Source organism: Schistocerca gregaria, chromosome 6, assembly GCF_023897955.1.
Source record: "Schistocerca gregaria isolate iqSchGreg1 chromosome 6, iqSchGreg1.2, whole genome shotgun sequence".
In the NCBI taxonomy this organism is placed as follows: Eukaryota; Metazoa; Arthropoda; class Insecta; order Orthoptera; family Acrididae; genus Schistocerca; species Schistocerca gregaria.
Genome location: NC_064925.1, coordinates 446,339,393 through 446,483,571, shown reverse-complemented (window position 1 = coordinate 446,483,571; position 144,179 = coordinate 446,339,393).

Below are 144,179 nucleotides of genomic sequence, written 5' to 3'. Positions count from 1 at the left end.
CCTAAACTCCTGTAAATAAGGAAGCTACGGTACAATTCTCAAACTGAACTGGTGCTGACTTTCTCCTCCGAAAGTGTCGATTCATAACTCTCTGTACCTTAAAATATTACAATTACAAGCAGGGAAATTGGTACGGTATTCTTACAACGTGGTATATGGTGATGAAGTTTCTAAACTACATATTTATCCAAAAATTAGCAATCTATGTCATTTTCCAGTTTTTTGTTACAAATATGCTTTTTGTTTAGTACCTCGGTAAATCTCAACTACAATTAATATTAAAATTTTAGATTTGTGGCTTTTGTGCTTTTTGGAACTCGAAATTATGAAAAGAGCTCGATTTTGTCGTAAACAATTAACTGTACTAGCTTCAAACTTTACATTTCTATACACTCGAACGTATTACACTACGTTTTTATGCGGGTTAATGCGCAGTAATTTAACTACGTGGTATTGTGCAATAGCTAACTGTTGAACCTGGGTTACGTTTACATGCAGGCTTCATTAAAGCAGGAGGGCTGAGTCTCCACACTCTCAGTGTATAAGATAAATCATCATATTGCTGGATGCAACAAGCAAACTTGCTTCCCAAGGACTGCAATCTTCCGATCAACACTTCAGTGACAATCAGACAGTACTAGCCAGCTCAATCACTTGTTGTTCACCTTCTGATACGATTCCAGTTGTCTGCTGTGTTTCATGTTACATCGATAACTGACTTCAGCAGATATCTTTCACTCATATCTATAATTTACATAATACTTCGGTTATATTTCGTCTGGACACAAAATATTTCTACTAATATCTTTCCATAATTTTCTGATTTATATGATAGCAGACACACCTATAGACTAACTTGTGTGGGCACTTGAGAGTTGTCAATATATGGATCGAGGTCTGACTTTGGAATACACACCATTCACTACGAGACAGAACACAAAGTTCATTGTGACATAATAGGTTTTATAGCGGAAACTTAGTTTTCCTGATGTATCATACATGATACACAGGTCGTGTTCTATCATTTTGTTTGTACTACATTGATCTACTACAGACGACTCAAGGCTTCAAACTTCCTCGGTAGAGGCAGTCAAATATAAGTAAAATGCTACATTTTAATTAGCAATGAATTTATTAATAGATCCACGCAAACCAATAATTTCTTCATAAGCATGGAATAGAGAAAGCTATTAACACCAGGAACAATGTTTACTCAGAAAGTACAAATGAACGGCATTTGTCAGCAAACTATTTCCACTATTTTATATTTTTGGGTAAAAGAAATTATGTTTTTTATAAAAGGGAGTCATCAACAGTGCCCTCTTCTTGTTAACCTACTTTAATAAGACAGTTTTAAATCTTGATTACAAATCAATATAGCAGGTATTATATGGTGGACACATTTTAAAACTGTGTTGTATTTATGGATGAATATATTCAATCAACGGTTTATTAACTTAATATCTAGAACGAAATTACTGCATTTCTCGCGTTTTTTACATTTATTTGGAAGTAATAATATGTCAAACTGGCTATCTCTGTTCAGTAAGATACTATGAGTCACAAGTTCGTAGCATCAGTAACGAAAATCAGAGTGTGGCACTCTAGCGCAAAGATGTTAAAATATAATTAATATTTGAAAATCTTTTTCTACTAGAACGAGTAACCCATTGCAAATATCAAAGATATGACGTCACGCACTACTGCAATAGGAATAGTGGAATCACATCAGTTGCCTTATGGAATAGTTACAAGCACTCTAAGAGGTGACTGTAGAAAAAACAGCCATTGCAGTTTCATAATTTCATAACCTTGTAGGGGAAGGTGGGGTGAAATGGCCAGGGCGGGAAAAGTAGCCAGGGCAACATCTTGCTCGGAAAAGTGTTGCTGGCTGTCTAGGAGTGGTCATACTAGTTGTAATACACACCATGAATGATGTAAGTGAGTTACACAGAGGAAGCTTTCACCTTTATTTTTTAGTAAAAAATTTTCAGATTTCTGCCTTCTGATGTACTTTAAGTCTTATATATTATTATCGTTACTTCACTTCAACGTCACGTAATACTTTTTTATAATAGCAGAGTTAAAACAACGTCTTTTGGCTTACAGATATAGTTACTTATAGGTTCTTTCGATTTGACAGTTTCGTCTGAACCATTAAAGCCGACGAGGCGTCCGATCGGGAAAGCTGGTGATTCTATTCGTCGGCAAACGTGGACAAGGTGGCCTCTTTTCCCCCAACAGTCCATTTTTAACCTGTTTACCCGACAAGAGTTATTTACTTTTATATATCACACATAACACTACAGACTGACTTCCACTTCCTTTTACACACAGCGCTATGACCTGTCATTCTATTCCATGCTGATGATTTTGAATTAATTAGCTAGTGTTATTTCTAGCCAACTCTGTTCTATTTTGTTTGAAAACAAAAATCTGAATGAAAATGCCTGCAGCCGGTTGGCTTTCTTTCTGACACTGGGACATCAAGATGCCTATAAAATAAATACATAAATCAGAGCAACAAATATGGGATCTGGCTGCGATGACAACTGAGGGGGGTACAGAATGCTAAGACGGGTTCTAAGCAGCAAAGCGAAGTCATGTTCCATGTGATAAGTTGAAAAGAAGATTTCTAGCGAAAAAAAGAAATGTAGCAGTTTGCTAAAGATAAACTATGTGTTCGAAAGTATCCAGACACCTGGCTGAAAGTTCGTGGCGCCCTCCATCGGTAATGCTGAAATTCAATATGGTGTTGTCCCACCCTTAGCCTTGATGACCGCTTCTACTCTCGCAGGCATACGTTCAATCAGGTGCTGGAAGGTTTCTTGGAAAATGGCAGACCCTTATTCACGGAGTGCTGCACTGAGGAGAGGTATCGATGTCGGTGGATGAGGACTAACACGAAGTTGGCGTTCCAAAAATTCCAAAGTGTTCAATAGGATTCAGGTCAGGACTCTGTCAAGGCCACTCCATTATAGGGTTGTTATTGTCGTGTAGCCACTCCGCCATAGGCCGTGCATTATGAACAGGTGCTCAATCGTGTTGAAAGATGCAATCGCCATCCCCGAATTGCTTTTCAAAGATGTGAGGCAAGAAGATGCTTAAAAAATCAATGTAGACCTGTGCTGTGATAATGCCACGCAAAACAACAAGGGGTGCAAGACCCCTCAATGAAAAACGCGACCACACCATAACACCGCCGCCTCCGAATTTTACTGTCGGCACTACACACGCTGGCAGATGACGTTCAACGGGCATTCGCAATACCCTCACCCTGCCATCGGACCGCCACACTGTGTACCATGATTCGTCACCTCACACAACGTTTTTCCACTGTTCAATCGTCGAATGTTTACGCTCCTTACACCACGTGAGGCGTCGTTTGGCATTTACTGGCGTGATGTTTGGCTTCTGAGAAACTGCCAGACTATGAAATGCAAGTTTTCTCACCTCCTGCCTAACTGTCATAGTACTTGCAGTGGATCCTAATGCAGTTTGTAAGTCCTGTGTGATGGTCTGGATAGATGTCTGCCTATTGCACATTACGACCCTCTTCAACTGTCGCCGGTCTCTGTCGGTGACCAGAAGAGGTCGACCTGAACACTTTTGTGCTGTACGTGTCCCTTCACGTTTCCACATCACTATCACATCGGAAACAGGGAACTTAGGGTGTTGAGGAGTGTGGAAATCTCGCGCACAGACTTACGTCCCAAGTGAGACACAATCACCTGCCCATTTCGAATTCCGTGAGTTCCACGAGTTCCACGGAGTGCCCCATTCTGCTCTCTCACGCTGTCTAACGACTACTGAGGTCGCTGATATGGGGTACCTGGCAGTAGGTGGCAGCACAATGCACCTGACATGAAAAAGTATGTTTTTGGGGGTGTCCGCATACTTTTGATCACGTAGTGTGTCATAGGAAGCGTATAGAGTATAAACAATGAAGAAGAAGGACAAGAAATCCTTGATTAAGTTAATGAAATCGGAAAGAGATTTTTTGGACTTACAGCGAACAATCTATAGAGACTAGCGTTCCTGTTGGCAGAGTGGAGCAAAATATTGCATCGTTTTAAAAGACAGTCCGAGATCGTAACCAAAGTCCGCACCTCAAATATCCGGAGGAGAGAATTTCGGGCTTTCAAATCAAATGACATGTGATGGTGTGATGGCCCTCAACTATGTACCCTCGGATTCAGAGTTTAAATATTAAAAGTTTTAGCTGGTTTCGTTGTATAGGGGCTGGGAAACGTAGTTGCCGCATTACCAGCCAAACATTGCTGAGACTACAGTATACAATATGAATATACACACGAATCGAATGGTCGAAGGTTCCTATCACTTGACAATGAAAATTTGTAATGCAACATAGTAATTTATAAATGAAAGATTGCAGTTTAATAAAATGTGCACGTACTATCCTAACGACATTAAATGATGAGTACGGTAGTAGAAGTACTTATAAGAATGCGCTATATTTCTGCAAAACACTTATTGGTATCGATGGTCCAGCAATTAAATAAAACATAAATCGAATAACAGGGAGACAATATATTCCTACTGCACGTGGTTATGAACCACTACATAGCTCGTGAAATTAGCTAATTAATGCATACTACGTCTTCCCTGTAGAAACCACGGAAATCTCACAAGTTCACAAGTTGGCACGCCAAAGTATTTTGATCTCCCATGAACACGAGGAAACTGCTCCACACTCTCCAAGTCTCTCCCACGACCGTGCTCCCGTCGTGACTTACTGTCCAGAACGCTCACCTGTGCCCTATCCCGTACTGTCACACAGTGTCCCCGTTAACGAGCTGTGATTGGCTAGAGCGCTCCAGCCATGTCTTCAAGCCAATGCATACTCTCAAACATAATGAAACACATTCGAAATACTGTATTTACATTTAAATAACTTGAAATTAAATACATATTCCTATGGCTGGATCATAAACATGCTCTAACACACATTATTAAATACATAAACAAATCAAATAAACATATATCAAAGGAATGGAAACCAAAGGTAGGGCAGTAGCCCAATGTCTCTGTGCTCCCTAAAACACAGTAAATATTTAAACAATATCTTCATGACTAGTTTATATCGGATATAAGCAAAGACATAGATGAATAAGTATATGTATAAGCATGCCTGCTACCGTTTTTTGGTGTAACTGTGGAGTACTTATGGCCGGACGCGATTAATGGTAATCGTCCACTTTGACCTCCAATAACTCGTGTACTATTCAAGTTACATGACGGTAATATATACCAATTTAGATTTAGACTAATAGCTTTCTGAAGACACGTTGATTGACAAAATCGGACGAACCGTTTACATTTTGTAAATTCGTTACTGGGAGTTACTTGTATAATTTATTGTCAGATACCAAATTTTAACTAGTAAATATATTGAAAATCTGATCACACCAACAGAATCGCCATGAAATTACTGGTGATATACGTGTTTCGTTTGAGGTATCATGATTCATCGGGTTACTATTAATTCGTATACGAACTGTGAAATGTCTGTCATGATGATTTCACAAAGTCCGCTATCTTTGGAACTCTCGACATACAAGTCTCTTTCATCGACAAGTTGTCACCAAGGAATTCCTGAATTCCCAGCCATGTGGTCTTCCTGGACCCTGGATAACGTGGTTCCTGGACTCTGGCTAACGCGGTTCAAGACTGAAGTACGTAGAACCACTCGGCGACATCGGCCGGCTAAACAATTTACAAAGAACAGAATTAAATGATTAAAACGCCAGCCCAATAGGGTTTACTAATTTTTTTTACTGGTGTGGGAGCAGCATGAATTTCTATATAACTTAACTAACACAAATTATGAACGATACGGCATATTAAATAAATGCCTGCATTTCAGGTATGCATAAATAATTTTTTGGACAAGAAATAAAATTTTTAAATGCACTTTTACTTAAGTGCGATTTTTTAAGAACTTCCTGTGCTACACTCTCAACGCTAAGGCGCTTCCTTGCACTATTTTTGTTTTCGCCGCACTAAACACACTCACACAGATTTTAGCACGAGGTATTGATCTACTCACATCAGTCTTTTGACCAAGTGCCTCGCAGAAATTGTGTCTGCCTCTGAATTCTGAGCTCCCCATTTATCGTGACAAATTTGTCTACAACGAAAACCAAAAGTAGAACCCCTCAACAAACTATTTTCCAAAACCAACCAGGATTCTCGGCATAGATTCCCTCCACCAGAAAAAGTTACTTTAGGAACAGACTCACAAGGGAAACGACTGAATGACAGTAAGCTCAAATTCCCACAAGTTCTATTTAGTTGAATTTAATAAACCCTTCCTACCTCCACGCACCAAAAATTGCATGCACATACAATTACAGTTTTAATACCCTTCAAATTGACCACTAAATTCTTTACCATACTCTTATACAAAGCATAAATCACAACATACACTCCTGGAAATTGAAATAAGAACACCGTGAATTCATTGTCCCAGGAAGGGGAAACTTTATTGACACATTCCTGGGGTCAGATACATCACATGATCACACTGACAGAACCACAGGCACATAGACACAGGCAACAGAGCATGCACAATGTCGGCACTAGTACAGTGTATATCCACCTTTCGCAGCAATGCAGGCTGCTATTCTCCCATGGAGACGATCGTAGAGATGCTGGATGTAGTCCTGTGGAACGGCTTGCCATGCCATTTCCACTTGGCGCCTCAGTTGGACCAGCGTTCGTGCTGGACGTGCAGACCGCTTCATCCAGTCCCAAACATGCTCAATGGGGGACAGATCCGGAGATCTTGCTGGCCAGGGTAGTTGACTTACACCTTCTAGAGCACGTTGGGTGGCACGGGATACATGCGGACGTGCATTGTCCTGTTGGAACAGCAAGTTCCCTTGCCGGTCTAGGAATGGTAGAACGATGGGGTCGATGACGGTTTGGATGTACCGTCTCATCGCTGAAGACGACTCGTCTCCATTCGTCCCTCCATTCACGCCTGTCGCGACACCACTGGAGGCGGGCTGCACGATGTTGGGGCGTGAGCGGAAGACGGCCTAACGTTGTGCGGGACCGTAGCCCAGCTTCATGGAGACGGTTGCGAATGGTCCTCGCCGATACCCCAGGGGCAACAGTGTCCCTAATTTGCTGGGAAGTGGCGGTGCGGTCCCCTACGGCACTGCGTAGGATCCTACGGTCTTGGCGTGCATCCGTGCGTCGCTGCGGTCCGGTCCCAGGTCGACGGGCACGTGCACCTTCCGCCGACCACTGGCGACAACATCGATGTACTGTGGAGACCTCACGCCCCACGTGTTGAGCAATTCGGCGGTACGTCCACCCGGCCTCCCACATGCCCACTATACTCCCTCGCTCAAAGTCCGTCAACTGCACATACGGTTCACGTCCACGCTGTCGCGGCATGCTACCAGTGTTAAAGACTGCGATGGAGCTCCGTATGCCACGGCAAACTGGCTGACACTGACGGCGGCGGTGCACAAATGCTGCGCAGCTAGCGCCATTCGACGGCCAACACCGCGGTTCCTGGTGTGTCCGCTTGTACAGCCCTCTCCCAGTGTCCGGAGCAAGTATGGTGGGTCTGACACACCGGTGTCAATGTGTTCTTTTTTCCATTTCCAGGAGTGTATTTTATTTAAATCTATGAGGTCACTGGCCTAAACTACCCCTTTTGCACATCTGCAGTGCCACAATAAACTGACAAATTAACAATGAATCTCCAAATAAATATATGAATTATCCCTCCAAAATTACTACCACTAATTACAGGTTAGAACTGCTTTTCACTTCTGCCCTTTCTCTATATATACCTTTAGCAATTTTAAACTTCTCTAGTTTCCAAATATACAGCAACAACGACCGTAACGTTCTACCGTACCAAAGCCAATCGGTCTCACCAGAATCACACTCTTCCTTCATACACCAATTTGTACGAACTTCATTACACAAACTATCCCCATCCACACTATTTACTTGAGCCCTCTGTAAGTTTTCTGTTAGTTCTTTCTCACATTTGGCCGATTCACTACCCACAGCATGCACGACTTTACTGGTTTTTTTCCGCTCCAAAATATCGACATTTGCAGCTTCAACAAAATTACACATCAATTCACTGTTAAACACTTTATCTTCCCGAAATAAAACATCGATGCCTGAGCCATCATCACCATAAATATTCATCTCTGCAACCCTATCTGCTGATACACCATTGAAGTCACTACATAAATTCACATCAGAGATCTTACTTTCCTTCGTCGCCAAATTATCTTCACGTGAATCGTACACAACTTTATCCTCCTCCGCTACATTACACAAGTTGCTGCTACCTTGATGTACAGTTTTGGAGCTTGCAGACTTGCTATGCCATTCCTACACACTTTTCATCCAGATTAACCCCCATTCCTGCTTTACATACATTCTCATATTCACTCTCTGGCAAACGTTTTATATCCACACATTCATCAATAAGTTTCGTTTCGCCTTCATTTGTGACTAGAAACGCGTAAATTCCTTCCTCCGAAGTATCAATACCAGTAGCTTTTACATCATTACATAAGTTACCATTACTCTGTTCCTTTAAACAGAAATCATCTACCGCCGTCGATACATTTTTAACATCAACTGCTGGCGAGACCAACGCTAAGCCTCCCTTAGTAATATCGACACTTTCCGCCGAAGCACAATCACCCTCACTTTCAGCTGGCGAGACCAAAGCTACGCCGCCGTCACTAACATCGACGCTTTTCGCCGACTTGCAAACCCTTGCTACTACAACACCTTCCTTACTGCAATTGCTACTGTTTGCTAATATCTCTTCAGAACTCGCCACACAATTTGCTTTCACAAAATTCATTTCCCCTTTCACTTATTTTTTAACTACTGAATCTTTGCATTCATCACCATTCACACACTAATTCATTACACATTCATAACTTACATAATTCCCCGCAAATTTATTCCCATTACTTTCACTAAAATCTCTCACAAATCTATGGTTTCACCGCTCACACCTGCTTTTATTCAAAGAGCCACCTATATAGCCTTCCTCTTTGACATTCTTCATATTACATATCTGTTGTCTTTCTCCAAACCTATCAACATTTGTATCATTACCATTATCTCCAGTCCTTTTCATCGCCTGTTCATATAGCCATCCCCGGACCTGAGATGTGGTGAACATCAGTTTCCCGACTGGTTGTTGTGCGATAGCACTTCGCACGAATTTCCCCCATCAAATCTGCGTTCTTTACTTGGGTTCCGTCCACGCAAGTTATCACTCCTGTTCGTTTTCCAACCATTCTCCTCATACCAGCTACTATCTCCTTGAGAAGTCCTTTGATTTCTCTCACAATTATTATTTTGGTGATGATTATCTGCATTCCCATTTTGATAACTACCACCCGGTATGCTCTGAGGTTTAAACTTCAAAGCCCTCTAATTTTTCTACGAATTCTAGAAATTCGTCCACGGAATCACATGGACTACGGACAAGATCCCACTGCAAATTTTTTGGTACTCGCCTTTTTAACGTGGTGATTTCCATTAAAACCCTCAACGGATGTTTCATATGCATAAGCTTGCCAAGTTCACGCTTGCAAAAATCTCTCGTCGTACTATTACCGTACCTGTAACTCGGCCCGTTTAAAAATTCATTTTGGCTCCGCGTCTGCTTTGCCTCGCTCCAAAATTTATTCAAAAAACACTTTTAGAACTCTTCGTACGATTCGCACGAACTAAATTTAACGTTTGCCCAAGACTGTGGGTCTCCCTGCAAATGCCGTTTAACGTATTTTATTTTCGCTTCGTCCGACATACCGTGAACATAAGCGTTCCTACACGCAGACAAGAAATTTACTAGGTGATCTTCCGTCATCTGTGTAACATTTCACAGATCTGGTAATTGACCAAGGGATATCGTTTCCTGTTGCGAGGCTAACGAATTTAAATCATTTTTATCTGTTGCATTTGTTTTTTAAATTCATTTTCATTAGTGATACTGGACTCTGCTTTTCTTTAATTTTGCCCACTTCTTTCTCCCCCTCACCTACACGATTGGCAGTGACACTAATTGTTAAATTTATATCGCTTTTATGAGTATCTTGCGCTTTTGTACAGTCACTTACCTTGCCCCCAAGGTCCGTCTGTATCTTATCCATTTTTTCTCCAAGTTCTTTTTCCACTGATTCGATTTTAGGTTTTACTATTACAACTTCGTCTGATAATTTACCCATATCCACTAGGACACATTTTAATTTGTCACCAATTGCTTTTTCAAGGTTACCCACACTTTTTTCGACTTCCTCTTTCACAGCGGAACATTTTTCAGTTCGCATTGTACCCATATCTTTCCGAATTGTATCTGTAACTGTTTGAATTGTACTAATATTATTTGCTATTGTATTCACATTATTTCCCATTGTACTGATACTATTTCCCATTGTATTCATGTTATTTTCCAATCCCTGGATCATTTGCATTAGCTGAGACATCATATCTCCCCCACATTCATTCCCCTTGCCTGACTTCCTGCTAGTTACACTTTCGGGCTATGATTTCGGACTGACCGGCTCACTTCCGTTTTCAGAATTACACATACTAGGTGACTGTTTTATATTCGCGAGATCTATAAGTGGAGCTTGAACTTCAGAGTTCAACACTATCTCACTATTTGCGCAGGCATTTATCTGATCTGAGATGGTTCCCTCTCCATGGTGACGCCGTCGGTTGTAGTGGAAGTCGATATTGAAGACTGCCATGGAGTGCTCGAAGAAGCTGCCGTCGTACTGCTGTTAAACTGTGTCCGCCACTGGAGAAATCGTCTAAGGTAATTGTAGCTGCCGCCGGTTACCGCGTGTTCCTACCGTCTCCGACACCACTGTCCCGTTAAATGCTCTAACCGCTGCTGTTTGCTGCACTCAACTTATTTAGACTCTGAGCCCCCACGAAAATTGCCTTTAACGTGATAGATTAGGACCTCTATCGATAGCATGTGTTAGTTGCGAAAATTACTGCGTAATTTCACTATTTCCAGAAACCTATTTGGAGAAATAAAAAACCAATCTCACACTGTGTTTTGTGAGAGGTTTACTGTACAGGAATCTCTACTGGTTTTGCAGAGGTTTTTACACTTCGCATAGTACGCTGAATAACAAGGAGCAAAGGAATTACCATTTTGTAGGACACAAATCCGAGACGAGAAACTTCCAATTGCAGGATTTGAAATAAAATGAAATGTGATGGTGTGATCTCCCTCAACTACGTACCCTCGGATTCAGTGTTTAAATATTAAAAGTTTGGGCTGGTTTCTTTGTCTAGGGGCTGGGATACGTAGTTGCCACATTACAAGCCAAATGCTGCTGAAACTACAGTATACAATATGAATATACAAATGAATCGAATGGTCGAAGGTTCCTATCACTTGGAAATTGCAAATTTTTAATGCATCATAGTAATTTATAAATGAAAGATTGTAATTGTATAAAATCAGCAGGTACTATCTTAAAGACGTTAAATGATGAGTACGGTAGTAGAAGTACTTTTGAGAATGCGGTATATTTCTGCAAAACACTTTTTGGTGTCGATGGTCCAGCAATTAAATAAAATATAAGTTGAATAACAGGGAAACAACAGAGTCCTACTGCACGTGATTACTTACGAACCACAACATAGCTGGCGAGATATTTGCTTCTAAATGCATACTACGTCTTCACTGTAGAAACCACGAAAATCTTACAAGTTCACAATCCGGCACTCCAGAGTATTTCTATCGCCCACGAACATGCGCAAACCGCTCCACACTGTCGAAGTCTCTCCTGCGGCCGCGCGCCCGACGCGCCGTACTCTCCGGAACTCTCAACTGTGTCGTCCCCCAAACTGCCGTACAGTCTCCCCAGTAACGACCGCTGTGATCGGCTAGAGCGCTCCCGGCATGTCTTCAAGCCAATGCATACTCACAAACATAATGAAACACATTCGAAATACTGAATTTACATTTAAATAACTTTAAATTAAATAAATATTCCCATGGCTGGACCATAAACATGCTCTAACACACATTATTAAATACATAAACAAATCAAATAAACATATATCAAAGGAACAGAAACAAAAGGTGTGCTTCGTAAAACACAGTAAATATTTAATGAATTTCTTCATGAATGGATTATATCGTGTATAAACAAAGACATAGTCGAATAAATATATTTATAAGCATGCTGCTATCTTTTTTTGTATTACTGTGGAGTACTTGTGGCGTGACGCGATTAATGGTAATCGGCCACTTTGACCTCCAGTAGCTCATGTACTATTCAAGTTACATGCCTGTAATATTTACCAATTTATGTTTACACTAATAGCTTTCTGAAGACACGTCGATCGACAAAACCGGATAATCCGTTTAGAATTTGGAAATTCGTTGCTGTGTGATACTTGTATAATTTATCGTCGGATACTAAACATTAAACTAATAAAGATATTGAAAATCTGATTACACCATCAGAATCGTCATACAAATATAGGTAATGTACATGTTTCTTTTTGAGGTATTATGATTCATCTGGTTACTATTAAGTTCTATACGAACTGTGAAATGTCTGCCATGATGATTTCACAAAGTCCACCGTCTTTGGTACTCTCGGCATACAAGTATCTTTCATCGATAAGTTGTCACCAAGGAATTCCAGAATTCCCAGCCATGTGGTCGGCCTGGACTCCAACAAGCTGCGTCTCGCCGAGAGGCCCCAGCACTGCCACGCCAACTCCGAACTTAGAATGTTTTCAGGGCGACACAACTCACCCGTTACCTCACAAAGTCTACCTCAATGGCTATAGTACAAGGTTTTAACAAGTTAAAAGTGGACAAGTTCTTTATATCCTTAAAAATTGCAAGAAAAAATTTCAGCCTGCTCTTTATATTTTTGATGTAGGTTAAACTGGTGACAGTTCAGTCCAAGAACAGCAAGGTATTTTCACATAAAGGAAGACACCAAGCCAGTGGCGTTACGTCAGTAGAAAAAGGGTTGTTGTCCACTTTAGGAATACGTAAGTCCATACTAGCAATATTACCCTGAGGGGTTGCGAAAAGTGGTCACTCTGTAAGGCTTCAGAAAAATATGTATAGGTCCTGTTTAGTGCACACCTTTTTAGTTTTAAATATCTGTTATGGTAACTTATATAGAGTCAAATTACTTAATCGGCAAGCTTCTTTGAAAACCGATGCTTTAGTAAAAATCCAATTTCTCTTAGAGTGGCTGCTTTAACCCACTTCCCCTACCTATTTTTTGTGACTGGATGACTACGTGGATAAATGGTCTGTCGGACTAAAAATACAGAGCAATCCGCTATCGGTCTTTGGAATTATCCTGTCACTCAACGTCTTCACACCTGGCAAAAGTTTAGTCAACTTGAACATTGTCAAATAGAACTGGTGTTTGAGTTCACTTTAGGTCCTCCTTTATCTGCCTGGGTAAATTAGTTAAAGGTGCTGAAAGACAAGACCATTTCATATGAAAAGGGCCATGTCTAGACTGCGGTGTCCCCGTTTCGAGTTAATCACACTTTTAACTTGCCAACACTTTTGAATGATAGTGTATCCTGTGTAACAAATGTAAAAGAAAAATGTAGAAGCCAAATGAATGAAATGATATTTCTCAAACGTATGCGTGAGCCTAGACTGCATTAGCAATGATGTAAAGACAAATTATAAAAATAACCCATAAATAATAAAATACTGAAGACTATAGATAATAATGGCACCAACACACTTTCAGAAAGGAAGAAGGTCGTTGGAGGACATTACCTGTTGCGTACCGAGCAGAGGAATGAAATGTGGGATGCCCTCAGTAAAAGGTAGACTGATGGACTTGAACCCTTGGTAATGCCTTGCCCGAGACAAGCGTCACGATGATAAAATTACGTAGAACAAAAAAGAAACAACTGGAGAAAACACCATGGCTGGTTGCGAACAAACTGATTTTCCATTCTTTCTATATTTGTTGGTTATGTTGATAAAATTTTCATCGTTACCCAAACTTTTTTCCAGTGAAGAAAAAAAAAAAACATTCGTAGAGATGGAGATGTATGAGTACATGGTGGCTGAGGGGTCTAGAGCAACCGCGAGGCTCCACTCAACTGAAAGGGTGTTCAAGTCTCTGACAGGTGCACTGTCAACTTGAAGTGAAATAAAAATTAATGCTAAATCAGGTGATATAGTTTTGTGCTTTACGCTTTTGTCTTTAAGAAATCGTTTTCGTGCCCACATCCGACGCTTCCTGTAACCGCTGCACCACGCGGAAGAACCCCTTGCAGCCGGAATTCCCGAAGACCTCATCTACATCTACATCCACATGGATACTCTGCAAATCACATTAAGTGCTGGCACAGGATTCATCGAACCACATTCACAATTCTCTATTTCGTACAGCGCGCGGAAAGAACGAACACCTATACCTTTCCGTACGAGATCTGATTTCCCTTATTTTATCATGATGATCGTTTCTTCCTATATATGTAGGCGTGAACAAAATATTTTCGCATTCGGAGGAGGAAGTTGGTGACCGGAGTTCCGTCCCAAATCCTGTATCATTTCAGTGACACTCTCTCCCATATTTCGCTATAATACAAAACGTGCTGCCCTTCTTTGAAATTTCTCGATGTACTCCGTCGGTCCTATCAGGTAAGGATCCCACACCGCGCAGCAGTAGCCTAAAAGAGGACGGACAAGCGTAGTGTCTCCTCAGTAGATCTGTGACATTTTCTAAGTGTGCTACCAATAAAACGTAGTCTTTGGTTAGCTTTCTCCACAACATTTTCTATGTGTTCCTTCCAATTTAAGTTTTTCGTAATTGTAATTCCTAGGTATTTAGTTGAATTTATGGCCTTTAGATTTGACTGATTTATCGTGCTACCGAAGTTAAACGGATTCCTTTTAGTACTCATGTGGATGAACTCACAGTTTTCGTTACATAGGGTCAATTTCCAATTTTCTCACCATACATGAATCTTTTCTAAATCGTTGTTCAATTTGCTTTGACCTTCTGATGACTTTATCAGTCGATAAACGACAGCGTCATCTGCAAACAACCGAAGACGGCTGCTCAGATTGTCTCCCAAATCGTTTACATAGATAAGGAACAGCAAAGGGCCTGTAACACTACCGCGGGAAACGCCAGAAATCATTTCCGTTTTACTCGATGACTTCCGTCAGTTTCTACGAAATTTGACCTCTCTGACAGGAAATCACAAATCCAGTCACATAACTGAGACGATATTCCATAGGCACGCAAATTCACTACAAGCCGTTTGTGTGGTACAGTGTCAAAAGCCTTCTGGAAATCCACAAATACGGAATCAATTTGAAATCCCTTGTCGGTAGCACTCAACACTTCGTTCGGGTAAAGAGCTAGTTGTGTTTCACAAGAACGATGTTTCCTAATCCGTGCTGACTGTGTGTCAGTAGGCCGTTCTCTTGGAGGTAATTCATAATGTTCAAACACAATATATGTTCCAAAGTCCTGCTGCCTATCGACGTTAATTATATAGGCCTGTAATTTACTACTATCTTTCTTGAATATTTGTGTGACCTGTGCGGATCTTTCGTCGAGCGAACGGTTGTATATGATTGTTAAGTATGGAACTACTCCATCAGCATACTCTGAAAGGAACCTAATTGGTATACAGTCTGGACGAGAAGACTTGCTTTTATTAAGTGATTAAGTTGCTTCACTAGTCCGAGGATATTTACTTCTACGTTACTGATGTTGGCAGCTCTTCTTGATTCGAATTCTGGAATATTTACTTCGTCTTCTTTTGTGAAGGCATTTCCTATTGGACTTGTAACAAAAAAATTTGTTTAAGTCATTTTAAATATATTGTATATCAGCGATTGTAGGATAATCGAAAAATATTATATTTGTACAAAATGGTGACGCTTTGAAACAAATGACATTTTCTTAGCTCACAAAATCCAGACAAAGGCCTGTGCCGAAAACAGAGTTTTGAAGATAACCTAAAACGGCTAAATACACTGGTAGGGAATTCTATTCAGAATGTCAGTATCAAATTCCGGTTGAAATTTTATGTGCCTTCTCAACTTAGTTTCTCGCCAATTTGAAAAATACTTTTTCGAGAAAAGCGTGTTTCAGTTTAATTTTTTCGTAATTAAGTTAAGCATACCTCTAGTCAATGGTCCCTGGGCCATAAAACAATCCTTACAGATCCAAAAGAAGGTCCTCCTTCATTTTAATTGTGACTGTGGTACTCCTGCTGGCCTCTTTGGCAGCTTCTATCATCCACTCTCTTTTCGATCGTCCGCTTTTGTGAGGAAGTTAAAAAAAGCTTGTCCGATCCAAAGTTCGAGCACGTTCATAATTTTTTGAACTGTTAGGCTGTCTTTGAAATTACATGCTACCACACTGGCGGCAATGACAAAAATGTTTGCCCGCCGTGAAAATTTTTCGGAGGCATATTGTCAGAATCGCCTTGTAACTCAATAGCGGAGTTTCTGGTGAACTTGAGATGAACACCACAATTAAGTAGACATTTCGGAAAACATTTTAAGCCAAAAGAAGTAAAAACAGTTTTTTTGCTATATTCGAAGAGGACTACCCGCTTAATTGGGCTGAAATTTTCCTAGAAAACTACACTACTGGCCATTAAAATTGCTACACCATGAAGATGACGTGGTACAGACGCGAAATTTAACGGCAGGAAGAAGATGCTGTGATATGCAAGTGATTAGCTTTTCAGACCATTCACACAAGGTAGGCGCCGGTGGCGGCACCTACAACGTGCTGACATGTGTAAAGTTTCCAACCGATTTCTCATACACAAACAGCAGTCGACCGGCGTTGCCTGGTGAAATGTTGTGATGCCTCGTGTTAAGGAGGAGAAATGCGTATCATCACGTTTCCGACTTTGATAAAGGTCGGATTGTAGCCTATCGCGATTGCGGTTTATCGTATCGCGACATTACTACTCGTGTTGGTCGAGATCCAATAACTGTTAGCAGAATATGGAATCAGTCGGTTCAGGAGGGTAATACGGAACGCCGTGCTGGATCCCAACGGCCTCGTATCACTAGCACTAGAGATGACAGGAATCTTATCCGCATGGCTGTAGCGGATCGTGCAACCACGTCTCGATCCCTTAGTCAACAGATGTGGACGTTTGGAAGACAACAACCATCTGCACGAACAGTTCGATGAAGTTTGCACCAGCATGGACTATCAAGCCGGAGACCATGGCTGCGGTTACTCTTGACGCTGCGTCACAGACAGGAGCGCCTGCGATGGTGTTCTCAACGACGAACCTGGGTGCATGAATGGCAAAACGTAATTTTTTCGGATGGATTAAGGTTCTGTTTAGAGCATCATGATGGTTGCATCCGTGTTTGGCGACATGAGCGGTGAAGGCCATATTGGCGTATCACCCGGCGTGATGGTATGGGGTGTCACTGGTTAAACGTCTTGGTCACCTCTTGTTCGCATAGACGGCACTTTGAACAGTGGACGTTACATTTCAGATGTGCTACGACCGTGGCTCTACCCTTCATTCGGCCCCTACGAAACCCTACATTTCAGCAGGATAAAGCACGACCGCATGTTGCAGGTCCTGTACGGGCCTTTATGGATACAGAACATGTTCGACTGCTGCCCTGTCCAGCACATTCTTCAGATCTCTCTCCAATTGAAAACGTCTGGCCAATGGTGGCCGAGCAACTGGCTCGTCACAATACCCCAGTCACTACTCTTGATGCACAGTGGTTTCGTGTTGAAGCTGCATGGGCAGCTGTACCTGTACAAGCCATCCAAGCTCTGTTTGACTCAAAGCCCAGGCGTATCAAGGCCGTTATTACGGCCAGAGGTGGTTGTTCTGGGTACTGATTTCTTAGGATCTATGTACCCAAACTGCGTGAAAGTATAATCACATGTCAGTTCTAGTATAATATATTTGTCCAATGAATACCCATTTATTATTTGCATTTCTTCTTTGTGTAGCAATTTCAATGGCCAGTGGTGTAGTAGTTATTTTATCTGCTGAATGCAGTTTATAGTGATTAATTGTGCTGAAGGCAGATAATTTGTAACAAGTTGTGCTCGCACCTAGTGGTTCTATTGACCGTTAAAGGTAGTAAAATCGAAAAATTATTCAGGAGGAAAATAATTGATGAGAGATATTGTATTAACTTCATTTGTTATTCGAAGTAAACACAAAATATCATGAATAGTAGATACAGAAGTCCTCAACAATATCACGTGGACATTTGCTATCCCATATTCACAAAGAACAGAAAATTAATCCCATTTACACCCAAATCCCTGTAACTATTTAGAGAGTGGAGAGTATTGTGGAAGTCGACATAGATTCACAGATGACTTCATGAAAGACTAATACTGATCCTTGAATATTCCGGCAAAGCCACGGTTGGAACAAAGAAGCCTAAGCCTGCACATATAGATACATAATTGTACCTGAAAATCATGTAAAGACGTAATTACTTCCGTACCGCGAAAGGAAGCAACACACTTGCGAAAGCTCCTGGAAGCTGCAGTTTAGAAATGACCATCTCATCAAATCCTTCACAAAAGTCTGAATTTTTACTAAATCGTCTTCATGCAGTGCTGTGTAGACAATGTGTTACCGGCTCGGGGTATAGGAACTGAGTGAGGTGTCGCACTGGACTCCCAATCCAGCCCTGTGCCGCCATCTGTGATTTCTCCAAACATTTACAGCCAAATGCAGGGGTGGTTCGTTTGTGAAGGAGGTGGCTGATTTTCTACCCCGTCCTCCCGCAATCTGAGCAAATGCTCTGTCAATGACCACGTGGTCGACGTGGCGTTATACTCCAAATCTTCCTTCCATACCTCCGAGAGTAGGAAGGAAGTGCGCTTTGTCCGGGTACTCAAAGACCAACAGAACTCCAATGTAGGCACCTACCGACTAAACTGGTTGACAAGGTTGTGCTTTCGAAGCACTGCTTGCAGATATACGAGGTGCGACAATAAAGTAATGAGACTGATGTAAAAAAAAAGTTGCTTACCATTTTAGTCAAGTTTAGTGTTGTCTCCTTCAAAGTAGTTCCCTTCTGATAGCACACACTATTCCCAGCGCTTCGGCCATTGATGGTAACATTTCTGGATCTCATCTTGTATTATATCCTGCAACACCTTCGTCACAGCTCTTTGGAGATCTTGTGTCGTTTGAAAATGGCGTCCCTTGACCGCCGTTTTGACTCTTGGAAATAGAAAAAAGTCGCACGGAGCGATATCTGGTAATAAGGTCGCAGTGGTAGTACTGAAATTTATTTTGAGGTTAAAAATTGCTGTGCTGACAGAGCAGTATGGGATGGCGCATTATCGTGATGCAGAATCCAATCATTATCAGTATTGGCACGGACACAAAGAACTCTTTTACGAAGTCTTTCTAAAATTTCTTTGTAGTAATATTGGTTAACTGTTTGTCCAGGAGGCACCCACTCTTTATGAACAATTCCCTTGGAATCAAATAAGCACACAAGCACGCATTTCACTTTTGACTTCGACATGCGAGCTTTTTTCGGTCTGGATGATCCCTTTGAGCACCATTGCGAACTTTGGCGTTTTGTCTCTGGATAGTACTGAAAAAACCAGTGATAACACCGCTCAACAATTCTGGATTGATTTCCGTTTGCTCTAACAGACCGGCTGCCACATTTTTCCGTGTTTCTCGCTGTTGTGGTGCGAGATTTTTGAGGACCATTTTTGCACAAGTCTTTCTCATACCAAGATCTTCAGTTATTATTAGACGAACTGTTTCTCGATTGATGTTCAGTTGTTCTGCAATCATTTTCATGGATAATCTTCGATCAGATCGTACGAGTTCACGCACCCTGACCAAGTTGATATCCGTCCGTGAGGTTGATGGTCGTCCACTGCGGTCTTCATCTTCAATATTCGTTCTGCCTTCACTAAACATTTTATGCCAACGAAAAACTTGAGCTCTTGACATAACCTCCTCTCAAAAAGCCTTCTGATGCTCATTGTCAGTTGTCGTCGCGTTTTAACCCAGTTTAACGCAAAAAGAAATGGCATACCTTTGTGCAATATTATGCGGTCCCATTTCCGTGACAAGAGACACAAACACATGTTGACTTATCACAATACAACTCACGACTGTCGGCCGGAGTGGCCGTGCGATTCTAGGCGCTACAGTCTGGAGACGAGCGACCTTTACGGTCGCAGGTTCGAATCATGTCTCGGGCATGGATGTGTGTGATGTCCTTAGGTTAGTTAGATTTCATTTGTTCTAAGTTCTAGGCGACTGATGACCTCAGAAGTTGTCGCATAGTGCTCAGAGCCATTTGAATCATTTTTGAACTCACGACTGAGCAGTTGCATCGATGTGCTGCTTGGACTAGAAGCAGCTTATAGAGCAAGGTCAAAGATAATGCGCCTACACAAGCCTGCAGGGTTGTCACATCTTGCAAAGAATATCAGTCTCATTACTTTATTGTCGCATCTCGTATGTTCTGTAACTAAAAATAAGACTGTGCTAGCAGACGAAAGCGTCAACTGTTTAGTATACGCCTTCTACATGTGGCTCGTAATTTGGGGAATGGTACATAATTTGAAAGATCTTCCTAACAGACGGCTTGGAAAACGTAAACTCTGTTGTATTCTTCATGAAGAGGGTACGAAGAAGCATAGTCCAGTAGGATAATGCAAGGCGGCACGCCGGAGTACATACACACACAAAAAAGGCTGCCATGAATATGCGCTGGTATCCTGATATTGTTATCCACGGAGCACGTCTGCGATGCAGTGACAAGACGAACACTTTCATACCAATCTCTTGCATTAAGCCTTAAGTCTAAACTCTTCAGGCTCATGGAAGTGTGGTTGTTCACGATACTCTTCACCTCACACGTGACCAGTATCTTATTTCTTTAACTAACTAAATCAAAATCTGTTCGCTTTAGTGCTTCTGCTCGTTAAAGTTTCCTACCCTAGTTCCTGATAAAGTGGTAAAGTGTGGTGCTGAAGCCGCATGAGCGTCCACGATGAATCCATGCGCCCCTAATGGTGGGTGGAACCAAATTTGTTGACAACTGCAAGCAGCAAATACATAATGATTTTTCAAATGATAGGGAGCTGCCAACACGTACAGCTGAAATTTATTGCTTGTAAAACTACAGATTAACTGCAACCTTGTGATGTATATTTATGTAGACAAGCCGATTATCTTATGAAACGACTTCCAAATTGCACTTATTGAATTAAACGAACACGTAAAATTAATTCTCGAGAAATTTGTGTTAAAATTCACTTAAAAGTTTGTTTACTGCTTTTGTGGACCGTGACCCTAGATCTACATTATGCTATGACGTTACTATAAAATGTTGTTGCTTATTACGTCTGAATGCTTCAAGGTCATTAGCCAAATCTCCATGAAACAACACACGGAAATTTAAAATCCTTGAGAGAAATCGATGCAGATCTCCACAGTCAAACAAACAATATACGCGAGGAGAATGTTCGTCATCTTCGTTGAATGACAATTTGATTTTTCACTTCCATAGTTAAATCCCTGGTGATGACAGTCCCTAGATGATTAAAGCACATCAGTTGTTCAATTGACATACCATCCTTCTCTAATTCATATCGTACAATTGCTTTTGATATTACCATATTCTTAGTTTTTTAGGTGAGATTCCTATGTTATACTGTTTAGCTGTTTTCTTAAATTGGTGAAGTAATCTTTGTAAATTGTCCTCATTATTTGCTATCAGTACACCATCATCAGCATAATGATGTATTTCCGACAGTCTGATGGTATATCGCTAGTCTCATACACATAGCCGGCCAGGGTGGCCGAGCGGTTATAGGCGCTTCATTCTGGAACCACGAGACCGCTACGGTCGCAGGTTCGAATCCCGCCTCGGGCATGGATGTGTGTGATATCCTTAGGTTAGTTAGGTTTAAGTAGTTCTACGTTCTAGGGGACTGATGACCTCAGATGTTAAGTCCCCTAGTGCTCAGAGCCATTTGAACCATTTCATACACTTACACACCAATGCGAATGGTGTTTTGTTGCCGCTTCCCCAATGATTTTAGAGATTCGTTTTGAATATTTATCTTCTTTCTGTCTTATTGGCTCTTAAGTCGATCTTTTAAATTCTGATTCTAATAGTGGATTTCATATTTCTTCAATATCGACTCTTGTTTCTTCTTCCATCGTGTCATCAGACAAATTCTCCCCCTTACAGGGGCCTACAGTGTAGCCTTTCCACGGATCCACTCACTCCTCTGCATTTAACAGTTGAATTTCCATTGCATTCTTAAGTTGCAGCCCTTTTTATTTTACCGAAGGTTATGAACTGGGTTGTAGTTACCCTAAAGCAGCTAAATGCGCTGTAGAGCGCCAGGGCTGGGCCGAAGGTCAGGAAAGCAGCGTTCACAGTTGAAAACATGCGTAATCTTTTATTTAAATAAAAGTCAGTAACCTTGGACGTCAGTAAAATAGCTTTTAATAACAAGTAAGAAGTAAAACAACTTGACCAATACTAACGGGGAAATGAGATTAGCAATTGACGTCAGCAAGAGATCTTTTAAACAATTAGGAAACTAAAGAATTTGTCAAACATTAACAGGTATATGAAGTCGCCAAGATATATCTCAGTAATGAAAACCTTAACATTTACAAAAATTTTCAGTTGGCTTTTAAGTATAAGATCTTAAATGATTGCAGCAGACTTGGTAACAACTGGCAGCAGCCCCACAAGCCACGCGTCACGTCCTTTGGGGACGTTCAGAACCAGGAGACGTTATACAGATACAATTCAGCGCCGCGGTAGGCGGGATAACCCGACGGACAGGGTGGGCGGTGTGAACTCGCCACCCAGGGGTGTGCTGGTGAACTGGGCATGTCCGGTATAATGTGACTAAGAACTAACCTTAGAGAAACTAGTTGCAGTGTATTGCTATACAAAGGGCAGCACATATTTCACTATATACCATTTAAGAGCCAAACTTAAATAAATAAAAAGCAAGCAGCTGCCCAATCAGCGAATTTCGTGATAAGCGAGAAAGCACTTAACAGCTGGGTAGTAGACTTATTAAAGGAATGAGAAAACCAATAAAGCTTACGTGCTTCCAAAATTAATTAGCAAACAGCTACTTGTGCTAATTATACAGCAGGATCAGTCATTAAACACTATTTTTAAGTGGAAGAAAATTCAAACTCGCTGACTTCTAACATATTTTGCAGTAAGACACTAGCTATAAGTAATGAATCGGACAGCTCTTACTAACGTAAACTACACTATTTCAAATAGCTAAGCAACCGAATCTCACATTAGAAACTTAGTTTACCATGCTGCCCGTAACAACTACATTGGAAAAGTACGTTCTTATTTTAGCAGAATTTACCGTAGAAAATCTCAGGGCGGGTCAACCAACACTCCACCAAAATGTTTTACAAATACTTAACTAAAATGATTGCAGTGAAAACGCACTCTGATTAAATTAGACTCATTTTACTAAAATGTTAACAAATTCTTATCTGAAATGATTACAATGAAAACACACATTGATTAAGTTAGACTAATCCCACTAAAATGTCTTGCGAATGCTTAACTAAAATGATTACAATGAAAAGGCACTCCGATTATGTTATACGTACTTCACTGTATTTAAAAGGATAAACAACACACAGTTCAGACACAATATGGTCCACAGTAAGCTCGTCGAAACACGACCATTTTGAACAAGCAGTTCTGATTAATGTACCTCTGCACATTTCGCAAACAGTTGACAGTGACGTCAGTGATCAAACACAGCTTCTTCCATTTAGGGGAGGTTTACTATCTTTGTTCCGAAAAAAGATGTTCTTTGTGAATTTTTTTCTCAGGATGTGTTATAGATATCAATGTCAAATTTATTGATATTTCCTCTACAAACTGGATTTTTTTCGACCGGAAATGTCGAAGATCAAAGCGGAAGTTCCGTCGGAACGAAGCAAAATTTCAATGTAGACCTCCACGCGCGGTACGTCACAGGCCAGGCCTCTCGTCTGAAATCAAAATTGAGTTGACGTTAGCGAAGTATATAAGATTCTTTAGGAGTTGAACCTCGCTTAAATTATTTGGACCATAGGAAACAAAATGGCGATCATTTGAAAAAAAATGGGTTTTTCATCTTTTTTCTGCTTCGCCAGCCAAGTAAAAATATTTATAGTTGATGGATCGGAATAAAAGTGGTATAACTTCTAGACAATTTAGTTTGCTTCTTCGGAAACAAAGAATCATGCCAATAGGTTCAGTAGATTTGAAGTTACCATACCGCGCGATAAGAAAAGGTCATTTCCAGATAAACGCATTTGAAGTTTTGACTACATATAAATGCAATATTACGCAATTTACGTACAATCTGCTATTCCAGGTCCATAAAATAGTCCTTCATCTTCCTCACAGAGGGAGTTCTGCTCGATCTGGGCCATCCTGCGATAATCAAGAGCCGCTCGTACGGCAGGTGAGGAGCGGTTTTCGGCCGCTTGAATCCGGTGGTCGTCCGAATGCTTGGCGAACTGCGACGCATAGAGTCCCAGGGTGATGTCCATCTTTGTCATGGTCTTCATAATTGCTGAATACCCTTCATTGAAGCTGCTCACTGGCAGGGAAGTCGCAATCTCCACAGTCTTCGCACCAGAATGCAGGTGCTTGGGGACTAACTTCCAAACATAAGCTTTCAAACTCTCATTTGAATTTTGTGTGTTTCCTCCCAAGCACCGGTACAATAACTCGTCCTCTGAAAGGGCCTCGTAAATCGGATGAACCACTTTTTTGAACTTCTTTGGAGAGAGGCTGGTCGTGTTGATATTCGTCCAGATGTCCGGTAGCCTCTGCAATGCGCCACTTGCAGCAACTAGTTTCCACAGCCGGACAATTTTGGTGTTGTTGGTGATCATCCGTCGAACAGTTGTGGAAATACGTTGCCAAAATTGCCTTCTTCATCTGTTCCACCGAACTGGAATGCCGTCAGATTGCCAAGCCGTGATCTCTACATCTACATCCATACTCCGCAAGCCACCTGACGGTGTGTGGCGGAGGGTACCCTGAGTACCTCTATCGGTTCTCCCTTCTATTCCAGTCTCGTATTGTACGTGGAAAGAAGGATTGTCGGTATGATTCTGTGTGGGCTCTAATCTCTCTGATTTTATCCTCATGGTCTCTTCGCGAGATATACGTAGGAGGGAGCAATATACTGCTTGACTCTTCGGTGAAGGTATGTTCTCGGAACATTAACAAAAGCCCGTACCGAGCTACTGAGCGTCTCTCCTGCAGAGTCTTCCACTGGAGTTTATCTATCATCTCCGTAACGCTTTCACGATTACTAAATGATCCTGTAACGAATCGCGCTGCTCTCCGTTGGATCTTCTCTATCTCTTCTATCAACCCTACCTGGTGCGGATCCCACACTGCTGAGCAGTATTCAAGCAGTGGGCGAACAAGCGTACTGCAACCTACTTATTTATTTTGTTGTCGGATTGCATTTCCTTAGGATTCTTCCAATGAATCTCAGTCTGGCATCTGCTTTACCGACGATCAACTTTATATGATCATTACATTTTAAATCATTCCTAATGCGTACTCCCAGATAATTTATGGAATTAACTGCTTCCAGTTGCTGACCTGTTATTTTGTAGCTAAATGATAGGGGACCTATCTTTCTATGTATTCGCATCACATTACACTTGTCTACATTGAGATTCAATTTCCATTCCTTGCACCAAGCGTCAATTCGCTGCAGATCCTCCTGCATTTCAGTACAATTTTCCATTGTTGCAACCTCTCGATACACCACAGCATCATCTGCAAAAAGCCTCAGTGAACTTCCAATGTCATCCACCAGGTCATTTATGTATATTGTGAATAGCAACGGTCCTATGACACTCCCCTACGGTACACCTGAAATAACTCTTACTTCGGAAGACTTCTCTCCATTGAGAATGACGCTGCGTTCTGTTATCTAGGAACTCCTCAATCCAATCACACAATTGATCTGATAGTCCGTATGCTCTTACTTTGTTCATTAAACGACTGTGGGGAACTGTGTCAAACGCCTTGCGGAAGTGAAGAAACACGGCATCTACCTGTGAACCCGTGTCTAAGGCCCTCTGAGTCTCGTGGACGAATAGCGCGAGCTGGGTTTCACACGACCGTCTTTTTCGAAACCCATGCTGATTCCTACAGAGTAGATTTCTAGTCTCCAGAAAAGACATTATACTCGAACATAATACGTGTTCCAAAATTCTACAACTGATCGACGTTAGAGATATAGGTCTATAGTTCTGCACATATGTTCGACGTCCCTTCTTGAAAACGGGGATGACCTGTGCCCTTTTCCAAACCTTTTGAACGCTTCGCTCTTCTAGAGACCTACGGTACACCGCTGCAAGAAGGGGGGCAAGTTCCTTCGCGTACTCTGTGTAAAATCGAACTGGTATCCCATCAGGACCAGCGGCCTTCCCTCTTTTGAGCGATTTTAATTGTTTCTCTATCCCTCTGTCGTCTATTTCGATATCTACCATTTTTTCAACTGTGCGACAATCTAGAGAAGGAAGCACAGTGCAGTCTTCCTCTGTGAAACAGCTTTGGAAGAAGACATTTAGTATTTCGGCCTTTAGCCTGTCATCCTCTGTTTCAGTACCATTTTGGTCACAGAGTGTCTGGACATTTTGTTTTGATCCACCTACCGCTTTGACATAGGACCAAAATTTCTTAGGATTTTCTGCCAAGTCAGTACATAGAACTTCACTTTCGAATTCATTGAAAGCCTCTCGCATAGCCCTTCTCACACTAAATTTCGCTTCGCGTAATTTTTGTTTGTCTGCAAGGCTTTGGCTATGTTTATGTTTGCTGTGAAGTTCCCTTTGCTTCCGCAGCAGTTTTCTAACCCGGTTGTTGTACCACGGTGGCTCTTTTCCATCTCTTACGATCTTGCTTGGCACATACTCATCTAACGCATATTGTACGATGGTTTTGAACTTTGTCCACTGATCCTCAACACTATCTGTACTTGAGACAAAACTTTTGTGTTGAGTCGTCAGGTACTCTGTAATCTGCTTTTTGTCACTTTTGCTAAACAGAAAAATGTTCCTACCTTTTTTAATATTTCTATTTACGGGTGAAATCATCGATGCAGTAATCTCCTTGATCACTTTATCAATTTTACTCATGGACAAGCAAATAGAATAATCTTTCGCGGGTACAAAGTCGAAGTTACCGAAAAAAACTGGTGCGTGAAAAAGGCCGTTTTCAGGCAGGTGCATTTTTTTGCTCACCCGCGAATAACAAACATTTCTGTTCCGTATTCGCAAAACCCGTTTCATAGGTGGATTCTAAATACTTTTATGGATCAAAAAATGCAATTTTTATAAAATCGATTTTTTGAACCCAAAGATAGTAAACCTTCCCTTAAGGTAAACTTATCCGGGAAGGATAAACTGTCCTAGCACTAAGACATTAACAAAACAAGGCTCAGAAGCCACAAAAAGTGTCTCACCAAAATATCTGATGAATCGGTAGCGAAGCGTCACAGGCAAATATCCAGCGTCCCATCGCCACCACAGCCAACACTGTCTTCGCGGGATGAGGTCTGTTCTCTGCAAATACCCTTTATTGTGGGCTCCAGACAGCTGAGGTAAACCGGCCTCGCGCACCCAAGTGCTCCTTCCAGTCGACCCGCTAATTTTGTCAACTTTCGATCCGGTTGAAGCTTCTCGTCTGGAGAACCACCAAAGATCATGCCCCGCTACCGCGATCTAGCGATCGATTGATCGATGCGAATCGGCCGGCTCAGCTTGTTTTGACTTTTCCATTTGTGGTGTCACTCTTTCCGACAGTCATTTCTCAGTCAGACAGTCATTTCGCAGTAGTATCCTTACGCTTCCTACTTATTTCGCTCCTATGTGATGTGTATTTTTGTACTCTAGAATTCCCCTGAATATTTATGTGTTGCCTTCATTCGTCGCTCAGTTGAAGTATTTCTTCTGAGATCCATCTTTTTTTACAATTACCTTCTCTGTGTCTTCGTTTTTCTTTCCTGCTTCAGAGACTGCCCTTTTAAGAGATGTCCATTTCTCTTCAGCCGAATTGTTTACTGAGAAATTCATTAATTGCAATATCTATAGCCTCAGAGAACTACAAGCGTAACTCTTCATTCCTTATTACTTCCGATTCCCACTTCTTTGGGCATTTATTCCACCTAGCCACTCTCTTCATCATTACTAAATTATGATCTGAATCTACATCTGCTCCTGTTCATGCCTTAAAATATAATATTTGATATCGTAACCTCCGCCTGACCATGATGTAATCTGACTGGAATCAGCCGGCCGCGGTGGTCTCGCGATTGTAGGTGCGCAGTTCGCAACTGTGCGACTGCTACGGTCGCAGGTTCGAATCCTGTCTCGGGCCTGGATGTGTGTGATGTCCTTAGGTTAGTTAGGTTTAAGTAGTTCTAAGTTCTAGGGGACTGATGACCACAGCAGTTGAGTCCCATAGTGCTCAGAGCCATTTGAACCATTTTTTTGACTGGAATCATCCTGTGTCTTTCCATACTGTAATTCTTCAACTGAATATTCGCTGTTACTGGTGAAATCAGATACTCAATAAAATATTTCACAACATATATTAATTAATACTGTTAAAAAGAGAGACGGTGCTAGTGCAGTGTCTTAAGTATTGCTACTCCCATAACTCACTGTTAATGGACTACTTGAGAAAGGGATTCATTAAATATGAAATAAAAAACTGGCTTAAGTGAGCGCAATTTTTATTACAAAACATTCAGTCGCATTGCTTAATAAGGATATTACATAGAATTTAATTGAGCAGATCTCAAAGAACATCTGATTGAAACATGAAAATAAATTTTAATTAACATCGATAAGTTTGGCAAAGTTATCTGACAAAGAATTGGGATCAGTAGTAATCAACTTCGTAATATTATTAGCTCAGCACAATATAGCCACGTGTGGGTAACAGTGATTTTCCCGATTGTACCGGAAAGGGTAATGAAATTAACCGTTTAACTATGTCTGCCCACCTGGACGTGGGTGAGCCTGTGTGAATTTAATGAAATATTGGAAAAACCACTAATTTCATTTCAACCCATCATAGCCAGCCGATGCTGCCCGGTATTTTCACCACAAATGATGTGTGTTTATGAGTAGACTGTGGATAGCGCACATGGTTGCCACCGGGACTGGTCTGCCATTTCAGGCTGCCTCACGGGCAGCGAAAGTCACCGAGGGACGAGTGTCTGACGTCATCGGGTCTCCACAGCGATGGAGAGTGTCTTCTGCACCACGTCTCCTGTGGCTGCTTTGTGTTGAGTTCATATCTAAAACTCGTTCACCAAAGAGATAAAGTTGTCCTAGCTGTATCCAATGGCAAAACTGTTACGCTACTGTCCTTCTCTCATCAAAAATTGTGTAAATATCATTCCCGAATAGGCCGAATTTTCACCTGTGCTGTTCCGAGAGCATTGGATTAGTGATCCTACATCATCGTCTCTCTTCTTGATTCCACCACTGTACGGTCTTTTCGTTTACAAAAATTCAGGCAATCGCTCCTGGTCCCCCACTCTCGCTGTTTTTAAGAAGACCCATGGTGTTTCTTTCTTGTCTAAGGGTGTAAATAAATCTCGCATTCCACTGGATGTTGGAGTCTGTTTGTCGCAATGTACTTTCACTGAATGGTGAAAAAAAAAAGAAAGTCTGAATAGTTGGACTGCTTTCGAGAGAGACTGACAAACAGCGAACTGTTCAACCTTCTTCTTTTTGAGAACTCACTGGGTAAGATGCAATGCGCTCTGCAGAATGCGCTTTGACAGAAGACAGCCTTTTATTTACTAGAACGAGCCTCCTGGACTCTTGCATTGTGCGCTGTTTCCTAAAGTAGGAAAAAAAATCTGCGGGTGCAGGGGCGACGCCTGAGCTAAAACAATACGGGCAGGTGGCACACCTGCTCCATCTGATTGGGTCAACACCTCTTTCCACAGGTCGGTGAGTTCTTCATAAGAGTGACACAGCAGGGCATCTCGGTTCGGGTTCCCTGGCCTAAGTGTTGGTTTTCCAAAATCTGCACTCACACTGGCGGAAAATCTGTCATTACAAGGTAGAGAAGAAGATTAAGAGATTATTTTACCTTTGCAACCACTGTTATTCAACTCACAACTCAAATAAAAAATAAGTTGAAACTTCCTGGCAGATTAAAACTGTGTGCCCGACCGAGACTCGAAATCAGGACCTTTGCCTTTCGCGGGCAAGTGCTCTACCATCTGAGCTACCGAAGCACGACTCATGCTTAGCCACAGCGTGGGGGATGTTTCCAGAATTAGATTTTCACTCTGCAGCGGAGTGTGCGCTGATATGAAACTTCCTGCGAGGTTCACAGGAGAGCTTCTGTAAAGTTTGGAAGGTAGGAGACGGATACTGGCAGAAGTAAAGCTGTGAGTACCGGACGTGAGTCGTGCTTCGGTAGCTCAGATGGTAGAGCACTTGCCCGCGAAAGGCAAAGGTCCCGAGTTCGAGTCTCGGTCGGGCACACAGTTTTAATCTGCCAGGAAGTTTCATATCAGCGCACACTCCGCTGCAGAGTGAAAATATCATTCAAAAAATAAGTTGATTAGCCTAAACGTGATTTCAATTGATGATTCATTGGATCGCCTTATTAAAAAAGAGTACTGAGGTCTGCGGACCTGGGAAGCCAAGCACGACAGAAGTGGCCGCTCAGTACGCGATCCTCACCAAACAATGCTCGCAAGAGATCTTTCACACGTGTAGCAATATAGGGTGGAGCGTCTTTCTGCGTAAAAGTCGTACCTTCCAGCCAGCCTTGGGGTGATTCAATTGCATAACATACCGGCGTACTTTGCATCCATCACACTGAGCTTTTAAAAAGCAAAACCCCGCATTTCCTAGAAGAACAAGGACCCGATCACGGTTTATGTGGTACATCCACACCACAGCTCGACTTTTTCGTCATGCAGTAGACTTTCCACATCAATTCGGGATTTTCGGTAGCCCAGGTATTGCAGCTGAGGGTCCTGAGAGGCCCTCGAGCGTGAAATGAGCTTCTTCGATCCACAACACTATAGACAGCCAATCGTCATCTTCCCCCATTTCTGGCGTACCCAAACCGCAAATACTCTGTGTCTCACAAAATGGGTGGCTAACAATTCATGGTGACGCTGGATATTGTATGGAATGCCGGTGCGACGCGCGACTTCACCAGCGCTGACGTCACTGTGTGGAGATGAACCCTCTTAAGTCTCCATTTCCCCCTGAACTGTCCGAGCAGCAGTAGCACTTGCGTCTGGTCGCCTACTACGAGACCGATCATCTAAATAACTCGTGGCCTCAAACTTCGTGATCATTTACTGTTTCAAATGGCTCTGAGCACTATGCGACTTAACGTCTGAGGTCATCAGTCGCCTAGAACTTAGAACTAATTAAACCTAACTAACCTAAGGACATCACACACATTCATACCCGAGGCAGGATTCGAACCTGCGACCGTAGCGGTCGCTCGGTTCCAGACTGTAGCACCTAGAACCGCATGGGCACTTCGGCCGGCCGATCATTTACTTCACAGTGACACTTATGACAGGATCTTTACCCTTTTCAGTACCATTCTTCTGTCAATATGATTGTAAAGCTGCAACATCGGATTCTCCATTCTCTTAGTAATGCTTCACTAACAACGCCTTTTCAACATTCCGTGATAGCTGGATCATCTGACTGCCTCAGTCTGAAATCAAATATTGTAAGGTGTGCCGAAAAGCATATATAGCCCCGAGTCACAATTTAGTAACACTGAACGATAGACCGAAGTTCAACAGAATCGTCATGAAAAAGGAATGTGTGAGGTACTGGAATACTAAAGCACAAAGGAGTGGCTATGTACGTTTGAAGTTCTTTGAGATTGTAGATGTTGGGTTGCTGAATGCCACATTAGCAGGTTCAGTTGAGATGAATGGAAATCTCTAAAAATGTCAGTCACAGAAACGGTCTGGTCGCAGATGTTCCTTACCACGTCCACCAACGTTTTTATGACGTCTCGCTTTTGTTGTGGGTGGTGGTTCAAATCCCATTGTAGGTAACGATCTGTGGGCGTGGGTTTTCGGTAAACCGTGTGGCCCAAGCTACCTTCTCGCTTGAAAACTAGTAAATCAAGAAAATGTAATCATCCGCCTACTTCCTCCTCCATGGTAAAGTACCTTCGGATTGACCCGTTGAGATGTTCGATAGAGGATTGTTTTTATCAAGTGCGTAACAATTCTAAGTACTTTGTCAGTGGGGTCTTTATTCAATTCAGTGAGTCGTTGGTATTTCTACAGCTCATGAAAACACGATTCTCATGCGGCCTCACTGACGTGAAGCTCTCCACCGCCCTGTGTTGGCTAGATGTGGCACTAGTTTTTGGTTCCAGTAAAACACCATGCCATTACAGGCATGCATGTCGATTTTTACCTCGCTACCTACATTATTCCGTGAATTTGTGCATCTTCAAATGTTAACGGACTTCTGAGTAACCCTGTAGCTCTTAACTTTTGTCGCTTTTGTTATAAAAAATATTATCCGTAAATGTTAATAAGATTGCTAATACTGGTCGTAAAAGTGTGATGATAATTTAATGGGAACTGAGTCTGATAACAGCTTTAAATTTTTAATAGATTTGTTATAGCTTGTCTGGAAACAATTTTAGTATTTTGGTAAATGTTTGAGACTTCAAATAATGGCGCAATCGGTTACATGGAAATTCCAAGAAGCGGGCACGCTGGCATGAGCCAATTTTCCAGCATATCCAGATACACGTGTCCTGTAACGTTTTTTTCGCAGAAGGAAAAGGGGCCATAAACTTTACACCGTGAGATTGCACAAAACACGTTAACTTTTGGTGAATTGCGAATTTTCTGCACGAATGCGTGAGGATTCTCTACCGCCCAGATTCGCACATTGTGTCTGTTCACTTCACCATTAAGAAAAATGTTGCTTCATCACTGAAAACAAGTTTCACACTGAACGCATCCTCTTCCATGAGCTGTTGCAACCGCGCCTAAAATTCAAAGCGTTTGACTTTGTCATCGTGTGTCAGGGCTTGTAGCAATTGTAAACGGTAAGGCTTCTGCTTTAGCCTTTTCTGTGAGATTTTCCAAACCGTCGGCTGTGGTACGTTTAGCTCCCTGCTTGCTTTATTCGTCGACTTCCGCGGGCTACTCGTGAAACTTGCCCGCACGCGTTCAACCGTTTCTTCGCTCACTGCAGGCCGACCCGTTGAGTTCCCCTTACAGAGGCATCCAGAAGCTTTAAACTGCGCATATCATCGCCGAATGGAGTTAGCAGTTGGTGGATCTTTGTTGAACTTCGTCCTGAAGTGTCGTTGCACCGTTATGACTGACTGATGTGAGTGCTTTTCAAGCACGACATACGCTTTCTCGGTTCCTGTCGCCATTTTGTCTCACTGCGCTCTCGAGCGCTCTGGCGGCAGAAACCTGAAGTGCGGCTTCAGCCGAACAAAACTTTATGAGTTTTTCTACGGATCTGTAGTGTGTCGTGACCATATGTCAATGAATGGAGCTACAGTGAATTGATGAAATCGCTTCAATCATTTGTAATAGCCCTGTACATATAGGCCTGAAATGAATGCCAATATGGTGCCTCACAACTCTCTACTGAAGGGAAACATCGTGCTTGTGACGTAGTTGGCGTTGTGCCATCTCATTGGTCAACGCTCAGACGCACGCTCAGAATATCTGATATGCCAGATATTGCTCTGCGCGTTCGGAAAGACTCCCGAACGTGCTGTTCCACGCTATGACGTCAGACACTCGGCACGCTCAACGCACAACATTCGGATGCACGGTCCGTGTGCCGACGGCTTTAAGGACGACGGAGATATGAGAAATTAAGGCTCATACTGAGGCGTAGATGCAGGCGTTTTTATCTCGCTCTGTTTGCAAGCGGAACAAGAAAGGAAGTGGGCAGAAGTGGTACAGGGAAGCCTCTGCCACGCACCACAAGGTGGCTTCCGGAGTATACGTGAAGATGCAGAAGTACGAAATACTGACAAGAAGAAAGGACAGGATGGCTAGACATGTTTTACATCAGGAAATGAGTTCAGCAGTATTAGAGGGAACTGTAGATGGTAAATTGGAACACATCCAAAAAATAATTTTGTGCAAGTGCTATTCATAGGTGAAGAGACTGATACGGGACAGGAAGTTTTGATGAATCGCATAGAATGAGACAGATGGGAAAAAGTGATTAAACTGTAGCTCAAACAAAAAGTGGAACAGAAATATTCGTATGCAAATTGTTTTTACTTTCGAAGGGTGATGTTTAGGTACACCTCAAAAGACTTAAAATATAAATATATGGGAATTTTTCAGTTCATACGAAGAGGGCACCTGCAGATAACAGGTAATTAGCGTACGTAAATTCGTCTTCCTTTTTTTGTTCGGCCTACGGTTTAGCCAGTAATTAACGTCTACGTTTGTTGTCGTTTTACATATATGGTGTATTTTTCGATTAATATGGAAACATCGCCTGCAGAAAATACGCCGGAGGTCCGAACAGGCAACCGCGAGCGTTTGTTGGAACAAGCAGCCCCGCGGGAGGCTCTCTTATTCGTGTTGAGAATACGCGGTGGATACATACAGCGAAAAGTACTCCACATTCTGTCCATCGCAGTCTTCAAGTATTGGTGTTAGTTAAGCCTAGAGAAAGAACGTAGTTTCAGAAGTTAAGACCCTATTTCGCTTGTTTCGCTGTTGAAATTTTTCAGCATTTTGTGGTCAAGGTGTTTCATTTAGAAGAAACAGCTTCATGAAACCTTTTTATAATATGACCACTTTATTTAGGAGTTAGTCTGATGTCCTTCTGACTTTCCAGTTGTGAACTACGGAAAATTAGGGCGAATATTCTTTATCCTACACTTACTTTTAGCGCTCCTCAACACAGTGATGCAGTGTGGGCAGGCAGCATGTCATGTACGAAAGTTCATGACTACTGTAATCCTATTTCTATTTATAGTAATATCTAAAAATTGCTGTGCTGAAACGCTTAGTAAATAAAAATCTTGAAATTTATTCCTGGAAGACAACGTAACTGTGTTAGGTGTAGATGTACTACCTAAAGCGCCATATAAAATTTGTACCAGACCGAGACCGAAACCAGATTTGCCACTTATTGTGAGCGGTAGCACATCTACGAGTATTCCTGTAACAGTTAAGTTGAATTTCAGAAATAAATTTCAGTATTTAAAACTGTAGTTCGTCATCAAAGTATCAATAAATAAAAATCTCTCGAGCTGTGTAGGGAACAGTATTCATTGTACACTGATCAGCCAGAACATTATGGCCACCGACCTACTATCTATATAAACCCATCCATCTACATCTACATCTATGTCATTACTCTGCTATTCACAATAAAGTGCCTGGAAGAGGGTTCAATGAATACCCTCAAGCTGTCTCTCTACCGTTCCACTCTCGAACGGCACGCGGGAAAAACGAGCTCTTAAATTTTTCTGTACGAGCCCTGGTTTCTCTTATTTTATCGTGATTATCGTTTCTCCCTATGTAGGTGGGCGGTAACAGAATGTTTTCGCAATCGGAGGAGAAAACTGGTGACTGAAATTTCATGAGAAGATCCCGTTGCAACGAAAAAGCCTTTGTTTTAATGATTGCCACTCCAATTCACGCATCATGTCGGTGACACTATCTCCCCTCTTTTGCGACAATACAAAACGAGCTGCCCTTCTTTGTACTTTTTCGATGTCATCCGTCAGTCCCTCCTGATGCGGATCCCATACCGCACAGCAATACTCTAGAATAGGGCGGACAAGCGTAGTGTAAGCAGTCTCTTTAGTAGATCTGTCGCACCTTCTAAGTGTTCTGCCAATGAATCTCAGTCTTTGGTTTGCTCTACCCACAATATTACCTATGTGATCGTTCCAATTTAGGTTATTTGTAATTGTAATATCTAAGTATTTAGTTGAATTTACAACCTTCAGATTTGTTTAACTTACCGCGTAATCGAAATTTAGCTGATTTCTTTTAGTACTCATGTGAATAGCTTCACACTTTTCTTTATTCACGGTCAATTTCCACTTTTCGCACCATACAGATATGTTATCTAAATGATTTTGCAAGTCGTTTTGATCATCTGGTGACTTTACTAGTCGGCAGACGGCTACTCAGATTGTCTCCTATGTCATTAATTTAGATCAGGAACAATAGAGGATCTATAACACTTCCTTGGGGAGTGCCGGATATTACTTCTACTTTACTGGATGACTTTCCGTGTATTACTACCAACTGTGACCTTTCTGACAGGAAATCACGAATCCAGTCGCAAAGCTGAGGCGATATCCGTAGGCACGCAGTTTGGTTAGAAGACGCTTGGGAGGAACGGTATCGAAAGCCTTCTGGAAATCTAAAAATATGGAATCAGTTTGACATCCCCTGTCGATAGCACTTATTATTTCATGAGTATAAAGAGCTAGTTGTGTTTCACAAGAACGATATTTTCTGAAACCGTGCTGACTATGTGTCAATAAATCGTTTTCTTCGAGGTAATTCATAATATTCGAATACAGTTTATGTTCCAAAATCCTACTGCAAATCGACGTTAGTGACATGGGTCTGTAATTCAACGAATTACTCCTACTTCCCTTTTTGGGTATTGGTGTGACGTGAGCAATTTTCCAGAGTTTAGGTACGGATCTTTCTGTGAGCGATTGGTTGTATGTAATTGCTAAATATGGAGCTATTTTATCAGCATACTCTGAGAGGAACCTGACTGGTATACAATCTGGAGCGGAGGCCTTGCCTTTATTATCCAGACGATAGCTGTCAGACACACACACGGTGCTTCTAGTCCCAGTGAGAGTGTTGCCCGTGTGTAGAATGGGGAAGACACTCGGTCTATCTGGATTTGACCGAGGGCAGATTGCGATGACGGGAAGGCTTGACACGTGCATTTCGGAAACTGCACGACTTGACGGGTGTTCGAGGACTGCTGTGGTGAGAGTCTTCAACACATGGCGAAGCCAAAGTAAAACCACGGCCAGACGTCTTGCGTTGGGCGACCACCCATCATTATAGATGTCGGACGTCGTAGGCCGGCAGACTGATAAAGCAGGACAGGCGGCGAACGGTGGCGAAAGTATGGTCTGAAGAATCCTGATACCTTCTTCAGTATACCGGCGGGTGGGCGCGAATCCTTCGTCTTCCAAGGGAACAGCTCCTTCAAAACTGTACTTTGGGACGGAGACAAGCTGGCGGTGGCTCCATTATGCTCTGGGAAACATTCAAATAACCATCGTGGATCCAGTGGAGCTCGTGCGAGGCACCATGATGCCCAAGCAGTATCGTACACTGTTTGCAGACCACGTACACCCCTCCATTACGATAATGTTTCCCTACGGCAGTGACATTTTTCGGCCGGCCGGAGTGGCCGAGCGGTTCTAGGCGCTTCAGTATGGAACCGCGCGACCGCTACGTCCGCAGGTTCGAAACCTGCCTCGGGCATGGATGTGTGTGATGTCCTTAGGTTAGTTAGGTTTAAGTAGTTGTAAGTTCTAGGGGACTGATGACCACCGCAGTCAAGTCCTATAGCGCTCAGAGCCATTTGAACCATTTTTGACATTTTTCAACAAGATAATGCACCATGTCACATGGCCAGGAGTGTGACGGAGCGGTTCGAGGAACATAGGGGCGACTTCCAGTTGAAGCGCTGCTGTTACCGCTGCTGCTGCACCCCCTCCCCCCGCTCCCTCCCCCAATGTGCCAGATCTGAATGGGATGAAAGACATCTGGGATGTGACTAACGTGGTGCAAAATGTTTCAAACGGCTCTGAGCACTATGGGACTTCAGTCCCCTAGAACTTAGAACTACTTAAACCGAACTAACCTAAGGACATCACACACATCCATGCCCGACGCAGGATTCGAACCTGCGTCCGTAGTGGTCGCGCAGTTCCAGACTGTAGCGCCTAGAACCGCTCGGCCACTCCAGCCGGCCCCCCTGTGCAGATGTGGTGCTAGCGACCCACCAAGATCTCATTGTTTCCCTGCCATGACGCTCGCCGTTGTTATCCGTGCCAAAGGTGGACGTACCGGCTATTAGGCAGGTGTGGTCATAGTGTTCTGGCTGATCAGTGCAGTTTCTGATACGGTTTCAACAACATTAACGAACCATCTTCTAATAATTTCCGGGTATGCAGCCGGATTCCGTCGACATTCTGCCACGATATTTCGGCCCAGAGACGTCCGGCCATCATCAGGTGAGTTGTTGTGCATACCCGGAAATTATTAGAAGAAGAAATACGCCGGGAAAATTTCAGAAGTCATTAACGAACCAAATTATTTCAGTTTAATGTTCATGGACACTAATTTAATATTGTGAAATCAATAGGTATCTTAACTGTTAGATGACAGTTGAAATGTAAATGGCAGCATATAAGTAAATATATGGCCATATTCAAGGAGGGTTATTCAGAAAAATTAGGTTAGATAGGTCGCGAAATGGAAACCACAGTGAAAATCAAAAATGTTTTATTGGCAGCAGTTTTCTACACCTTCGACCTACTTCTTTGCATAGTCACAGTTCCGACTTAGACATTTGTAGTAGAGATGTACCAACTTTCTAATACTCTCGTCATAGAAGGCAGCCTCCTGTGCCACCCGCTACTTCTCTAAGCTAGTCTGCATTGTCAGCGCCAAAATTTTTTCTTCATGGCCAATGGCTCATGAGAGCAGAGATGGACATCAGCGGAGCCGAGTATGGACTGTATGGTGGATGATCAAATACTTCCTATTGAAAACGCCGCAGGGGCATACTCATGGTAGGTACGCTACGTGGAGTTGCATGAAATCAGGCGTAACCTCGCAGCGGGCACCAGTACTTGCTGGGAGACACTATTGTTCTATGCATCTTTACGTGCTCAGTGTCTTCTCAGAGCTGAAAAGAGCGTCGTGACGCGGCCCACAGGCGTACTGGAGACACTGCCCGACATATCTGTGCAAATCGTCAGCGGATTTTTACTGTCGTTTCCATTGTTCGACCTCTATGACCTTATTTCCAAATAGCTCTCTAGTACCGGTAGAGCACTACTCCAGTTATACGTTCAGTTTCAGTGACCCAGGTCCATTCAGCCTCTTGTCAAAATGAATACTAGGGATTTTTCCCTAGTTTAAAAGATGACCGGGACGAGAGACCCACCGCCTCTCCCCTCCCTAGTGCCACAGCATTTTGAAGGCCGATAGACTTCTCACGAACTCCCTCCACAGACTTTACCTTTTTCTGATTACAGGTGAAACATGAGAAGGAGGATCACTTACACGCTTTACGACTCTTGTGAGTTTATATTGCTCTTATTTTTGCTCCACGGTCTAAAGGAATTAAACTGCATGATATACGTTTTCCATCACTAGCATTTTTGTGAAATTATGCGAGTTTATATTCAAGAGAAGCAGGGGATAAACGGATAAACGTAATGAACCAATTTACTTTACAGTGAAATAAAAACAAAACGATAACCACATAAAAACAAGATTGAAAGTGCACACCTCTGCACATCAGTGGAATCATAATCTGCTGCTGGGTAACACTCAATACGGAGTCTATCTGCCTCTTGGAATTCTTGGATCTTTCTTGGCATGTTCTCTTCAAGGCAGTCCAGACGTCCAACTCCGTCTCATTGTTTGATGACTACACTCCTTATGTCATCGATTGTAGGAGGAGGGTTTCTACAGTGACGCTCTGAAAATTTCGATTTGTATCATACAAGTTCAGATGAGTTTATTTCAGCTGTAACTGCATGCAACACCATTCGGTTGACAAGGCGTTTACGAGGCCCCACATTGTGCTCGGGCATTGTCGCGTTGAAAGACGAACTTATCACCGAAATGTTGTATGTTGACTGGGAAATGATTTGGAGGATCCTATCCACTGTAACTGCCGTCGACGGCATAGAGAGAGTCATCGAACAAAATAGAGGACCATGTATAGCGGACGCACGTCCCTGGTAAGCTAAAACTGCATGCTTGATACGTGAATTGGTGTCACTATTATGAAGTGCCATACAAATCCTGCACTCCATTACGATGAGAATCTGATGCCAGTAATCCAGATTCAACTCCAGTTCTTCCCTCTCCTACATTCTTCACGTACTTTTGACGAAATCTTGTCGGCTTTCCATCTGGGTAGCAGCGTTGAAATACCACAATGTTTCGACTAATGTCGTTCTCATCATCTTCAGGTGAAGTGTCACGATTATGCGGGCGTCCCATATATGTGCCTTAGTGCTGGCCGTATCTCCCAGCTCTTTCCTCCCGGAGCGGGGGCCTGTGGTGCGAGTTGGACCGTCGTTGAATCGTGGGTGTAGTGTCTTGCTCAGACTCATGAAGCGCCAACTGGTGCGCTCTGTTCGGGAGTGTAGCTATTAGTGTAGGGTTCCATGCCCAACTTACCTGGTAGTCCCCGACCCTGTTCACTAAACTGTCTTGGCGCCTTATCTGAGTTGATTCTTTAATGATGCGCTCCCAGAAGCCGCTAGATCGGTACAACGTTTTTGTTTTCTCAAATTCGGACGTATGTCCCCCATTTAGGTTGTGTTCTATCACTGCTGTCTTTATGCTCCCGATTTGAGCATCTAATATGCCCCACGCAGCACTGTGTTTGCCCGATATAGTACAGACCACATGGATGTTATGTATAAGCGGTATTTGACGTTGCAGTTTGTCCCTCATTGTGCCGAGCGTAAGTCATTTTTCTGGTGATCGAGATATCGGCTTGCCGCTATGTTTCATTAGGAGCCTAACAATTTTGCATGGAGGAGGTCCAATAAAGGGAATAAAGCCGTGTTTTCCTTTCTCTTTCTCTGCCTCTTCTTTTCAAAGGGCTGCATCATTAGTTTTCTTCAGTGAAGGTCTACTATGCACTTTGCTATACTCGTTCTGGCGGAATACTTCTTTAAGGTGTTGCGTCTTGGCTGGGAGGAGCTCTTTGGCAGAAATTGCACATGCCCCATAAAATAAAGTTGTTGGAACAGTGTGAGCCTGCGCCAGATGACAGCTCGTCACACGAAGATACAGTTCTGTGTGGATATCATTTCTATAGACTGCATGTCTTAGGGTACCGCCTGATTTTTTCAAATTAGAAAATCTAAAAGTGGAAGATATCCATTATATTCTAACTCGTTCGTAAATTGTATGTATTTATGGACGTTGTTCATGTGGCCAAAGAATTCATTTAGAGCCTCACTTCCATGATCGAGTATAAAGAAAGTGTCACCCATGTAATGGAAGCAATGTTCATGTACGACCTGTGCAGTTTTTAGTGCCATCTCCCCATAGTGCTTCATCAAGAGATTGGTAATGTCAGGGGCAATTGGCGAGCCCATGGCTAATGCATCAGCTTGTTGATAGAACTCATCACCATACTGGAAATAGATTGTGATACGTACATGTTCAAATACTTTCAGACTGACACTCATCTAAAGGTCGCGGCATTTCAACGCAGACGCCGGGATTGAAGCACAAGATTTCGTCAGCAGTATACGACGGGTAAGTGTACTGAGTCGTGGCGGCGTTGTGCTATTGTTGGGTCCTCTGGCTGACTGTAGGAACCGCGAGTGCTGCACTGATTCACTCGCGTTTATCGCTGTTTGCGAGTAAGGAAATAGGTGTTGGTACGAGGCAGCAAATACGGACTGAGGGGCCAGTCTGTTGACGTGGTAGCCGTTGGGGTCTGTTGGTGTATTCGGAGCCGTATGCACGATAGCGTCCATTGTGGCTGATTTCTGGGTTTTGGGAGAGAGTGTGCCAGCAATTGGCCTTCTGGAATGTTCTCACCGTGTGCAGGTTGATTGTTGGCTGCCGTAATAGTGCTCCGAATGATGGCATTTGGAGTACAGAACAAGTTATCTTGTGCATAGTGTTTACTCCCCCAGTGAACCTCGGCTGTGGCGTTTGAAAAATGAGTTTGTCTTGTTGTAACCTATTTGAAGCCCCGAGTGAAACATTGCTGATTTGCTCAGCGATTTCTATTTAAGTTTGTACGGGACCCTCAGTGCGCGACTCCTTGTCGTGCCTGGCCAGTTTTTAGTTTCCGCCGCGAATTACGGATAAGTTGATACTGCAATGAGACGAAGCACTCCCAAATTATAAAGTTATTGTAAGAGAATATTAAATGAAACTTTTGATGAACAGATTGGGGAACGACAGATATCGCACTCATGGAATTTACAGTGAGGGGTGTGTTAAAAATGAAACTCATTCCGTCAAGGTTCGTTATGCTGAACATTTGAAGGAACGAACGCAATCAGTATAGGAAAACCTTTATTCCAGGAAGATTTACGACAAAATTTGTAAATTAGTGTTGGAAACATGCAATGGTTGTTTAGTAGGACAGGGAAAGCACTTTGAGCGTCTTCTGTAGATTCATTGAACTCCAGGTGTCCACCCCGATGGGTGAGCGGTCAGCGTGACGGGTTGCCGTCCTACGGGCGCGGGTTCGATTCCCGGCTGGGTCGGAGATTTTCTCCGCTCAGGGACAGGGTGTTGTGCCGTCTACATCATTATTTCATCCCCATATGGCGCGCAAGTCGCACAATATGGCGTCGAATGTAATAAGACCTGCACGAAGCCTTCCGGACCTGCCCCGCAATGACGCCAAGCGCTCATTTCCATTTCCATTGAACTCTAGGTTTATTTCTATGTTGATAGTTCTTAGTTTTATTTTGTTTAGTACATTCCAAGGAAAAAGAGAAAACAAAAAAGGACCCCTACGAAGGAATTACACGAATGGAAAGGAAATAGGTACATGTGAAATACATGTACAGACAAACAAATAATTTGAATTTGAGACAAATTGGAAAGTTTGTTGAAGAGAAAGACCTTCAGAACTTGAGCAGTTCATTAACACATTGGTCCACCTCTAGCTCCTATGCAAGCAGTTATTCATCTTGGCACTGATTGACAGAGTGGTTGCATGTTCCCCTGAGCGATAATCTGCTACGTCTGTCCAATTGGCGCGTTAGGACGTCAAAATCCCGAGATGGTTGGAGGGGCCTGTCCATAATACTTCAAAGGTTCCCAATCGCGCAAAAGCAGGGTTTGGTAAGCACGAAGCCGAGCAGTAGAAACTCTCGCCGTGTGCGGGTTGGCATTATCTTGCTAAAAAGTAAGCTCAGGACGACTTTCCACGAAGGGCAACAGAAAGGGACGCAGAATATCGCCGACGTGCCACTGTGCTGCAAGCGTGCCGCAGATGAGAACCAAAGAGGTCCTGCTGTGAAATGAAACGGCACCCCAGACCATCACTCCTGGCTGTCAGGCGGCCACATGGCGAGCGACGTTCAGTCTGGTACACCACCGCTGTCTAGGACTTCTCCACACTCGTCTTCGCTGGCCTTTGCAGCTCCGTTGTAAGCGGGACTCATCACTGAAGACCTACTCCAGTGACATTCCAGGCCGAATGTGCCCTGCACCACTGCAAACAGGTCTGTTGGTGTACAGAGGTCAATTTAGTCGGCGCAAGGGGCCCCGTGAGCTCATTCCCCTTTCCGTGAGACGCCTTTTAATGGTCCTTGTGGTCAATGAAGCAACAGTACGACCAATGATAATGATAAATACGGGGCTCTGAGTGCCTTCAGACGATTGATTGCTCCTGACTTTCTGTCAGTTTTCTAGGTCGACCACTTCTTTCTTAACGCTATACTCAACTTTGGTACACAGATTCCTGCCAACAACGTCGAACAGTGGCAGTGCTCCTATTGAAATGTCGAGATATTCGCCGATTACTCCAAGCGGCTTCTTTGAGCCCCGCTACACATCCTCTCTCAAATGCTGACATCTGCGCACTATTCATATGTCTGTCCGCGATGCACAGTTACCATCCAACTGAGCACAAGAAACGAATTTATGCCCTAGTATCGACATATCTCCTGCTCTTTATTGAACCGTGGTACTACTCAATTCTTTAGAATCAAATTTACAATCTCACCACAGTTATTTAAAGGAAATAGGAAGCCTGGGATCACTGGTGAGGGACAATCTTGTGATTGTTTTACAATTTTAATTTGACGCAAAACAGACTTTATTATAAACTTCAATTCGGACATTTGCTCTCTTACTGATGCATTATACAAATCTTCACTTTAATTGAATTACATAAACACGAATAAGAATCATATTTTGCGTTCGCAACCAAAATCATAGATAGTAGACACGGTGAATAATCATAAACAATCGATCTTGTTTAACCATATCTCAAAAGACTAGTAACACTATATACTTCCAACCCAAAGTTACACAGCCACATAATATCACAACTTCATTAAAAAAACAAATATCTTAAAGCTTAATAAAAATGAACTGCCCACATAAAGGTTAGCAGTGAAACATGCTTCTACTAAAAATGCAAAGTGGGCCAACCACGATCGAAAAACTGGCACACAGGAAATATAACAAGTTGCACATTCTTTACGGATGAGGCTTCATTCCAACGTGATCAAATTGTAAATTTTCACAATCAACATGTGTGGGCTGACGAGAATCCGCACGCAATTGTGCAATCACGTCATCATCACAGATTTTCTCTGAACGTTTGGGCAGGCATTGTTGGTGATGTCTTGATTGGGCCCCATGTTCTTCCATCTACGCTCAATGGAGCACGTTATCATGATTTCATACGGGATACTCTACCTGTGCTGCCAGAACATGTGCCTTTACAAGTACGACACAACATGTGGTTCATGCACGATGGAGCTCCTTCACATTTCAGTCGAAGTGTTCGTACGCTTCTCAACAACAGATTCGGTGACCGATGGATTGGTAGAGGCGGACCAATTTCATGGCCTCCACGTTCTCCTGACCTCAACCCTCTTGACTTTCATTTATGGGGGCATTTGAAAGCTCTTGTCTACGCAACCCCAGTACCAAACGTAGAGACTCTTCGTGCTCGTATTGTGGACGGCTGTGATACAATACGTCATTCTGAGGGCTGCATCAGCGCATCAGGGATTCCATGCGACGAAGGGTGGATGCATGTATCCTCGCTAACGGAGGACTTTTTGAACATTTCCTGTAACAAAGTGTTTGAATTCACGCTGGTACGTACTGTTGCTTTATGTTTCCATTCCATGATTGATGTGATCTGAAGAGAAGTAATAAAATGAACTCTAACATGGAAAGTAAGCGTTTTCGGACACATGTCCACATAACATATTTTCTTTCTTTGTGTGTGAGGAATGTTTCCTGAAAGTTTGGCCGTACCTTTTTTGTAACACCATGTATATTTGTATATAGTCCGACCAGCCGCACAATGAGCGGTCCTGACAAGAATCCATAACCGCCCCGACGCCAGGAAACGAGCATACTTAACAAATGGCCTGCAGCACAAATAGAGTGCAATGAAAACAAGGTCAAATCACAGCCACATTGGAATATATAATAAGCGTGCCTCCAAATTGTTATGGGGCAATACTCTAACATTACCGGTCTCCCAGCAAATTAGCAGGAAAGTTTGAGAACACGTCCAGTTGCCTTAAAGCACTTTCAGCATTAAATAAACATACCAAATCATGCCGTGACAAATGATTAAACCATTAACTCTACGGCTGCTGGGCGCGTACACAGCCGCAAATAGTCCTAAAAAGGTCAATATGTCCTAAAACAAGTTAAAATTTGCATGAAAACCACTTAAAACACGCACTCCACAGATGATGATAAACGAAATCAAAAACACCAGCCTCCTTAAAACAGTCACTGTGGAACCAAGTTCAGAACCATCTCCGGCAGCTACCTATGCCACAATAAGTTTCAGCAATATTCTTAGTCAAACACAGAATAAAGGTCATACGTAACTTGGAGCTTGCAAATTAACAGCTGAGAAGCTGTTCAGCGTGAGACGGCGAACCCACCACAATTTTGCACGTCAAGGCGCCCAATGATCGGCACCGTACATCCGGCGTGACAAAAGACAAGGGCGGCGAGCACGGCGAGGCCCATGCACTACGGTTAGGGGCGCAGGCTTGTTTTCAAGTTGGCTCGTTGAACGCCGACCGGAGACCCTCTCGTCACACGTTCACCCGGAAAACCGCCGGGGAGCAGTCAAAGACAGCCGATTGTCGATTGTTGTTGTTGTGGTCCTCAGTCCTGAGACTGTTTTGATGCAGCTCTCCATGCTGCTCTATCCTGTGCAAGCTTCTTCATCTCCCTGTACATACTGCAACCTACATCCTTCTGATCTGCTTAGTGTATTCATCTCTTGGTCACCCTCTACGATTTTTACCCTCCACGGTGCCATCCAAAGCTAAATTTGGGATCCCTTGATGCCTCAAAACATGTCCTACCAACCGTTCCCTTCTTTTTGTCAAGTTGTGCCACAATCTCTTCTTCTCCCCAGTTCTATTGAATACCTCCTCATTAGTTTTGTGATCTACCGATCTAATCTTCAGCATTCTTCTGTAGCACCACATTTCGAAAGCTCCTATTCTCTTCTTGTCCAAACTAGTTATCGTCCATGTTTCACTTCCATACAAGGCTACACTCCATACAAATACTTTCAGAAACGACTTCCTGACACTTAAATCTATACTCGATGTTAACAAATTTCTCTTCTTCAGAAACGATTTCCTTGCATTGCTAGTCTACATTTTATATCCTCTCTACTTCGACCATCATCAGTTATTTTACTCCCTATATAGCAAAACTCCTTTACTACTTTGTCTCGTTTCCTAATCTAATTCCCACAGCATCACCCGATTTAATTTGACTGCATTCCATTATCCTCGTTTTGCTTTTGTTGATGTTCATCTTATATCCTCCTTTCAAGACACTGTCCATTCCGTTCAACCGCTCTTCCAAGTCCTTTGCCGTCTCTGACAGAATTACAATGTCATCAGCGAACCTCAAAGTTTTTATTTCTTCTCCATGAATTTTAATACATACTCCGAATTTTTCTTTTGTTTCCTTTACTGCTTGTTCAACATACAGATTGAATAACATCGGGGAGAGGCTACAACCCTGTCTCACTCCCTTCCCAACCACTGCTTCCCTTTCATGCCCCTCGACTCTTATAACTGCCATCTGGTTTCTGTACAAATTGTAAATAGCCTTACGCTCCCTGTATTTTACCCCTGCCACCTTCAGAATTTGAAAGAGAGTATTCCAGTTAACATTGACAAAAGCTTTCTCTACAAATGTGAGAAACGTAGGTTTGCCTTTTCTTAATCTTTCTTCTAAGATCAGTCGTAAGGTTAGTATTGCCTCACGTGTTCCAACATTTCTACGGAATCCAAACTGATCTTCCCCAAGGTCCGCTTCTACCAGTTTTTCCATTCGTCTGTAAAGAATTCGCGTTAGTATTTTGCAGCTGTGACTTATTAAACTGATAGTTCGGTAATTTTCACGTCTGTCAACACCTGCTTTCTTTGGGATTGGAATTATTATATTCTTCCTGAAGTCTGAGGGTATTTCGACTGTCTCATACATCGTACTCACCAGATGGTAGAGTTTTGTCATGACTGGCTCTCCCAAGGCCGTCATTAGTTCAAATGGAATGTTGTCTACTCCCGGGGCCTTGTTTCGACTCAGGTCTGTCAGTGCTCTGTCAAACTCTTCACGCAGTATCTTATCTCGCATTTCGTCTTCATCTATATCCTCTTCCATTTCCATAATATTGTCCTCACGTACACCGCCCATGTATAAACCCTCTATATACTCCTTCCACCTTTCCGCCTTCCCTTCTTTGCTTAGAACTGGGTTTCCATCTGAGCTCTTGATATTCATACAAGTGGTTCTCTTCTCTCCAAAGGTCTCTTTAATTATCCTATAGGCAATATCTATCTTAGCCCTAGTGAGATAAGCCTCTACATCCTTACATTTGTATATCAGCGATGAAAGTAGAACACGCTAGCACCAGCCGCCATAGCTCAGTTATCTTTGCCAGTTGCGTAATGAAAATGCAGTGCAGCGTCGTACATTCATCCAACGGCCGTCAAACTTAAAAATTTTGTACTTTTCGTCCATTTTTGTGTGTATATGAATCTGTGACCAATCTGCATAACTTTCTTCCTTTTTCTCCCTTAGAGTGTATTATTGCCCCAACCTCATATGTCATCAACCATACAAGTTGTAGACACATGGTTGACGACATATGGAAATTAGCGTCTAGCCGTGAGTCGTGCACGGATAACCAAATGGTACGGCGAACGCTCGAGATAAGCGGGAAATCTGGGTTCGAGCCCTGATCAGGCACCAATTTTCATTGTCATCATTCCATTCTCCAGCTGATGGTTGTTCACACTCGCAATTGCGATTACGTTTAACGTAGAAAAGATGGTGGCTGGACGCTGGGGTCTGGAGCGATGTCGACTTTCTAACGCATCTCATAAAAACTATTGGGTTCAGGCAGGTCATGCCAGTTCATGTCAGGAATGTTAGTGTCCACAAAATATTGCCTCACAGATGCTGCTTTATGTCTCATCCTCGAATTGTTCCTCTACACAGTACTCAATGCTATAAAATGTTTTCACATCCTTCCGCATTCAGCGTTTTCTTAAGCACAACGAGAGGAGCACTCCCTAACGACAAAAAATAACCGTAGCCCGTAACACCACCTCCTCCATACTTCACTGATGAGAGAGAACGTTCTCTGGGCATTCGCCAAACCGAAACTCATCCTTCGGATTGCCACGGGGTACAGTGTGATTCATCGACTCACTGGTTTCCAGCCACCCACTATAAGTGACGTCGGTCTTGACACCATGTGAGTTAACGAGCATTTCGCTGTCATTTAAGTATATGCCGGAAAGAGTCAGGAATTGTGAAACGAACCCTGTCGTCCAGGACCGGGTGCCACAAAGGGGGCAGATTCACCACGAGATGGGGAAACTCGCAAGCGTCTGTTGTCTATGGAGGCCTAAGCGCTGTAGTGTGCGAGTGAGAAAGACGAGAAGCTATGTCATAGGGAAACCCAGCAGAAGGCTTTGGTGGCAAAGGAGACACAGTAGCGTTAAATATGGCGGACCTAAGATCGGCCATAAAGGGAAACATTTATTGAAACTATTTAATTCTGTAGTAGTGCAGGGAATTAAGTCACAGTAATTTTAATCTACCATCCTTCATAAAATTTCATGGTGATCTTAATAAAACTTGAATGTTGATAATATATATAATAGTTTAGTATTTACTGTTAAAGTGAAATTAACGAGTTTTGTAAGAATAACCTGAATGCTAAAATCTGAACGCTTTGGTCGATCTTACCGATAGATATTTCGTATAGAACAGCATCATTAAAATGACAAATGATGAAAATATCGACTCCATAACTTCATTTGCTTAAAAGATACAGTAAATTTAAATTATCAATATCTTCAGTTAAGCATCAGATTATCATTTCCTCCACACAAAACATTTTGGACGATGACAGCAAGACACCTTATTGAATCATTAGATAATAGAATATTTGTCGTAAAGTTTAGTGAATAATAGTTGATTTCATTCTTTATTTATCAGAAAGTTAAGAAGGAAATTGTACTAGTTTTATGTAAAAGAATTTAACGTTTATTATCTAATCGATGTTGTTGTTACTTTATTTAGAACGTGAATGTGATCAAGCTTTGATTATCTAAACATGTTAAAATGTAAAAATAAGCTGCAGCCAATGAGATGGACGGCTTCAGGAGAGGGAACTGCCCTAGTCATTAAACCGAGGATATTCGGCGCGCGGGAAATGCGGCCGCGGACGAGCACAGGGCAGTCAGTGGTGGTGGTCGGTCTTTAGGTAGCTACAAAGTGAAACGACGTAGAAAATTTGGCGTTGTGTGGTACTGAGGGACTGAGTCCATGAGCGGTGAGCAGCCGCGCGCGCCTGGTGTGAACTGTGACTTTTCGTGTAGTTAAGAAGGCGAAGTATTGGACTTGGGCTTCGCGATGATATTGTGAATGATCGATCTGTATCAAATGGAGTGTGTAACAGTAACTCTAAATACGTCCACTTCGCTATAAGTTTGCTTTCTGAATAAACATTATTCTAACCGAATCGCAACCGTGTGGCCTACATCATTTATGGGTCGTTATTTTAGTTCCAGATGTTATTATTACTGTTATTATATGTTATTTTAACTTTGTATTTCGCAAACTTACCATCAGCCAGACAATATAACCAAAGGGCCACAAGTGCATAATTTAGTGCGTGTAATGCGACAGGTGCGGTTCAACCCCTAGACGAGTTTGAACCAAGACATTTCGACGAAGAGGAACCGCATGTGAGCTCGAACATCTGTGGGATGTTAGCTCGCAACCAACTCAAGTGCCGCTTAGTGTTTACGGAAATGAGTGGTTTATGAGGAGCTTCTCGACCGCAGTACCACATTCTTTTAAACTTCCTACGGAAAGCAATGCTGTTAGCTGGACAGCTGGTAGCACTTTGGATCTCACGAGTGGTTCCTTCCGATAATTTCGTTCGATGCTTACAACCACCCTCCCCAATAATCGACGGTCTTTGTCCGTCAGTACATGAGGACTGCCTAGTCTTTGTTTACCCATCGCTGATCCTTGTGTTTACACTTCATAATCGTGTCACGAACAGTCGATGAAGGAGGCTGTATGTGCCCGCCCGGTTGGCCGTGCGGTCTTTCCGGGCGGAAAGGAGCGCCTGGTCCCCGGCACGAATCCACTCGAACGATTTGTGTCGAGATCCGGTGAACCGGCCAGTCTGTGGGTGGTTTTTAGACGGTTTTCCATCTGCCTCGGCGAATGCGGGCTGGTTCCCCTTATTCCGCCTCAGTTACACTATGTTTCTCGGCGATTGCTGCGCAAACAAGTTCTCCACGTAAGCGTACACCACCATTACTCTACCACGCAAACATAGGAGTTACACTCGTTTGGTGTAAGACGTTCCCTGGGGGGTCCACCGGGGGCCGAACCGCACAATAACATTAGGTTCGGTGTAGGGCGGCGGAGGGGTGAAGTGGACTGCGGTAGTCGTTGTGGGGTTGTGGACCACTGCGGTTGCGGCGGGGACAGAGCCTCTCCGTCGTTTCTAGGTCCCCGGTTAACATACAATAAATACAAGGCGGCTATATAAGGGTTGAAATTCCCTTATAGATTTGTAACTCAGATGACGTTCAGTGACTATTGTGCTTTACTTTACGTCTACGGTCACAAATTTTTTTGTCATCAGACTACCTGTTTCGGTCTATAATGACCATTTACAAACCTGTTTTATAAAAAGATCTGAAGATGGTCATTTAGACCGAAACAGATGGTCTGATGACAAAAAATTTGTGACCATAGACGTAAAGTAAAGGAAATTTATTGTATATTCCGGTCCCTGTTTTATTCGCGACCATGTCCCAGCATATGAGATCCAGTGACTATTTACCTTCAAAGTCACTGAGCTCTGTTGGTTGACCCAATTTGCTGTTACTGCTTTTCTGCTGCCACACCTTCCGCCTCCTTTTATGTTGGCGAGTCCGCCTCTCGTGACGTCTAATGGTCATTTCCGTATTACGCAGGGGTGTCCGGATACTTTTCATCAGATAGGGTAGTTGTTTCACCACTTGTTTTTATCAGTTATTACGTCAGTGGTACAGACCGGTACACTTGAACGATTTTCCAATAATGGTCGTACGGCAGTTTTGTCATCAATCTCTTCCGAAGACAAAATGAAATTACTCCCTACTCCACAAATAAATCGAAGCGTGCCATTTGCTTTTTCCCGCATAGTTGTACCACTTCATCTTCCCCATCGAAAGATATCAAGATTGATAGCGCTGGTGTGGTTCATTATCTTCCCATGAAATGTTTTTTAATACTAGCTTCAAAACTGAAGTAACAGCTATGTCACTTACTTTTTTTCACCGATGAATTATTCGGCTGTATTGTCGCTGCAACCATTATGCTAACAGCTATTCGCTTTTATTTTTGTATGCTCGTGTTAAGAGTACCTTATAAACAAAGTCATAAATACTGGTTGTTTAGAACTGCGTAAACATGGCATTTCACGAGTGGCGTAATGGTTACTTGCCAGGTAGTGAACAAGAACGGCCCAAATGCTTATCTTGCGATATCAGGCGTGGCAATTATAGTTGTTTCCCTACTTGTTTTTTCAGTTATTACGTCAGTGCTGCGATCTGCTGATAGGAACAAAGCGAGTGGTCGCCACATAGGATTAAACCTTTGTTTTAAGTGCTGTGTTTGGTAGCTTTTGTATTTAAACTTCGTGCTACGAGGATAAGCTGATCTGATGTACGCTAATACCAGGTAGTGTGATACCGGCAGATAAAACGTATTCCCACGTTACCTTTACGAGCGCCAACTACACTTCCCTGTAAAATTTAACGACGTGCTAGATAAAGTAACATAGCATATTAAATACTCTGTGGAAATGTGTGAGAGTTCGGGCGAATGTAGCCAGAGGTCTCGCAGTCGTGCACCGAATCATGGACGTCAAATGTGGGGACGTCAGCGTGACCATAAATGTCAAATATATGGGCCCGCAAAGTGACGCAGTTGAAGGGGAACAGTAAATGACAGTGTGCGTCAATCAGCAAGCAGTTACGGTGCCGTTTGGTGGTACAAATTGCCCGGAGAAACATTTCGGTGACTTCACACGGGGAAGACTCATTGGGAAATAGGAAGAAATACGGATTTGGTGTTGTTCACAGAATTGTTTCATGTGCATAGGAAGCGTTCCGAACGACAGGCCCTGCTGCCTGAAGTACAGGAGGTGATCGACCAAGGGCAACCACCCCACCAGAAGATCGCTGATTGAGCAACAGGCAAAAAGGGACCCACATTAAGAACTGGAAAGTAGCACAGGTCACATAAATATTCAAGATAGGAAATAGGAGTAACCCATTGAATTACAGACCTACTGACCTCAGTTTGCAGTAGGATTATGGAGCATGTGCTCGAACATCATAAATCACCTTGAAGAAACTGATTTGTTGATGCATAACCAACGTGGATTCAGAAAATATTGTTCTTGTGCGACGCAGCTAGCTCTTCATTCCAAGTAATGAATGCTGTCGACAAGGCATCTCAGATCGATTCCACATTCCTAGATTTCCAGAAGGCTTTTGATACCGTTCCTCACAAGTGACTATTAATCAAATTGCGTGCATATGGAATATTGTGTCAATTGTGTGACTGGATTCATGATTTCCTCTCCGAGAGGTCACAGTTCGTAGTGATAGACGGTAAATGATCGAGTACAACAGACGTGATATCTGGCGTTACACAAGGTAGGGTCATATTCCCTCTGCTGTTCCTCATTACATAAAAGAACTAGGTGATAAACTGAGCAGCCCCCTTAGATTGTTTGCAGATGACGCTGTAATTTACCGTCTAGTAAAATCATCAGACGATCAATTCCAATTACAAAATGATCTAGAGAGAATTTCTGTATGGTGCGAAAAGTGGCAATTGGTACTAAACAAAGAAAAGTGCGAGGTCATCCACATGGGTACTAAAAGAAATCAGATAAATTGTGGCTATACGATAAATCGCACAAATCTAGGGGCTGTCAATTCGACTAAATACCTAGGAATTACAATTACGAGCCACTTAAATTGGAAAGACGACATAGATAATACTGTGGGAAAGGCGAAACGAAGACTGATCTTTGTTGGCAGAACACTTAGAAGATGCGAAAAAACCACTAAGGAGACAGCCTACATTACATTTGTCCATCCTCTGCTGGAATATTGCTGTGCGGTGTGGGATCCTTACCAAGTAGGATTGACGGAGGACATCGAAAATGTGCAAAGATGGGCAGCCCGTTTTGTGTTATCGCCCAATAGGGGTGAGAGTATCACTGATATGCGAGTTGGGGTGGCAGTCACTGAAACAAAGGTGGTTTTCTTTGCGGCGAGATCTATTTACGAAATTTAAATCACCAACTATCTCTTCCGAATGCTAAAATATTTTGTTGACTCCCTACGTGTGGTCAGCATAATAAAATAAGAGAAATCAGAGCTCGAATGGAAAGATTTAGGTGCTCCCTTTAACCACGCGCCATTCGAGAGTGGAATGGTAGAGAAGTAACGAAAATGGTTCGATGAACCCTGTGCCAGGCACTTAAGTGTGAAGTTGCAGAGTAACCATGTAGATGTAGATGTAGAAATAGTGGTAGCATGGCAACCACATTTCACCGGCTTGCAAAGCACGCAATCTCCACAGTGGCACGGCGACTGATGGGTATGATCTCTTTGTTCGACGACCATTGTGTTGTGTTCCGTTTGTAACCAGAACGACTCTGTACTATTGTACATATAAGTAATTCTTTTCATCTGATTTTACGATAAACTTGTGTAATTGATGTTCTGATTTCATTTCTTTTTGTTTCATATCCATTATGTCAAGAAAACTGTAAATAAGTTTCAATGTGAATATTAATGTTTATGTCAAATGTCAAGTAATATTGTAATGGAATTGAAATGTAATAAATGTTGAGACTGTGGTAAGAAGTTTAAAATTGCAAATGTGCGTCTCGTCCATACGTAGGCAATATGTTAGGAGATGTAGAATGCAAAACCACGGGTGAATACCCGGTCTGTCAGGGAGCGGTAAAAGGTGGATGGCAGGCAAGCGCGGGAAAATGAGCGCGGGCACTGCACGGCACAATGGACTCAATATAGTTGGAGTTTGGCACTGGTTTAAGCAACACCTTCTGTAGCGAGGAGGCTCTCCTGGAATACATAGGCCAACCGCCGCATCGATACTAGCAGGTTGAAACTTTTAGTACTGTATTCGTGTCGATCAGAGAGTGAATGAAGTGTGTTTGTTTGGTGCAATAACAACCTAAATTTTACCAGAATTTTCCGTCATTCAATTATCCTCACAACTAACCTAGGCAGAGTCCTTTCCAACTAGCTATATTAGAATGGTGTTTAATGAAATGTTTTGTTAATGAACCAGTAAATGAATAGCGAACGTGTAACGAAGTTGCCGGCCGCGGTGGCCGAGCGGTTCTAGGCGCTACAGTCTGGAACAGCGCGACCGCTACGCTCGCAGGTTCGAATCCTGCCTCGGGCATGGATGCGTGTGATGTCCTTAGGTTACTTAGGTTTAAGTAGTTCTAAGTTCTAGGGGACTGATGACCTCAAAAGTTAAGTCCCGTAGTCCTCAGAGCCATTTTTGTAACGAAGTTGAAAGATAACTTTAGTAGTGATATAGTAAAGAAGTTTATTATTTCGAGACAGATTCAAATGAGCAGTAAATAAGATGAAAAGAGGAGTAACTTATATACTTGAAATCTTGAGTAAATAATAAATTCAGTGATCAATTTTTTAAATACAGAGATCATAACAGTTTCAGGGCCCCACCCCGCTCCTCATTCATTTGAATTATGAAGTGTTCTAAATTGGTTTGACTAGCAAAAGTTAAAGTTTTGTAGTAAACATTGTAGTGTAGTGTTATGTATTCATGATTTTTCATATGAGTACAGAACGTGAAACTATCAGTTCAATAGATTTTCTGGTTCTAAAATTCTACTATATTATGCAGTGTTACAACCGGTTGTTTTGCATGAATGTATACCAACTTGTACAGGGAAGAAACTCAGATAATGCCTAATTAGGCTGGCGCCCGTATTATTGTCACATTGGTAGCAATTTCTGGTGTGCTTTTGATCCATCCTGAACGTGTGATTGCTTCGAACGTACTTGACGTATCATTGTTATTACAGAGTGGATGTAAGTCTGATTTGCCACCATTCAGGTACACGCGGTCGATATCTATGCGAAAACCCTTTTTTCATCAGGTGAATCCCACTCACTTACCATAGCACAGGCTTTAACGAGTACTGTGTCAGGGATTACACGTTGACACCCGTACATCAGCGGCACCGTTCGCAGTGGTGCAAAGAGCATAGCGACTGGAACAACGAGCATAGCGACAGAACCAGTTTGGAGTGGGCTGCGTGCGCTTCTTGCATGAGAGCAGATTCAACCTGAGTATTGACTGTGGACGTACCTTCAAATGGGGGGAGATGTAAACACGTAATACGGCCAGCAAAAAATGGTTCAAATGGCTCTGAGCACTATTGGACTTAACATCTTAGGTCATCAGTCCCCTAGAACTTAGAACTACTTAAACCTAACTAACCTAAGGACAACACACAACACCCAGCCATCACGAGGCAGAAAAAATCCCTGACCCCGCCGGGAATCGAACCCGGGAATGCGGGCGCGGGAAGCGAGAACGCTACCGCACGACCACGAGATGCGGGCACGGCCAGCAACATCGTTGAACATGATCAGTTTGGAGGTCCGGCTATGATGATATAGGGAGGTATAGTGTACACTCACCGACCGACGTTTTTATGGCACTGTACTCCATCCTCAATTTTATGGAAGACGACGTGCAACCTAACAGGACAGTGCATGTGGAGGAGTTCTTGGAACGAGAGTATGTTCAGCAATTGCCAGCGTGGCAGCACGTTGCAGACCATGAATGATTCACGTTACGGTTTGTCTAATGATCAGGAACCATCACGAAACGCTGTAACTTCAATGTAATATTTGTCTGTGAATAAAAGTGTCATTTCGGTTCGTCTCTTGCAGCATTTCTTTCATTTTCCTTTCGTATTATACTGTAGCAAATATTTCTATGTATGCCTCAAGTTTCATCGAGTTTTGTTACTTGGCGGTGAAAGTTACTTTCATCCTTATGTTTGCACACCGTTATATAACATAAGCAGCTGCACTTTGCTGCTATTAACTCGGCGCAAAAAAGTCACACAGGAAAAGTAATTGAGTTAAACGTGACTGTAGATTTTTTAACTCCTGTGTAATGTTTACCCCATAGTAGGAAAATTGTAAATGAAGTTAGAAAGACTGACAAGGGGAGGCCACGATGTTTGGAACGCGGATTTACTGTAAACTTCGTACACTCGTAGTACTCCATGAGGACAGCAAAATGTGTAAGCAGTGGCGCGTACTTCTCAAGTGTTACTGAGAAAATCGTAAGATAATTTCGATCGTCAAATATATATCTGTGCGTCGCCATTTTAACCATGAAGCGGCTGTAGCCGGATGTGGCGGTACGGTAGCTCAGCGTGCTCGGTTAGAGCTTTCCTTTCTATCAAAAGAACTGAGCGAACAGACCCTCGAAGAAACTGAACGGGTATCATTGGACGTCCGCCCTGAACAAATTCAACGAATAATATAAAACACATTTTTTTAAAAAAAGTGGTTGACGTTCAAGCCGCTGGATAGAGTTCCGTTCGTCAGGTTTTTTTGTTTATTTTCAACACAGTCATTTTCTTTACTATTTATATTAGTATGGATATAATGGGGGAAATACCTGTAATCGGATGAACTTTTATCAAATTTACAATGTTATTTGGCAGTCTACTAATTTTTATTATCACAAATAATATAATAATTATAACTATCGATTAGTAAACGACTAAACGCATAAAGTGGTACTGAAAATGTGTGCTTGTCCGTGTCTTCAAAACTGTTCGTATTTAATCGAAAGAGAATGAGAAATTGCTTCTTGGAAGACGCTATTAAACGCCCCGGCAGTGCCAACGTAGTTGCCGCTGTCAACCGACTGCGTGGTGAAGAGATGCCGGGGCAGGACTTCAGTTAAGTAATTTTAATTCGATATGGTACCACGGTGCTATAGGTTTTAATTTTAATGTTGACTGTGCCTTACTCTGGCGTGTTATAGTAATTTTATGCTTCTGAAGAAGGCTAGATTAATTTAGCCGAAGCCTGGTAAAGACCAGAAAATTTGCGCAACTGAGGCTGATTCTTCAACAACACCAAAAAAAAAACTATTTTTCTCAAAACACCGTTGTGAAGATTTAGACAACTAGCATTAGCGACTGACTGCAGGACGATCCTATTGCCACCAGTACACATCTCGTGAAATGACCACAAATCCTATTGCCACCAGTATACATCTCGTGAAATGACCACAAAGTCAAGAAAAATGAAGGCTCGTATGCAAGAGAATAGACAGCCGCCTTTCTTCGCTCTATTTGCGAACGGAACAAAAAAGGGAATGAATAACAGTGGTACAAGCTATCCTCCGCTATGCCCCGCATGGTGGCTTGCGGAATATATATATGCAGATGTGCAAGTAGAAAGACCTCCAACACTGCAATTGATACATGAGTTACAGATGTTAATTATGTATCAAAATTACGTGAATCTCTGAATACAATGATTTTCCAAAAACCTCTTTTAGACTCCTTACATCGGAGTTTTACGTCTTACTCCACGAGTATATTTTGTTGTCTCTTCAACAGATGTGGTGTGGTAGAGATGTCTGGTGCCCAGAATAAAGAGCACTTCTTGTAGAAGGTGGATCGGCTGCTCCTGAAATTCACGGCTGTTGGAGATCTCTGCAGACCAGGACAATCAGGCTTTACGACTTCGCCCTGCTTGCCTCCCTATAACTGCGTTAGCGACGGCGCTGCACGTCTCTGCAATTTGAATTTACGATTGGTTGTGCAGCCAGTGTTCGGTAAAAGGCTCAAAGTTTAGTCCGTCCTTTATACACTGAGCCCGCAACTCAGTGCAATATTTCGCGCACTGTTTTAAAATAGCTAGCATCGATGGAATCTCCATTACACCTCCAAAAATGAGTTTTGGCGTAATGAATGGGTGGACGTAATGAACCAATAATCTCTCCAGCTGATTAAGACTAGTTTGCAGTTATAAGGAGCATTATTATATTCTGAGTGGTAAAAAATTTTTAAGCATCAGCCGAATTTCCTTTAGGCTCCTTCTTAACGTCAGTGAAATAATTAACCTCTCCCATATTAAATAGGCTTGGGTTTTAGTAAATGTGATATACATACAGGAACTCAGTGATTTAATTACACTTCATTCTAAGGACTTGTTACCTCGGCGTGCTTATATACTTTGAGAGTGCACCTGTCGACCCACCTCAAAATCCTCTGCAGAATATAAATTTTAAACTGAATTTTTCTGTAATTCTTTTCAGGCCTACGGAATGTACATGCCACGAAATATCATGTTGCATTAGCTAAAATTAAAAAGGAAAGGGACAGTACAATTATATGAGAGAAATAAAATACTGTATCTTTACCAACCTGGATTATAAAACTGAAAATAATTTATACGTTACTGTACAAGACGCAATTACAAGAACAGCAGAAAATCAAAAATTTAATGGTTTTTCCACAATTTCTTTTTACAACTACCCCCGAATGAACATACATCCTCAATTTCTTTTCTCAGAAGTAGACACAGTGTGGCATCTTTCCCCTCAGAAGCAAAAATTAAAAATCTGGAATACAATTCCATAAGGAAACAAAAATACGAAGAAAGGATCAAATAAGTTGGCCAGTAAAAGAGCAGCAGTAGATTAACATTTTTTAATGTGAATATATTCCTTATTTTTTTTAAATCTTCGAAATGGACACACCACGGAATATTTCCCCTCAACAGAAAAAATTAAGAAAAACACAATACACTTTCATTTTGAAATGCAAAGGAGATCTCTTTATAAGAAATGAAATCATTTGGCCATTACAAGAACAGAAGAATTCAGATTTTAAGTGAAATTGAAGTATATAATTTCATTTCAAACCTACGAAATAATTATAGATTGGAAGTTAATAACATAAACCAAAATTCATTAGAAGTTATTGTGTGGTCCAGTTACAGTCGTCCTAGGTGGAAGCAGATTGTCAGTCATTTTATGCTAGAAGGAAATGAGTGCGTCGATAGTATGGGGGATACTGCCTCTTATTTATTTAATCCTTTTTCCTATTAGGGTTGGATTTTATCATGTAAAGTAAATGTAGGACAGTTCCTCAGTAATGTTATTAGTTTTAGTCAGTAGAACGCCTTATGTACATAAAGTAATATTTCGCACAAACTTGTTAATAATTATATAATACAATATAATTATATAATACAAAAAGCTCGTAAAGGTTTAGGATTAGTGCAAAACCTCTATAATAAAAAATGTTTATCTTTAAATGCAAAAATTAGGCATAACAATACAGTCATTAAACCATCAATGTTATATGCCAGCGAAACCTTGGCACTAAACAGGAAAACTGATCTAGAAAATCTAAAGAAAGAAGAAAGAAAAATAATTAGAAAAATTTTGGGACCAAGATGGACCGAGAATGGATATAGATTACAGAAAACATCAAAAATTGAAGAATATTCTAACATAGAGAGAGACATGAGGAAAAGACGCCTACATAATGAGACTTCCTGAACACATATTAACAAAAAGAATTGTAAAATACGTAGATTCTCTTGTTAATGGAGGAGAATGGATCCAAAAAGTTAAAAAAGATTTGGAATTAGCAAAAATTACTAAAGAAGAAATAGCTGCAAGGAACAATTTTAGAATAAAAGTTGAAAAGTGAGAGGTTAAACCAGAGACAAAAGCACCGAGAACCGGAACAAAATGGAGGGAAGAAAGAAGAACTAAATTTTCGCAAACAATGAAAAACTGGTGGGCAAATAAAAAGAACCAGAAGACCAAGAAGAACGGAAAGTGAACCAGCTTTACTTAGCGTCTTGCACATGGGAGCTTTACGACTAATAATAATAATTATTATTATTTGTGTGGCACATTATTATCTCTAGGAGATATAGGGCAGTAATAGCTGCAGGAATAGACTTTGGATGATTGACGTTTGGGATTATGACAACCTTAGCTCTTCTGCATGAGATGTTTCGCACCCTTGCGAACCATTGCATCTCGTAGAGATTTTACGGCAGCGGGAATGCGCAAGACGGCATAGCACGCCACGGGCTCAGTGGACATCTAAATTAAAATCTCAGCCCTGCTCACGGCATTCCTCAAATATGCGTCTCTTCTGTAGCCAGGCTCTGGCCACAGTGAACACGGCCAACCAAGCTGTTGCGTGTTGGAAGGGTTATAAGTTGCGCTGATTCTCCGCCTTGAAAAAACAGCCCGAAATTTTATTTTGCATTAGTTCGTATATATTGTACTGCAGTCTGGAAACGCGACGTCTGGCCACCTGAGTGCGTAAAATTATGTAAAAACACTTTTCGCAGTGCGATTCTCATTCGTCACAATAGATCCAGCAAGCTTTTGACAAATAAAGGTGATACATCAAGAAGTCGAATACAAGTAGTCGGATATCTTCGAGCGAGTCAGGAACATAGCAAGACTATTGTTTTCTGTGTCGTTAGCTATCTGTAGAATTACGGGACAAGTTTTATAGTGTCTTATTATTATATTTTTGGAGTGCCAAAAGTGGAAACAGCGTCCATTCCAAGCACAGGGATATTGGAAAACTCAGCTCGATATGTTGGTCCATGAGATTAGGAAGGAAGTAGCTAACTGTGTCCAGGTTCCTGTCTTGTTAATTAGCTTGCGGATGGCATTCGTTGGAGTTACGCACTCCTCTTTTCTTGGGAATGGGATGACGATGGAGCGTCGTGAGTCTTCAGACTCGTCTATGTCGCCTGCCCCCATTCCTCCCCTATGCCCACATCTTGACACCAGAGCAGAACTTACACAAAACGTCCTCATTTATTTGTTAGACATATTTAAATCTCTGACAGCCCCTACAAGTTTGCTCTTCAGCCATCTACTATCAAAGGCCGGCCAGAGTGGCCGAGCGGTTTTAGGCGCTACAGTCTGGAACAGCGCGACCGCTACGCTCTCAGGTTCGAATCCTACCTCGGGCATGGATGTGTGTGTTGTCCTTAGGTTAGTTAGGTTTAAGTAGTTCTAAGTTCTAGGGGGATGGTGACCTCAGAAGTTAAGTCTCATAGTGCTCAGAGCCATTTGAACCATTTTTTACTATCAAGGAAATTACACTCTGAGATAACCAGAAAAAAAACAGAAGGACCACTAAGGAATTATCCGAATGGGACGGAAATCGGTCGAAGTGATGTAAATGTACAGACAAAAAAATGATTCTAAAATGTAGACTTTCACGGCTGAAATATCATGTCCATTATAATTATCCGGGCTGTTATGCCGCGATCGGTTGAATTTTGTCTCAATTCCCAACGTTTCGTCTCCGACTACGGGAGACATCTTCAAGGTGGTCCGTAGGTCGATGGAAGGTTCAACACACCCACTGGCTCGCTACTGACTGATGATTACAATTTCAGAAAATTTGCATGATTTATTCAAGAGAAAGGGCTTAACAAATTGAACTAGTCAATAACGCGATGGCCCACCCCCGGCCTTATTGTTCCTAATCTATATTAACGAGACAGGAGACAATCTGAGCAGCCGTCTTAAATTGTTTGCACATGATGCTGTCATTTACCATCTTGTAAAATCATCAGATGACCAAAACGTATTGCAAAATGATTTATATAAGAAATCTGAATCGTGCGAAAAGTGGCAATTGACCCTGAATAAGAAAAAGTGTGAAGTTATTCACATGAGTACTAAAAGGAATCAGCTAAATTTCGATTACGCGATAAGTCACACATATCTGAAAGCTGTAAATTCAACTAAATACTTGGGGATTACAATTACAAATAACCTAAATGGAACGATTACATAGATAATATTATGGGTAGAGCAAACGAAAAACTGCGATTCATTGGCAGAACACTTAGAAGGTGCAAGAGATTTACTAAAGAGGCTGCTTACACCACGCTTGTCCGGCCTGTTCTGGAGTATTGCCGTGCGGTGTGGGAACCGCATCAGGTGGGACTGAAGGATGACATCGAAAAAGTACAAAGAAGGGCAGCTCGTTTTGTATTATTTCTTTTGGCACCCAACAACACAGGGAGAAATGATCGTCACAACAAAATTAGAGAAATCAGGGCTCTCACAGAAAAATTTGTTCGTTTTTCCCGCGTGCCGTTAGAGAGTGGAACGGTAGAGAGACAGCATGCAGATGGTTCACTGAACCCTCTGCCAGGCACTGTATTGTGAATAGCAGAGTAATCACATAGGTGTAGATGTAGATGATGCAAGCAGTTATTTGGCTTAGCATTGACTTACAGAGTTGTTGGGTCCTCCTGCGTCATATCGAGCCAAATTCTATCCAACTGGTGCGTTAGATCGTCATAATCTCAAGCTGGTGGAAAGGCCCTGCCCACAATGCTCCAAACATTATCAATAGGGGGGAGAGCTGGCGTCCTTGCTAGCCAAGGTAGGGTTTGGCAAGCAAGAAGACAATCAGTAGATGGCGGGCATTATCTTGCTGACATGTAAGCCCAGGATGGCTTGCCGTCAAGGGCAACAAAACGGGACATAGAATATCTTCGACGTATCGCTGTACAGCATGAGTGCCGCGGATAGCTACCAACGGGGTCCTGCTACGAAAAGAAGTGGCACCCCAGACCATCACTCTTTTTGCCATTGCTTTGGGGGCCAGACAGTCAGGTTGGTACCCCACCGCTGTCCGGGATGCCCCTAGACATGTTTTCGATTGAAACTTCGTTGACTAGAGTAGAACTGTCTTCACTGATTAGTCCTGCTTCGAATTGAGCCCCGATGGCCTCGTTATCGACTATAATCTTCCTCCCTTTTTTCTTCAGTGCAGCTCATCATTCCTCAGCACTTCAGTAGTCCACTTCTTTGAGCACCGATTCTTCCGAACGCTTAAGCTTCAATCTGCTCCTCATAAATACTAAATTAAAACATGAGTCTGTATCTGCTCCTGGGCACTTCTTACAATGCCTCATCTGATTTCTAGGTCTCTATCTGACCATTATGTACGCCAAATGGAATCTTCTTGAATCTCCAGACCTTTGCAAGTAAGTCTCCTCTTCTTGTGATTTGTGAACAGAGTATTAGCTATTACTAACCCAAATTATTGCAGAACTCACTTAGGATCTCTCTTCTCTCATTCCTGCTATCAAGTCCACATTCTTCTATAACTTTTCAGCTGCTGACAAGCTCCAAACCACCATGATTATTAGATCGTCATCTCCCTGAATTACTCATTCAGTATCTTTATACGATTTCTATATCTTATGCTTGTGCCATTACAAGTAACCCGAAGCCGGCCTTTGGTGGCCGAGCGGTTCTAGGCGCTTCAGTCTGGAACCGCGCGACCACTACGGTCGCAGGTTCGAATCCTCCCTCGGGCCTGGATGTGTGTGATGTCCTTAGGATAGTTAGGTTTAAGTAGTTCTAAGTTCTAGGGGACTGATGACCTCAGATGCTAAGTCCCATAGTGCTCAGAACCATTTGAACCATTTTTGAAGTAGCACGAATTTTTCTTGCCGTCGTTGGTTTGCTATCGATTGTGATGAAAACAACGCTATCACTCAACTGTTCACTCAAAAGCACTCTCTGCCCTATCTTCCTATTCATAACGGCAACAGCTGTTGATATTACAATTATATTCTTCCAACAAGTAACCATTTCGTTTCACCCACACCATTATATCTAAATTAAGTCTTTACACTTCCCATTTAAGATTTCCTGGCATCCCTACCATGCTTAAACTTTTGGCATTTCACGCTCTGACTCGCATAATGTTACACTTTCGTTGGTTATTCAATATTTTTCCTCATGGTTATCTCCAGTGTTGAGAAAATCCCGGATATTTAAAGAAATTTGGAAATTTGTGGTAAGGACTACGGAACCAAACTTCTGAGGTCATCGGCCCCTAGGCTTACGCACTACTTAATCTAACTTGAACTAACTTACGCTAAGGACAACACACACACCCCTGCCCGAGGGAGGACTCGAACCTCCGACGGGACGAGCCGCTCGAATCGTAACAAGACGCCCTAGACCGCACGGCTAACCCACGTGGAACGATATTTAAAGAAACCAACCCAGTGGGTTTTATTGTTTATTTAATTTTTTTGGTATTGACGATTAAATACACTCCTGGAAATGGAAAAAAGAACACATTGACACCGGTGTGTCAGACCCACCATACTTGCTCCGGACACTGCGAGAGGGCTGTACAAGCAATGATCACACGCACGGCACAGCGGACACACCAGGAACCGCGGTGTTGGCCGTCGAATGGCGCTAGCTGCGCAGCATTTGTGCACCGCCGCCGTCAGTGTCAGTCAGTTTGCCGTCGCATACGGAGCTCCATCGCAGTCTTTAACACTGGTAGCATGCCGCGACAGCGTGGACGTGAACCGAATGTGCAGTTGACGAACTTTGAGCGAGGGCGTATAGTGGGCATGCGGGAGGCCGGGTGGACGTACCGCCGAATTGCTCAAAACGTGCTGCGTGAGGTCTCCACAGTACATCGATGTTGTCGCCAGTGGTCGGCGGAAGGTGCACGTGCCCGTCGACCTGTGACCGGACCGCAGCGACGCACGGATGCACGCCAAGACCGTAGGATACTACGCAGTGCCGTAGGGGACCGCACCGCCACTTTCCAGCAAATTAGGGACACTGTTGCTCCTGGGGTATCGGCGAGGACCATTCGCAACCGTCTCCATGAAGCTGGGCTACGGTCCCGCACACCGTTAGGCCGTCTTCCGCTCACGCCCCAACATCGTGCAGCCCGCCTCCAGTGGTGTCGCGACAGGCGTGAATGGAGGGACGAATGGAGACGTGTCGTCTTCAGCGATGAGAGTCGCTTCTGCCTTGGTGCCAATGATGGTCGTATGCGTGTTTGGCGCCGTGCAGGTGAGCGCCACAATTAGGACTGCATACGACCGAGGGACACAGGGCCAACACCCGGCATCATGGTGTGGGGAGCGATCTCCTACACTGGCCGTACACCTCTGGTGATCGTCGAGGGGACACTGAATAGTGCACGGTACATCCAAACCGTCATCGAGCCCATCGTTCTACCATTCCTAGACCGGCAAGGGAACTTGCTGTTCCAACAGGACAATGCACGTCCGCATGTATCCCGTGCCACCCAACGTGCTCTAGAAGGTGTAAGTCAACTACCCTGGCCAGCAAGATCTCCGGATCTGTCCCCCATTGAGCATGTTTGGGACTGGGTGAAGCGTCGTCTCACGCGGTCTGCACGTCCAGCACGAACGCTGGTCCATCTGAGGCGTCAGGTGGAAATGGCATGGCAAGCCGTTCCACAGGACTACATCCAGCATCTCTACGATCGTCTCCATGGGAGAATAGCAGCCTGCATTGCTGCGAAAGGTGGATATACAGTGTACTAGTGCCGACATTGTGCATGCTATGTTGCCTGTGTCTATGTGCCTGTGGTTCTGTCAGTGTGATCATGTGATGTATCTGACCCCAGGAATGTGTCAATAAAGTTTCTCCTTCCTGGGACAATGAATTCACGGTGTTCTTATTTCAATTTCCAGGAGTGTAGTTTATGAGTTTATTGAAAACCCTAACGGTTTCTTACAACTGCTTCATTAGTGCATCTTTTCTTTTGCTGCCAGTATGCACCCACTGGAAAAATCTTCTCCACCTACGGGCTAGTTTGGTCAAAATTAAGAAATAATTTAGGAGAGACAGGACACGAGAAATTAATGAAGATCTATAAATCTATGCATGCTTCCAAAAAGTAGTAAATTGCACTTTACAGTCACTGCAGTTACACATCAAGCTGAAAATTCTTTTCTGGAAGTGTGAATGTTATTTAGCTGTGTTTCTTACATTTCAAGAAAAGTCAAAACACAATATTAATAAAAGAAGTTCTTGTGGCAGTAAACAGTTGCCTTCTTTTTAATTCGTACAGGGATAACTGTGTATCATGTTGTATGTAAAATAAATTTTCGTAATTAGACACAGCTGGGTTTTATTTTTTGGCGGTTTTTAAATTATTTTGTAACATGCGTGTTTCTATGGGTCTGGTTAAATTACAACTACTCTGGTTACTTCCCACTTGATAGTCCTCTCTCGGAAATCCAAATGGGGGACTAAATCAGAATCTTTTGCCAGACACACATTATGTGAATTTAATGCTGCGGTGTCCATTTCGTTCAGCAGCCCGATGCCGTTGAATACTACTGATTCTTCCGTCATTTAGGGGCGGATTTCCATCCCAAGGGAAGAGGTTAGCGTGGAACTCTGTCCGTTCCCCCTCTCTCTAGGATTACGCCGTTGGGAGAACCAGGGGTGTTTTGGCAGCAATTGCTGATGATATTTGTCCAAAATTTAAGCAGTAATTGCGTACGAACCTGGGACCCGAGGTGTTTTAATTACTAGCTGCTACCCCTGGACCATGGGTTCACCCTGGCGAATATGCGAGCGTCAAACAAGGAATCCACTGACATAAGCGACTTTGGAAAGTGACTGAAGGATGGGGAATCCAAGAGTAGATGACGCTGCGCCTCATCACAGAACGTAGATGTGGATGATGATGATTGGTTTGTGGGGCGCTCAACTGCGTGGTTATCAGCGCCGGTACAAATTCCCAACCTTTGCTCAGTCCAATCTCGCCACTTTCATGAATAATGATGAAATGATGAGGACAACACAATCACCCAGTTATCTCGGGGCAAGTGAAAATCCCTGACACCGCCGGGAGTCGAACCCGGGACCCTGTGCTCTGGAAGCGAGAACGCGACCGCGAGATCACGAGCTGCGGACACAGAACGTGGAGGTCGAAGGCCTGAACTGGCTGTGAAGTAGGATAAGCAGCGATCTGGCTCAGCTGATGACTGAGTGGAATGCTGGTGCAGGCACCACTGTTTCTCAAATGGCTCTGAGCACTATGGGACTTAACTTCTGAGGTCATCAGTCCCCTAGAACTTAGAACTACTTAAACATAACTAACCTAAGGACATCACACACATCCATGTCCGCGGCAGGATTCGTACCTGCGACCGTAGCGGGCGCGTGGTTCCAGACTGTAGTGCCTAGAACCGCGCTGCCACCCCGGCCGGCCCACAACTGTTTCGGATCACTTTATTTTGCACACACTGCAGAAAACCACTGGTGTTCCCATGTTGACCCATCAATATCGTCAGTAATGACTGTAATGGGCACCGGATCATCGAGATAGGACTGTGGCTCAACTAAAGTTTCATGAAATGTATTCACAGTTGCGGTCGTACCTCCATTATCTGTTTTTCTCCACATGGTGAAAAGCAGCAAATTATTTTACGAGTTGCCATCTTGTACTGAAGTGTAGCTTGTTGTGGATCCAGGAGGAGAGCAAATGTTGGTCATCACGCTGGCACAGCTGACGCTGGCTACTAGGCATACCATACCTTACACATTCTCTCCTTATATCTAAAGCAGTACTATTAAATATTAATCGATCATTTTCATACTTACTATACCAGATTCTATGGATAACACAACCGTACTGTTAAAATTTCAAACCAATAACTTCAGTACTTTCGGAGATATAAATTTTTACTTATAGCACACAATAACAGAACTGGCATTGTGAAACTGAGTGAGGGAGTGTAACGTATTCATCTGTAATATCAAAACTACAACCAAAAGTATAGCTTCGGATAGTCTAATTTTCTCGAATTTTCTTTAGTTTCATTACGTCAGATTTCTGACGTAACTAAAAATACTTCCAATAATCATTATTTCATCGTGTTTTGGTTGTGTCTGTTTGGGAGAGATAGGGAGTGAGTGGAGGACATATTTTAAGTGAGAATGTGATATTTTATGAAAACTATGAAAATGTCTGCCTGAGAAAGTTGTTGTACAATAGGGGAATTTGTGATGTGTGTCCAAGTGACCTTGATTTTGTAAAATGCAGTCAGAAAGGGCGTTGAGTATTAAAATCATTAGTAATTTAATTTGTGGAAAGGAAACTTATTTTGTTTTCATTAAATTTTATTTCGTTCTGGAATTACGAATTTTCCGGTCTTAATTACTTGCGGTAACCTGACTCACTGACTGAGAAATACTGCGGATATAAGCGTGCTCCAATGATCTGATTGGCTGCTTCACATACCAGGCAGCTGGATTTCAGCGTTTCCCGCGCGTCTCAGTGGGGTTTGGGGTCTCAGTTCTATGACTCGAGAGAGTCGCCCGGGAGTCGTCTTCTGGTAAAGACCTATGTTCAATCGCTCTGATTGAAATTGTACCATAAGGAAAAAATTCGCACGTTTGATCGGTTCTCGTGTCCTTGACGGAAAGCGACTACAGTGTTGAGTATTTTGTGAAAGTCTGAGTATTGTGAATGGTTTATTTGAGGAGATATTTGCGTGTGAACATTTCACACCGTCCGTAAACTCCGCGTGACGTGTTTTGTGCAGATAAAGAGACATTACGGCGAGCGCTTCTTCGCAGGAAGCCTTCTGTACGGCTGAATGTGTTAACTCGCAAGTAATCGTGGGTTAGTAACTGTTTGGACGTTAAAAATATAGGGTCGGAATAAATATCGTCTGGTAGATTTTTGGTATGAACTTGTTACAGACACAGTCAGTAACATTGCATAATTATTCTCGGAATATTGAATACGGAATTCTTAGCTATTTTCGTTGTTTTAAAAACAGTAAAACAACTTAAAGGAAATTTTAGACTTTTTTTTTTCAAACGGCTCGTGCAATAATACCGAACGCACGATGGTTTAACTAAATGCTACCCATGGATTGGAGCTATGTGACCTTTGCGTGTTAGTTATGTTGTCGAATTTTCGTCAACGCTGCTTTTGTCGGCTAAACAAGTGTCTACCAGCGCAGAGTGAAGGGGCAGACAACTTGAAGCCTATTCAGGCAGGTGGGCATATTGTTTAATGGATAGTGTGATAGTAAAAGCAGACCCGCTGCAAGGGGAGCCATTGTAATTGCAAGTCGGCACCAGGCAATCGACTTTCAATTAAAGTATCTCCCCTGAACGGTAATATACGTAACGAACGTAAGAGTGCAGGTTGTATACACATGGTTGAGACACGTGGAAGTCTGGGTCAAGCTCTGATTTGTTCTCGGATAGCCTAATAGTTAGGCGACAGCTCCCGATAACCGGGAAATTCGGGTTCGTGTCCCGGTCCGGCACAAATTTTCAGTGCAGCTGCTGGTTTTCGGTATTCGCAACTGCGAGTACATTTCATGCATTAAAAAAATAGTTAATATGGCCTCGCTCTTGTCTTCAGTGTGAACTTCGTAGAGCGGTTCTAGGCACTACAGTCTGGAACCGCGCGACCGCTAAGGTCGCAGGTTCGAATCCTGCCTCGGGCATACATGTGTGTGATGTCCTTAGGTTAGTTAGGTTTAAGTAGTTCTAAGTTCTAGGGGACTGATGACCTCAGAAGTTCAGTCCCATAGTGCTCAGACTCAGAGCCATTGGAACCATTTTTTTGAACTTCGTAATTCTTTGGGGATAATTTTTCCGTCTTGGGCTGAAATGATCCCTTTTGAACGATTTAAAATTAACCCACATGTTTATCCATGTATGTCATTTAATAGTAGAATTTCCATCCAATTTTTCCTGAGCCACACTGCTGACGAGAAATTAGTTTGCAATTTTAACTAAGTCAGATCGTAATTATTATTTCCATGCAAAGCTGACTTTATTCATTAATTGTAATATGTACGCAGTATGGCGTCACCAATCTTACTATTTTCCATGTAAGACTTCTGGATGTTAAAATCTCGATATTCCGTCTAGAAAAGGTACCTGATATCACAATAGATCAGTTTGCGCATTATCATTAAATTTAGCAGCACAAAAATTCCTCGTTTGTCGAGTGAAATATAACTTTCAAACATTTAACCTTTAAAGAACGTACTGACACATAAAAGGAGGACACATCTTATCCCGCACTCGCCTCACGTTGTGAGTCGGTCCGTAATTAGTGCTGTAGGGCGTGACCAGTGCTTAGGCGAGGTAGAAACTGCGTATCCGACAGTGCTCCACCTTTGTCAGTAATCTGTTCAGTTATTGCTGTGACCTCGTTATGCCTTTTAATTTATCCAAATACAGGTTCTCAGGCTTTGAAGCTACGCTCGATTAAACTGTGATACCGTCACAATGATCGAAAGTGTACCATATCATTTGCTCGATAGCAGTGTATTTCGTCTTACTCTGATAGACAATGTTCTGTATAGTCAATAAAATTCTCCTGGGCTGTAGCTCGCTTTGTTAATTTATAAAATTTTCCGAAATTTCGGCCACTATTGTACGAGGACTTCCTCAGGGCTTTGTGCTCAGCTGACTGCTGAATGAGAGAGAGACTTTAGACAATAGCGGAGGAAGCTGTTAACGTGATTTGATAGGGTACTTGAGGATAGGAGCGGTGATAGGCGTTCTTCATTGCTCTCTATATTACTCGTTGTTATTGGTGCATGAAGACGTGCGTCCCTGGTGTTCACATTTTTTTGCCATTGACGGGAAAAGGCCGCTTACAAGGGGAAGGCCTCAGACACGGCCAACCGATTCGGCTCAAATTTGGCAGGTCGCTTGTGTACAACCTGAAACGAAGGGATCTAAGATATTTTGGGTCAATACCCCCGTGTTTTTGAGAAAATCACCCCTAAAGATTATGACGAGCATTCGACTCAAAATTGGTGGGATCGATAGATAATTGTAAATAGAGCTTTTTTCATCATCAGGTATGGGGTTTGAAAGCGCATACTTTTCCAGAAATCGAGGTAAGAAACTTTTACAACTGCCGCTTCTGTAACCACATGGTAAACGCTTTTCGCCGACAGCACTCATAGTCGCCGGCACGGTAACTCAGCGGTTCGGTCAGAGGGCTAGCTGCCCTCTGTAATAAAAAACTGAGTCAACGGCTCAACACTGGACTTGAACGGCTGTCATGGGACATCCGCACCGAACAAATGAATCGAACAAAACGAGAACAATAAAAAAAAATAGCGCAACGGCCTGGGATTCGGAGAGCCTGGGTTTGAATCTCGAAGAAACCTAGCGGATGTTCTTCTTTTCGTTTGTATTTTTCCATATCTTAATTGATAGGGATAGGAGGGTCAATAAGGTAAGTAAATCAATACGGAATGATAATATCAAGGTAGGAAAATAAATTTCTCGAACGCCGAGAAACAGAACTGCCTGCTTCTGGTAGTGCATTTATAATGCATCTGTCTTGCAACACTTTTACAAACCAAAACACATTGTCGGTAACTTCCCGCTTGCCATCGTCTGTGACAGGCTCCCAACTATATATTACAGCGCTAGTGGGAGGGTGTACATCCTCCATTATACAGATTATGCACCTGAAAGATATGACAACAAACAATAACTATTTACTACGGCATAAACAGACGAGCTAATTACTACAAAGAACATACAGTACTCGTCATATGTTACTTACGGAAGAACACTGTATTCATTCACAAAACGTATTTGATTCGGCGAATTAAAATTGGAAAAATCACTACGTGTATCCGGGAGGTTCGCGGCAGCCTAATGACGGAAAACAATTCTTTCCGATTGACTTCTATTAGGCTCGTGCTGGACACGTTCACTCTTCCAGGTGCACAACTATGATATTACAAGAGGCAACCGGGACAACATAACTCTGCCCGCGTGCATTCTGTCCCGTGCCTCGCTGTAAACAAGCGTCGCGCGGTTGGTTATCTGTGATCCCTCGTGAGGAATTCGCACCACTTAAACGGAGTTGTTTTCATGTGACAAGGCTTAAAAGTTTAATACTTTACTAACTCACGGCGTTTGAAAAATTAGTTTGTCTACCATATTTTTATCATTCCTTATTGATTTACTTACGTTATTAAGCCTCCTATCCCTATCAATTGAGGTATGGATAAATGCAACCGAAAATAATAACATTCCCTAGGTTTCTTCGAGATTCCAACCCGGGTTTTCCATTCCCAGCCATTTACCTAGGCCGCTGCGCTATCGGCACTGTCGGCGAAAAACATTTACCATGTGGGTACAGAAGCGACAGTTGGAAAAGTTTCTTACTTCGATTTCTGGAAAAGTATGCGCTTTCGGACCCCATTCCTGATGATGAAAAATGCTCTATTTACAATTATCTGTCGATCCCACCAATTTTGAGTCGACTGCTCGTCATAACATTTAGGAGTGATTTTCTCAAAAACGCGAGGGTATTGGCCCAAATTCTCTTAGATTCCTTCTTTTTAGGCTGTGCACAAGCGACGTGCGAAATTTGAGCCGAATCTGTTGGCCGTGTCTGAGGCCTGCCCCTTGTTAGGTATGGGCGGTAGCTGTGACGTAACGCTGTTTACTTGTTGCCACTTGCAGGCTGCGGCGTGCCTGCTCTCTGTGTACGTAAGGAAGGCCACCGCGGTGTCCCGCGCGCCAGTGTGGGCTGCTTCGCACGCGCTGTCCTCCCGTAGCGTTGACACCGCAGCCAGCCAGGACGCCCTAAGGCCAATTTCAGCCTCTCTATGCACGTTGGCGGGTTGCTTGACTACTTCTATCGCCTCTCTAATCTTCCTCCTCAATGAAAGTGACTATTTCGCCAGAACGCGGGTGATCCGTGGTAAAAATTTGCTGTTTTGAAGAGCGCGCCGCAGCGCATAGTGTGAAGCAGTCGCCCTCCGTTTCTGGCGGTGGCGCCGCTGTGGCAATCGCAGCTTTGGTGTCTCCCTCTGGTGGAAAAGGGGAAATGTTGCCTGTTCACGTGCATTTAAGGGGCGCTATGAGCTCGTCAGGCTGTTCCTGAAACTCCTGTCCGGCCGGACGTGGGGTCTGCGTACTTCCACCATCCTTCACACCTACAAATCCTTGATCCGCCCCATTCTCTGTTATGCCAGCTTCGCTTGGATTTCCGCCCCTCCCCGGTTCTATGAAGCCCTCCAAATCCTCGAACGCCATGCGCTCCGGCTCGCCTTCCGCATCCGCCTTCCGTCCCCCACGCACATCCTCTACGACCTCATCCCCTTCCCCTACATTCTCCTTTTCCTTGTACACATCCGCACACTATATATTGTCCGCCCCCTTGATCCCCTCACCCCCTGGTGTCTCCCTTCCTCTCCACCCCCTATCAGTTGCCGCGCCTTTAACTTTGTGTCCCACCCTCTCTCCATCTCCACACCCTCCATTTCCTTTCCCAACACAACTTCCACCGTCTACCCCTCCCGGATGATGAGCGTCGCCCTGACATATACCCTTCCTACCAACTCTAACCCCATCTTCCTGCCTCCTCCTCAGGGATCCCTCCTCCTGAGTGGCTTCCCCCTCCTACTCCCCCTCCATCTCTTGTACCTCCTTTCAGTGTCTGCGCTCCCTCCTGCCCTGTCTTCCCTCTTCCTCTCCCGCCCCACATGTCTCCTGATGCCCCCCTCTGTTCATCCCGCCGCTTCCCCAGCTGCCCCATGCTCTCCCCTACTTTCCATTCTATCTGACCTCTCCCTCAGCAGGTCCCACCTGGCAGTTTTATTCTTCATCGTGTGTGCTCCAGGTGGGTTTTACGTGTGTTGTTCCGAAGTGTTTCTAATACAGTGGCTGACCTTTAACCTGTGTGTGAGCATTCAGTGTCTCTGTGTTTTAAGAAGCGCCAACTGTGTTTTTTAACTTTCTGGTGACCTTTTTTAACTGTCCCCCATGAATGTCTCCAGGTCCGTGTATTTTTACCTCCATTTTCTCCCCTTACTCTGTTTTATGTTCCCCTTTTCTATCTCCTTATGTATGTCTCATTCTATTATTTTTTTTAGTTGTCATGTCACTCATCTGAAGAGCGGCTGATTGTCCCGCTGACACCCCTCCCCTTCCCATATGGGGCAGGGGAATGAAATCACCATATAGGAAAAAAAAAACTCGTCAGGCTGTCAGTCTGAGAGAGAGTCTAAGTCGGGGCAGTTGGTCAGCTGGGTCAGTGTGGGACAGTCTGTGTCTGTCTGTCTTTTGTCCGGAGTGGTAGTATGTGTTAGGCCGCCAGTCTGCTCGAGTTGTTGAGTACAATTGTCATTGGCGGTCGGATCGATCGGTTGGTCGGTCGCGCACTGGGACACAGGATGACTTGTCCGTCTTGAGCGTCGGCGCATGTGAGGCTGCCACGTGAGACCAGTGGGCCGCGGCGTATAGCAAGGGGTAGTGGCTTCGCGGCCGACACGAGAGCAACAGGAGTCAACCCACGACATCGGTGTGGCCGGGGCGAGCTGGCAGCGGACGGTACGGAAGAGCGTTTTGGGTGTGCTGCGCCAGGTCTTCGCCAGAAATCGCAGCTTATTAGAACTCAAGTGACTGGAGATATATTATGTCATTTACTTGTTAAATTCTACTTGTTTTCTTGGTCAGTCTCCAGTCCCCAGCTTGCTCGTCTGTCTCTCGTACGCATTTGTTAGGCAGTTAGTGTCTGTCTGTCTGTCGGTCTGTCGTACGTTAATAGCTGCCTGTGTCGTGTTTGTCGGATTTGGTGTTAACGAATTTATAGAATGAAGGTGTATAGGCCGAATTTCTCAAATATGTCTTTATTTTGCCTATCATCTTGCGAGGCGTTGTATGTGTAATGTAGAGCATGTTGTAATTTTATGTAAGTTTGAATTTTATGGGTCTTACTTAAATAATCATAAAAAGTTGCCACCCTTCCACCGTAAGAGTCCTTTTAAAAACAAATTGCGCTTTCTGTGGCAAATAATTTCTTAGTGTGAGTGTTTGTACCATTTCCATCCCTCTTACGGGGTGCATAGTTAACGTGTTTGTGTGAGTTGTTAAGTGAGTGTGGGTTGTGTTTTTTTTAGTTTAAAGTAATCTGGTGTGTTGCAGATTTGCACCAGTGTAGTCTTTCAGAGGTTGTTGTGAGCGGTCGAGACTACGGCCGTGTAGAAAGGGAGCGGCAAGCTTCTCAGCCCGAAGGCTCATAATGTCAATATTGTTCCTTCTGCCTCTAAATAAAATTGTATCTTTCTGCTTATAAATTTTAAATCTGATTTTGAAAACGCTTTTATGAATAAAATTCCCATTTGTTAAAAGTAATTTCATTTTCATCATTTACTCCCTGGCAACTACTTCCACGCTCCCCTAGTGTGATTAAATGTGTTAATGTTCTTGATGAATCGCTAGCAAATAAAGTAAATTCTTTAAGAAAAGATTTTGAAAGTAAATTCACGGTTCAGCGGGCTTCACGGAGTATTATCTCTTTATCGCTCTCATCCTGGCGTGCCGCCACCGCTGACCTGGTGCGTTGTCCCAGACAGATACACATTGAAGAACCAAAGAATCTGGTACACCTGCCTAATATCGTGTAGGGCTCCCGCCAGCACGCAGAAGCGCCGCAACACGGCGTGTCATGGACTCGACTAATGTCTAATGAAGTGCTGGAGAGAACTGACACCATGCAGGGCCGTCCATAAATCCGTAAGAGTCCGAAGGGGTGGAGATCTCGTCTGAACAGCACGTTGCAAGGCATCCCAGATATGCTTAATAATGTTCACGTCTGGGGAGTTTGGTGGCCAGCGGAAGTGCTTAAACTCAGAAGAGTGTTCCTCGAGCCACTCTGTAGAAATTCTGGACGTGTGGCGTGTCGCATTATCCTGTTGGAATTGCCCAAGTACGTCGGAATGCACAACCGAGATGAATGGATGCAGTTGCTTGCATACGTGTTACCTGTCAGAGTCGTATCTAGACATGTCAGTGGTCCCATATCACTCTAACTGCACACGCCCTGCGCAATTACAGAGCCTCCACAAGCTTGAACAGTCTCCTGCTGATTCAGGGACCATGGTTCTGAGCACTATGGGACTTAACATCTGAGGTCATCAGTCCCCTAGAACTTAGAACTACTTAAACCTAACTAACCTTAGGACATCACACACATCCACGCCCGAGTCAGAATTCGAACCTGCGACCATAGCGGTTGCGTGGTTCCAGATTGAAGCGTCTAGAACCGCTCGGCCACACCTGCTGGCGTCAAGGTCCATGGATTCATGAAGTTTTCTTCATACCCGTACAAGTCCATCCTCTCTATATAATTTGAAACGAGACCTGTCTGACCAGGCAGCATGTTTTCAGTCATCAACAGTCCAACGTCGGTGTTGACGTATCCAGGCGAGGTGTAAAGCTTTGTGTCGTGCAGTCATCAATGGTAGACCAGTGGGCCTTCAGCTCCGAAAGCCCATATAAATGATGTTTCGTTGAATGGTTCTCACGCTGACTTGTTGATGGCCCAGCATAGAAATCTACAACAATTTGCGGAACGGTTGCACTTCTGTCACGTTGAACATTTCTCTTCGGTCTTCGTTGGTCCCCTTCTTGGAGGATCCTTTTCCGGCCGCAGCGGTGTCGGAGATTTGATGTTTTACCGCATTTCTGATACTCACAATACACTCGTGTAATGGTCTTACGGGAAAATCCCCACCACATCGCTACTTCGGATATAACGTATCCCATCACTCGTGCGCGGACTGTAACACCACGTTCAGACTCACTTAAATGTTGATAACCTGCCACTGTATCTGCAGTTACCGATCTAACAACTGTGCCACACACTTGTCTTTTGTAGGGGTTGCCAACCGCAGCGCCGTATCCTGCCTGTTTACATACCTCTGTATTTGAATACGCATGCCTATCCAGTTTCTTTGACGCTTAAGTGTATTTTTCATGCTCTGCAATTCGTGTGCTGATCATCCTCCCCGTCTCGCCTACGTGCTCTTGAAACGTAAAGAACGAACATAAAGAATTCCAAGACCAGAACATCTTGAGATCGTAAAATAGCCATCGATTCAACTGATGCAAGTTTAGTGTAGCGCAATTAGGTGCCACGGATGAAGTGTTGGAGGCGTGGAGAAGGGAGAAAAATATATTTTGTTGTTACTGATATGCTTCAGTGGTCGTTGGGAGTCTGACAGGAGCTTATTGGTCAATGAATGCATTCGATAAAAGAATCAGAAGATTTTCTGTTATCGTTATATTGAATTATGTACACGAAACGTATCGAAAAAAATAGATTTTTACGTGGTGAGCTACAGAATCATACGAAATTCACCAACTAAGAAATTCGTAGCTAACATACCTCTCATCATGATGAGATGGAAAGATGTAGCATTAAACATAGTTACGCGCATTCAGAGATAGTGTTCTTACATATTTATTGTTCGCATTTACCCCAAAGATAGAGAGGGAAGATAAGTGCGAGAACTATCACACAATCAGCTTAACAACTCGTACATACAAGTTTCCGACAAGAATGGTATTCAGAAGAATGGAAAAGACAATGAGTATGTGTTAGATGACGATGGGTTTGACTTTAGCAAAGGTAAAACCATCAGAGGCAATTATGACGTTGCGCTTTATAATGGAAGAAAGACTTCAGAAAGTTCAACACATACACAGGAGTTTTTGAGTAGAAAAAGCGCTCGACAGTGCAAAATTGAGCACGATGTTAAAAATTCTCAAGAAAGTAGGTACTATTGGAAAAGAGGGGTTATATGCCATGTATTAGAACAAAGGGGTAATCATAATATTGGAATACCAGGAACGTACTTTTCGGATTAAAAGGGTGGAAGACAGGGTTGCAATATTTTGGCCTTACTATTTTATATATAGCACGCAATGACAAAAAGAAGGAAGGACCAAGAGTGGGATTAAAATTCAGCTTGAAAGCATATCACTGATAAGATTCGATGATGACATTGCTATTTTGAGTTAAAGTGAAGAAGAATTATAGAGTCTGTTGAATAGAAGAATGGTCTAATGAGAGCCAAATACGGACTAACGATAATCGTAACATCAAAATCGTTGAAGTAAGAGTTTTCTGGTACGCTGGGAGCAACAAATGACGGATGCAGGAAGGACAACATAGAAAGAAGACTAGTATAGAGGGCATTCCTCGGTAAAAGAAGTTTACTGGCATCAAACATAACTCTTAATTTGATGAAATTCCTGACAGTGAAGGGTTCAAAACAAAGTATTGAATGGCAGTTAATCATGGACTGTGGCTAGGCCAGATGAGAAGAGAATTGAAGAGTCTGAGATGTGGTGCTACAGAAGAATTTTGAAAATTTTGTGGAATGATAAACGATCCTGGCAGGAAGAGAAACACTGAAAAGAAGAAGGGAAAGCATCATGTGATATGAAGTTAGACTTCATGGAATAGCCTCTATGATGCTTGAGGGAGCTCAGAGGGTAGGGGAAGCAGAGATTGGAATGTATCCAACAAATAATAGAGGACACTGAGTACAAGTTATACACTGCGATGAATATTTTGGCACAAGAGAGGAATTTGTGGTGGGAATAATCAAACCAGTCAGAATACTGATGAAAATGTAGAGTACTTTCGAGAAGATGAATCTACGCCGGACAAATAATAATTTCAAATACGTATTATAATGAATGCCTTTCTCTCTCTCTCTCTCTCTCTCTCTCTCTCTCTCTCTCTGTGTGTGTGTGTGTGTGTGTGTGTGTGTGTGTGTGTGTGCGGGCGATGGGCGACTTTGAAGCCACCATTGACAGTAGTTAGAGCTTTGCAATTGTGGCGACAGTTGAAATTTTATCTATTTCGTTATTGCTATCAGAAATTATACGCAATGTATTCGTGATGTACAGAAATCCAGATGACTCTTCATTATTATGTGCGCCCCAAAACAGGAGGTCATTCAACGAGGCGCGAGTGGGGTAGCTTCTGAAAATGTTTGAATTAGCTGTGTACGGATTTAGGCTCCAATGTTTGGAGTATCAACGCCTGAACGCATGGCTGAAAGCATATTGACACGAAAATGTATGATCAGATGTTACACTGAGTTCATCAGAGCTTCACACGGTCTGGTTGTGTGTTTGTCGATCGAACACCAGCACAGAACGACAATTGCAAATCACACTCCCACCACGTATCCCACGGGCAAACAACATTGCAGCACACAACGTCACTTACTATGATTACGAAGTGATAACCAATATTATCGAAAATTCCCGTAGACTTGTTTAAAATCCCAGTTTGTCTTGTGCTTTACAGTTAACATAAATTATCGAGTGCGATTTCGATGAAAGCTCGTTCTCGTACAAACGTAAACTTACGCTAATGTACACATATATTCGATGAAACAGATCTGTGCCGTTATCCACCTACGTACCATTCAAAGGCTTACTCCAAACTTGGTTCCAATACCGTCTGACAACTCGCGGTCTTATGTCTATATTGCTCAGTATTCCGACTGTTTCGATTATTTGGATTTTCTTGTTTCTTAGAGCCAGAGCTGATTTTGCACTGATGGTGACAGAAGGGAATGAGCTCCGTTCGGCTGAGACACACATTGAGATTGACTTTCAATAGTAGTATTTTGTGAAATTTAATTTCTACTGTTGTGGTTTTCAATCCGACGATTGGTTTAACATAATTCTCCGCTCTGGTCTATCCTGCGCAAGCGTAGCTACTGCAACAAATCCTTTTGCATCTCCTTTCTGGCCGGCCGGGGTGGCCATGCGGTTCTAGGCGCTACAGTCTGGAACCGCGTGACCGCTACGGTCCCAGGTTCGAATCCTGCGTCGGACATGGATGTGAGTGATGTCCTTAGGTTAGTTAGGTTTAAGTAGTTCTAAGTTCTAGGGAACTGATGACCTTAGAAGTTAAGCCCCTTAGTGTTCAGAGCCATTTGAACCATTTGAATCTCCTTTCTTCATTCATGCCACGGTTTCTCTCTACAGTTTTTACCCCCCCCCCCTCCCACCCCGCTCCTCTTTCCTTCATTACTGTCTTAGCGATTACTTGATGTATCAAGATGTGTTCTATCAGCTTTCCTTTTTCCCCAATTCGATTCAGTTCCTTCTCGTTAGTTATTCTATAAATCCATCTAATTTTCAGCATTACTCTTCTCGTCTGACATGCTTATCGCAAGAGTTTCACTTCCGTACATGGCTGTGCTCCAGAGAGATACTTTCAGAAAAAGGGGCCAGATGTATGTAAGATGGTGAAATTTGCCTTCACGTCAGTAAATGTCATCAAAAAAAAAAACTCACCAGTTATGAGACATTTAAAGATCCTAATAATACGAGAGTTGGGCATAAACATTTCTCCGCGTCATGCAGTAATATTCCAACAGTGATGGAATTGAGTATCTTTATAAGCCGCGCGGAGTGGCCGAACTGTTTGAGGCACCATGTCACAGAATGCGCAGCCCCTCCCATAGGAGCCGGCCGCCGTGGTCTCGCGGTTAAGGCGCTCAGTCCGGAACCGCGTGACTGCTACGGTCGCAGGTTCGAATCCTGCCTCGGGCATGGATGTGTCTGATGTTCTTAGGTTAGTTAGGTTTAAGTAGTTCTAAGTTCTAGGGGACTGATGACCACAGATAAGTCCCATAGTGCTCAGAGCCATTTGAACCATTTGAACCTCCCATAGGAGGTTCGAGTCCTCCCTCGGAAATGGGTTAGGTTCAGTATTGTGTAAGTCTAGGGACCGATGACCTCAGCAGTTTGTTCCCTTAGGAATTCGCAAAAAAAAAAGGTTCAAATGGCTCTGAGCACTATGGTACTTAACATATGAGGTCATCAGTCCCCTAGAACTTAGAACTACTTAAACCTAACTAACCTAAGGACATCACACACATCCATGCCCGAGGCAGGATTCGAACCTGCGACCGTAGCGGTCGCGCGGTTCCAGACTGAGGAATTCACACATATTTGAACATTTTTATAATTATTAATATCATAAATAACTGCGTTACTTTTCTTTCATCACTCTATGTTAATCTCATTGCGTTGTGGATAGCTTCCGTCATTGTTCCTTGAATTTTTTACTGTGAAATTTCGGTAAAATTTCCACTCACCGAAAGTGTAAGAAAAGAAAGAAAATTAAATTATTAGACTTTGTCTCTACAAAGACTGGTTCTTTCTTTAATGCTAAATTTCAACGAAATAGCCAATATAAAGTCCAATCGTTACATCATTGGACAATGGTGATTGCAATCCTGTTGAAATCGGCCTCCTGTGAAACAACAACTTACAGTTTTGATTAGCTGACGATGTATAAAAATGTATGGTTCAAATATGTCTTAAATAAAATACATGGACTCATTAATTATTCAAAAGAATGCTTTTACAACAGCGATACTCACAGCATATTACTAACGGATATGGACACATAGAGTCAAGTGACTATAAGCTTGTCTTGATAGAAGAAGTACAGTAGTCATACATCGTTTTATGAGAGATAAATAATAACGATAAGCAAAAAGCATATTAGAATGCGGAAACTAACCTCTGCGTTACAATTTCTCTGTCTATTTTAATGATTCTTTAAATAAAGAAAAAGTTAGTGTTATAATGTTAACAAACTCCTTTTTTACAGAAACGATTTTCTTACTGTTGCATGTCTGCATTTCATACACTCTACTTCGGCCATCGACAGTTATTTTGTTGCCCAAATAGCAAAACTCATCAACTACTTTTAATGTTGTTGTTGTTGTTGTTGTTGTGGTCTTCAGTCCTGAGACTGGTTTGATGCAGCTCTCCTGCTACAATATCCTGTGCAAGCTTCTTCATCTCCCAGTACCTACTGCAGCCTACATCCTTCTGAATCTGCTTAATGTATTCATCTCTTGGTCTCCCTCTACGATTTTTACCCTCCGGTCGGCCGGAGTGGCCGTGCGGTTCTAATCACAGGTTCGAATCCTGCCTCGGGCATGGATGTGTGACTGATGACCTCGGAAGTTAAGTCGCATTGTGTGCTCAGAGCCATTTGAACCATTTTTTACCCTCCACGCTGCCCTCCAGTACTAAATTGGTGATCCCTTGAGGCCTGAGAGCATGTCCTACCAACCGATCCCTTCTTCTAGTCAAGTTGTGCCACAAACTCCTCTTCTCTCCAGTTCTATTCAATACCTCCTCATTAGTTATGTGATCTACCGATCTAATCTTCAGCACTCTTCTGTAGCACCACATTTCGAAAGCTTCTATCCTCTTCTTGTCTAAACTATTTATCGTCCATGTTTAACTTCCATACATGGCTGCACTCCATACAAATACTTTCAGAATCGACTTCCTGACACTTAAGTCAATACTCGATGTCAACAAATTTCTCTTCTTCAGGAACGCTTTCCTTGTCATTGCCAGTCTACATTTTATATCCTCTCTACTTCGACCATCATCAGTTATTTTGCTCCCCAAATAACAAAACTCCCTTATATACTCCTTCCACCTTTCTGCTTTCCCTTCTTTGCTTAGAACTGGCTTTCCATCTGAGCTCTTGATGTTAATACAAGTGGTTCTCTTATCTCCAAAGGTCTCTTTAATTTTCCTGTACGCAGTATCTATCCTACCCCTCGTGAGATAAGCCTCTACATCCTTACATTTGTCCTAACCTAACTAACCTAAGGACATCACACAACACTCAGCCATCGCGAGGCAGAGAAAATCCCTGATCCCCCCGGGAATCGAACCCGGGAACCCGGGCGTGGGAAGCGAGAACACCACCGCACGACCCATCTCCTTAAATTACCACTTTTTTGCGGTTTCTTCAGTTTTAATCTACAGTTCATAACCAATAGATTGTGGTCAGAGTCCACATCTGCCCCTGGAAATGTCTTACAATTTAAAACTTGGTTCCTAAATCTCTGTCTTACCATTATATAATCTATCTGAAAACTTCTAGTATCTCCAGGGTTCTTCCATGTATACAACCTTCGTTTATGATTCTTGAACCAAGTGTTAGCTATGATTAAGTCAAGCTCTGTGCAAAATTCTACCAGGCGGCTTCCTCTTTCATTTCTTAGCCCCAATCCATATTCACCTACTACGTTTCCTTCTCTTCCTTTTCCTACTATCGAATTCCAGTCACCCATGACTATTAAATTTTCGTTTCCCCTGACTACCTGAATAATTTCTTTTATCTCATCATACATTTAATCAATTTCTTCATCATCTTTAGAGCTAGTTGGCATATAAACTTGTACTACTGTAGTAGGAATGGGCTTCGTGTCTATCTTGGCCACAATAATGTTTTCACTATGCTGTTTGTAGTAACTTACCAGCACTCCTTTTTTTATTCAATATTGAACCTACTCCTGCATTAAGCCTATTTGATTTTGTATTTATAACCCTGTATTCACCTGACCAAAAGTCTTGTCCCTCCTGCCACCGAACTTCACTAATTCCCACTATATCTAACTTTAAACTGTCCCTTTCCATTTTTAAAGTTTCGAACCTACTTGCCCGATTAAGGGATCTGACATTCTACGCTCCGGCCTGTACAACGCCAGTTTTCTTTCTCCTGATAACGACATCCTCTTGTGTAGTCCCCGCCCGGAGATCCGAATGAGGGACTATTTTTCCTCCGGAATATTTCACCCAAGAGGACGCCATCATCATTTAATCATACAGTGCCGTCTGAGTGGCCGAGCGGTTATAGGCGCTGCAGTCTGGAACCGCGCGACCGCTACGGTCGCAGGTTCGAATCCTGCCTCGGGCATGGATGTGTGTGATGTCCTTAGGGTAGTTAGGTGTAAGTAGTTATAAGTTTTAGGGGACTGATGACCTCAGAAGTTAAGTCCCATAGTGCTCAGAGCCGTTTAATCATACAGTAAAGCTGGATGCACTCGGGAAAATTGACGGCTGTAGTTTCCCCTTGCTTTCAGCCGTTCGCAGTACCAGCACAGCAAGGCCGTTTGGTTAGTGTTGCAAGGCCATATCAGTCAATCATCCAGACTGTTCCCCTGCAACTACTGAAAAGGTTGCTGCCCCTCTTCAGGAACCACATGTTTGCCTGGCCTCTCAAGAGATACCCCTCCGTTGTGGTTGATCCTACGGTACGGCTATCTGTATCGTTGAGACACGCAAGCTTTCCCACCAACGGCAAGGTCCATGGTACATGGGGGGCGGGGGGGGGGGGGCGGGGGAGGACTACTTTTAATATATCATTTATGAATGCAGATCTGTCAGCATCACCTGATTTAATTAGACGACTTTCCATAACCTCTTGTTTCAATTTGTTGATATTTATCTTATAAACTCTTTTCAAGACACTATCCATTCTGTTCAGCTGCTCTTGCAAGTCCTCTGGCGCCTTCGTCAAAACTACGTCATCGGCAATCCTTGAAATTTTCATCTCTTCTCACTGAATTTTATTTACTTTGTCAAAAATATCTCCTTGTTTTCGTTCACTGCTTGCTCAGTGTACAGATCAAACAACAGTGGCGTGAGTGTACAACGCTGGCTCACTTCCTTCTCAGCCACAGCTTCCTTTCCAATCCCTCAGACGCTAATAACTGCAGTATGATTATCGCACAAGTTGTAAATTACTGCTCGGATGCTGTATTTTATCCCTGCTACTTTCCCAGTTTCAAAGAGCTATTATAGTTAATATCGTTAAGCGCTTATGCTAAACCTACAAATTCTATAAACGTACGTTTGTATTTCTTCTGTGTATCTTCTAAGATAAGACTTAAGATAGGTATGGTCTTGCGTGTTCCTACATTTCTCCGCAATCGAAATGAACTTGACCGTGATCGGCTTCCACTAAATTTTCCGTTCTTCTGTAAATAATTCGTGTCAGTATTTTGCAAATCTGATTTAATAACCTGATAGTGCGGTAGTATTCTTACCTCTACCTTCTTTGGAACAGGAATTCTTACATTTACCTTTAAGTCTAAGGTTATTTCACCTTTTATATTTTATATAGGGTGTTTCAGAAGTGACGGTCAATATTCAGGGATATGACAGGAATGATCATTCAAAGCAAAAACGTCCACTAAACATGAGCTCTACAGCGCATACCTTAACAGCTATGAGCAGTTCTTGATCTTCGATATTGTGAAACATATCACTTCTACTGCAAGATCTTTGCTTTCCATATTTTGGGATGTGGTAGTATGAACCAAAACAAGAAAAAGTGTCAAGCAAACAAGTGCTCTAAAATGCATACCTTAAGAGCTATGAGCGCTTGTTCATCTTCGCTGCTTTGAAACACAGCTCTTCTAATGAACAACTGCTCATAATTTTTGAGGTACACATTTTAGAGCACATGTTTACTGGTCACTGTTTTCTTGTTTTGGTCCACATTACCACTTCCCAAAATATGGAAAGCAAAGACCTTGTAGAAGAAGAGATTTGTTTCACAGTATCTAAGACCAAGAATTGCTCATAGGTAAGGCATGAGTTTTAGAGCCAATGTTTACTCGACTTTTTTGTTTCGAATGATCATTCCTGTCACATTCCTGAATATTGACCATCACTTCTGAAACACCCTGTATACAAAGGGGAGTCGTTTAGTCACGGCTGACCTTTCCCAGGATCTCAGCTAAAATTGATGCCACACCTGAACGACTAAATCAAGAAACATTTACAATAAATCGGCCTGGATTATTTTAAAGTCAATGCTCAGAAATTTCTGGAGCAAAACACAGATTTATACCAATTGTAATCGAAAAAACGTCAGTAAATGTATTTATCAAGTGATTATCTAATTTAAGGAGTTAGTTAAAATATATAACATTGGAAATGTCGTCCACTCCAGGGTTCTTGCTACGTCGTACATCTTTCAGAACTTTGTCAAAATCTTCCACAGTATCATACCTCACATCCGATGTTTATTTGCTTTCTGTACTTCTATAATCATATCTGTACTTTACAGAAGAAAAATACATTAATGCAGGAGTTCCTTTTTACAACACATTACGAACAATACTACTCCTGATGTACGTGAATGACTTTCCCAATAGCTTCAGTCGTGGAAAAAAAATAACTCTGTCGATGGCGGCAGTATCACACTAACTGAGAAAACGAGAGAACTTCTTGCGGAGGAAGCAAACTAAACTCTTAAGGAAGCTTAGGACTGATCACTACGTAATAATTTTACATTGAAAACAAAAATGACCAAAAGACCTTCGCTTCGAAGAGACAAAACAATATTGTTAAATTAAATGGAGGTAAACTGCGTAACAAACACAAAATTGCTGGAAATGAATATTCATTCTCAGCTGCAATGGTGTTAACACACGAACTCACTTGCTAACAAAATGTTATCAGACTGCTATAACCTCAAGTCATGTCATCTGTAACTTACAGTATCTTTTAGCTACATATTATGCACTCAGTGTTGAGATATGGACTTGTTTTGTGGGAAACAAATGCACAAAATATGAACGCAGTTTCGAACCACAGAAAAGGATTATAAAGTTAAACTTGGGAAATAATAATCGGGTTCATTGCAAAAATTTTTTCGAAACATTGGGATTTGATCTACACTGTGTGAATACATTCACCAAGCAGTTATGCACTTGAAAAATATGCTTGATAATTGCTATACAAACAGCTGTCTATGACCACCGCAGGTGCGGCACCACCCTTAAAAAAATAAATAAATTAAATTAAAGTCACGTAGTATGAGGTGTAAGAGGGAGAAAACCTGTTACGCTATGCTACGAACATGGCGGCTATTTTCGAAGCCGTCACTTGCCATACCAGACAAGGAGAACAATGGTGTCTTATTTGAGCATAACTTTGTTAATTATCATATTTCTTTATACAAGGCAAGGCAAAAACTGATAACACACAAAGGTTATAGGATGCATTGTCCAGCATGTTGTAAGGTGGTTGATATCAGTGTCACGCTTTACTTTACACTATGTGATCAAAAGTATCCGAACACCAACAACAACATACCTCAGTAGTCATTAGACATCGTAAGAGAGCAGATGGGGCCCTCCATGGAACTCACGGACTTCGAACGTGGTCAGGTGACTGGGTGTCACTTGTGTCATACGTCCTTACGCGAGATTTCCACGCTCCTACACATCTCTAGGTCCACTGTTTCCGATGTGACAGTGAAGTGGAAACGTGAAGGAACACATACAGCACAAAAGCGTACAGGCCTAGCTCGTGTATTGACTGACAGTGACCGCCGACAGCTCAAGAAGGTCGTAATGTCTAATAGGCAGAGATCTATCCAGACCATCACACAGGAATTACAAACTACATCAGGATCCACTGCAAGTACTACGACAGTTAAGCAGCAGGTGAGAAAATGGTCAAGCGACTCCTCATAAGCCACACATCACGTCGGTAAAAGCCAAACGACGCCTCTCTTGGTGTAAGGAGCGTAAACATTGGACGAGTGAACAGTGGAAAAACATTGTGTGGGATGACGAATCACGGTACACAATGTGGTGATCTGATCGCAGGGTGTCGGTATGGCGCTCGGTGAACGTCATCTGCCAGCGTGTGTAGTGCCAACAGTAAAATTCGGAGGCGGTGATGTTATGATGTGGTCGTGTTTTTCATGGAGGCGGCTTGCACCCCTTGTTGTTTTGCGTGGCACTATCACAGCACAGGCCTACAATGATGTTTTAAGCAACTTCTTGCTTCCCACTGTTGAAGAGCAATTCGGGGATGGCCACTGCATCTTTCAGCACGATCGAGCGTTTGTTCATAATGCACGGCCTGTGACGGAGTGGTTACACGACAATAACAACCCCATAATGGACTGCCCTTCACAGGATCCGGAACTGAGTCCTGTAAGCCGGCCGCGGTGGCCGTGCGGTTCTGGCGCTGCAGTCCGGAACCGCGGGACTGCTACGGTCGCAGGTTCGAATCCTGCCTCGGGCATGGGTGTTTGTGATGTCCTTAGGTTAGTTAGGTTTAAGTAGTTCTAAGTTCTCGGGGACTTATGCTAAGTTCTCGGGGACTTATGACCTAAGATGTTGAGTCCCATAGTGCTCAGAGCCATTTTTTTTAATACTGTAGAACGCTTTTGGGATGTTTTGGAACGCCGACTGCGTGCCAGGCCTCATTAACTGACATCGATATCTCTCCTCAGTGCAGAACTCCGTGAAGAATGGCTTACCATTTCCCAAGAAACCTTCCAGCACCTGATCGAACGTATGCCTGCGAGAGTAGAAGCGGTCATCAAGGCGAAGGGTGGGCCAACACCAATTGAATTCCAGAATGACCGATGGAGGGCGCCATAAATTTGTAAGTCATTTTCAGCTAGGTATCCGGATACTTTTGGCCACATAGTGTAGTCTTGAACCAAGTACGAGGGACGTTCAATAAGTAACTAAAATATTTTTTTTCTGTCAGCAGACTGGTTTTACTGTGGTTTGAAATAGACCGTATTATTTATTTTTGGCTACAAAACCCTATTTTTCAACATAATCTCCGTTCAGTACGACAGCCATCTTACTGGGAGGCCCCATACTAGTATGCCCGTATGGTATCAGTCTACCGGGCGACGTCGGAGCCAACGCTTTACTGCCTAAGTAACCTCCCCATCATCGACGAACTACTTCTCACGGAATGTGTTCTTCAGTGGATCAAACAGATGGAAGGCTCGAAGTCCGGGCTGTTGGATGGGTAAGGAAGAGCGGTACAATGAAGTTTTGTGAGCTCCTCTCGGGTGAGCAGACATATGTGGCGCTTTACGTTGCCATGGAGAGGAAGAGAAAGAAATTCGTTTGCATTTTGGTGTGGCGACGAACACGCTGAAGTCACATTTCTTCAGTTTACTTAGAGGAGCACTTCAGGGTTGATCCTTGCACCTCACAGGATGACATCAAACAGAATAACCCGTTCAGTTTTCAGAAGACCGTCGCCGTGATCTTACCGGCTGAGGATGCGGCTTTGAACGTTTTCTTCGGGGAGGAGGTGGCGTGGCGCCACTACATGAATTGGCGTCATAGCCGTGTGCGGCCGACCGACACGCGAGAGTTCGGACAGATTTGCAGCAACTTGTTGCGACGATGACGGACGCCTCGCCCGACAACTCTTCGTGCTTTTGTTCGCTGCCAGGTCTCCATACATATTCTGCAAGTGCCTATGAATATCTGCTATCCTCTGATTTTCCGCCAAAAGAAGCTCAATGATAGCTCTCTGCTTTCAACATACCTTCGTTACAGACGCCAATTTGAAGGCTACGTATAGCGCTTCATTAAACTACAGAGGCTGAATCGCGGATACCCCAAAACGTCCCACAATAAATTCCGCTTTTTTTCAACCGAAATTCGAAGAGAAAAAAGTGGTTTGAGTTACTTATTGAATGCCTCTGGAATAAACCGGAATGCGAGCACAAGCGTCAACAATTTACGGCTGACACTAATTCCGTGCGGTGTGCGGCGACTAATGCACTCTGGACACTTATTGAACGGTGCCAGAACAATTGTTGATTTTTGCTCCATCCGCAGCCGTTTTCGATCTTCCAGATTTCTGGTTGTCTACAACAGCGCTAGTTTCAATGAATTTAGCTACAAGTTTCATCACCACACTGTGAGTAAAGAGTGGCCTGGATGGCGGTGGTTGTAATTGTCTAGTATAATAGGTGTACCCGCCTCTCCTGACATCAATATAGTCTCAGTGCGTTCAGCTTTTGTTAACGCAATTATGTACCGCATGACCTATAAGGAAGGAATATCCCTCATAGCTCCACAATAAATTTACCCTAAAATGAAAGGCGCCATTCTTTTTCTAGTGTAATACTCTGGTTGTCTGATAAGGGACTGGACCCATTTTCCGTTAGAAAATTATGAGTTGTGTCCAATATGGCTGCTTCCAAAATGGCCGCTGCATTGGGCAACAAAGCCGCCGAGTTCTTTCCGCTGTCTTACTTCGTACTACTCTGTATTTATGTTTACCCATCTGTTTTTATTTTAGAGGGGCTGTCTGACATGCTTGCGTCACCCTGCCCGTATGCTACACAGCTAACACTACTCAAGGGCCACCTTTTTCTAAATCTCATAACTGTCTCCCACTGCGAGGCAGAACTTTGAAATTTGGCTCGAAGGTGCCTACAGACATGTTGAGTACTGGAGCGAAAGTGTGGCCCCCAGCGAGGTCACGCTTCAAACAGGAAGATGTCGACAGATGAGGAGAAAGAAGCCAAAGTACATGCGAGATGTAAGGTGGGTTAATGTTGTCCCATTGACACCAATTTCACTACAGCTATGCCCAACCCTTTTGGGGCGTAGCGCGAGCGCAATGCTTGCTCTCGCCCAACGGTATGCAACCCATTCGACACCCCTCAGGTACCGCACGCTCACCAGCAGGCAGTAGCTGAGCTCCACACAGCTGAATGGGTGCCGCAGTCTCTGGACAGGAGCAGTTTTAAACGTACGTGGGTGGCACTGAGGATTGTTGCTAAACTTGCTCATAGAGGGACCCTTTGCCGTTTTATTCCCGCATCCTGCAACACCTCTCACTACTGCCGACCGCTACCCCCGGGATGATATTACGCCACGGAAGGGCGTAGCGGTGATAAACACCATCTGTTGTTTCGGATTAAGTTCAGATTTGTCAGATGGTTTTGATGGGTCCCTAGTTGTTCCACCCTCTTTGCCATAAGAAAACTTGCTGTCGAGCGAAGTTTGAATCGTCCGAAGGATGTCAGCAGTGTGGAACTTTGCAAAGAATGTCGAACTGTTGCTCATCGCTCTGCGAACTGTTGTTTTCGATTGCAGAATGTTTCGGACTCAACGCCCCAACGGAAGGGCTGGTTTTATTGACGCCATTAATGCCCCCCCCCCCCCAAGCCTTTTCGTGTCGGTTCTGAAGAGCGGTATGTCAGAAACGTTTTCCTCCGCCACCTAGAAGGAAACCGCGTGATTTCAACGCTAGGCGTCGCGGTTTTGACATATGTCGCGGAAGCGTCAAAAGAATGGATTAAATTAGGGAAAGGGGGGGGGGGGAGTCTGACCTTCTCATCGTGTGGCACGTCCACTGTGGCATTTGGTAGAATTGTGCCTAACTCACCATACACCTCACATGAACTGAGCTCTGGCGTTCTTTTCGCACGTGTCGACACTTTTCTGTTTGAAGCATCGCGCAGCCCGAGGGTAAATAATAGTAAAAAAAAGTGTCACTCATATGATACACGAGTTGGGATGGCAGTCACTGAAACAAAGGGGGTTTTCTTTGCGGAGAGATCTATTTACGAAATTTCAATTACCAACTTTCTCTTCCGAATGCGAAAATATTTTGTTGACATCCACCTACGTAGGGAGAAATGATCAAAGCTCAAACGGAAAGATTTAGGTGTTCCTTTTTCCCACGCGCCATTCGAGAGTGGAATGGTAGGGAAGTAGTATGGAAATGGTTCTATGAACCTGCTGCCAGACACTTAAGTGTGAATTGTAGAGTAACCATGTAGATGTAGATGTAGTAGTGAGCTACGTTGTTGGCGAGGGACTCTCATTGACTATAGTACCGAGCGAGGTGGCGCAGTGGTTAGCACACTGGACTCACTTTCGGGAGGACGACGGTTCAATCCCTCGTCCGGCCATCCTGATTTAGGTTTCCCGTGACTTCCCTAAATCGCTCCAGACAAATGCCGGGATGGTTCCTCTGAAAGGGCACGGCCGAATTTCTTCCCTGTCCTTCCCTAATCCGATAAAACCGATGACCTCGCTGTTTGGTCTCTTCCCCCAAAACAATCCCGAGGGTGACGTCACAGGGTTCTACACTATTGAACCATTACAGAGGAAGGTTGTGGGTACCTACACTACTTGCCATTTAAATTGCTACACCACGAAGATGACGTGCTACAGACGCGAAATTTAACCGACAGGAAGAAAGTTTTGTAATATGCAAATGATTAGCTTTTCAGAGCATTCACATAAGGTTGGCGCCGGTGGCGACACCTACAACGTGCTGACATGAGGAAAGTTTCCAGCAGTTGACCGGCGTTGCCTGGTGAAACGTTGTTGTGATGCCTCGTGTACTATCACGTTTTCGACTTTGATATCGTTATTGCGGGTTATCGTATCGCAACATTGGTGCTCCCGTTGGTCGAGATCCAACGACTGTTAGCAGAATATGGAATTGGTGGGTTCAGGAGGGTAATACAGAATGCCGTGCTGGATCCCAACGGCCTCGTATCACTAGCATTCGAGATGACAGGCATCTTATCCGCATGGTTGTAACGGATCGTGCAGCCACGTCTCGATCCCTGAGTCAACAGATGGGGACGTTTGCAAGACAACAACCATCTGCACGAACAGTTCGATCACGTTTGCAGCAGCATGGACAATCAGCTCGGAAACCATGGCTGCGGTTACCCTTGACGCTGCATCACAGACAGGAGCGCCTCGGTGCACGAATGGCAAAACGTCATTTTTTCGGATGAATCCAAGGTTATATTTACAGCATCATGATGGTTGCATCCGTGTTTGGTGACATCGCGGTGAACGCATATTGGAAGCGTGTATTCGTCATCGCAATACTGGCTTGATGGTATGGGGTGCCATTGGTTAGACGTCTTGGTCACCTCTTGTTCGCATTGACGGCAATTTGAACAGTGGACGTTACATTTCAGATGTGTTACGACCCGTGGCTCTACCCTTCATTCGATCTCTACGAAACCCTAGATTTCAGCAGGATAATGCACGACCGCATGTCGCACATCCTGTACAGGCCTTTATGGATACAGAAAATGTTCGACTGCTGCCCTGGCCAGCACATTCTCCAGATCTCTCACCAATTGGAGACGTCTGGTCAATGGTGGTCGAGCAACTGGCTCGTCACAACACGCCAGTCGCTACTCTGTATGAGCTGTGGTATCGTGTTGATGCTGCATGGGCAGCTGTGCCTGTACACGCCATCCAAGTTCTGTTCGACTCAGTGCCCAGGCGTATCAAGGCCGTTATTACGGACAGAGGTGGTTGTTCTGGGTACTGATTTCTCAGTATCTATGCACCCAAACTGAGTGAAAATGTAATCACATGTCAGTTCTAGTATAATATATTTGTCCAATAAATACGTTTATCATCTGCGTTTCTTCTTGGTGTAGCAAATTTAATGGCCAGTAGTGATCAAGCAAAATTAAAATTTATGCGATGTAACGGGAGACAATTGCAAGTTTGCATAAAGTGTCCCTTTAATTGTGTTGCGCGATATACTACTACTACTAGATGTATAATTGATTAATGAGTAGATTACTGCAATGAAGGCTCATCAAGAGCAGAACCTGTATCACTGTTAACCGAAACTGGGGAGAGGCACAGCTAGGGCAGGTTGTGGCGCTTGCAGGGAACAGCCGCTCGTGGCCTGCGCTCCAGCAGGTCGGCTCTTGCTTCCACTCGAGACCGCCTAGATAATTAAATGTGTGCACACCGGTGCTTGGTACACCAGACGGAAGTTTATTCGATTTGCCTGCCGGCTGGAGTGGAGAGTCCTTAAGTAGATGACGGCGGCGCTTCTGCGAGATGCGCCGGTTCGCGCTTGTGCTCGATGTTCTGCACGGGTATGTTGCCTCTTCATTTCGCTATCCCACTATTGCGGTCGCCGACACTGATGCACACTACTAATTAATTAACAATAACGATTAATTAATGAAAAGTTCCTAAATACTTCACGTATTTTGCGTATTTAGTTAGCCTGAAGAACCATTTATTAGTCGCATTGTATATGTTTCAAATTGGAAACAACAAAATACTCATAAACTCGCATTGTTATACACAGGGAACATGTAATTACTGTAATGCATTTCCTCTTCATCTGCTCTCAACTACTTGCGTAGATCCAAAAATAGAACAGGCTGTTGCAAGCAGGAATTTTGCCAACCCGTGCGGAATTTTCAAGACCTCACAGCCCATCCCCGTGCAGGCCTACCTTGTATTTGCTGACATAGTCAATCTTTTTCACAAAGTAATTCATCCACGACCTCTTACTTTTAAATACTACACTTACGTCTTTTTGACGTGAATACGTCTTTAAGACCGGAGCTAGGCTAGGTATGGGGCGCAGGTCAGTGAAACAGAGGCGAAACATGTACAGTGTAATAAATTTTGAGTTATATCTTCAAAATTAAGTATGCAACCAAAATTATGTCAATCGCGGAGTATGTAACTAAAATGTGTGCTGTGCGAGACCTGTAGCAATCAGCACAGTTGCCCGCGGAAATGTCATCGCTTCTGCTTCACGAAGAGGATCCTCACAGGACAGCTAGTGCCTTGCACATAAATGCTTCATTTGGTGAAACAAGTTTATAAATCACCAGTGCCTATTTAGTGAGTCCATGGTACGTGAAGTAAAAACGGCTATATTCGAAAATCGAGAAGGAGCCCTTTCCGACATGCCACGATTATGATTTACGACTGGAAACAAACAGTTCGAAAGCGCTTTCATTACAATAATATTCAGTTATACAGGTGAATATAGCGAACCTATCATATCCGTGTAGTCTGGTGGTGAGGAGCTGCCGCGCGCTGATACCTTGACTTGTTCAAATTTTCATAGCTATCCCCAACAGTTGGCTGCCCTTGAGCATGATGAAAAGGTTGAATATTCACAAATGTATACCTCTGGTTTTCATTGGGAAAAATACTTCTGTTGTAGCTAAGACACAGTAAAAATAAATGTACACAGTTATAACTACAGGGTCTGAATGGGTTAAATTGCTGCGGGTGAAACGGACAGCAACAAAATTCAAATTCTTCCTTTACATGTCGTCTCCAAAGTTGTCGAAGATACGAGTACTGCAAAGACGATCACCTGAAATATACACCTCCTTGTAAGAGGAACGCATCAAGTCCAAACTTCACGTATTAAACGTTGTGCAACAGTAGAACGAATTAAAAAACAATCTCGTATCTTTGAAAAACCAGTTCTGCTAACGTCTGTTCCGCCAACTTTGTTTCGAACTTCAAACGTAGGGTACATTCGTAGTCAAGAACACAGCGACTTCCCAAACGTACTGCAGAACCACGAGAAGAGTATTTGTTGCGCTTTAGCAGACGTAATACTCTCGAATTTCCCTACATGAAATAACCGTAAGTCTATTCGTTAGTTGCTGACTCTCTGAAAAGAAGGTTACAAAATATTGTTCATATACCTGGAAGAAGTTATGCTTTCATGGGAAAAGATCGGTCTAGTAATTCGTGTTCCATAATTGCACACCGCACTCGAGGGTTCACATCTTTCGGAGGTTCTTGGTATTTCAGAACTCCAGCTTCGAATGTTTTGCCGGTTTACATATTCCGATAAATGTAGCCATGTTGCATGATAAAAAACATTTCAAGCTTAAACTGCCTATCACGCACAGGCTGCAACAACGAGCAGCAGTAATGACCTCGATCAACAGCTGGGGAATCGATGCACTACCATTAATTTCAAAAGGTTGCGTTTGTGCGCAGTTATGTGGGCAGACGCTCCCTGATCATCAGTATAATGCTCTGAATAGCTGAACGGCTTTGTCGGGCTGCTTTCCAAAGAAGCTCCTAACTTGATTAGTTTATTCACGGTTAAATCACTGGGTTTCTTAGATCTCTTTTTATCCAATACAGATCCTGTCTCTCAAATTTTCTTCACTAAACTATGTATTGTCGAATTATTGGCGAAATGTACACCGGAAAATATTCGTATAAAGGCAAGACGATATTGCACGTAGGACGCTGCTCTTGCATAATTTAAGATAAGATCCACTTGCTCGTCCATCACCATGCCTTAGTCAACGGAAACGATACGGGAGGACGAAGGGAAAACATCATATCCCCGATAGCACAGAAAAATGAGGCACTGTTGGCACTACGCCACTGCCACACTGAGCGAAGGACCCGAGCGTTATGTGATAGGAGTAGTTTTAAAAAAACCCTGATTCTCGAAACAATCGAAGCCCCATCTATAAAACAGCTTCAAACGTCTTATTATGTTAAAAACGAGGTAATGTGTTAAATATTATACGGTAAGCATGTAAGCGAGAAAAACTTCAGGAAAGGTTTGAAATTACGCTTAATGTTTGTTGGAATTCGCTAAAAAGTCCCATTGTGAAACACTGGATGAATATAGTGTGGATAATTTGGATTCCATTTTAAGCAAACGTAAGCGTTTCACGAATCTCAATATTCATGACGAAACCATGTTGCGAATAGAGTCGGTAGTAAGGAGGTGATAAAATAAAACGCCATGTCTGATGGTGAGGTTTTACTGAATGAACTCCGAAAATTTCGTAAGCGATAAACTTTATTCTTTCATCATTCAGTGGAAAGTGTCAGAGAAATAGTTTCATAAAGGCTCGCAATTATGTGTAAAGTTTGTTGGAAATCGCTAAGGGCCTTCATCCTCAAATACTGGATGAATGAAGCTCAGGTATTTGCGCGCCATTAGTTACGTTGCTTCAGGACAAATGTACGGTTACTTGTCTTATTGTCTTGGACTTTTAAGATATGATTATGCGTCTCATGAGTAGATAATTACAGAACTTTAAATTCTTGCAATTCTGTGAATATTTAGTTGCCCTTGGAAGCCATTATAGGCAACTGGTACCGGATTTCGGATTCTTGGATACTAGCTTAATAATATACATTGATACCCACCCAGCACTGCAGACAGCACTTGCATCTTTACGTGTGCATAAGTTTTTTGGTTGCAGTGTGTATCTGAACTCATGTTATTGTTTCAATAGTCTCTGCACAATATACAAACTAGTGCGTGTGTGGCCAGTCTGTCGGCACTGCATGAAATATGCACGATGCCATTTCTGATAGATTTTATGTACTTCTCAAGATATAGCTGGATGTTCCGAAGTGTCCAGATGCGTCACACGAAGCTAATCTTGTCGGTATAGTTATAAAAGAAACAACTCGATATCTTAGAAAAAGTATATGTGCGACTCGCACACAGAGATTCATACTACGTTAATTATGTATGTAGATATATCATCCTGCAAACCGATAATCTCGACAATTTGTGAGTGTTATCGATATCGATGCTGACAAGATATCGGTCCCGGGAATTCCATAACCGTATCAAAATCACCTAACATTATCCCCGACATACAAAAAGAAGCGAGCAGGTACTTCAGTTTATACACTGATGCCCCAAAGAATTTGCTATAGGCATGCGTATTCAAATACAGAGATCTGTAAACAGCGCTGCGGTCGGCAACGCCTGTATAAGACAAGTGTCTGGCGCAGTTGTTAGATCAGTTACTGCTGCTACGATGACAGGTTATCAAGATTTATGTGAGTACAACGTGAAGTTATAGTCGGCACACGAGCGATGGGACACAGCATCTCCGAGGTAGCGATGAAGTCGGGAGTTTCCATTACGACCAGTTCATGAGTGTATCGTACCAGAAATCCGGTAAAACATCAAATCGCCGACATAGCTGTGGCCGGAGATAGATCCTGCTAGGACGGTATCAACGACGACTGAAGAGAATCGTTCAACGTGACAGAAGTGCAACACTTCCGAAAATTGGTGCAGATTTCAATACTGGACCACCAACAAGTGTCAGCATGCGAATCATTCAACGAAGGTCCACAAGTGTATTCTTGATGACTGCACGACACAAAGCTTTACGCCTCGCCTAGGCCCGCCAACACCGTCATTGGACAGTTGATGACTGGAAACATGTTGCCTGGTCGGACGAGTGTTCGTTTCAAATTGTATCGAGCGGATGGACGTGTACAGGTATGGAGACAACCTTATGAATCAATGGACCCTGCGTGTCAGCAGGGGACTGTATAAGCTAGTGGAGACTTTGTAATGGTTTGGGGCGTGTGCAGTTGGAGTGATATGGGACCCCTGGTACATCTAGATACGACTCTGACAGATGACAAGTACGGAGCATACTGTCTGATTACCTGCATCCATTCATATCCTTTGTGCATTCCGACGGACGTGGGCAATTCTAGCACGACAATGCGACGCCCCACACATCCAGAATTACAACAGAGTGTCTCCAGTTTAAACAATTCCGCAGGCCACCAAACTCCCAGACATGAATTTTATTGATCATATCTGGGATGCCTTGCAACGTGCTGTTCGGAAGAGATCTCCAGCCCCTCGTACTCTTCCGGATTTATGGACAACTTTGCAGGATTCATGGAGTCAATTCCCTCCAGCAATAGTCACGTCCGTGCCCCGTCATGTTGCGGCGCTTCTTCGTGCATTGGGGCCCTACACGGTATTAGACAGGTGTACCAGTTTCTTTGGCGTTTCTGTGTATATGTAGACAGAAGATTTCGTATGTTTTTCTTCATAATATGTTGTTTGTTTTACATTTGCATGCTACAATATTTTTATTCTTTATGTGATATAATTAAATTTTAATTGCACACCATGAAACCGTGCTTATTGCCAAATTTTATGATTCTATGTCAACGGGACATACCCTATAGGTTTTAAAGAGTGAATTTCCTAGTATCAAAATACATGACTTGAATGGCCCTATCTTTCGACTGCATTGACTTAAAAGCTAAAATGCTTTACACCGCGAAAGAACCGTAGACTTTAGTATGTGACACACATTTGAACTTGGTACGTGTATCCGTTCCTGAAAAAGGGATCTTAACAGTCGACAGAGAGACAGGCGGACAACAAATCGATCCTATAAGGGTTTCGCTTTTACCGATTGAGGTGAGGGAAGCCAAAAAACGTCACGTCCTCCACTATACAGACGACTCGAGGGTTAATGGAAAGGAACATGTGAGTGGCACTCGGCTTCATTTCGGTCTTTCAGTCGATTTGGTTGAATGCGTGGAGGCGACATGTGTTACGTGTTCAATTCGTCTTTGTGGTATGGTCTGTTATCTGCAATTTAGACAGCTTCAGCATCTTTTTATCTGACGAAAAATTAGGCTTATAGTGGAAGTACAGAACCGTGATATAGCGAGGTATTTGAACTCCAATCAGAACTGAGGATTACGTTTTACTGTTTTTAGAATATAATTTGCCAGGAAAAGTTTCTCGTCCCCTTCCAAGTAGTTCCATTTTCCACTAATATATTTCGATCAACTTTTACGTTTACAGACCCGCTAATAAACAGGACATTACTTGAAGCTGCAACTATTGCGTTCTAATGGGAAAAAATATTTATTTCTGCTTTTCTGTTTATTTAATTCCGTTTGAGTAATAGGTATCTAATTAATTTCTGTCTGTGTGTGTGTGTGTGTGTGTCTGTGTGTGTGTGTTAGAGAGAGAGAGAGAGAGAGAGAGAGAGAGAGAGAGAGAGAGACAGACAGACAGACAGTGTGGAGGGGGGAGGTGTCGGGTCGGTATGGGAGTTGGTGCAGTGTTAGTGCCTTTAACATCGACAAATTAACATTTTAAATTGGAGAGAAGGAAGAATTTTAATTGTTCGATTACAAGATAAGCTATCAATCACTGGAAAACTGGAGACAGTAGCAAACGTAACATATTTGAGAGTACGCGTCTCCAGCGTTGAAACTGGATCGTCCATTTGGAATTACTTCTGAGACGCCAGTATAAGCCACAGAGAACATCGGAAGGACATGTAATTCATGTGGCCCTTCGGGATGCGGATAGGAGGGGCATGTGGTCAGCACACCGCTCTCCCGGTCGTTACGATGGTTTTCTTTGACCGGAGCCGCTACTATTCGGTCGAGTAGCTCCTCAATTGGCATCACGAGGCTGAGTGCACCCAGAAAAATGGCAACAGCGGATGGCGGCTGGATGGTCACCCATCCAAGTGCCGACCACGCCCGACAGTGCTTAACTTCGCTGATCTCACGGGAACCGGTGTATCCACTGCGGCAAAGCCGTTGCCTGAAAAAGGTACTGGTAATTTACTATTTAATTTGATTTGATGTTTATTGTTACATATAGAAGATAAGTCACGGGACACGTGCAAATTGTGCATATTTAAACTAGATAAAGACATATACTGGTCCAAAACGCGCAGTAAATCAAGACGCTAGAAGTGTTAAATCATTGTTCTTACAAAGTGTTCTTTGCATGACACAGTAGGCACAGCAGATTAACGATTACAACTTGATGCACTAAACGCATACATACAGTTACACGAAGCAGCCATATTTGTAAATAGATAATAATATGAAATTACCCATTACTTAAATTAAATGAAATAAATAAAGAAGACAAAAAATTATCGGAAGCAGGCATATACATATATAAGTTACATGGAACTTAGTTCTTTTAAACCAGCACTTATAAATTTTTCTGTTGTTTAGAAGCTGATGCAAACTTTTAGTTTTCGCCTCGAATTTTTTCAGAAGGGGCCTTATGAGGTATCTTCTTGTACAGAAGCTCTCCCAGGTGCCATACACTAATGTTTTCTTTGCATAGTCGTTGCTTGAAAATAAATATCTCACTCGAATGATGATTGATGTTATCAGAAGTCATAATGTTTTTGGAATTAAAAGCAAATTTTCATACATTTTGGAGCAGGAAGGGCGTTGAAAATAAAATTTGTTACTTAAGAGTGCATGAAGAGCTCCCTATAAATCAAACAAATTAATTATCGAAACCAGATAATAATTCAAAAGTTTCTTGATGAACGTGGTCTAGAAATAGCGTCTGCCACTGCTACTAAAATTATCCAGGCCGCTACTTACACTCTGAAGAAAAATCGTTACAAACGCTGAAACGAGTTACCATCATTCTGACAACATCCTTATTAAAGAAGACGAAAGAATAGATTGAGCTTTGGGGCATCCTCCTGCCTTTGGAGTCGAAAACTGGCCCTAAAGGCGGAGGAATCAGTAGAGATCAACGGCATGAGGATATAGAATGCAATGGGAACATTTGCATTACAGATACATAATATACATCCAAAGGACATGAGGCCTGTAACTGGAAAAGTGTCTTGAGGACATCTTGGAATATGGCAGGGAAACTAGAGCAGTGCTAGCTAGTGCTAGAAGCTAGATACAGTGCATGCCAGTGAAGTGAAGTGAAATGGAAAGAATATGACTTCTGGTCAGATTAATGTTGGGTAATATCAATAGCAACAGAAAATGTTATAACGGAAGTAGAATTTGTTATGAACAGGAAGGTACGGCAGAGAGTGGCACACAGAGTAGTTTGTTGACAGGATTGTTCTAATTAGAATCGGCGACGAAACGAATGCCAACAATAGTTCAGGTATACATGCCGAAATAAAAATCAGGTGCGGAACAGATATAGTATACGAGGAAACAGAATAGGTAATTCAGTCTGTAAATGGAGACGATAATTTGTTAATCAAGGGGCCTGGAATGCGGTGGTAAGGGGAGGAACAGAAACCAGCGTTAGGAGAGAACGAAAGAAAGAATTCTTGAGTTCTGCGATAGATTTCATTAGCAACAGCGAATACACTGTTCAAAATACACAAGAGCAGAAGGTATACTGGAAAATGACTGGAGGCACAGGAAGGTGCCACGTTCATTACATTATGGTGAGACAGAGATTCCGAAATCAGATATTGGATTGTAAGGTGTACCCTAGAGCTGATATAAGCTCAGATCATGTTTTGGTAATGAAGAAGAGTAGATTGAAGATAATCGTCCGGAAGACTCAATATACGAAAATGTGGAATATTAAAGTACTTAGGAATGATGAGTTGCTCTTTAAGTTCTCTGAGATTACAGGTACTGCGATAATGAATACCACAGTAGGTAGTTCAGGTGAAGAAGACAGGGCAATCACAGGGGTTGGAAAACAACAGATACAAGGAAGGTAATTGCGAATACATCTTGGGTGACAGAGGAAATACTTTGATTGATTGGTAAAAAAAAGAAAGTAAGAAATGTTCAGGGAAAGACAGGAATACTGCAATATAAGTCACTTAGGAATGAAATGAACGGGAAGTGCAGAGAAAGCGAGGCGAAATTAATGTAGTGAGGAAGTAAAAAATGAAATGAGGGTCGTGAAGACTGATTCGCAATACAATACAAAAATCAAAACCATCTTCTGTGAAGTTTAAAACAAGAATGCAAGAGAAAGAGCGAAGAGAAGGAAGTAGTGTATTGAATACCTCCACGAGGGAGAATGGAAGAAGAAATGAGAGCTGATATGTATGAGAGGTGATTCATTGTTAGAGTCAGAGTTTAACAGAGCTTTGGTAGATTTGCGATCAGACAATGCGGAAGGCTTAGATAACGCTAGTTCGCAATTTCTAAAACCATGTGGGGAAGTTGCATCCAACGAGTATCGAGGTTGGTATGTAGAGTCTATGACATACCGTAAATTAAGATAAACAAACTGAACCTCTAGCAGTAATTATTAAAGAACAACTTTGAAAACTTACCAAATTAAACTAAAAGAAAAATAATCAATGTCAAAATAGTATCAAATTATATTCAAATCAACATAAGAATAAACGCAAATTATAAAAATAAAACTCGACAGCAACATCAAAGCGTGAACCAGTCTATGGGGAAAAAACTTTCCAGTCTGTAAAATAGTTCAAAGTATTCGAGATTCTGAGAAAATAGGTGTTAGCTATAGGGAAGGACGGATAATACACAATAAGTACGAGAACAAAGAGGGAGCAATAAGACTAAAAGACCTCATCTAATTTTGTCTACTGCGAGTGAGACTGGCAGAAGAAATCTTTTCATTGCTTTGCTGGATATGGTCTTTGTCCTTCTTCAACATATATATAAAATGGTTAAATAGGTTAAAGACTGATATGTTTCACGGCAACATTTTTTGAGACTCACAGTCTACTTTGGCGAATTTATATTAATATATAAAGGGGAAACGTTGCTTCCGAAAAATTTCTTCACTGCTGTACTTAAAATTTTAATATGATTCTCCAATAGGTATTCGTCCAAATGTAGGCTGTATATTTTTAAAGATTTATAATATATGAAGGAGAAACGTTGTTAGCAAACAATATCGGAAACTTCTTCACAGATTTACTTTAAAGTTTTATCCGATACTGTAATAAACATTCGAATGGAAAGGAGCTACATATTCCCTGCACGATGGGACTTTCTAGAGCCATAAAATAACATGGAATTGAATTCATGGGACATCTGTGTACCTCTTCTGTAGCACAGTAACCATTTTCCTGTGATAGTTCAGTATCTCTGCTACAGACAGAAAACGAATACAGACTGTCGTATCGCTGTGTTGTTCATTGTGTCATACGAGTTTACTGGCCTGTTGACGTGAAGGTACAGTATTATGAGTGTTTTGATGTTTATAATCTGGTTTTGTATTGTGTTAGTTAATGTAAACTAATATCACCAATGCAATAAGTAAATAACCAAATCAGGTGTAATGAATTTATAGTGATGGAATTCAGAAGTGCCATTTGTGTTTTGTACGTAAATTAAAACAAATGTATGTATTACAATCCAGTGTTCCGTTTTTAGTGTCATTGGTAATATTAAGTCCTGTGGTACATTTTATCATAGTTCGGGCAGGAAAGCATTACACAACGATACACAAATTTTCTGTTAAAACAGACTGCTAGAAAGTAAATGCTGTGCTGTGAAAATATGGGACTTCGTTTTTTCCTTGCAGTTGGTTTTAACTACGGTAGCATTTAAATTATAAGATAATCAGATAGATGATCTCATGTATGTTTCTCTTCCGCTTATATCATATGTAGCGATTATGGAACCTGATCAGTGGAAAAACTTTCCGAAAAGAAAACAAACCGGTAGGGCTTCTATCATAAGATGTAAGAAACACTTGATAGGGGAGAAAGGCACTAACGTTCATAATTCTACTTTCGCAGAGCGTTAAATAACATCGGGACACGATGAAAAAAGAATAGTGGAAATGACGACTTTACACCGAGAGAAGAAAGGGGGGAAACTTGATGTCCTAGGACTTGAGGTTTTTAGACGTATGGTCGGTAAAGATTTCCTCATCGTAAGTGAAAGAATACAGTTACGAAACAGAAGCTTCTTTATTGCTATAAAGCCATTGCTCGGAACTTCATGATGCTTCGGTTCTCGCTCCCATTCACTTACATTTCGGAAGCGCTGTTTCTCCCTTTCCTTTATGGAGTCCGTACTTGCTTACTGCTTGTACGTCAGAAGCGACTGCATACCTCATTCTGTTCTGTAAAGTTTATGTGAAGCATATTCCCCATATCACCCACTTTTTGCTTGTTGTAAATCCTCGATAAAAATCTCCTGCTACAGAACGTTCCTTATTCTCAGCACGTATTTGTAATTAAACATTTTACTCATTTTGCCACTTTTTGCTGTAGACATTTTATAAAATTTATATTCCTTTTGCGTCTTTTTAAATACTGTTTTTGTACCACATACAATTATTTTGTTTAAAACATCTAAATATGTATCATATTGATGCATTACTGTAACAGTTACGTATTTCATACAGTTGAGCATTTGTTTCGCCAGTAACGCCCAATAAGTGGCGCGCTCTACATCATATTTGCCTGGCATTGTAACTATTTGCCAAACGTTCAGTTTAATGTTTGCTCTTTTTAAAAGTTGTACCTGTTGTAACAATTGTTACTATTCCCACGGAGGATTTCATTTCAAGTTTTCTGTTGTTTGACTTCAGCTCCTTGTAGATAATGTGTATCTGCAATTTCAATGCCATGTAATTTATGTAAGTACCAGTTTTATTTCATGTTCTCCTTTTCAGTGGTCGAGTATTAAGTATTTAGACGTTTATTTCATAATACGTTTAAAAACGAACTCAATGCCCCTATCACTACTCAGGATATCATCACTGAACTCCGCACGAAACGCAACATCGTTCCTGGTCACGACCATGTTACCTATAGCCACCTCCGAGAAGCACCCGCCTCCTTCCTCTCCACCCTGGCCCGAGTATATAATGTGGTCCACCGGCCGCTACCCCAGCCTGTGGGAAACCTCCCGTATCCTGATGTTCCTCAAACCCGACAAACCACCATCCAGTGTCTCGTCCTACCGTCCCATCAGCCCTACCTCGGCCTTGAGCAAGGCCCTGCAGTCCATCATTACCCGACACATCCACCATCATCTCCGCCAGCACCGCCTCCTTCCTGATACCAAGTGTGGCTTTCGACTGTCCTTCTCTACCGATGACCTTCTCCTTCACCTCACTCATCACCTCACCGAACAGCTCAACTCTTTTCGCTCCCCCATCTTCCTCTCCCTTGACCTTGAACGCGCCTACGACTGTGTGTGGCATTCCGGTCTCCTCTTCAAGCACCAAACCTTCGCCCTTCCTGTCAACTACGTCTGTCTGATCGGGTCCTTTCTTTCCCAACGTCCTTCCTATGTCACCATTTATAACACAGATTCCTACACCTTCTACCCCTCCGCTGGTGTGCGCCAAGGTTCCGTCCTCTCCCTCTTCTATACCTTTTGTATACGGCGGACATGCCGCCGCCTCCATCCCCCGTCCACCTCCTCCAGTACGCCGATGACACTGCCTTCCTTGCCCTCGCCCCCACTCTGCGACGCTCCCAACACCTTCTCCAATCCCATCTTGACCAGTTCATTGCTTGGTGTAACCAGTGGTTGCTCAAGGTCAATCCTTCCAAGACCCAGGCGATTATTGTAGGCAAAACCACCCTTCCTTCCGCCTCCTCGACTTCTATCTCGCCATTTATGGCCGTCCTATCGCCTTCACCCCCACCCTTAAATACCTTGGCGTCACCCTTGACCGTCGCCTCTCCTCGACCTCCCAACTTCGGACAATCCAAGCCAAGGCACGCTCCATCTCCTCAAGCTCCTTTCTGGCTGCACATGGGGTCTGGCCCCTCCTGCACACCTATAAAACCCTTATTCGCCCTATCCTCTGCTACGTTCATCCCCCTTGGATCTCCGCCCGTCCTACATTTAACAAATTCCTTCAAATCCTAGATCGCCTATCGCATCTGTCTCCTCCCCCACCCCCGCACATGGATCCTATATGACCTTATTCCGTTCCCGCACCTCCTTCTTTTCCTCGAATGGATACGGATCCTCTACACTTCCCGCAAACTTGATCCCCCTCACCCACTTGTGTATCCCTTCCTCACCCACCTCCGTCTGCTGCCGTGCTTGCATTCCCACATCCCATGTGATCTCCATTTCTCCACTCTCCACACCCTCGCCCAAGGTGGCTTCCACCAACTCCCCCTCCTTGATGATGCCCTCATCCTCTCCATCTACCCCTCCTACCAACTTTGATCCTCCTCTACCACACCCTGTGTTTTTTCCCGAGGGCACCCTCTCTCCCTTCTCTCCCTCCTCCATTCCACCCTGCATCCTCCCCCCCCCCCGAACTTCCTCTACCCCACTACCTTCTTTCCTCCCCCTCCCATCTCCGCTGACACTGGCATCTACAAGCTCCCCTCTCCCTCCTCTCCCTCCTCTCCCCCCTTTCTCCCCTTTTGACAGGTCCGCGGACTCGCTCACGTATAGTATACTTTCGCGCGCTGGAGATCATCGCCTAGTGTTTGTGTGTGCCGTCGTGTTCATGTTCAAGTGTTCCAGTGCTTAATCGTTTGTGCTCCAACCTTCGCGTGTGTCATCTGTCCTGTATCATGTGTGAAATTAACAATAAAGAAAAGAAATACGTTTAAGCATATAGGTGACTTCCTTCTGAAGAAGAAATCTATAATGGTATCAAAACATTTGATTTTCACATCTGGTTGGCGTAGCTTAAACTTCATATACCGAAAACAAATTTATGTTTGCTGCTGTCAGTCAGGTTTAACAATGTGCTGTTTTGTTTTCTTTCTAGCAGTCGGAATCGGATTATGAGTAGGATACTAGTGCCCAATCTGAAACGTGTGAAACTTTGTAAAGCTCTCAGTTCGCATATAAAAACTACACGATGGTACAAACCTACTGCGTGGGGGTGTGTAGAATGGGGAAGACTAGACCCAAGTAAGGGTGGAACATCATTCATGAACAAAATATTTATTGAATAACGTATACTTCAAAGATCTGTCAACCAAGTAAGAAATTTTTTTATGAACTTTCAAGAATTACTTAAAAACACGTTTAGGACAATAACAAAAAGTCTTTTAGTAAATATGCACATTCCCCAACATGTGCTGCAGTGTTTACTTTGCATTCAAGGAACACTTTAGTACACTCTCACTGACCCACGTTGTACTGTTAAAAGCACAGGAAACCAAAAATGTGGTGTATGTTGTGAAAATATCTATTCTCAAAACAACAAATGGGCTTTACACTTGACTATCACAGTTATGGAAGCAAATACGTTCAACAACCCAGATCACTAAGTTCAAATTCCTTTAATAAGATGAGATAGTAAGACATCAAGAAGAATATAATAATTCCAATCCCAAAGAAAGCACATGTTGACAGATGTGAAAATTACCGAAGTATCAGTTTAAGAAGTCAAGGCTGCAAAATACTAACGCGAATTCTTTACAGAGGAATGGAAAAACTGGTAGAAGCCAACCTAGGGGAAGATCAGTTTGGATTCCGTAGAAATATTAGAACACGTGAGGCAATACTGACCCTACGACTTATCTTAGAAGCTAGATTAAGAAAAGGCAAACCTAAGTTTATAGCATTTGTAGACTTAGAGGAAGCTTTTGACAATGTTGACTGGACTTTACTCTTTCAAATTCTGAAGGTGACAGGGGTAAAATCTGTACAGAAATCAGATGGCAGTTATAAGAGTCGAAGGGCATGAAAGGGAAGCAGTGGTTGGGAAGGGAGTGAGTCATGGGTTTTAGCCTCTCCCCAACGTTGTTCAATCTGTAGTTTGAGCAAGCAGTAATGGAAACAAAAGAAAAATTCGGAGTAGGAATTAAAATCCATGGAGAACAAATAAAACTTCGAGGTTCGCCGATGACATTGTAATTCAGTCAGAGACAGCAAAGGACTTGGAAGAGCAGTTGAACGGAATGGACAGTGTTTTGAAAGGAGGGTGTGAGATGAACATCAACAAAAGCAGAACGAGGATAATGGAATGTAATCGAATTAAATCGGATGATGCTGTGAGAATTAGATTAGGCAATAAGACACTTAAAGTAGTAAAGGAGTTTTGCTATTTGGTGAGCAAAATAACTGATGATGGTCGAAAGAGAGGATATAAATTGTAGACTGGCAATGGCAAGGAAAGCGTTTCTGAAGAAGAGAAATTTGTTAACATCGAGTATAGATTTAAGTGTCAGGAAGTTGTTTCTGAAAGTATTTCTATGGAGTGTAGCCATGTATGGAAGTGAAACATGGACGGTGAATAGTTTGGACAAGAAGAGAATAAAAGCTTTCGAAATGTGGTGCTACAGAAGAATGCTGAAGATCTGATGGGTAGATCACATAACTAATGAGGAGGTATTGAACAGGATTGGAGGGGAAGAGGAGTTTGTTGCACGACTTGACTAGAAGAAGGGATTGGTTGGTAGGACATGTTCTGAAGCATCGAGGGATCACCAATTTAGTATTGGAGGGCGGCGTGGAGGGTAAAAAGTGTAGAGGGAGACCTAGAGATGAATACACTAAGCAGATTCAGAAGGATGTACGCTGCAGTACGTACTGGGATATGAAGCAGCTTGCACAGGATAGAGTAGCATGGAGAGCTGCATCAAACCAGTCTCAGGACTGAAGACCACAACAACAACGTCACTTTAAATTTTCTGCAATTTCACGTACTACATTTTCTTTCAAAACGAAGGAAACCAAGTTCAGTAGCACATGATTTGCAATCTCATTCGTAGTAAGCAGAGTTTCATTGACAGTAGTGTCATCAGCCAGATAAAATACATTCTTATTTAATTTAATTGTGAAGTCACTACTTCTACACCGAAGCTCCTGCAGTGACTACAACTCGGTAAAATTGAGATCACACATAACTACGATGCATTTTGAAGTGCCTCACTGAGTGAGGTGTCGCGTAAATATCTAAATACAGTTTGTTAATTTCTGTTTTTGAACTTATCTATGTTTGGTAGTCCTGTGAAATTTTTGGATACCACAGCCTTTGACAAGGGCCTGAAAGCTATTTTCCCGCTCAGCCAGAAAGCGAATGAGGAATTTACTACTGATCGTAGTCCTCAGTTCACTGAAAACGCTGTAACACTAAGAATAATGCACAGGAGTCAGGAACCACGACGATTAATATTAGTCTACTGTCATCTAACTCAACAGTATATTCTGGGAAAAGTTCACACGCACTAGAATTAGTTTTGAAAATCATTAAAGGTTGCCCCATCGTACTCAGCGCTCGACAAACGTCAGAGACGATTTCTCCTTTTGTTCCTACTTACGTAAAGTTGCTTGTTCATCTTAAAAGTGGAGCATAATCTCAAACACTTGCCATGCTGTTGTCTATAATACAGCGGGAGGCACACGAAACAGAACGTCGAAAACAAAATACACTAAGAAGGTGCCAAAAGTTATGGGATACCTCCTAATGTCACTTCGGATCTCCGTTTTCCCAACGCAGTGCAGCAGCTGGACGTGGCGTGGACTCAAGAAGCCTTTAGAAGCCCCTGAAAAAATACTGAGCCACAGTACCTCTGTAGCCGTCCACAACTGCGAAAGTGTTGCCAGTGCAGGATTTTGTGCACAAACTGACCTCTCGATTACGTCCCATAAATGTTCGATAGGTGGCCGAATCATTCGCTCGATGTGTTCAGAATGATCTCCAAATCAATCGCGAACATTTGTGGTCCGGTGACACGGCACGTTGTAATCCATAAAAATTACATCGTTGTTTGAGACATGAAGTCCATGATTGGTTGCAATACAACTATTTACAGCCAATGTTCGGTTCCATTAGACCAAGTGACTCAGTCCATTCTATGTAAACACAGCCCACACAATTATGGAGCCACCACCAGCTTGCACAGTACCTTGTTGACAACTTGGCTCCATGGCTTCGTAGGGTTTGCACCACACTCATATCCTGACGTCAGCTCTTACCAACTGAAATCGGGAGTCATCTGACCAGGCCACGGTTTTTCAGTTGTCTAAGATCCAACTGATATGGTCACGAACCCATGTGAGGCGCTGCAGGCGATGTCGTGGTGTTAGTAAAGGTACTCGCGTCTGTCGTCTGCTACTATAGCCCATTAACGCCTAATTTCGCAGCACTGCCATAACGGATGCGTTCATTGTATGTGCCACATTGATTTCTGCGGTTATTTTACACAGTGTTGCTTGTCTGTTAGCACTGACAACTCTATGCAACTTCTACCCAAAAGTCGTTAAGTGAAGGCAGTCGGCCACTGCGTTGTCCAAGTCGAGAGGGAAAGCAATAGTCTAGTATTCTCGCCGCTCTCTTGACACTGTGAATCTCGGAATATTTTAATTTCATAACGATTTCCGAAACGTAATGTCCAATGACTCTTCCAGTCCGCGTTCGTAGTCTGGTAATTCCTGTCGAGCTGCCATAATCACGTCGTAGACCTTCCACATGAATCATCTGACAGCTCCACCGATACCATCTGTGCACTATACTGCCACCATTTTTATATCCGCATATCAGATTCACTATTGAAATTTCGGGGCAGCACTTTTCAAGAGGAGTCGGACAACGTATTACTTTCACACATAAAACTCGCGTATTGACCACGAGGAGAAAATTCGATAAATTAGAGCCGATACAAAGGCTTACCGACAATCATTCTTCCCTCGCACTATTTGCGAGTGGAACAGAGTTGGAGGGATCAGATAGTGGTACCGAAAGTACCCTCCGCCACACACCATTAGGTGGCTTGCGGAGTATGATGTAAATGTAGAGGTAGATATTCCACGACTTTTGTCATCTGAGTGTGTGTTTTTTTTTCAGATAAATTGTTAGTTCAAGTAATTTCATTTTTACACAGTTTCACTAGGTATAAGCGATGCCTCATTCGATCGAAAAAACGATACTCTGAGTTGTCACTACCACCATCCAAGGATTAAGCGGACACGGATGCAAACAGAATCACGGTACATTTTGTAGCGGAGTGTAACAGAAGCTTGTGTGACTGATAATGATCAAATAACCTAAGTCCTGGCATCCTTTCATTTTATGCTCGCGGTGCGTACGGCGAAGGAAGCACTCGCTCTAAACTTGCAGTGTCGGCAGCAGTGCTTATCTTGCACCAAGTTTTCCTACAAAACTATCTATATCATTGACAGTTGAAGACCTACAATGATCAAATTTTTCTCCAGGTAACTCTTTGCTCTGTTTACATTGCATAAAATTTTCAGCTCTCTAACAAAATGATGCATATGGCTCTAAGCGCTATGGGACTTAACATCTGAGGTCGTCAGTCTCCTAGACTTAGAACTACTTAAACATAACTAACCTAAGGACATCAAACACATCCATGCCTGAGGCGACCGTAGCAGCCGCGTGACTCCCGACTGAAGCTCCTAGAACCGCTCGGCCACAGACGCCAGTAGCTCTCTAACGTTTGAACTTACACCTCCAGACGGAACCGAGGGAAGATAGTGAATCCTAGTTGTCTCTTTCCAAATTTCTGCACCTTTATTAAATTACAATGTCATTATTACTTATATGAAATACAGTGCTGCCATTTTAGCTTTGTATGTTATATAATACGGTATGTTGTTATAATTCACTGTTGTAGATTATGGCACAAAAATTGATTTTTTATCTGTAATTCAAAAAGCAAAGGAGACAGCTTCAGGAAAATTTCTGGTGTATGTTTATGATAAACTGAATCTAATTCCATTGGTATAACTCTCTAACTTTAATATTACACCTTTAAGATTTCGAAAAAAGTGGAATAATTTAAAAAGTAAAAGAGGTAACTTGCTGAAAATAAAAAAATAAGCTTGCTGAAAATCTCTACAGACTGTTTTTATAACCAAATGAACCTAATTCCAAAACTAGAGCTTTTTATGTTTAATATAACGCGCTTTTAAAATTTCGTAAAAACGGGGATTTTGAAGCAATTAATTATCATATAGCACTGAGACTCGAAACCTTTGACAAAGGCTTAGTTTTGTGTTATTTGTGCAGGTTTTGTAACAATATTTAAACATTTAATTGTAGATGAAATTACTGCACAATCTCTTTGTTCTCTCTGTTCACAGCACATGAATTAGACACTGCCTTATTGACCTTGGCTGAGCAACGGACAAATATCAATAACTCAATCGCCACTCGATGAGTGCTTTCTGCCCTGTAAGCGGGAGGGTCCAGGCAGTTTCTGCCTCTTGTTGTATTAAAAGTCCTTTGTTCGATCCTGCAACAATTGTGCAGTCAATGTATTAGCAGGCCGGTTACAGGCGCCAAGAGAACAACCTGGTGAGCTATCCCTTCCACAAAGCGAAAAGTCTTTGTAGTGGAACACCGTTAAACAATACCCGGTCAAAACTGTTAGTGGATATTAATACAGAGTGGGTCCACCAATCACCTTTATCATGCCTTGAACTCTGCTGTGACCACTAACAGTGATGTGTCTTCCTCAAGGCCCAAAACGAGAGAAGCTAATGATACGAGACATAGTGATACTGGATGCAAGTGTTGGGTGCTAAGTGACGTTCTACCTTATCCCAAATGTGTTCTGTTGGATTCGGGTCGGGACTCTGGCAGTCTAGACAGTTTCAGGAATATTACTGTCCATAAACCATTGCCCCAGAGATGCTGCTTTATGACAGGGTGCATTGTGTTGATACAAACTATCATCGACTACGAACTGTTCCTTTACTCAAAGCAGTATACAACCATGAGCGAGAAGTGTTTGAGCTGCCATAGAAAAGTCAGTTCTGAGGTTCTGTGTAACTGTTATGGCAGATGGATACATTGCGGTGAATGTAGTGGCATGGGAATCGGGGAAATAAATGGGTCTCTTCCATGATATTGCAGATTATGTTCAAGGGTTAGGAAAATAACAGAACAACAAGAGAAGATTACAGCCCTTCAGGCTGAACTGGGTAGTGCTAGGGAGGAACTGATGAGTTTAAGGGGGGAGAAGAGTGAAGACAGGTGGGAAGTGGTAGCAAGGAACATGGGCCTCAGTCAGCGAAGGAAGAGGCTCAAGTAGATGTAAGTATTGTCAGCACTCAACAGACTTTCACTAGGAAACCAACTGTTGCAAAAAGAGTAAAAAGTATGAGGAAAGTTCCGTTGTAAGGTAGTAGCCATGGAAGAGGTATGGGTCAGATACTGCAGGAAAAATTTGGTGGCATTTACAAGGTCACAAGTATTTCCAAGCCCAGTGCATGTCTTAGCCAAGTGATAGAGAATGTAGGATCATTGTGAAAGGGTTTTACAAAGCAGGATCATGTTGTGGTAGTGGGTGGAGTGGGAAACAGTATTGATAGGGATCATGCCAGCAATATTGAGTGTGACCTGGTAAAAATAGCATCTGCAACAAACCATGCAAATGTTGGCTTGGTTCCTGCTTTCATGTGATACGATCGGCCCCTATTGAACAACTCTGTCAGGAGGGTCTATATAGAGCTAGAACAGCTGCTTCAGGTGGCTACTTTGTCAGGAATAGGTCTGGTTCCTGCTGATATTGGTAGATGGGACTTCACAAGATATGGCCTGCATCTCGATAGGAAAAGGAAGGGTAAACTGGCTGGGATGATAGCAAAATCTTTAAGGGAGGCACTGAAACTCATGAAAGTACTTTTTTAGGCTGAGATGAGTGTCCATTCATCCTACATTGATTAAAATTAAGCTTAATGAGAAGTTCAGCCAGGCAGTTACTGGAGATTTTGTCAGAAGATTCTCTTAACACGGCAGTGAAAAATAATGTTAATATGTCACAAGATTCACATAAAACACATTGAAAAGTAATGTTAATATATTGCATCAGAATATCAGGGGATTAAAAAACAAAGTAGATGAGCTTCTTGTTTGTTTAGAAGTTTGAGAAACTGAGGGTGGAATAGATGTATTCTGCCTGTCTGAACATCATGTAGTCACAGGTGTGGAAATGGTAAATGTAGGTGGATTAAGCTTTCAGCACATTTAAGTAGAGACACTATGGAGAGAGGAGAAGTTGCCGTATATGTTGAAATCTTTCACTGTGTGAAAAGTTTGGAAACTAAAAAAAAATTGTGTAGAGCAACATACAGAAGCATGTGTGTGTGTGTGAGAGCTTAAACTAAATTATGGCACTTTTATAATTGTAGCAATGTATAGGTACCCTTTGTGAAATTTTCAACTATTTTTGAAAAACTTGTATTCTTTGTTGTGCTATCTCTGAGACAGAGGAAAGCAAATTATTGTTTGCCATGATTTAAATATAGATTTTCTGAAAGAGTCTGATTAAAAGCTTGACCTTAAGTATTAATTGGTTCTTTCGATTTGACATCAGTTATTGATTTTCCTACTCAGGTGGTACTGGAAAGCAGCACACTGATAGATAATGTTTTCATAGACCAAGATAAATTTAATCCAATAAAAACTTTTCCTATTAAGAATGTGATGTGTGATCATGATGCACAGATAGTCACTGTATATGATATAGCTGTATATGATATAGCTCCAAACAGTCCTCCAAAATAGTGTGTTCAGTTAACGATTTAACAATTCAAAATTTTAGGGAAAGCTTGCAACGGTTAGACTGGGATGAGGTGTACAAGGAACATGATGCTAATTTAAAATTTCACCTATTTCATGATACCTGTATCTTATAGCTATGAGGAGTAATGATCCCGAACCAGTGAAAAATTATAAAAACTACTACACTGCATTAAGAAAAGTCCAGAAGTATGTGCATTATGTCTGAGATTAGCACATCTCATAATAAAATTAAACCAATTTGGAATATTGTTAAAATGGAAACAGTGCAACTGAGAGCACAGGGAGACAGTATTTCTATCAAACACAATGAAAAGTTTGTTAACAAGAAGTCAGAAGTAGAAAACATCTTAATAATCATTTTTTAAATGTTGTGGAAGAATAAGATCCAGCTATTCATTAGGAAACGCAAGGCAGTATATGGAAGAGGCATTACCTATGCAATTCGATAAAACTGACATTCAACCCACCTCTACTACTGAAATTAGGAAAATAATAAAGTCACTCAAAAGTAAAAGGTCACATGGAATTGATGGCATTTTCAACAAGTACTAAAAGCTTGTTCCCAACAAATAAGTAGGATTCTCAGACACATATGTAGAAGCTCACTGAAACAGAGCGTTTCTCCAGATGGACTGAAATACGCTATTGTTAAACCATTGCATAAAAAAGGGGATATGTCTGATGCTAGCAACCACCGCCCAATCTCGCTTCTGACAGCTTTATCCAAAAACCTTGAAAAGTAATGTATTCAAGAGTACCATCGTATTTGTAAAAAATGAAGTACTAACAAAATATCAGTTTGATTTCAAAAGTCTTTCCAACAGAAAATGCTATATATGCTTTCACTGATCAGGTATTAAATGCATTGAATAACGGTTCATGACCCATTGTAAGATTTTTTGATCTCTCAAAGGCTTTTGATTGTGTGAATCCTGAAATTCTTCTAGATAAGCTTAAGTATTGTGGTATGAGTGGGACAATGCACAAATGGTTTAATTCGTACTTAACTGGAAGAATGCAGAAGGTTGAAATTAGCAGTACAGATAGTCTTTAAAAACCATCAGAGTCCTCTGAATAGGAGGAATCAAGAATGATGTCCCACATGTTTCAGTTTTGGGTCCCTTATTGTTCTTAATATGTATTAACGACTTGGCACTTTATATTCACGAAGATGCAAAGCTAGTTCTTTTTGCTGACGATACAAGTATAGTAATCACACCTAAAAAGCAAGAATCACCTGAGGAAATTGTAAATGTCTTTCAGAAAATTATTAAGTGGTTCTTTGCAAACGGACTCTCACTAGACTTTGAGACAACACAGTTTATACAATTATGTACAGTAAATGGCATAACACCATTGTCAAATGTAGACTATGAACGGAAGTCTGTTGCTAAGGCAGAATACTCAAAACTTTTGGGTGTTTACATTGATCAGAAATTGAATTGGAAGAAACATATCGATAATCTGCTGAAACGGTTAATTTCAGCTAATTGTACTATTTGGGTTATTTCAGATTTTTGGTGATAAACGTATCAGTAAATTATCCTACTACGCTATTTTCATTCACTGATTTCATATGGCATCATATTTTGGGGCATTTCGCCATTAAGAGAAAAAGGATTCATAGCACAAAAGCATGTAATCAGAATAATAGCTGGAGCCCACCCAAGATCACCTTTATTTAAGGGACACGGTGTAATCATGGTACTTTCGCAGTACATATATTCACTTATGAAATTTGTCATTAATAACGCATCCCAGTTCAAAAATAACAGTGAAGTGTAGAGCAACAACACTAGAAGAAACGATGATCTTCTCTATTCTGGATTAAATCTCACTTTGGCACAGAAAGGAGTGAATTATGCTGCCACAAAAATCTTTGTTCATTTGCCAAATAGTGTTAAAAGTCTGACAGATAGATAACCAACATTTAAAAGCAAATTAAAAGATTTCCTGAATGACAACTCTTTCTGCTCAATAGATGAATTCTTATATATGAAGAAGTAATTGTAAAAAAAGAAAAAATTAAAAAAGAAAAAAGAAAACAGAAAATTAATTATTTTTTACAAAGAAAACTTATGTTAAAGTGACATGGTCCACTCCATTACGAAATTTCATATTCAGGGTCTATGGAAGAAGGATTAATTAATGTATGTATGTATATGTATGTTGTAAAATTTGGTGATATACTCCTACATTTATCGTTGTCTTAAAAGCTTTAAAAGAGATCGCCCGACAAACACCCCCATACCGTAACATCATCTCCTGTCTATTGTCGGCACTACGCACGATGGTAGGTGACGTTCTCCAGGCTTTCACCAAATCTGAACCTGTCCATACGATGGGCACAGGGTATTCCGTGCTTCACCACTCTAAATTACTCGTTTCTAGATATCCATTGTCCAGTGACATCGATTATGAGCTATTCGAGCGTTGGACCCCCTTCTTCCCTACACTCTACCTAGCTAGCTGGACTGTTGGTAACATTTTTGGAGCTCAAGTGAGTTTCTTTCCACTGTGTTCATGTGGTTTTTCACAACCAATTCCCACAATGCTCGACACTCACTGTCTGTCAGTAAATGAGGTATGCCTGGTTTTGGTTAATTTGTAGTTGTTGCTTCGCGTTTCCACTTCAGGAACAAATCAACAACAGTCGACTTGAGCACCTGCAGAAGGGTTGAAATATCCCTGCTGGTTATTTTACTCAAGTGAAATCCACTGACAAGTCCGCGTTCGATCTATTCGGTTCTTACTGCTTCTCTACTGACAACAAAATACTTCATGAGAAGTAAAAAATCTAAAATTACATCCTGCAATGGAGATTAATAAAACAATTGTGCCAAAGGCGTCATCAATAGTTAAGACATCATGTCCATTTGTACAACATGATTATGGACACTGGGTCAATGCGAACACGGTTTAGCACCAGTACTTCACCTTTGGCACAATGTTTTTATTAATCTCCATTGCAGGACGTAATTTTAGATTTTTTACTTCTGATGAAGGTATATTTATATATACCGAAACCTTGGTCAGGAATTTTAATAAATTTTTATCCTGCAACTGTTTTGGCTGTCATAATTTACCGTGAAAAATGCAAAAAATTAATCCACCTAACGAGTGAAGCAATCAGTTTAATAATTTCTCCTCGATTCGGGAGTAATAATAAAATGATGATGTTTAGGGGCGCTCAACTGCGCGATCATCAGTCCCAATTTTTGCACAGTCGAATTTTTTACACAGTCCAATCTGGCTACTGTCACGAGTGATGATGATAATGAAATGATGAGGACAGTACAGACACTCAGTCCCCAAGAAAATAAAATCTCCAACCCAGTCGGGAATCGAATCCAGGACCCCGTGATTCAGAGGCAGCAACGCTAGCCACTAAACCACGAGCTGCGGACGCAATAATAGAGTGACTGCAACAAACCTTTCACACAGTACATTTCAAGACCAGCGCTCACCAGTGTTCTGTCATGTTATGCTTACGAATTATGAGGCCAAATCAAAAAGTCTTTGTCCCCTATTATTTTTAGCTAAATTACGGCTGTAAATATGGAGTCAACATTTCCATTCCCAGTGTTGGACCTTACTTTGTCCATCGAGATCTACAGGGAAATGCAGCCCACATATGGGGAAAACTTGCTTTGAGAACAATGAGGTGATGGTGTTGTGATTTCGACAAAGGCAGTCATCATGGTCATTTTCTGGGAGATTGGCATTTTGTATGGGACCGCTTATGAAATCGTTCTTAGGTCCACGACAATGCGAGACCACATGTGGCAGTCAGAACAGCCGAAAAGCTCTGGGTATTTCTCTGGGAGACTCTGGACCACCGACCACACAGTCCATACCTCGCCCCTAGTGATTTCTATGTTTTCAGACGGCTGAAGAACTTACTGGCAAGACAGTGATTCATAAGTAACGATTAAGCCAACACAGCAGTCCGACAGTGGTTCCATAGTCAGCCAGATGGTGTGTGCCACCGGGGCATCTCAAATTTAGTGCTGCGATGTGACAAATGTGTGAACCGGTTTAGGTACTACGTGGAAAATTTTGTGAGGTATGTAGAATAGGCCGTATATTTGTAATTACCTATTTTTACCTTACTTTGGCTGGAAAAAGGGGGCAAGGACTTCCTGATTTGCCCTCGTATTAAAACGATACAAGTATTCCTCCACGAAATGTGGGCAGCAGTAGTCCCGCGATGCAGTGAGTTGAATGTTTGTCAGATCGCCCAGCCATCAACAACCTGCTCGGGATGCTGCTCTGCGCACATTAAATGCAATTACCGCAAAGTTAGTAACGAGTTTCCACGAGAAATTTTACTAGCGTAAGGCGCACCGCGTTGACTGTTGTAAATGCTGACGCCTGTATCGCAAAATATATTCGGCGAACCACCGACGTAGTTTCAGTCACATTTCTGCCTCGCGAATATTAATTGAAACGCTAGGGACGCATAGATAACATCCTAAAACAGCTACAGAGTGACGTGAAGCAGTGGTAACACACTCGAAATCGTATTCGGGAGGATGGCGATTCAAATCCTCGTTATTTTACCCGGATTTAGGTTTTCTGTGATTCCCTTCCATCGCTTAAGGCACATGTCTGCGCGGTTCCATTGAAAACCAGCCGATTTCGATCCACATTTGGTTTTTTTCCCTGCCAAGTGGTGTAGGTCACAAAACTAACAAGCGTCAATGGTGTGTTTTGTGTGTGAACATGTCCATTTGCACAAGGTGATATTTATGTGTTTATCGTTTTACTTTCGAGAAAACTAATGTGCTGTATATTCTCCACCGTAATGAAGACATGGACCGGCTGATTAACTCATAATAGAACACGATTTATAGCCAAAAATATTTGAAGAGGAGAAGATGACAGTTTCAACTGTCGGAACGATTCGTCAACAATAAATATCAATTAATGCGATGTTGGCTGTAAAAAGTTTCTTCACGTTGGATAGATTCTTCAATTTTATCAATCTGAGAAACTTAAGTCGCAAAAACTGAAAATGGACTGACACCACTAATTAATCTATATTACTAAAACGCTTTCTTTGAACCTGAAACCCAAAACAGGCTACCATTTGCAGATCTCAGGTAATAGACCGAATTTATGTTAAAAGTTAGAAACTGCGTGTTTGTCTTGAGGTAACGTAGATGACGACGTGCAAATGCACGAACTTTATTCATCCAGTATTTGAGATTGACTGCACTTAGCGATTTCCAACAAAGAGAACACATTATTTCCAACCCTTACAAAACTTTTTCTCATTGACATTTTCCCACAGTATGATGAAAGGATAAACGTTCTTCGCTTACTAAATTTTCATTGTTCATGTAGTCCAACAGGTATGACGTCCTATCTTTTTTCTTCTTCACTACTAACTCTATCAGCAACACAGATTTTAGTCAGTATTCACACATACCGTTGAATGCAGCTGCAAAGTTAAATCACTATACGACACATAGTCCCGGAGATATGGCGTAATAAACATTTAGATGCAGGAGAAACAAGCTTTTGCGTAAAATGCAGCATCGGGCATGACATTTTAATTTGTTACTTACCTGCTACTAACTTTAGTTGCATATAGTATCTGCATGATTTAATGTACCTGCAAAATTATATATGACCCTTAGTTCAAGATATATAAGCTGATAAACAATGAGATGCGTGAAAAACCAGCTTTCGCTTAAAGCAGAGCGCAATGTAGCGCCTGACTATTAAAGGTTTTAATAGTTGCAAATATTGATTGAACATAAAAAGATGTATTTGAGGATACATATATATTATTCCAACTTCAATAATACAAAATTAAATATTTCAGTTCAGTAATAAGAATAATAATGATAAATATTTACTGAAGACTGCTTTTATGCTCTCTCGATGTGATGTGTGACAAGGACTTCGCACGGGTGCATGCTTTATGGTATATATACGTTATAGCTGCATCAAACCAGTCTCAGGACTGAATACCACAACAACAACAACAACATACGTTATTCCAACTTAAATAATTCAAACTTAAATGTTTCAGTTAAAATATAGGAATAATAATGATAACTGTTCAGTCAAGACTCCTTTTGGCTCTGTCGATGTTATACTTGACAAGGGTGCGTGTTTTATGACACTATATCATTCGTGTTCTTTCGCTACATCTCATTCTTAGAACGCCACAATAGACATAAACTTGATGGTGATTGCATTCATGGTAACTAGCTAAAAATCAGTAACACAGAACTATTCTTTACATGTTTAATAATCTTCTCAAAACGTAAGATGACATATATCTCTTGGCCTAACTGTATAGCAGTTGAAATCAAATGCGTTTTCAATCTAATAATAACGGAGAGCAATAGGAGATTCCGTCGATTTGCTCAAATGATAAGTCGAGAAGTAGAACGAGAAGACAGACAAAGCTGAACATCGCGTAATAAAACAGGAGATGAGCGTAATTCGCAGTAAAGATGTATAGAAACTGTTTTTGTGTCCTCTGTTCCTAAAGATGTGTCTCTGGGCGTAGATAAAAAATGTAGTTAATGTTAGTTTTGATGTTACAGCAAATTACACACTTTATATTCATATAATGTTTCATGGTGAGGGCACTAAGTGATTCCCAACAAATAAGCTTAATTTGAACCTTTCCTAAAGTTTTTCTCGCCTTCACGCTTAAAGGCAAATATTTAACACATCAACTCATCAGCAAAGTAATCAGCCTTTTGAAACTATTTTGCACATGGCAGTTCGATTCCTTAAAGATCGGGGTTACTAGTCTTTACAAGTCAAAAGGCTTTGAGCACTATGGGACTTAACTTCTGAGGTCATCAGTCCATTATAAGTCAGACAGTTGGGGATCGTATAAGGATCGTTCGGGTAGACTCATACAGTTTAAAATATTTCGTAATGTAGACTGCATGGGTTGTAAAGGGTACCTATTGCTTCAATAACGAAATACGAACTGATCGATAGACCCACGGTGATGGGCATTGCATGTGACAAGTGGAATGGGTCCTAGCACAACAATTTGCTCGCAGACAGAACTGAGTGTTTTTACAGTAAATGAAAGTGTCATGTGCCAACGTGCTTGCCGCAGTGTTAGTACCGGTTCCCTTCAAACCATCGAATTTAAGCGCTTTAGGGCTTGGCTAGCACTTGGATAAGTGACCGTCCGGATCTGCCGAGCGCTGTTGGCAAGGAGCGACCCATCCCTTGCGAGGCCAACTGAGGAGCACCTTGCTTGTCACGAAATCCGGCAATGGCTGGGAGAACGGTGTGCTGACCACAAGCCCCTCCATATCCGCATCTACTGACGCCTTGTGCTTGATGTTGGCACGGCGGTCGGCCGCTACAGTTGGCCTTCCAAGGCCTGCTCCCACTAGAGATAAACTGCTAAGCATTATGGAGGTCGAGTGCTTTAAGGCAAAGTGCTCGTCTGCTACCAACGCAAGGCGCGCGGGATAGCCGCGCGGTCTGAGACGTCTTGTCATAGTTCGTGCGGCTCCCCCCGTCGGAGGTTCGAGTCCTCCCTTGGGCATGGGTGTGTGTGTGTGTTGTCCTTAGCGTAACTTAGTTTAATTACTGTGTAAGCCTAGGGACCGATGACCTCAGCAGTTTCGTCCCATCGTCCTTACCACAAATTTCCGATTTCCACCAACGCCAGATAAACTAGATTATTTGTGTGATCCATGCACTGTTATGTTCGAAATGTTCATATTATTAGTTGCGTGTTGTTCAAGCTTAAATAACGTGCCATGTGTGTTACAGACTGTAAAATTATTGAAGTGACAGCTGCGGAACCACGGTCGGGAAAGGTTGAGGGAATATCACGGACGTCGACGTGATCACCATGGACGTCGACGGGATCACTCAAAAGGATTTTTCGGGTAGGCTCATACCGTCTGAGATAATTCGTATGTGGACTGGACGTGTCGTAAAGGATGTTCTTAGTGAAAAGCAATTCAGCAACAGGTTAATACATTGTGACTAAAAGTTTATAAGTTATTGCCGAGGCAAAATTTACTCAAGAAGTATGTAATTATGAATTTGCAATGAGCTGCAAATTTTTAATTTTCCCTCCATAAAAAACTGATTTTGGATATACACCACATGGTGGCCAAGCTGGCTTTTTATGTGAAAAACAGTACTGTAGCGGTGGAATGCCGGTGGCGCATTTAGATGTAGCAGTGGGAATTACGGAAGTTCAGAAGTGACGTCAGCCAAACTTGACACACTTATTGGTTACTTCAAGCGAAAAAGAATGTACTGTGAAAGCATTGCAGCTCTATCGCTCATATGTAATTCATCGTGAGTGTGGAAGGGCATACCAAGTAAAAGTAGTACAATGCCGGAAGAATTTTAACCAGTTTTGGTACCTATTTGATTTAGTAATGAGAAAAAATACCACCGGAGGAATACACTGCTAGCTATTGAAATCGTGAGCCAAGAGGACGACATCTAGAATCGTGGAGCAACTTTATTCAGACTTGATACTTACCAGTGGCGGCTCGTGCTTTTTTTTACCAGAGTTTTACTGTGTGACGGTCTATAGCCTTTTGACTGGCATGGGTAGTAATAGTAAATAAATGAAATGTGTTAATTTTATGTATATAAACTGAAGTGTTTTAAAAGATTTAAACTTTGTTATTAATCGTTTATCATTGTGAGGATTAAAGTAAAATGAAACGAAAATGATGATAGCAGCGAGAATCAAACTCAAGCCAACAAACTGACAGTCAGTGTGTTTGACCACGTGAAATGCTATTCCAAAATCCGTCATACTCTACGCCTAAATCATTAGAGATCATTGTACCTTTCCATATGGTCCAATCAGGCGAAATATTCTAGAAAGTTGAAAGCGGCATCTGTCTGCTTATACTCACATAGTTAGAGTCAAATCGGGTTGGTTCATCCCACGCCCTCCTTACATTTAGAGTAGATCTACTTAACTTTTTAAATCTCAGTTTCTATCCCAATGATCTTCTGGAAAAGGGCCATCTACAGAGAACACTTTCACACCAAATTTCTTCGTATAATCGCTTTATTTACCAAATCAATAGCTTTTTGACTTACTAGGGCGGTAGTCATAACTAAACTGAATATATTAATTTTACATATATAAACTAAACTGTTAGATATATTTAAATTTTATAACAGTTTAACATTTTGAGAAATAAAATAAAATGAAAGTAGTAGTGGGAATCATACCTGAACGAGCGACTTGATAGTCTGTGCACATGACCACTTGACCACGGTGCTATTACAGCAATTCCTCCTCAAAAGTCTCTCATACTTTACGCTTGCAGTTTCAAAGAAAACGGCTGACCTGGTGCTGTGAGCAATGTAGCACTCGTAGTATCGGAAGGGATCAGGTCACATCACATGTGTACTCGAAAACAAACAGCTGCTTCATTCTCTGAGCTGGTCGTAGCACTCTCGACACTGGTTTCCAATTATAGCGGAGAGAGCACTGAAACCCATATTTCCATCCATTTTATTACTTACTGGCATGCATTCGAAAAGAAATGGCGTAATTTTAGTGAGCCATCTGGCTCACATTTAAAGAGAAATGACACAATGCTGTAGCACAAGATATGTAGCCAGCACTGATAAAGGTTCAAATGGCTCTGATCACTATGCGACTTAACTTCTGAGGTCATCAGTCGCCTAGAACTTAGAAATAATTAAACCTAACTAACCTAAGGGCATCACACACATCCATGCCCGAGGCAGGATTCGAACCTGCGACCATAGCGGTCGCTCGGCTCCAGACTGTAGCGTCTAGAACCGCACTGATACTTCTGATCCGGAGTCACACTTTACGTAATATAGGCAGGTTACATCCGGAAAACGTACAGCGTAAGGAAGCCTAGATCGACGCTAAGGAGCAAGACGAATATGAAATATAGAGCGGACGTTACAACTAAATGTAACGTGGACCCGAATCATTCAGAACGCCAGAGCAATCTTACGCAACAACACACACTCCAAAAGAGCTACGAATCAATGTACACATCCAGAAAATGAGGGAACAGCTTTACTCGAGGTTCGGCGTAGCTACGGTTTCACGAATAGACCCATAGTAATACTCATTTATTCCCGCTAACGGGTTAATGGCGAGTTCCATGTGACATGTTTACTGCGACCCCTGAGCTTGCTACTGCTGACTGCGGCACTAAGAGCCGTACAAACAATATCACCGCCTTTTTCTGCGTTCGGCTACTTATCGCTGTAGAGGCGAGGCAGTTCCAGCATCCGAAAAAGTGACATAGAAATGAGAAAAGGATGACATTTATAAGCAAACATAACTAACGAATGCTGGAAGCAGCTCCACAAACCTTACCTCACAAAGGCCTTATAAACCGCGGAAAAATACTTTGTAAGTATGAACATTCCTAGCAATTTAGATGCTGTGGTGCAGAGTGCAATTTAGGAACATCTGGTCCACTTATAACAAATCTGGCATCCATGTTGCTATTCGTAAAAGATTCTTCTCTAACTGGAGAAGAGATACTAGTGGGCTACGATACTCATTGCACGAATAGGAAAGGGCGTGGAAGAGAGAAGGGTGAAATGTAAAAAAAGAAGCATATCACTGAAGTAGTTTGACTCACACTTCGCACACATGTAACTTACTACAAGGTCACTGTGTGCGTGAATTAACTGCCGGCCGGAGTGGCCGAGCGGTTCTAGGCTCTACAGTATGGAACCGCGCGACCGCTACGGTCGTGCGTTCGAATCCTGCCTCGGGCATGGATGTGTGTGATGTCCTTATGTTAGTTATGTTTAAGTAGTTCTAAGTTCTAGGGGACTGATGACCAGAGAAGTCCCATAGCGCTCAGAACCAATTGAACCATTTGAATTAGCTGTTGCACCATGTGACCTACCAACGCTCTACATACATTTTGGAAACTAGTGTGTGGCTTGGCGATCGACGAAAAAGTCGAAGCCTGTCACTGCAGGACCCCTGATTTTATGTAACAATTCTCAACGAATCTCGAAACATTGTTCCTCGACAACTGTCGTCACAACATATTTGGCACTGCAGTTCACTGAATTCTGCAAGTCCTAATCGTGGGCGAAATTGTATGAGAATGTCGTAACCCGACACTGAAAAAAATTAAAGCATCTCAATCCGCAGCTTGGTGAAATTTTCTAAGTATCACGACAACTCTCGCGCAAACTTTGTCTACAGTCACTCCAAACCCAACTGTACTAAAGGCATGTTCGATATGCTATAGTGTGCTCCACACTATCAGAAATTAAGGCTACACAGGAATGAGCGATTCAGCAAAGCTATTACCGCCACAGTTGTGGTATTCCACCTTGCCTGCCCACCTCTTCTACTAAAAAATGGAACCCAATGGAGGAGATGACATACTATGTGGCCTTGGAAGTGTTTGTCTCCATACTATTTGCTGGTGTAAAAGAAGAAGTCCTTCGAACGTTGATTACTCGAAACCAACCATGGGGATGTAGGCGAACAGGAAGGATAATATAACAGTCATACAGTGGGAAGAGCCCAAATTCGGTTCCTCAATTGCGATATATTCTGAATTCATGCTTTACAAAATATCAGGAAATGAATATTAAGCACTGAATTCGGAAGGGAATAGTCTACTAGTGTTCAATACGAACTTCATATGTTACCAAGCATCAATTACAATAAAAGCAACAGAAATTAATCAGTGAAGCTCCGCAATGGTGGGACGAGGGAGAGAACGAAATACTACCAATAAAGGGGAACACTGTAGACCGTAGCACGTCACCGTGCTGTGCCGACTGCATCTAACACTTGTTCAAGAGGTCCTCTGGGAGGGAAACAGTCACTACATCTCACTGGTACAGGACAAGGATAAAATTGACCCTCTGAATGACCGTGGTAAGTCCTATTGTAAGCTTTCCACAAAAAAATGTCTATGTGTGAAAACTTTCTCCTCGATTAACATGTCCTTTAGATAACGTATTCAGTTGCTGAGCAGAACTGACTGTTGGTTGGCCCTGTTTTGCGCATCATGTGAACAGTGGCGTGAAATAAAACTTAAAATTTCACGAAGTGTAATATTTAAAATAAAGAAAATGAATCTAATTAAATGCCAAAATAAATTACTTCCATGCTTAATGAAAACTATGTAACTAAAACTTAGTACCTATGTAAATTACGAACGTTGTGTGGTATGAAATACAGTGTTAGAATAAGAATATCCAAAAAAGAAGTTAATGCTCTCGTCGGAAATTACTGACACTGTTCACTGAAAATTAATCTGCTTACTAACACTACACCTGACAATCCCGGCTACACGCTGTTGGCTCAAGAATGCAAGTGAGATCTGCCCTGAAATAAAAGTCATTTACCTCTTGCTCAGCATGCTATGTTGTGTCTGGAGTACTGATGTTTTCGACAGGAAATACAAATCAGCAGCTGCAGCTGCTAAAGGAAAATGAACTAAGCACTAATAATTTCTTTCTTTTTCCTTGTCAGAAACAATATGTGACTTAGATTGGCGTAAGGTACAATACACACTATGAATCATGGATGCGGGATTTACTTTAAAGAAAATCGTTCTTGAGAAATCAAACTTTAATTATTGACAAAAAGACTGCACAACATAAGAAGACAATTACAAAATTCTCTCATTACAAAATTTACAAACATTTCAACTAACTGCCTTATCTGTGACGTAATGAAAACTAAGAGATCAAATTCACCCTCAACTTGAATGTTATCAGTTATCTAAGGGACAAAGATTTACTTCAAGTAACAGTTCTGACAAATAAACATTTCAATCTTGTGCCCGCTTTCTTTACCTTCAAAATTCCTCCAGAATCTTCTTCATCAACATAAAGAACGAGAAAGCATTATAAATGACTTTTCATTTCCGTAATAGAGTATTGCAAATAGCTTCTCCAAAATTCATAAAAAATAGATCTCATTCTCTGAAAAACTCAACTACTTGCTACAAAGCCACAAATAAGAACGTCCGAGTACTGCACAACCGACTGAATAGCAGTCTAACCACAGAGTCAAAGATTTTATTCACTACTCGTGCAGTGCGCTCACTCATCTAAGTCCCATTACAGTAATGGTGAATTATTTATAATAACAGAAAACCTTACTCTATTTAAAAAGACGGTCCCAGTACGAAAACAACGTCTCGTCAGGGTAGGCGTAGGAAATATTATCTGTCGCCTCCCTGTACGGCCGTTCCTCCAAAATGCTATGTCTATCTTACCAGTGATTTCTGAAGGAACTCTCCAGACCTGTTAAGTTGTCGTTACCTGGCTGATTCTGTATTCACAGCCAGCTACTTCCTATTAGCGTATATCTGCGCTCCTGACGCCCATCTTCAGATCAAGGGTGTTCTCTAATTTAGGTCACCGCCATCTTGGTGACCACAAGTGATCGCAGATTGACAGGCATTTTCTTATAATTAACCTGATTCTGCAGATATGAAATAATGTTAAGTAATTTCCGTCGCACTTTCGCCTCGGGAACACACAGAAAATCTCGAGGCAAGGTCTTTTTATTTTTGTTTATAGCTTTATTCCCTGACAAAATTGTATCCCAAGTCCTAATTTAGGTCTGTCAACATTTTATATCTACACACATTGGCAAAAGTCTTACATCATCCTCAATATGTCTGCAGGTATGTTGTTATTCTGACTGTTCCTGTAGGTCATCCTCGAAATTGTGCACGCAGTTACCGAGAGCGCTGCCTACAGGTAGAACGCTGCACTCGAATGGATTGCAGTATTCCAGCTGAAAGTAGGGCACCTGTAGTGACGCATTAGAGACGTCTTTAGAACAGTTGGTTGAACATGCCCATCATGACACAACAAATGCGACTACTGATCGGATTCGCGTCATCACTTTACGCGTAGAAGGCTTGTCAACCAGGGAAGATGCCCGATGTAAGCATCGGAGTCAAAGGGATGTGGTTCGGGATATGAAATCGGTTCCAACTGACAGGTAGAGTCGAGAACGTACACCGCATAGGCCGTCCACGTCCGTCAGGTACAAAGGATGATCGACATGACGACTTTCGACTCAAAAGGAACCGTGGCTGAGTACTCCAGAACTGAATTTGGGGCTCGAAGAGGCAGTAGGACGTCATTTATGCTTCAAACTGTGTAGACGATGTCATGATGCGGGTCTCCATTCGCGACGACCAAGGTGATCACCACGCTACACTATACCACCATGGACTCCGTTACAGATGGGCAAGGAAGCAGGCTGAACGGACGCCTCAGGATTGCCATTGAGTGTTGTTTGCAGACGAAACTCGGGACTGCTTCTTCAGAGATAATCGCAGATAACGTGTCTGGAGACAACCCGGTAATATTTAAAGTCTCCGACACTGTATCATACATGTGCAACAACTTGGTGGTGGAGAGATGTTCTGAGGTGGCATTACGTGGAGCCACCACACACGTGTTTCTTGAGGACAATCTCATTGCTCTAGTGCAACCAAAAGTGGCGCTGTATCGCCAAAGCTTTGATGACAACTTCATCTTGATGAATGATAACTCGCTTGTTCATCGTGCTGCTCTCGTGAACAACTTCCTTCATTATGCTAGGATCGCCTGCATGGAGTGGCCTGCCTGTTCCCAGAACATGAACCCAATCGCACATTTGTAGCGTCCATCGAAACGAGTCTTATGCAGCATTGTTGGTGACTAGTGTGACAATTTAGACCAGGCCTATTGTGATCTCAACGATGGCATGCCACGACGGATTCAAGCCTGCATCCAAGCAAGGGATTAACGGTACTCAGGAGGAACAGAGAATTTTGTCGTTACACAATTTTTTTTGTTTTGGTTTGGTGATCTGCCCACATTGAAAATAAATATACATCATATTCAAAAAAGTATCAAATACTTTTGGACGTGGTATTACTCATCAAAACAAGAAAAATAAGTCCAATAAACATGGGTCCGGAAACGCATCGTTTGCTTGATATACACGTGTTGATAGGAAGGCCCGCGCGACACTTACTAGCGGATATTAGCACAGTCGTTGCATTGGCGCTCCGTCAAATATGTCGACAGGATATTATGATGTATTACTCACAGTACTCTACCTACTATTAGGAGATCTACAGTCAGTTTTGTGGTTCGAGTCGTGTTGTAGGCTACGTTAGTTTTCGTCGTGTTTGTGTGACTTATTGTACAGTACTGTAAACCCCGGGTACGGATCATGTGTTTTACCTTCTTCCAGACGCGGATTAACTTATGTGTGTACTGTTATTGCGCTGTTTGTAACGTACACATGGTGTAGTAAATTTACATTTTCTCTCTCCCACCATTTGTTAGCAATGGAACCCTATTATTCGACAAGCGAAATAGCGGATATAATATTCTGATATTTAGCAAACGGACGTAGCCAGCGAGACCGTGCTTACCAAGCTGAAAAATATCTGCAGCGCAGAGCGCCCTCTGATAACCTGTTCAGCAGACTTTTCCAGCGTCTGAGAGACACAGGTACCCGTGCACCTTGAAAGACTGACAGTGGAAGGCCCTGCATAGTCCATAGCCTGACATGGAGTAGGGTAAAAAAAAAATGTCGTGTGACTAGGGTCTCCCATCGGGTAGATAGTTCGCCGGGTGCAAGTGTTTCGATTTGACGCCACTTCAGCGACTTGCGCGTCGATTGGGAGGAGGGTGAACTCCATTCGGGGGAAGAAAACCCCAGAGACCAGTATACGAGATTATCAGCGGCAGAAGGCGTGCCTTCCTCTCTTATCTGGGGGGGGGGGGGGGGGGGGGGGGTACTTCATGAACAATTGCTATATCCATATCATCTACTGCGTGTTAAGGCCCTGAGGCCACAGGATCATCATGGCACACGACAGTTCTGGCAATGGCTGTTGCAGAAGGTTTTATTTACCGATCAGACGGGTTTTACAAGAGACGATGCGAATTTTCATAACCAACATGTACGGGCAGATGTAAATCCCGAAAGAGGGCATCAACACCGATTCTCAGTCGACGTATGGGGAGACGAACTTGGCCATAGATTAATAGGACCATATGTGCTACCACAAAGGATAACTGGGGTGCATTATCTGGACTTTCTCATCAGTGCATTGTGCAGCTAGCTGGAGGCTGTGCTATTGCACCAAGGAATACAGAAGTTGTTCAGCATGACGGCGCAGCGGCACATTTTTGTCACAATGTGAGCGAACTTCTGACACCTTGGGTTGCTCGACCAATCCCCTATACTTCCGGTTATAGGGACAGTTGAAGGAACTGGTGTACGCGACGCCAGTAACGATGTGCAGACACTACCGAGTCGCGTCTTCAATGCGTGCCAGCAGGAACAACAACAACCTGCTATACTTGAAAAGGTGCGTCTTTCCTTGCACCGGAGGACAGAGGAGAGCATTGCCATGAATGGACGCCTCGTTGAACACCACCTGTAAACACGGGCTAATCGCAGAGTATGCATTTCCGGACCCACATTTATTGGACTTATTTTTCTTGTTTCGATGAGTACTACCATCTCTCAAAGTATTCGAAATGTTTTTGAATTTCTTGCATATGCATAGCTCAGAGCTAATTTTTGTTTCTGTGTCATGAATTTCGAAATAACTGTTTGATGCAAAACATTTGTTGATATGTACACAAATATACTCTATAAGACACTGCGCTGTCCGTGGCCGAGAGTAATTCTTTCACGACTCTAGTCCATTCACATTTTTAGCTAGGGAAAAATGGCTGTAAATTCTTGTAAACGCGCCCTAATCTCTCTTATGTTACCCTCGCTGTCCCTGCACGAAAGTCGGCCGGCGTGACCGAACGGTTCTAGGCGCTACAGTCTGGAACCGGGCGACCACTACGGTCGCAGGTTCGAATCCTGCCTCGGGCATGGATGTGTGTTTTGTTCTTATGTTAGTTAGGTTTAAGTAGTTCTAAGTTCTAGGGGACTGATGACCTGAGAAGTCCCATAGTGCTCATAGCCATTTGAACCATTTTGAACCTCCACGAAATATACGATAGTGGCACCAAAACAGTCGAACAGTTTTCTTCTAGTATCAGTGATCCTAATCTACCCAAGAGGGATTCGCATGAACAACGTAGCATCTCTTCCGAAGATTCCGCTTTCGAGTCTTGGTTCGGTACACAGTTTTAATCTAGCAGGAAGTTAAAAAAATAGCCCAGTTGGTTGCAAAGTGAAAGACTCATTCTATTCTCATTTAAGTTTCCTGAATATCTCACATTTTTATACAGGCTACATTGCCCTGTTGCGTGGTAGTGGGTCGATCATTCGACGTCTGTTGCCACGCCTACTCGTTAAGGACTCAAACTATGGAGTGATATTGTAGGCTTGCTATAACTAGTGTCTTGTCTCTGACGGAAAATAAGGAAAGCAACACCATCGACGACAGTGTTCTGTGGCACCAGGGTGTTCTATGTTCATACTGAAGGGTTGTGTGTACTGTTATGTATTCATTTCTCACTCTCATCGACGCTCAGATGCCGCTCTCGTGGTCTGTCTGTGAGTCGTCTGTTTTGATTCTGCCGGCAGTAACTGTGCCAAATTTAGTGGTAAATAGTATCTGCAAAATTCATTCTAGGTTACTACCATGACCGCTGACGAGTACGTACTACTGTTGAAAAACTTCAACACTTTGCACAGGGTAGGATTATGATCCTGCGAAAAGCTGGATCGACAAACGACGGATCGTTCCACATGTTGCGCACAATGTATCGGTGGTGTGTCGTTGCTTTGAACAGAGGTCTGTGGAACATTTCCATACCCATAGACTACGTTCTGGACGTCAACATAGTGCCGACGAACATGAAGATCTATGCGTTGTGAGAGAAGCAGTGGCCGAAAAAACATCGTCCAGGGAAGAATTCTGGGCTCTTGTTGTTCCTGATGTGTCACCGAGAACCAATGGGAACCGTCTAATTGCAGCAGTACTAAGATAACGTGCGCCCTTAGCCAGGCTAATTATGAAACAACACCGCCAAGTACGGCTACTCTGGCGTCGTGAAATAGTCTAATGGAGAGTGGAAGGGCAGTTGTTGTCCTCGGAGATGAGAGTAGGTTCTCTCTGTGTGTAGAAGATTGATGTACCTGTGTACGACGTAGACCTGATGAGTGGACTATTCCGGAGTCTATTCGCCCCCAACGCACAGGTCCCACTGCAGGCTTCGTGGTGTGTGGGCGAACAGTTACAACTCAGGGTCACATGCTGTTTCTGCGGAGAAAAGTAGTGAATGCAAGCTACACTGTACAGGTTGTTATCCGCGTGCTGCTGCCATTTCTTAGACAGGAAGGTGATGCACTTCTTTTCAGTAGAACAATGCGCGTCCACATACGGCTACTGCCAAGCAACATGCTCTTCATAATGTTCAACAACTGCCCTGACCAGCAAGATTACCAGATTTCTCGCCAATAGAACACATAAGTGCCATGTTGAAGAGGAACTTACTCCCTCTCCACAGCCTACAGGCACCTTTGCCGAACTGCACCGAAAGGTGTCAATCATGACGCTATTTGGCACCTTTACGATCGTTTTCATGCGCGAACACGATTACATTGCAGCTACAGGGAGGTACATTGCGTACTGGTGCTACTTTTTGGGCACCTTTCACTGTGACATTTGTGTTTCATTTGCTCTGAATTTCTCATACCTGCAATGGTGAACTGCCTACCACATTACACGTCAAAAAACACGGCCTAGTCCTTGAAGGTGATGGAATTTTCCCGGTAGGGTAGATGCTCTGCACTTTTCCAGAAACGTTTCAACAAATTTAAGCATTCCATTCACCTTCTCTAATACTGAATTTAAGTATTTGTCCCCTTCAAGTCGTTTCTTCTGTTCCTGATGTTCATCACTAACATTATTACTTACTATCTGGTTCTTTCTCTTTGTAAGATGTATTTTATTTTGCATTTGTCTAGATTCAGAGGGTGTTTTCATTCTTTGAAGTGTTTTCGTTCTTTAAACCGAGCAGAAATTTTATCCAAGTCACAATATTTCCTTACGGTCGTCCAACGACATTAAGACACAAACGAACTCCAAAGTGTAATGACACTAATTCTGAGCTGCTTAAGTACGCGTCATTCGATCTTAATTTTCTGCGCGTCATCATCTTTGTCTTCAGTGATATTAACCCAACGAATAGAACGTAGCTGTAATGAAACCAATATTTAAGAGAGGAGATGAAGTGCAAACAGTAAATTATAGCAGCGTAAGCGCGCTATACACAGCTAACTACTTGTGTGACAACATATGACGAAAGAGACATACATGACGTGCAAAATGACTTCTGTAAAAGTCGACTGTGCATCGATGGTATATTCGCCAACACACATCAGGACTCACACATTATATGTCTTAATAAATACTGACAGAAAAAATCGCAACACCAAATAAATTAATGTACAGTAACGAAATTTCGGGAATACATTTGTCTAGGTAACGTATTTAGGGATTAACACTGAAAGATCACAGATTAATATAAGTGAGAGATAAGCCGCTGCACATGTGAAATGCTGGTACATTAATAACCGGTATAGCCGCCAGGATGTTGATTGCAAACATGCAAACGTGCGTGCGTTATGTTGTGCAGGTGCCAGATGACAGTTTGTGGAATGGAGCTCCATACCTGTACACACGGCAACGGTTAATGCTGATTATGGATGACACTGCAGTTGTCGGCTGATCATGTTGCATATGAGCTCGATTGGAGACATTTCTGGTGATCGAGCAGGCCATGTCAACATGTCGACTATGAGGAGCATGGTGGGTTACAAGAGCGGTATGTGGACAAGCGTTATCCCGTTGGGAAAAACCCCTGGTCTGCAGTTTGTGAATGGTAGTACAACATCTCGAATCACCAGATTGACTTACAAATCTAAAGTCAGGGTGCATAGGGTCATCACGAGACTACTATTGCTGTCAAACTGACCATAACTCTACTACAGGTCCATTGTGTCTAGCACGCAGATAGGCTGGTTGCAGCTACTCAACTGGCTTGCTTCTAACCAACACACGGTCAGCATTGGCACAGAGGCAGAACCACTCTCATCAGGAAACATCTCCGTTGAGCGGTCGCTTGACACACTGAAGTCGCGGATGACTGGGGTTTAGGCTCAGCGGAATGTACGCTGCAGGGTTTCTGGTTCGGAGCTGTCCTTGAAGTAACCGATTTGTCACTGTAGTACGAATTGCTGCTCACACTGTTGCTGCAGATGCAGTATGATGCGCCAGGCTCATATGCCGAAGACGTTGGAGTGCTACGTGGCCCTCCGGATGCCGGGTGTTCTTGCTACTGAACCGTGACGAAATGTCGCGGTCGGTTCTCTGCGTTTCCTCCTTGTCTGTATCGCGTTCCTTTTGAAAGTCTCGCTTCGATCTCTGTTGTTTCCTTACCATAGCCAGAGGGCGCTGTGGCGTTGCTGTGGCCGGCTGGCTGGCGTGTTTGCGAGAGAGCGTCGGTGTGGAGAAGGAACTCTAATTGCTGACGTCTGGGGGCGTACAGGAGGCCACGCCGTTTTGTTGATGTTTGGCGTGACTCGTGGCAGGTGGGATGCATCGTTAATGCCGTGATAGCATCCAATATTACTGTCTTGGTCGCAGATGGATCAAAGAGGATGAGGCCTGGTTGTCCATTGAAACTCCTATCCTACGCATGTCGTCGGACTTAAAGAAAGACGTTTTCACCATTATTTTACGTTATTTGGAAGCAACTGGGCATTTCGGAGTCTACAGTAATTTGGCGGAGATTATTTGTTACGTCGGTGTGTAAATGACTGAACAAGGAGCAATTTATTTAATGTTCACCTTATGCTTGTGTTCTGCGTGTGCAGTTTGCGAGTGTAAACTTGACTCTCACCTTTATGTGTTGATTTTGAGCGCATCGTCAAATACTGGATCCAAGTAGTGACTTTCAATTAATTAGCTGGATTCTTCCATTTCCTCGTCACGACGCGTGTTAATGGCAAGGTAGAATTGTAGACCTTAACTTGCTACCTCATTTGCGTGGCTTAAATAACAGAGGCTAACCTGTTAACCAATTAAGGCTTGTGGTAAGCTAAGGTATTTAAGTATGTAGTTTTAAAATATAATCTGAAATGTGTCAATAATTTCTGTTGCGCTAATTGGTTCTGGGGTATGGCTCAAATGGCTCTGAGCACTATGGGACTTAACATCTGAGGTCATCAGTCCCCTAGAACTTACAATTATTTAAACCTAACTAAGGACATTACACACATCCATCCTCGAGGCATTTATGGGATATGAACGGATGTGTTGGCACGTCTGCCGTGTAAGACAGTCCTGTTAGTTTTGATTACCTTCCGACCAGGGTTCTTTCTCGACCCTTGTCCTCACATATGCCACTAACCTGGTTAGCGTAGGTTGTGGCTATTTTAAATTAATGACTGCTCAATAGCCCAACACAGTTTGTCGGCCGTCAGAAGCTGTGTATGTGTTGTTTATTCCTTTATTCTAGTCACTCTATAAGCATGGTATTCTTAATTTGTTAATCTAGGTAGCCATTAAGTTGTCATTTTTGGGGTGTTTAGATGGATGCGGCTTCTTTCAATAAAGATTTGTCAATTTCCAATTTATTGTTTTTCCACCAGTTATATATATATCCTACTGAACCTTAACTAAAGTGCAGAAAACTGAATCAGGTGTTTATTATTGTTCTAGCGCTATTATCTATCAAGTGTAACACGTGACATTTTCTTAGTCTGTTATCAAGTGTTACAATAGATGCAAATTTCAGTGAAGCCATGCGCTATTTCAGCTGTTGCCGTGATTTCGTATCTCTGCATTGGCTAATCTAAACTCATAATATTTAATTGTTTAAATATTCGAGGGAGGTGCGTGTGTCTCAGCAACCATAGATTGTTATGACCACCGCTGCCAGCAATAATGCACAGTGGCTACATTCCTGTCAAGTTTTTCAGCAGTATCAGAGAAGTAACATCTAACGTCTTGTGATCCTTTTACACGACCTCGTTCAAACTTCCTGAGGTGTTGAAAATGTGCGGCTTTGTTGTCTTAAAGGCTTTCTTGAGTAACATCAAATCACCACGCCCAGTCTCAAAGGTAACTAATGCTCAAGACCGTTACAGTGTGTATTTGAAGCAAATCAGATTTGCATCCTCACAGTGGCTCTGCTAGTGCCACTCTTATGTGACTGGCGTGAAATTTGAATAGACGTCGCTTTAAGATGTAGAAATATGCGTGCCAAAACTTTCGATTACGTCGCAAAACTGCTTCTTGATGTTTCGATTTTTTTCCGTCAGTGTGTAGCGCTTTCACCAATTAGGAAGGAACCTTTTGACAAATTAAACGAAGTAAAACAGAGCTGACATAGCTGGACTACGGTTTCCGAAAAATTTAGTAGATGCTACCTAACGTACATCCTCGTCCGTAGTCGAGGTCACTAACGCACGCTAGTGTGGTGGCGCCCGACTCGGGGGTAAGCTGGTTCGAATCCTTGTGGTGGAAGATTTCTGCAGCTCTTCCTTCATTCTTATGAATGACAACGTGCGACAGAATCGATCAGCGCAGACTGAGGAAATCTTGGAACAAGAGGATATCCAGCGAATGGATTAGCCTGACTGTTCCACCGAGTTAAATGCCATCGAGTAGAAATGGGATACGCTGAGGAGGCGTACTGCGAGACGTCCACAAGCGGCAACCACCATTTAGCAACCTCCAATCGCGCTGGTGGAGGAATGAAACGCCATATCACAAGAAGTCCTCACCAACCTTGTGGCCAGCACCTGTAGTACGTTGCAGAGCAAGTTTTTCCGTCCATGGTTATCAGACGCCGCCGTATTAAGAACAATGACCTGGCTTTTGTAATGTCCAGGAAACGGTAAGGAATAGCAGTTAATTCAGTGTAATTCTTGTCTTTGAATAAAAATGTCATTTCTGTTCCTCTCATTGCGTATTTCTTTCAGTTACCTTCGATACTATACTGTAGCAGTTCTTTCCATGTGTGGTCAATGTTTCATCGAGCTATGTTCTTTGCAATGTCACATCATGCGAACGTTGCTTTTGTCCTTAAGTTTCGCATACCAATGCATTATTTGTAGGACAAAGACTGAAATTAAGAAGTTGGAAGGAAAAGAAATCAGAACGGAATAAGATGTACACCTACATCTACACCGTACTCCGCAAGCCATCTGACGGTGTGTGCGGAGGGTATTTTGAGTACCTCTATCGCTTCTCCCTTCTATTCCAGTCACGTATTGTTCGTGGAAAGAAAGATTGTCGGTATGCCTCTGTGTGGGATCTAATCTCTCTGATTTTATCCTCATGGTATCTTCGCGAGATATACGTAGGATGGAGTAATATACTGCTTGACTCGTCGGTGAAGGTATGTTCTCGAAACTTCAACAAAAAACCGTACCGAACTGCTGAGCGTCTTTCCTGCAGAGTCTTCTACTGGAGTTTACCTATCATCTCCGTAACGCTTTCACTGTTACTAAATGATCCTGTAACGGATAATCATTAACAATCAAACAATGGAACAGGTTAACGAGTTCCCTTTTCTTGGTTACGACAAGACCCGCACATCCAATGATGTTTCAGTGTATATACACTCCTGGAAATGGAAAAAAGAACACATTGACACCGATGTGTCAGACCCACCATACTTGCTCCGGACACTGCGAGAGGGCTGTACAAGGAATGATCACACGCACGGCACAGCGGACACACCAGGAACCGCGGTGTTGGCCGTCGAATGGCGCTAGCTGCGCAGCATTTGTGCACCGTCGCCGTCAGTGTCAGCCAGTTTGCCGTGGCATACGGAGCTCCATCGCAGTCTTTAACACTGGTAGCATGCCGCGACAGCGTGGACGTGAACCGTATGTGCAGTTGACGGACTTTGAGCGAGGGCGTATAGTGGGCATGCGGGAGGCCGGGTGGACGTACCGCCGAATTGCTCAACACGTGGGGCGTGAGGTCTCCACAGTACATCGATATTGTCGCCAGTGGTCGGCGGAAGGTGCACGTGCCCGTCGACCTGGGACCGAACCGCAGCGACGCACGGATGCACGCCAAGACCGTAGGATCCTACGCAGTGCCGTAGGGGACCGCACCGCCACTTCCCAGCAAATTAGGGACACTGTTGCTCCTGGGGTATTGGCGAGGACCATTCGCAACCGTCTCCATGAAGCTGGGCTACGGTCCCGCACACCGTTAGGCCGTCTTCCGCTCATGCCCCAACATCGTGCAGCCCGCCTCCAGTGGTGTCGCGACAGGCGTGAACGGAGGGACGAATGGAGACGTGTCGTCTTCAGCGATGAGAGTCGCTTCTGCCTTGGTGGCAATGATGGTCGTATGCGTGTTTGGCGCCGTGCAGGTGAGCGCCACAATCAGGACTGCATACGACCGAGGCACACAGGGCCAACACCCGGCATCATGGTGTGGGGAGCGATCTCCTACACTGGCCGTACACCTCTGGTGATCGTCGAGGGGACACTGAATAGTGCACGGTACATCCAAACCGTCATCGAACACATCGTTCTACCATTCCTAGACCGGCAGGGGAACTTGCTGTTCCAACAGGACAATGCACGTCCGCATGTATCCCGTGCCACCCAACGTGCTCTCGAAGCTGTAAGTCAACTACCATGGCCAGCAAGATCTCCGAATCTGTCCCCCATTGAGCATGTTTGGTACTGGATGAAGCGTCGTCTCACGCGGTCTGCACGTCCAGCACGAACGCTGGTCCAACTGAGGCGCCAGATGGAAATGGCATGGCAAGCCGTTCCACAGGACTACATCCAGCATCTCTACGATCGTCTCCATGGGAGAATAGCAGCCTGCATTGCTGCGAAAGGTGGATGTACACTGTACTAATGCCGACATTGTGCATGCTCTGTTGCCTGTGTCTATGTGCCTGTGGTTCTGTCAGTGTGATAATGTGATGTATCTGACCCCAGGAATGTGTCAATATAGTTTCCCCTTCCTGGGACAATGAATTCACGGTGTTCTTATTTCAATTTCCAGGAGTGTATGTCACAACGAAGAGGAGTTTGGGAAACATCAGATGGGGGACAAAACTTAAATTCGATAAAGTAACGAGATTGTCGATATTACTTTCCGGATGTGTAAGCTAGAGACTAAAAGGGTAACGACAAGTCGCTGGCACAGTGAGTATTGTCTTAGAAATGTGACGTAATGAAGTCCGGAAGCAAGGGAAACGAAAATAAAAGAAATCAGTATTTAACGCGACCGAGAAAACATATTTAGCTGGAGTAGTTGGATGAAAGCTTGATCATTCAAGAATTATTTTAAATAAGAAATGGCTACTCTGATAAATGGTACACTGCATAATAAGAAATTAGCAATTTCTGGTGATAAAGGTTTACTTCAGGTGCCTGTTTCTTTGAATACTGAAAAGGATCTACGCCGGCTAATCACCGCGCAGGCGTATGCAAAATACATAGCACAAGTGGTGAAGTGTAAATAAAAGTGGGAACTACTAAAAGAAGCATCAACATTCAGCTTCAACAACACATGAGCAACAGTCGTCTGGAGAACGCGGATTAATCGGCAGTAGCATAACGTGCACTGGAATATTAAAATTTTGTCAAGGTTCAACCATTTCAATGTTACTGATTCCAGGCATGATGCCACGGGATGGTAGGTCCGCAGGTTCAGTACTGAAGAAGGTGTATCTTCTTTTTCTATTTCGTCCGCCTCAGTTGCATTAATTGCAGTGGTTGCCGGTTTCTGGCTGACACGCCAATCCTCATACTACTAAAACTTAACTCCGTCCGAACAGGCCACGAAAGGCCCAACGGTACGTACCGACCCCTATGTCATGCTCAGGCGATAGATGTCATTGGATAGGATATGGAGAGGCATGTATTCTCAAACCAAGAGTCTTGTTATTAACCGTAATTAGCCATACAGTATGGTGAAAAAGGCACGAATAGTTTCTGTAGAGAAAGCTAAATTGTAAGCAACAAGTGCTCATGGTTTGTTGGTTGGGTTAGCCAGGTGTAACAAGAGACACGTAGGTTAATGTCAGTGAGAGTACTTATTGCCCACAGTTTAATTTCCTGTACAGAAACTTCTCGTGCCTATTGGCACCATATTCTATGAATAGTTACGGTTGGTTTGAGGATGGGAGCGTCAGCTCGAAACCGGCAACCACTGCAGCAACAGTTGTATATCAGTGCAACTGAGACAGATGAAGTAAAACAAGTTATTCAATTCCCTCGTTACTGTTTTAGTATGTACAGCGAAGCCATATTAAAAAAGAAGAAGAAGAAGACCAACAACACAAAACAACTTTATCAGAATCGAAGAAGGACAACAATTATACACGTAGTGGCCATTAGTGCTAAATAAATTAAACAACAGTGTCTTGCGTTGCCACTATCTGGTTGGTCTTTATCGCCATCTACCTTCACTGATGACCCTAAACATTATGACCAACTGCTTCATAGCGTGTTGTGCACCTTTGGAACACGATACGGCGGCGATTCTAGGTGGCATGGTTTCGAAAAGTCCCACGTAGCTTTGTACGCAAAGGTCACGCAATTCCCATAAATAACGGACCAGTGGTTTTTGGTGGCACTCCATAGCGTCTCAGATGCGTTCCACTGAGTTCAGATCATCGAATTTGGTGACCGAGACATCAACGTGAGTTCACTATCAAACGCCTCAAACCACAGCAGCACCATTCTGGCCTTGTGAAAAGGTCAGTTATCCCGCTAGAAAATGCCATCGCCATCGGGGAATACATCATGCATGAAGGGCTGCAGATGGTAGGCCATAACGTTCACAGCTGTCATCACTACCACAGATTCCACGGCAAGCCAGGTAAATGTCCCCCACGGTATAATACTTCCCGCACCTGCCTGCCTCCATGACGGGGTGCCTGTTTCGAATAGCCGTTCGCCTGGATGAAGGTGTATCCCAACACCACAATGATGTAGCAAGAAACGTTATTCAGCCGACTAGGCAGGTTTCGTTCTATCCACGGTCCAATAACGATGATTCAGTGCCCACTGAAATCGTAAGTAACGCTGTCGTTCGGTCATTATAGTGACGTGCTTTGAAATACTTGTGCGTGCACCAGTATTGTGCTCGGTCACGAGATCTGTCATAGATCTCCGCCTATACAGAGCGAGCAAACCTCCTACCTGGAATGAGATGTAGACGTCGAACAGCTTGCTACGTACTCGTGACATCAGTGTCCTTCACCCACTTCTTTTGGATACCGCAGTAGCTCCCAAACAGCTGACCAGTATCACCGTTTCCGAGATGCTTGCTCCCTAGTGCTGGGCCATAACAATCAGACCTTTGCAAAAGTCCCTGATGTCATTGGATTTCCCCATGTAGCCAACTACAGGAAGACAGTGTGGGTACACTGCAGGGTGTCGAATGCCTGAGTGTGGAGGCTGGGTGGCGGGCAGATGAAAGCTCAGAATGTAAAAGTCAGTAATTTATGTTCTTCTTGTATATCAGCGTTGCTGCGATATGGGGAATCGACCAAGCCTCCCTCCGCCCCACGGAAAGAGGGTCGTTAGCTGGCCAGCTGGCTGCTAGCGACCAGATACGTGGCTGCTTGTGCCCTGCTTTGCTGATACTTGCATTCGTTGGCTGGCATGCGCCTCTTTTACGTGGACCAGAGCACCGGCGTCAGCAGAGCATGGAGACGTACATGAATCTTGCAAAAGTAGCCAATTCTGTAATGAACAGCTGATACAGTAGCTCCCTACTTAGCAATAATATACAACCGCTCGCTCACCGATAGATCTGTACCTACAGATTGGAAAATTGCGCAGGTCACACCAGTGTTTAAGAAGGGTAGTAGGAGTAATCCATCGAACTACAGACCTGTATCATTGACGTCGGTTTGCAGTAGGGTTTTGGAGCATATACTGTATTCAAACATTATGAATCACCTCGAAGGGAACGATCTATTGATACGTAATCAGCATGGTTTCAGAAAACATCGCTCTTGTGCAACGCAGCTAGCTCTTTATTCGCACGAAGTAATGGCCGCTATCGACAGGGGATCTCAAGTTGATTCCGTATTTCTAGATTTCCGGAAAGCTTTTCACATCGTTCCTCACAAGCGACTTCTAATCAAGCTGCTGGCCTACGGGGTATCGTCTCAGTTGTGCGACTGGATTCGTGATTTCCTGTCAGGAAGGTCGCAGTTCGTAGTAATAGACGGCAAATCATCGAGTAAAACTGAAGGGATATCAGGTGTTCGCCAGGGAAGCGTCCTGGGACCACTGCTGTTCCTGATCTATATAAATGACCTGGGTGACAATTTGAGCAGTTCTCTTAGGTTGTTCGCAGATGATGCTGTAATTTACCGTCTAGTAAGGTTATCTGAAGACCAGCATCAGTTACAAAGCGATTTAGAAAAGATTGCTGTACGGTATGGCAGGTGGCAGTTGACGCTAAATAACGAAAAGTGTGAGGTGATCCACATGAGTTCCAGAAGAAATCCGTTGGAATTCGATTACTCGATAAATAGTACAATTATCAAGGCTGTCAATTCAACTAAGTACCTGGGTGTTGAAATTACAAACAACTTCAGTTGGAAAGACCACGTAGATAATATTGTGGGGAAGGCGAGCCAAATGTTGCGTTTCATTGGCAGGACACTTAGACGATGCAACAAGTCCACTAAAGAGACAACTTACACTACATTCGTTCTCCCTCTGTTAGAATATTGCTGCGCGGTGTGGGATCCTTACCAGGTGGGATTGACCGAGGACATCGAAAGGGTGCAAAAAAGGGCAGCTCGTTTTGTATTATCACTTAATAGGGGAGAGAGTGTGGCAGATATGATACGCGAGTTGGGATGGAAGTCATTAAAGCAAATACGTTTTTCACGAAATTTCAGCCACTACCTTTCTCTTCCGAAAGCGAAAATATTTTGTTGAGCCCAACCTCCATAGGTAGGTATGATCATCAAAATAAAATAAGAGAAATCAGAGCTCGAACAGAATGGTTTAGGTATTCGTTACTCCCGCGCGCTGTTCGGGAGTGGAATGGCGGAGATATTGTATGATTGTGGTTCGACGAACTCTCTGCCAAGCACTTAAATGTGAACTGCAGAGTAATCATGTAGGTGTAGATGTAGAATGACCACACAGGTGGGTGAAACATCCAGCGAGGAGACACGCCCAACGATTTGTCGGAAGGTGGCTCCTGCGTCCAGAGTGCAGCCTGCTGCCGGAGTGTCGAAGATCCGCCGCACTGTGGCACCGAGTCCGAGGGGCGAACTCAGTGCAGGAAGCTGGTAACCCGATGGAGACTCAAACCGGTCGTTGCTACTAATGGATACACGTCTGGTATAGCGCCTTCTTCCTGGTAGACTGCTGGTCTGCTAATGATTCTG